Here is a 134,706-nt window from a genome sequence, read left to right on the forward strand (position 1 = left end):
TTTCCAATGGATCTAAAACCTCCGTGGAAAAAAATTCATCAAGTCTGAGAGCTGAGAGGCTGCTTTATCTGATGTGTCTGCTGCTGAAAAAGAGCCGTGTGTGTACGTGTGTGTGAGAGTGTGAGTGTGTGTGTGTGGCCTGAGTGTGTGTGTGAGTGTGTGCCTGAGTGTGTGTGTGTGAGTATCTGTGTGTGTCTGTGAGTGTGTGTCTGTGTGTGTGTGTGTGTGTCTGAGTGTGTGTGTCTGTGTGTGTGTCTGAGTGTGTGTGTCTGTGGTGTGTGTCTGTGAGTGTGTGTGTCTGTGTATGTGTGTGAGTGTGTGTCTGTGAGTGTGTGTGTGAGAGTGTGAGTGTGTGTGTGAGAGTGTGAGTGTGTGTGTGCTTGAGTGTGTGTGTGTGAGTGTGTGTCTGTGAGTGTGTGTGAGTGTGTGTGTGTGAGTATCTGTGTGTGTCTGTGAGTGTGTGTGTCTGTGTATGTGTGAGTGTGAGTGTGTGTCTGTGTGTGTGTGAGTGTGTGTGTGTGTCTGTGTGTGTGTGAGTATCTGTGTGTGTCTGTGTGTGTGTGTCTGTGTATGTGTGAGTGTGAGTGTGTGTCTGTGTGTGTGTGTCTGAGTGTGTGTGTGTGTGTGTGTGTGTGTGTGTGTGTGTGTGTGTGTCCTATCCCCTGGAGCTGACAACACAGACTGACCGCAGCCGCTCCCCAGAGCTGCTTTTCCAGACCTGAGAAGGGAGTGACGGCGGCCACTCAGATCAGAAGCTCATACGTTAGAAGGAAAAGGGCCAGGATGGCCCAGGGGACTCTGGATCCCACAACTACCATCCTCATTCACATCTGGAAAGTGGGTTAATTTCCAGTCCTTGTGGTTTTCCCCTGGGAAGACGTCCCCCTGCCCGGACAGGAGGGGCTCCCGGGCTCCCCAGCTCAAGGCAGGATGGACTGGCCAAACTTCACTTGGAGAGGCCTCTGGCATGAGTCAGCTTCAATGGGGAGGCGCGGGTCCCTTCCCCACAGGGGATTACACTGATGGGATGAGCCGTGTCTAACCCCCCTCTCTAACCAGAGGGCTTGCCAGCTTACAGAAGCAATCCACAATAGTCACAGAGAGAGCGTTCTTCCTAACCTGCGTCAGTGGGGCCACAAGGCCGGAGCCCGAAGGCGGAGCCCAGGGCCTGGCTCGCCTACTAACTTGCTCTCTGAGTCACTCCCCCTTTCTGGGTCCTCCACTGAACCACAGCCTCATAGAAGGGACCGAAATCAGGAGAGCTGGGGTCCAGGGCCAAAGGGCCCTCAGTCAGGAAGAGAGCATCTTCTGGGCCCACCTGTCTCCTTGGAGCTGTGATCTCCTGCCCACCGGGTCCTCCCTCCAAAGAACCTCAGAATCTCAGAGCTGGCGGGACCCATCGCCTTCCCCTGGAGGGTCATGACATTTCAGTCAATAAATTGAAGTCTCGACTCCTTCTCCATTTGATTAACTGGATGCTCAAACTTCATTTCATGCCTGTGATTGATCAGTGTGTGGAAGGTGTTCTCACCTGAAAAAAGTGTCAGGGGTAGAACATTATTCTCTCTCTCTCTCTCTCTCTCTCTCTCTCTCTCTCTCTCTCTCTCTCTCTCTCTCTCTCTCTCTCTCTCTCTCTCTCTCTGTCTCTCTGTCTCTCTCTCTCTCTCTCTTTCTCTCTCTCTCCTCTCTCTCTCTCTCTCTCTCCTCTCTCTCTCTCTGTCTCTCTGTCTCTCACACACACAACACACACACACACACACACACACACACTCACACACACACACACACACACACATATTCACACTCACACACACTCACACCATACACATCAGGCTCACTTATTACTATTTGTTGTTATTCAGTCACTGAGACCATTCGGAGTTTTCCCGGCACAGATGCTGGAGGGATTTAGACCTTTTCCTTCTTCAGCTCATTTTACAGATGAGAAAATTGAGACAAACAGGGTGAAGTGACTTGTTGAGGGTCACATAGTTGGTCCCTGAGGCCACATTTGAACCCCAGTCCTCCTGACTCCAGCCCCCAGCACTCTTGCAGCATCAGGCTGCCCTTCCCTGTTATTATCGAGGAGTTGACCATGGGGGAGCCAGCCCTGCAAACCAGGATATTGAAGGAGCCTTGGACCATCCCAGAGGGAAGGTACTAGCAGTAAGAAGGATGGGAAAGGCTTCCCATGACATTGGGATTTTAGTGGGACTGGAAGGATGTCAAGAAGGACATGAGGAAGAAGAAGCAGGTCTGGGGAGAGCCACAGGAAATGCCGGGGTCACTAGATCAAGGAGCACGAGTTGGAGAGCAAGTATAAGAAGACCGGGAAGGGAGAGAGAGCCAGTTGTGGAAGGCTTTGAATGTCAACGACAGGGCTTTATATATGATTTAGGAGAAGAATGGAGACACTGGGGGGATTTAAGAGGGAGGGCTGGCATAGACCTGCATTTTAAGAACATCAGTTTGATAGCCCCGAGTAGAAAGAAGATGGGGCAGTGGACAGAGTACCTGCCCTGAAGTCAGGAGGACCTGTGTCCAGCCCAAGAGATCTGGGACAGTAGGCTGGTGGGAGTGGAAGGGCCGAACAAGCTCCTTCCCTTCTGGGTCAGTCAGCTGGTTTTCATGGAGAACGGGTTTGGAATCCTTGGGACATTGTGGCAATGTGACTGATGATGAAGATGATGATGATGATGAAAAAACAATTCCAGATTAAATGTAAGAAATGTGCTGGAGACCAGCCCAAATGGGTGGAGACGGGGCAGGGAGAAAGCCCCAGAGGAGGGAAGGACGGCTTTTTCCTGAAGGGAGGGAGGAATGGAGGAGGTAGCACTGAAAGTGAGCCTCTAGGTGAACAGATTATGTTGAGAGGAGCAAAGATCAGGAATAGAAGGCTTAGAGAGTGACGTAAACAAAGGTTCAGAGTCGAGAAAATCAGGACAAAGCGACAGAAAAAGACCAAGAATGAGAGGAGAGACAGCCAAAGAAAGAGAAACGGAGGGAGGAGGGAGGGAGAAAGAGAAGGAAAGAAGGAGAGGAAGGGAGAGAAGAACAGAGGGAGAGCAAAAATAAAGACAAAGGGGAGGAAGGAGAAAGAGAGGAGAGAAAGGGAGGGAGGTGAGAGAGAGAGAGAGAGAGAGAGAGAGAGAGAGAGAGAGAGAGAGAGAGAGAGAGAGAGAGAGAGAGAGAGAGAGAGAGAGAGAGAGAAACAGAAGGAAGGAGGGAAAAAGAGAAGAAAAGAGGGTGAGGAAGGGAGGGAAGGACAGAGGGAGAGACAAAAGGAAACAGAAACAGAAGGAAGGGGGAAAGGAGAGGGAGAGAGTGGGAGGAAGGGAGAGAGAAGGAGAGACAGAGAGACAGAGAGAGAAGAGAAGAGAGAAGAGAAGAGAAGAGAAAGAGAAGAGAAGAGAAGAGAAGAGAAGAGAAGAGAAGAGAAGAGAAGAGAAAAAAAGAGAAGAGAAGAGAAGAGAAAAAAAGAGAAGAGAAGAGAAAAAAAGAGAGAAGAGAAGAGAAAAAGAGAAGAAGAGAAGAGAAGAGAAGAGAAGAAGAAGAGAAGAGAAGAGAAGAGAAGAGAAGAGAAGAAAGAAACAGAGAAATGGAGCAGGAGAGGGAAGGAGGGGAAAGACAGAAAAATAGAGGGAGGGAGAAAGAAAGAGGGGGCAAAGGGAGAAGTGGAGAGGCATGGAGAAAGAAGACAGAGAAAAAGAGACAGAGAAACAAGGTGAGAGAGAAAGAGGAGGGAGAAAGGAGAGAGAGGAAAAGGGAGTAACAGAGAGATGAGACAAAGAGAAACTGAAATGGAGAAACAGGGAGGGAGAAAAAGGAGGGAGGAGAGAGAAGAAGAAAGGAGGGAGGGAGGAAGAGAGGGATAGATACAGAAATGGAGGGAGAGAAGGAGAAAGAGTAAACAAGCAAGACAAGGAGAGAGAGGAAGAGAAGGAGGGAAATAGAAACAGGAAGACTGACAGAAACTAAGAGACAAAGGGAAGTGGAGAGAGAGGGAAGGAGGGAGAAAAAGAAGGAGAGGAAGAAGGGAGGGAAGGAGAGAAAAACAGGAAGACAGATACTAAGAGAGAAGAGACAGAGAAATGGGGGAGGGAAGGAAAGAGAGAGTGGGGAGGGGAGAAAGAGGAAGGAGAGAGGGACACAGAGCAGAGAGGGAAATCCAGAGAGGGAGGAATGAAGGGGAAATGGAGGGAAGGAGAGAAGGAGGGGAGGGAGGGAGAGAAAAACAGGGAGACATACTAAGAGAGACAGACAGAAACAGGAGGGGGAGAGGGAAGGAAAAAGAGGAAAGGAGGAAAAAAGAGGACGAAGGAGAGAATGGAAGGGGAGGGAGGGAAGAAGAAAGGGAGAGGGGCAAAAAGACAGACGCAAAGAAACATGGAGAGGAAGGGAAGGAGGCAGAAGAGGGAGAAGGGAGAGGAGGGGGAGGCAGGAAAAGAGGGAGTGACAGACAGAGAGGGAGGAAAGAGGAGGTGGAGGAAGGAGGGAGAAAAAGGAGGAGGGAAGGAGACAGAGGCAACTTGAGCCCTGCAAAAAACCAAGTTGAGTGGGGGGGAGATGTGGGGGGCACTGGGGGGCACAGCTGCCCCGCAGGCTGAGGGGCTGCTCTGGGGTCAGTCTGGGGCACTGGCCTGGGATCGGAGGCAGCAGCTGCTGCCCTGGCCGAGCGGGGGCCTCCTTAAGGACCCTCAGGCTCGCCCTGGGCTCCAGGCCCCTTGGGGGACAGCGCTTTCCAGCAGGGAGCGCCTGGGGCCCAGCCTATGGGGCCCGTCAGATCCCCGCTCTCGTCTCCAAGCTCGGCTCTAACTTTCAAGGAGCAGCCAGCAGTCCCGCCCGAGCCTGAGTGCCCGGGTGCCGGAGCCGGGACACCCCGCGGGCGCTGGCAAGAGCTGAAGGCTCCCACATGGGCTGGGGAGGACACGACACTCAAAGCAGCAGCGCGGGTGGGGATCCCGCAGCACCCTTCCCAGAACCACGGGGGCACCTGGGGCCGGGCCCTGAAGGAGTCCTGTCACTGAGCCCAGCGAGCCGCCAGTTCTGAGGGGGACACCGGCAGGAGCAGGGAGGGTGGGAGACGCCAGGCAGGGGACTGAGGGGGTGGGAGCCGGTCTGTCTGGCTCCCACATGGGGAGAAGGCTCTGGCCCGCCTGGGTATGAGGCCTGAAACCACGTCCCCGGCTGGCAGCTTCCCCCCTGCCCCGTGCACTGTCTAAAATAGGGTGAAAGGGAGCTGTGGCCCAGGGGCCCTCATCGGGCTGTGCCCTGAGGGGAGCGATCCAGGCCTGGGGAGCCTCCAACCCCACGGGAGCCTCAATGGGAGGGAAGCGAGGCGCCCTGAAGCTGCTCTCACAATGCCTGGATTATGGCTGAATAGGCCCCAAATCCATCGTAAATGAGAGAAAATCGCATTTCCCTGAGCCCGGAGCCTTAATTGGATGTGAGAAATGCCACTCCGGGGCTGGGTGCCCAGGCCAGGGAGAACACCGAAAAGCCTCGGCTCCAGAGGCCCGTCAGTGCATCCACGAAGCACCTACTACGTGCCAAACGCCGTTTGGAGGCTCGAGGAAAAGCAGAAGCGCCGCCCCTGAGCGCCAGGATCTCAGTGTAATAGGCGGGACAGCGGGTCACAAACCAGGGAATCCCAGAGAGGCGGGATGGAGCGCTGCTGAGAGGGGAGGCTCGAACAGCCTCCGGAGGAAGGTCGGGGCTGCTCCCCAGCCCCAAGCTCTGACTTTAGAGGTCTCCACTCCAACAAGAACCAAACTCTCATTCATCATTTGGGTGATGAGCATTTATTAGACACCGACTGCGTGCCAGGCCCTGGAGAAGCAAAGAACAGTGGGATTCAGCAGATACACCCACAGTCATGTGCATCCAGCATTCACACCTGAGTGAGCCGGGGCGGAGTCACTTCTCACCTCAGTTTCCTCTTCTGCATCACGGGAGGGGGGTGGGACCCCCACAGCTCCATCTCTAGGGTTCTGAGTTCTAGAGGTTGGCCAAACTGTCAGCCATGTTTGAAGAGGAGTCTCTAATTCAGCCCTCCCTCTCTGTTCCACAAATCTCCATGAACCAGCTGCTCCACAATAAAAATTCCCATTGCTCACAGGCTTTCAAATGCACTGAATCATGGCTCGAGAAGGATCTTAGGGACCACCAAGCTCATCCTTTTCATTTACAGAAGACAAAACTGAAGGTCAAAGTGGTTCTGTAGCCAATCAAGTGTCCTCATCCAGGAAGTCACCAGGTGGTCCCTGAAGGAGGGGGACAGCCTTCCCCGACTGCCCACTTCGCCCAGGGGTCAAGGGATCTGGACCAAAGAGTTGCGAAGCTAGAAAACATTGGGGGCCATCAGCCTCCAGGATCCCCCAAACGGTCTCTCCAATTTTAATATGACTCCCTAGGTCCCCCGTGCACACGATCCATTACTGGCTCAGACACAAGCAGCTGGTCTTGGTCACACTCACTGCCAGCCTGAGAGCATCCTGATGGGATCCTCACACAGGCTCCAAGCTCCGGAGCCCACCAATCACCAGTCAGTGAGCCCTGATTAAAGTGCTCCGTGTGTGGGAGAGAGACAAGCCATGTGGGTGTGAGGCTGGCCTGCACCTCAAGGGTGAAGAAGAAAAGGGAGCCACAAACATGGCAGAGGATGGAGATGGAGATGAATGCTGGGTGTGAGCCACAGCAAGAAAGCAGTGCCCAGAAAGGCAGGTTGGAGCCGGGTCAAACAGAAATGTTTACCGTTGGTCCTGGGGGATCAGGGAGCCAGAGCAGTTTAGTGAGCAGGGAATGAGGACCCAGAAAAGAACTTGAAAGGCTAATTTAAAACTGCCTCAGAACAATTATGATGATAGAGAAGACTGGACACTCTGGATGATGTTATGGATCCACCCTCCCATCCCCTGCAGATTCTGATTGGATATTTGGAAAGCAGATGCCCCAAGCCCTAAAATAAGGAAGAAGGGAAGCTCCTTCAGCAAATCCCTAAACAGTGACATGGAGGGTGATTGTCAGGTCTGAAACCCTTTGGGTTCTTCCCGCGTCTAACACAAACTATGAACTCCCTGGTCAGAAATTCAAGGATGCTTTGCCCAACTTTATGCCAATAAATTTGATAATTCAAAAATATAGGCTTCCTAGATTAACAGAGGAGGAGGTAAACTGCTTAAATCATCCCATTTCAGAAAAAGAAATAGAAAAAGCTATTAATCAACTCCCCAGGAAAAAATCCCCAGGACCAGATGGGTTTACATGTGAATTCTATCAAACATTTAAAGAACAATTAGCCCCAATGTTATATAAACTATTTGAAAAAAAATAGGGGATGAAGGAGTCCTACCAAACTCCTTTTATGACACAGACATGGTACTAATACCTAAACCAGGTCGATCAAAAACTGAGAAAGAAAACTATAGACCAATTTCCTTAATGAATATTGATGCTAAAATCTTAAATAAGATATTAGCAAAAAGACTTCAGAAAATCATCCCCAGGATAATACACTATGATCAAGTAGGAGTCATACCAGGAATGCAGGGCTGGTTTAATGTTAGGAAAACTATTAGTATAATTGACCATATCAATAATCAAATTAATAAAAACCATATGATCATCTCAATAGATGGAGAAAAAAGCATTTGATAAAATCCAACATCCATTCCTACTAAAAACGCTTGAGAGTATAGGAATAAATGGACTATTCCTTAAAATAGTCAGGAGCATATATTTAAGACCGTCAGTAAGCATAATATGTAATGGAGATAAACTGGAATCTTTCCCAGTAAGATCAGGAGTGAAACAAGGTTGTCCACTATCACCATTACTATTCAATATAGTACTAGAAACACTAGCTTCAGCAATAAGAGTTGAGAAAGAGATTAAAGGAATAAGAGTAGATAATGAGGAAATCAAACTGTCACTCTTTGCAGATGATATGATGGTATACTTAGAGAACCCCAGAGATTCTAAAAAAAAAGTTATTAGAAGTAATTCACAACTTTAGCAAAGTTGCTGAATACAAAATAAATCCACATAAACCCTCAGCATTTTTATACATCACCAACAAAATGCAACAGCAAGACATACAAAGAGAAATTCCATTCCAAACAAATGTTGAGAGTATAAAGTATTTGGGAATCCATCTACCAAAGAAAAGTCAGGAATTATATGAGCAAAATTACAAAACACTTGCCACAAAAATAAAGTCAGATTTAAATAATTGGAAAGACATTCAGTGCTCTTGGATAGGCCGAGCGAATATAATAAAGATGACAATACTCCCCAAACTAATCTATTTATTTAGTGCTATACCAATCAGACTCCCAAGAAACTCTTTTAATAACCTAGAAAAAATAACAACAAAATTCATGTGGAAGAATAAAAGGTCGAGAATTTCAAGGGAATTAATGAAAAAAAAAACTCAGAGGAAGGTGGTCTAAGTGTACCTGATCTAAAGCTATATTATATAGCAGCAGTCACCAAAACCATTTGGTATTGGCTAAGAAATAGACCAGTGGATCAGTGGAACAGATTAGGTACACAGGACAAAAAAGGGTACAACTATAGTAATCTAGTGTTTGGCAAACCCCAAAATACCAACATTTGGGATAAAAATTCATTATTTGAAAAAAACTGTTGGGAAAACTGGAAATTAGTAGGGCAGAAATTAGATATGGACCCACACTTAACACCATATACCAAGATAAGATCAAAATGGGTCCATGATTTGGGCATAAAGAGGGAGATCATAAATAGATTAGAGGAACAGAGGATAGTCTACCTCTCAGACCTGTGGAGGAGGAAGGAATTTATGACCAGAGGAGAACTAGAGATCATTATTGATCACAAAATAGAAGATTTCGATTACATCAAACTAAAAAGTTTCTGTACAAACAATACTAATGCAAACAAGATTAGAAGGGAAGTAACAAATTGGGAAAATATTTTTAAAGTTAAAGGTTCTGACAAAGGTCTCATTTCCAAAATCTATAGAGAACTGACCCTAATTTATAAGAAATCAAACCATTCTCCAATTGATAAATGGTCAAGGGATATGAACAGACAATTCTCAGATGATGAAATTGAAACTATTTCCACTCATATGAAAGCGTGTTCCAAATCACTACTGATCAGAGAAATGCAAATTAAGACAACTCTGAGATACCACTACACCCCTGTCAGATTGGCTAAGATGACAGGAACAAATAACGATGAATGTTGGAGGGGATGTGGGAAAACTGGGACACTGATGCATTGCTGGTGGAGTTGTGAAAGAATCCAGCCATTCTGGAGAGCAATCTGGAATTATGCCCAAAAAGTTATCAAACTGTGCATACCCTTTTTATCCAGCAGTACTGCTACTGGGCTTATATCCCAAAGAAATACTAAAGAAGGGAAAGGGACCTGTATGTGCCAAAATGTTTGTGGCAGCCCTTTTTGTAGTGGCTAGAAACTGGAAAATGAATGGATGTCCATCAGTTGGAGAATGGTTGGGTAAATTGTGGTATATGAAGGTTATGGAATATTATTGCTCTGTAAGAAATGACCAGCAGGAGGAATACAGAGAGGCCTGGAGAGACTTAAATCAACTGATGCTGAGTGAAATGAGCAGAACCAGAAGATCACTGTACACTTCAACAACAATGCTGTATGAGGATGTATTCTGATGGAAGTGGAAATCTTCAACATAAAGAAGAGCCAACTCACTTCCAGTTGATCAGTGATGGACAGAAACAACTACACCCAGAGAAGGAACACTGGGAAGTGAATGTAAATTGTTAGCAATACTGTCTATCTACTCAGGTTACTTATACCTTCGGAATCTAATACTTAACATGCAACAAGAAAATGGTATTTACACACATATATTGTATCTAGGTTATACTGTAACACATGTAAAATGTATGGGATTGCCTGTCATCGGGGGGAGGGAGTGGAGGGAGGGAGGGGAAAAATTGGAAAAAATGAATACAAGGGATAATGTTATTTTAAAAAATTACTCATGCATATATACTGTCAAAAAAATTATAATTATAAAATTAATAAAAAAAAAAAAAAAGAAAAAGACATTCAAGGATGTCCACATTCTAGCTCCAGCTTCCTTTGGAGGCAATGAGGGGCAAAACAGGAAAGGCCTGGGTGCAAACCCTGGCTCTGATGTGTTACCTACTGCACAGAGAGCTGTCCCAGAACCTTGCCTGAGGGCTGGGGGTAATGCAGGGGGGCTTCCTGGGCTGGGGGTAATGCAGGGGGGCTTCCTGGGCTGGGGGTAATGCAGGGGGGCTTCCTGGGCTGGGGGTAATGCAGGGGGGCTTCCTGGGCTGGGGGCAATGCAGGGGGGACTTCCTAGGTTGGGGATAATTCTGAGGGTTTGGGGTCAGCCAGTGGGGGATGGTATTCCACACTTATCACCATCTATCTCTAATAAACAGGCTCCTGGTCCCCCTTAGAGATCTGGAGGCTCAAGTGCGGGTGACCTCCGGGGCCAGAAGAAAGGGACGTGGTCCACGGGCAGCCTCCACCAAATAGCCCCAGTGTCTTCAAAGCAAATCTCTGGGCTGTCCTCCTCCCCCAGCCCTTGACCTTTGAATCTGTGGACACACTGGCCCATTTACCAAAGGGGAGCACTTACAACTGAGCTAAGTGGGGGGGCGAGGCTGAGGTCCAGGATTGGGCACCCAGGCCATGGCATAGGGTGGGGGGGCCTCAGGACCGACTCGAGGTCAGCTCAGTCAGATGTAATTTGTGGGACCTCCGGACACCCTGGAAGCCTCAGGAACGGCTCTGCTCTAAGGTCCTGGAAGGTCCTCACTCCAAGCCATCATCCTGTCGGGTGTTTGCTGCTGGACGTGGCGTATGCAAAGTTAATTAAAAGAAAATGCTCATTAATACCATGCAATTACCCCAGCCATATGACCCCAAAGATTGAGCTCTAATTCAAAATCAAATTAATTCTGCCTGAGCCTTGTCTCCTGTAATCTTCTGAAGGCTTCAAACAGCCCTGGCACGAGGCAGGGAGGGGCCTTGATGCCCTCACACTGGGGGGGGGGGGGACAAGGACAGGGGCTGGGGGGGGCGGGACTGACAGGGGACAGAGGAGGGGCTGAAGGTGCCGGGCTGGCCTTCCCGGAGAAATCAGGCCCTGTCTGGCTGGCGCTTAGTGCGGGGGCAGCCCCCGCTCAGACAGAGGACTAGTCTGGGCGTTCGGAGGTCCGTCTGGCCTCTGACACTCACTGGGAGACTCTGCGTGGCAGGTCAATTCACTTCCGTTTTCCTCAGTTTCCTCAACTGTAAATGGAGCTGACAGCCCCTGCTTTGAAGAGTCGTAAGGACGACCTGGGATTCTGGTTGCTGGAAGCCCCGAGCCGGGTGCCGGGCGGCGCGTGATTCTATTCCCGGCTCTAATCCTCCGGCTGGGAGCCGCGCCTCCTCCCAGCGTCGGGGCTCGGCTGCTGCGTGGGCCTCTGCTACCATCTGCTGGGCTCCGTGGCTGCCCTCTCCCCGTGGGAGCCCAGGCTGTGCCCCGGCTCCAGCAGGTCTTGTGCCTGCGAGGGGAGGGTCCGTTAGCGCCCCCCCCTCCTCTGGAAGCTTAAACATGGAGCGGAGACAAGGGCTGAGGGGGCTGGGTCCGGGCCACGCCAGAGCCCTGGGGCTTGGCCGAGCTCTCATTTCATTTGGATTTGTGGGTCCTGGGCCACCAGCCACAGGAGACCCCCTAACGCCTCCCCAGAGCGGCCCTGGTGTGGAAGGTTTCCCTGGGCAGGAACCCTGAACCCTCGGGGACGGCCCGGGGGCAGCAGCTGCTCCCTCCCTCCCCACCCCAGGGCCCACGGCTCCCGCCCCACTCCAAGGCCCTTGGCTCCTGCCCCACCCCAGGGCCCGGCTCCCGCCCCACCCCAGGGCCAGCGGCTCCTGCCCCACCCCAGGGCCCAGCGGCTCCCTCCCCACCCCAGGGCCCGGGGCTCCCGCCCCACTCCAGGCCCCTGCCCCACCCCAGGGCCCGCGGCTCCCGCCCCACCCCAGGGCCCGCGCTCCCTCCCAGGGGAGCCTGTGTTGGAGCCCAGGGCAAAGGAGGCGCCCTTCGCCTTGGACCCCCAGAGCTGCAGGAAATGTCTGTCTCACGGCATGCAGGGAAACCTCAGTCCCAGGCCTCGGCTAGGCTCCTCTGGGGAAAGAGGAGAAGGGCAGCTCGGAAGCCCGAGGCTCTGGGTTTGAATCCTGGCTTTCTGACTCGCTGCTTGCACTCTCTGAAGCCAGACTCTCCCTGTTTGGGGGGGCTTGGGCCAGGCCTCCCCCTTCCCCTTTCCCACCCTGGACCCTTGCCGCGGAGCCTCGGCCCTTTCCGGCTTCCACCTTCTCCCACCTCCCCACCTCTGCCCCCACAGCTCCTGCTCGGGACCTCCGGGTCCCTGGGTTCTGCTCCGCCCCGGCTCCAGGACCTGCTTCCTTCCCGGTGGGGGAGGGGGGCAGCCTTCTGGCTTTCCTTTCTCCTATGAGGGACTTGGCTCCATCCTGCCACGGGGGTCCTGGGGACTCTGAGGCTGGCCCAGGAAAGCGGCTCCCTCCCCGCCCTGCAAGATGAGAGGAGGACACAGCGGTAAAAGCTGTGGGCCTGGAGCCCCCCTTCCTCCCAGGCTCGAAGCCCAAGGAGTCCCGGGCCCTCCCCGGTGAGGACGGGCGCCCTGGGATTCTCTGCCACAAAGTGAGATGGGCGCGTTCTTAGTTCTTCTCCTGTCCCGCCTTGGGGTGACCCAGGGCCCCTCCGCTCCGCCCCGCGGCTTTTTCTTCCCCAATACAACATGCAGACGGCACCCGAGGGAATTCCCCCGTACAGGGAGGTGGGGGCAGAGCCCAGACCGCGGCCTCTCTGCTGTGACGGGATCGCAGGAGGGGTGAGCCGCAGCCCAGAGGGCAACAGAAGCCCCCCCCCCCCCCCCGCACCCCTCACCCTGGTGGGCTCCGCCTGTGTACTGCTAACAGGTTAGAACCTGTGCCGATGTCCAAAGCCCGTCTCATGTTAACCCTCCCGCTTTAGAATGGGGTTCCCCGAGGGCAGGTTTGCCGTTTTTGCATCCCAGAGCTCCCACAGTGCCTGGAACACAGCAGGTGCTTACTAAATGCTTGTTGACTGCCTGGCTGGTACAAGCCACTTCTGCCTCCTCCTCCCTCTCTTGGGTCCAGAGAATAAGCCAGAGGCCTCCCTCTGGACCTCGCCATGTTTCTTAGCCTCCGTGCCTCAGGACGGCCTTGCTTTCAAGACAGGAAGGCCCCTGCCTCCTCTCCCGGTCCTAGGCGGAGAGGGCCTTAGCCATCACCCTCACAGCTGGATCGGAGGCTGACAGGGGGAAAGGGACTCGCCGCACTGGGATTTCCAATCCAGAATTCTTTCCCTCTATGGGGCGGATGAGTAACCAAGAGACAGCGAAGGGGCCCGGCCTCCTGGCGCTCAAGGGGCCTGCAGCCTAAGTTGTCCTGAAATGGGGGCGGGGCTGGTGCTGGCCATCACGGGGATGGAGGGGTGGGAGGGACCTCCTGGTCTTCTTGGGACCACAGGGAGGGAAGGCTAGTGGGAGGCAAGTACAAAGTACAGCCAAGTACTCGGGACTGTTTCACGGCAGCTTTAATGCTGGAGCTCTGGCGTCCCCATCTGGGGGCGGGAGAGAGGAAGCGAGTGCCGCAGTCCTGGGGACCCCCGTCCCAGCCAGCCCCCCCCCCCCAGTCCTGAGGTCAGGGAGCCCAGATCCAGCAGCGTGCGCCGTCCATGGTCCTAGAGAAAGCCCTCAGTCCTGGCGACCCTGGCTCTAGGTTTGGGGGAGGATACCCCATCCCAGTTCTTCCCGGGGCTCTGCAGAGCTGTGGGGAGGCAGCCCGGGGACAGGAGGCCGTGGCAAGGCTGAGGCTGGCAGGAGGCCTTGGTGGGACCAGCTGCCCGGCGGCCCCCTGGACCCGGCCCTCCCCCCCCCCCAGCCCTGGGTGAAACCTGGAAACCCATGCTTGAAATGCCCCCCCACCATGTCTGTCCTCCCCAGGCAAATATGAATGGGACCGGGGGCCGCCCTTATTCAAATACACAGCACGGCCTCCCCCCACGGGGAATAGATGGAGAACATTCAGGTTTGAGTAAAAGTCAAGACAAAACACAAGCGGGCTCAGCCCGGCCTTCCCCCTCCCAGCCTCCTCTCTGCCCCGGCACCACCCCCCAGGCAAATTGGACCTCGTGGCTCCAGAGCTCCTGGGGGTTCCCGGCCCTTTGGGCTCCACCTCTCCCCCAGGACTTCCCCCAGCTCAGCTGCCCAAAGCACTCGCTCCTTCCTGCAGGACTCTGCTTCTTTCTGAGTCCGAGCCATCCCACCCCTGACTGACAGGCAGTGGCGTGGGACCCTGGCACCCCCCAGGTGCCCCCACAAGGGCTGCCATGGCCCTCAGTGAGGCTGAGGCTGGAGCCCGAGCTCTGGAGCTCAAAGGCCTTTCTAGAAAGGATCCGTGAAGAGGAAAAGGAGAGGCTCTTATCTCCTGGACCCTGGGCACAATGCTCCCTGCTGTTTGTCCAAGGGGAAGGCCTGGCCTTTCTGGGGTCACAAACGGCTCCGTTGCCTCTGTCTTTGGCGAATCTTCCTGTAGGGAGCTTACTCCTTCCAAGCCAAGGCCGGCACGAATGCCAGCAAGCCAGGCAGAGGTCCCACCTTGTCCAGGCCAGGAGTCGGGGCCCACGGGTGCTCTCGTTCCATGAGAGAAACTGCAGTCCCAGGATCCCCGGGATACCAGAGGTGGCCCGGGGACAGCTGCTCCATGCTGGCTTGGACACGGTCCTCCCCCCAGCCCACGGGGGCCTTCCCTCCTCCGCCTCCCCTCAGCACAGCCCGAAATCTCCCTGTCCCAGTTTCCTTCAGCTGTTAAGCCTTCTGTTCTAAATCGATGGTGACCAGAGGGAAAGGCAATCAGTGAATTAACCTGAGATTGTCAGTCTAATAGCGTGACTGGGGCCCATGCTGTTTCTTCTGTGAAAATTGTGTCTGACCGGAAAGCTAATGAGACAAAGGCTCCGGAGCCTCCACCGGCTGCCTCGCCCGGGCCCTGGGACGTGTCTGAGCTTCCCGTCCTGAGGAGCCGAGGAGGAGGCCCCTGCCCGAGATCTCTGCCCCCTCGCCTCGTCCTCTGGGGCTTCCCAGAACCTGCGCGCAGAAGAGAGCCCTGAGCTAAACTGATCCCACCAGGAGACCGTGGGGCTGGGGAGGAGGCTCTGGCCCTGCCACGGACGACAGGAGGGAGCTGCAAAGGAACAAAGGTGGGATGACCCCTGCTCCCCCAGCTCCGACACTCCTTAGTTTGGTCTAGGGCGCTCCCAGCACTCCACGCAGGCTCCCACCGCTTGTGTCTGGTCTGGTGAAGCCCGTGGGTGCTCACGAGGCACTTCAAAGTGGCTGAAGGAGATGCTGAGGCTTGGGGGGAGGTTCAAGAAAAGAAGGGGCAATTTTGCTCATTCACCTTCACAGATCCCAGCAATGTGTCTACACACCCAGGTGCAGAACCTCTATCTGGGATCCAGTCTCAGCCCCTCTGCTGGGAGCCTGCACAAGCTGCTCCAGCTGAACTGCCCGGGCTGGTAACGACTGTGGCTCTCTTTCTGTCTGTCTCTGTCTCTGTCTGTCTGTCTTTCTCCATCTCTTTGTCTGTCTGTCTCTGTCTGTCTGTCTGTCTTTCTCCATCTCTTTGTCTGTCTGTCTCTGTCTCTGTCTGTCTGTCTTTCTCCATCTCTTTGTCTGTCTGTCTCTCTTTCTCACACACACACTACAATCCAGACAGACTGGCCTTCTTAACTGTTCTCCTGTTAACCATTTCCCCTCCCATCTCTGTGCCTTCCCATTACACCTCATCTCATGAAATAAAACTCGACTCAGACAATCCCACAAACGCCTATCAAGCCCCCGTCCTGCACCATTTGTGCTATTTGTCATGAGTTGGACGACCAGCAAACTGGCAGAGGTAACAAAAGGCAGAGATGGTCAATGTTATAAGAGGTCAGGCACGCCGGTACATTGTTGGGAGAATTGCAAATTAATAAAAACCCTCCTGGAATTATGCGACTCAAGTATCCAGAACGTCCACACCCCTGCATCAGAGACAAAAGCAGTCCCCATAGACCCCAACACCTTTGTAATGAATAGAAGCCCTCCCTTGGGGGTCTGGCTGGACACAGTGCGGCCCAGGATAGTGTGCAGGTTTCCTGTAAGAGAGAATGACTGTGGTGGATGGGGAGGCAAAGTCAACTGCACAAAGCCCAGGAAGCGAGTCCCCACCGAGCAACCCCAAGTGGAGGCTGTGGGAAGATGGCGCCTCCCTGGCTCCTTTGCCTCAGGGGAAGCTGGGGTGGGGGGTGGTCACCAATCTGGAGCAGCATATAGCAAGCATGGCGCGCAACATCTGATTTGGGGGATGTGTCAATCAGTTCTGCTGGCTTTTTCTCCTCCTCTTTTTCTTTTTTAAAGTTCGCTATTTTAAGGGATGGCTTTTTGGGAGAAGACAGAAACAGGGGTACATGGGAAATCTAAGTGATGTAAAAATAAAATCTGGTTTTTAAAAAAGTCATTGGCAACAGTTCAGCCATTAGCAGCCAAGGATGTTGCTCATTCGGGTCAGGAGAGCAGAATTCCTCAGGGACAGCGGGCGATCTCCCGGCTCCTCGCTTTTCCGGGGAACGCCTTCCTCTGAACTACTTTCGCTCTGTCATCCCGAATGCAGAGTTCATTTTCCTTTGCAGAAAAATTTAAAAAGCAAACCAATACATCTCTGCCCGCTCTCTGCTGTCCATTGTCACCGCTCTACTCACCCCACCCAGGGCTGCTGCTTCTTCTCCTCCTCCTCCTCTTCCCCTCCTCCTTCTCTTCCTCCTCCTTCTCTTCCTCCTCCTTCTCTTCTTCCTCTTCTTTTCCTTTTCTTCCTCCTCCCCCTTCTCTTCCTGCTCCTTCTTTTCGTCCTCCTCCTCATCTTCCTCCTCTCCTCCTCCTTGTCTTCCTCCTCTTCCTCCTCCTCCTCCTCCTTTTCCTCCTTTTCCTATTGGGAAGCCCTAAGCTGGACTATAAAGAGGACTAAAAGCCCTCGAGGAGTCCTCATTCTGGCTCCATCCTGGTCTTGCCTGCTGCCTGTCTACACCTTCCTGAGATGCAGCCGAGCTGGGGAGTTCCCTGTGTATCCACACCCGTGCCCTCTCACAAAGCACATTCTCTTTCTTGATCTTCCACCTCTTAGTCTTGAGTGAGACCCCTTCCTTTCCCTTGGCAAGTCCGAGCCACAGGATCCCCTACCTTTCCCCTGAACCCTTTGAAATCCGTCCTCTCGATAGAAGCCCCGCTGGCCTTTGGGCTTGCCCCGGCCTTCGATTTCCAGTTTCCCTCCGGCTTTGTCTGGATTCCTGGCACTCTGGCAGAAGCCAAAGGTGCCAGCCAGCCACAGGGCGTCAGTCACAGAGACGGAGCCCGGGCTCTGGGCGGCTTCCTCTGGGCAGAGCTGGGATGGCAGCCCCGCCTTTTACAAGAACTGGAACTGCAAACTGCTCAGAATCTTAGCACGGTTTCCTTCAGCTCACCAGGGCCCTGGCCAGGCTCTCGCGGGTGAGGAGTGCACCGTGGGAGCAGGATTCATGAGAGAAAATTGGATCCCAAGTCCAAGACAAGGCAGGGAGCAGCACGGGGATTGGCAGAGGGGCTTCTGTGGGGCTGCCCAGCGCTCTGGGGGGAATGGAGAAGCTCAAAAACTCAGTGGAAAATGGATGAGCTTCCCGCTGCCCAAGTACCAGGAGGACCAAGAAGTCACTGGCGCCACTGGGGAGACTTTCGGGGGCTGAGACACGCAGGGAGGGGAAGGGGATCGTCTAATTATCCTCAGCAGCACGCAAATATGTCAGGAGGGGAAGCGGTGGCTACAGGAGCAAGAAGAGCGGGAGGGTGGGAGGAGGCAGCTGCTGGCAGGGGAGGGGTCTCTCAGGATCTGGATCTGGGACGATGAAGTCAGGGAGGGCCACGGACTTGGAGGCAAGAACCAGCCCGGGACAGCCATGGCTCCGGGGAACTTGACTGAAATCCCCGAAACTAACAGTGAAGTAGGAGACAGAGCCGAGCCGGGCATCCCAGCGGCCACGGACAGAGGGATGGCACGCATTCATTCATTCCAGCATGCATTCATTCATTCAGGCATTCATTCATTCATTCATTCATTCTTGCACACATTCATTCATCCCTGCATGCATTCATTCAGAACAGATAAAGCCCCCTGCTTGTACCCGGCCTGTTCTTGGCCCCAAGGGAATCCCCGAAATAAGGGATTGCAGGCCCTAAGGCCTGGAATATGTTGAGGGGTTTCAGGAACCCTAAAACAACATCCTGCTACCAAAGGGCTTCCATGTTACTGGGCTGACACAAGGGGGTGCCCTAATCAATGACAGATGTGAAATTCTGGGGAGAGGACCCCCGAGGGAGCCATCAGCACAGGGGCCTGAGGGCCAGGCTTGGAGGGCAGCTGGGGGTTAGGAGGTGGAGGCAAGGAGGGAGAGAGAGCAAATGCACGGCCGGCAGCAGGAACAAGTAGGCTAGTCAGTTGGCTGTAATGTGAAGAGAAGCGGTACCCCACAAATAAGGGGGAAAGGAGGCAGAAGAAAGGTCAGAAGGGCACCATGCTGCAGGTGAGCCCCAGGGGGGGACCTGGCTACTCTGCTTGTGTGCAGACCATCACCAAAGAACTGGCCCCTTCCTTCCAGCCCAGGTGAAACGCGGTCAGCTTCCGAGCTCCTGAAGCTTTTAAGGAAAAAAACTTGCTTCTGTCTGAGTCCACTGGATCATCAGAAGGGGGAGGGCTAACTCTTGCTCTCAAATACAATCCAGCTGCCCACCCCAGGGAGCATGAGGGGGGAGGCTAAGGGCAGAGAGAAGAGCTTTTCATTCCTATCTCAGGGTTCAGCCGAGAACAGCTTTGCATGGCCCCTGTCTGAGGAGTAATGAAGCTTGTAAAAGGACTGATGAATGGGGCTTGGGGGAAACGGGACTTTTCTAGGACGAGAGTGAAAAGTGATTAAGGAAGAGCCCTGGAACCAGCTGCTGCTCCAGCCTCTTCCCCAGAATGGCCCTGCTCCCCTCCAGCCGCGTCCTCCAAGCTCCCTCCTGGGTCACCCCCAGTCTCCCACCTCCCCAACACATACCGGCACTAAACAGGCCATTTCTGCCTTTACTGTGTTGCCAGCCTCCCAGCCCATCTAGGTCGTGCAATCCCAGCTATGACAACCTCTGAGGTCCCCCTGTGGTCCAGGGAATAAAATCCGTGTTCTTTAGCTTGGCATCCAAGGTCCTGTGTGATAACCCCAAACGTACCTTCACTAGGACCGGATCCCGCTGGTCCCCAGTGGCCAGACGGCTCATGTTGGCTGGTTTCCAAACCCCCACTCGGACTGTCCCTGAGGCCTGCAATGCCCTGCCTCCCATCTCCCGTGAGCCCCATCCAGCACCCAAGTGTCCCTGATCCAGGATCAGTAAAGCTCAAGGATCGTCCATCAGCTCTCCCTCACTCTGCCCAAGTGCCTGGACCATCCTTTCTGATCACGTGTTCATACAAAAACATCCTTTCTTTCATTCTCCTGAGTGACTCCTCCTTAACAATGTGTCATAGCCTGTTCACACCCACTATGTGCTTTTCCATTGTCCTTTGGAAGATTTTCAACTTGAACTCTTCAGAGATGATGTTCCACGATTCCCAGCCAACATGGCTCATAGGGCGTTAATGAAAAAATATTAGTGTTAGGGGGGAAAAGTGAGTCTTTGTTCCAAAGGGCCATTAAAAGAATTGCGTACTTTCCCAAGGGCAACTCATCCTCCTCTGCTCCTCTTTTTATATTCTCTTCCCAGTCTATTATCCATTCATGGTACCTGTCCAAATTATATGATACCAAGTATATCAACTGTATCCATCGAACTGCATATCTAAGTCCGAACCCTTCATCCACTTGTTTTTTCCTGTGTGGATGATCAGACCAACCTCTCTGTTGAATGGTTATAGTTCTCATACCAGAAGTTGTACCATGTTCCAGGGCTCACTATGCATGTCATTCACTAAGAGGAGCACCTGGATGACTTCCTTATCATAGAAGAGTCCCCATTTGGTCTCTACAGCGGTCTTTCTCTATGACAGCGGCAAACCCTTTTCAGCCATTGTATGCTAAATAAATGTTATGTTGTTCAATCACTTCAGCCACATCTGACTCTTCATGACCCCATTTGGGATATTCTTGGCAAAGATATTGGTGTGGTTTGCCATTTCCTTCTCCAGCTCATTTTACAGATGAGGAAACTAAGGAAAACAGGGTTAAGAGACTTCACAGGTCCACATGGCTAGTACATGAGGTCACATTTGAACTTAGGAAGATGAAAGGTTCAGCACTCTATCCACCATGTTATCTAGCTGCACTGTATATATTTTTGAATGATACTGCTTATCTCTTTTTATTTACAAGATGTGTGCATGGGTAATTTTACAACATTGACAATTGCAAAACCTTTTGTTCCAACTTTTCCCCTCCTTCCCCCCACCCCTTCCCCCAAGATGGCAGGTTGACCAATACATGTCAAATATGTTAAAGTATAAGTTAAATACAGCATATGTATACATGTCCAAATGGTTATTTTGCTGCACAAAAAGGATCAGACTTTGAAACAGTGTACAATTAGCCTGTGAAGGAAATCCAAAATGCAGGCGGACAAAAATAGACGGATTGGGAGTTCTATGTAGTGGTTCATAGTCCCCTCCCAGAGTTCTTTCCCTGGGTGTAGCTGTGCACTGTATATTTGAAGCTCAGCTAGAAATGGGAGGCTTGTTAAGCAATATCATCTTTTTCTATATCTTTTGAGGACTTTTGACATATGGATTGGAGACACCTTGTTGGAGGAGCGCTTATATAGTTGGCAAACAAGAAGTGCAGGGGGAGGGTTGGGTTTTTCATGACTAAAATGACCGATGTATTGCAGAATATCATTTGCAAAAAGCTGCCTCTGAGCACATCCAAGATTGAGGCCAGAGCCCATTGTGATAGATGTAGTGTTCTTGAGAGCAAAAAGATTTTGTGACAAAGCAGATCTTTCCTATTTTTTGCAGTTGTTTTTTGCCTTTCCAGTTTTATCCTTAAACATCTTCGAAACGGTGTTGCTGCTTTTGTCCCTTGTTCGGCTTGCTTTAAAATTCATTTTCTTTAGGAGGGGAACCTCAGAATCTCCCTGTGTGAAGAGATCTAAGAGATCACCTAGTCCAAGGTGTCTAGGAACCAGAATCCCTTTCTTGCTACTCAGAGTCCTCCTATCTTTACTTGACTCCAGTGAAGTCCTGAGTGCACCGCCCCCTGAGGCAGCCCATTGCGCTTTTAGAAAGCCCTTATTCTTGGAAGATTCTGGGACACTTTGCCACTCCCCCCCCCAGCTGCTGATTGTGCCTCTTGGGGCTACCTCCTCACATGGGATAATCAACATTTCATCAGCTTTGGAAGGCTCCGAGAGCCATGCATTTCACTAGCTACTGTGGGAAATAGTATCAGTGTGACTTCCTAGCGCTGGTGACAAACCAGGGGCTAACTCTGCTCCCAGGATTCCTCGCTTTTTTCTTTTCCTCCAGAAGTCCCACATCTGTTTCTAGCAAAGGCGGCACAATAATCTCACAGATGCCTGGGAGACAGGGGACAGACTAACTGGGGACGGCTGCGGACCCGTCAGAGATACCCGACAACTCTCAGGGATTGTTCCTTTCCTTCCTGGGTTCTAGAAGACTCAAATGAGAGGCTGCCTGAAAGTCACCCACGGGTCTGGGGGAGATTCCCAAGGGCGTCCTGGGGCTGGAGCGCTCCAGAGCGCCATGCAGGTGCAGGAGTGGATGCTGCGAGCAAATCTGGCACAGGGGCTTAGCGGCTTGGGGGATTGCAGGGGTGCCAGGCTAAAGCCAGAAGCGAATGTGATAAAAATAAGAGACCTCGGGAGAATGTCAGACAAATGACATTTCCCTTTCTCTCTCTCTCTCTCTCTCTCTTTTTTTTTTTTTTTTTTAGGCTGGGGCTAAGTGACTTGCCCAGGGTCACACAGCTGGGCAGTGATAAGTGTCTGAGACCAGATTTGAACTTGAGTCCTCCTGAATTCAGGGCTGGTGCTCTCTCCACTGCGCCACCTAGCTGCCCCCAGACATTTCCATTTCTACCAGGGTTCTAAGAGTGGCAGGGATCCACAAGGCAGGGGGAAGTTGGCGGAAATCTTCCAGGTTATAAGTCAAGAGGAAATTATCCCCCGGGGCCTCCATTGTCCATCTCTATGAAGGTAAAGTAACTTCCCCCTCCTCCCCCCCCCCCCCCCCGAGACTGGGGTTAAGTGACTTGCCCAGGGCCACACAGCTAGGAAGTATTAAGTGTCTGAGATCAGATTTGAACTCAGGTCCTCCTGAATTCAGGGCTGGTGCTCTATCCACTGCGCCCCCTAGCTGCTCCTATGAAGGTAAAGTAAAGGAATCGTCTGGTGATGGTCACAGCTCCTAGCCAGCTTCTCCTCCACAGGCTGACCCCTCACCTGGAAGGTGGCCATCTGCCCGAGAGCCAGCGGGGCTTCCCAGAGGGCTGAGGAAGCACAGAGAGGATGCTTGCTGCCCGCCCACTCCGACAGAAGTGCCGCAGAACATGGACACAGCTCGGTGTCCAACAAGGCCTACTTATGTCGGGGCAGAGAAAGTGAAGCTTTCCAGACCAAGGCAAATAGGGGAGGGAAAGGCCTGGAGCGCGTCCAATGTGTAACAAGAATCGTTTTTTAAATAATAACCGACATTTCCATAGCACACCAAGGTCTGCAAACAGCCTCCTTTAATCCTTACCTACTGCTGGTGAGGGAGGGGAGGTCCTACGGTCATCTCCATTTTACACTCGAGGAAACCGAGGCCGACAGTGGCTAAGTGACCCATTCAGGGTCACCCTGCGGGCGATTTTTAAAGGCTGGTCTCCAGTTGAGGCTCTCCCATCCCAGCCGAGGCGAGGAGGACAGCATCAAAGCCGGCGTGCCCGCGGCTCCGTTGCGGGGCCCCAAAGGGCCGGGGGCGGCACGGAGTCCATTGAAGGCAGCACAATGAGCCAGCGAGCCGGCTCTCCCCAGGCCCCACAGGTTTCCAAGCAACTTTCTCCGCCATTTACTTTTTATCTGCTTTCATTTTGCTTGATTGCTAATATTTTAATCCCATTTAAAATACAAAGCCTGCAGCCCGCGAGATGGTAAGAGTATTACTATTAATAAGGATTAAGGGAAGCCTTCCCTCCCGGGGGCTCCCGGTGATTTTCAGAGGCAATTTATCTACTGCGAAAGGTTAATGAACTCGAACACCGAAAAGTTGGACTTTCATTTTCAAGTCCAAATGTCAAAATCCGAGGTGGGCTTTAAATAGCTCGGCCGAGTGGGAGGGGAGGGGAGGGGGAGGGGGAGAGGGGAGGAGAGAATGGAGGGAGGGAGGGGAGAGGGGAGATATGGGGGAGAAGTGAGGAACCAGGGAGATGAGGGGAACAGGAGGGGAACGGGAAGGGAGGAGGGAAAGGAAGGAGGAGGACTGGCCTGAGTCTAGTCACTTTCACTTCAGTCCAAAAGCCTTTCTTGGGGAACAGTGGCACCCCCAACATTGACCCCCGCCCCCGCCCCGCTCCTCAGCAGAAAGGACTCAGGCTCCTCCCTCTCCCTGACCACCCAGCAGTTTTCTCCAGCAGTGACTCTCCCTGGATCTCTCCTCCCCAAATTCCGGGCATTTTCCCGGCCGCCTCCACCTTCCGGCTCCCCGGTTTCCCTGGACTTTCCCTGGCTTCTGAGTCCTGCTGGGACCCCTCTTGTGCAGGAAGCCTGAAAGCTGCTGCCCCCCCTCCCCACAGCCGAACCCCGTCTCCCCCAATAAACCAGGAGATCCGGGGGCAGGGATGGCTTTTGCTAAAATGGACATTATATTTATTATAGGGAGCCTGTACAGGATGAAGCCGGGTGGCACAGTGGGCAGAGCACAAGGCCTGCAGGCAGGAAGCCTCATCACCCTGAGGTCAGATCCAGCCTCAGACACTTCCCAGTGGGGTGATCCTCAGCAAGTCACTTCTCCCTGCCTCAGTTTACTCAACTGTAAAATGATCTGGAACAGGAAATAGCAAAGCCATCCAGTATCTCCATCAAGGAAACCCTAGTAGTGTCAGAAAAGGACAGACACACCTGGAAAATGACCGAACAAATGTCCATTTGTGTGGGGGGAGCCAAGAATGCTCCCCCCCCCCCATTCTCCTGTATTCTTTGCCCTACTCTGGCTCTCTGCTCCCAAGAGGCCGTCTGGTCCAAGAGCAGATGCTGTTATGTCCAGGAATGGAGACTTCAGCCAGACTTTCATAATTAGGGTGACTCCAAACACCCCGAGCTGAATATGGGGTAGCAAGACCCCAGAGAAATAAAGAAGACCCGTGACGGGGGGACAAGAAGAAGGGAGGGAGGGAAGAAGGACAGAGAGACAGGGAAAGAGAGACAGACAGAGACAGAGACAGAGATAGAGAAAGAGACAGAGAAAGAAAGAAACAGACAGAGACAGAGAAAAAAAGAGTGAGGGGAGGGACAGACAGAGAGAATTTATACTAGATTACTAAGGGCCACAAAGGAGGGCCCACAGATAATTAGTCCTTTTCCTAAGCACTTTCCATTCTAATGGGAAGCCTCAATGGCTAAAGCAAGGAAAGCTGCCCTCTTCCTTCCCCCTCCATAAAGCCTTCCATCTCTCCCACTGGTATTCCATTGCACTGCAAGAAATGTCCTTGTGCTCATCCAGGGGGTGCAGGAGTGGCCGGAGCTGGTCTGGGGGTGCAGGAGTGGCCGGAGCTGGAGAGGCTGGCCGGCAGGTGGTGGGGAGAGAGCTGAAGGGGAGATGCAGCCGAAGAAAAGCCGCCACTCCAACATCCTTGGTTCCAAGTGAGCTTTTCCACCTCGGGAGAAGTGGTCAGGCAGTTAGCTCTCCGCCGAGATGACCACCCCGCCCGGCCCCACAGGAATTTGGGGAATCAGAGCTGATCGTGGGCAGAGGAGGGGGCTGCTGTGGCTCAGGGGCTCATGCGCAGCGGGGGTCCAGCCGCCAAGTGGTGAGAGGGGGGCATTTCTGGGGCTTCCGTGCGGCACCATCCCCACGGCTCACTGAGCCCTTCCCTGAGCCAGACTCAGCTGCTAGGCCTTTTCTAAGGGGAAGTGGCTGGGTCTTCCAAAGTGGTCCTGATGCGCACTCCACCCACACTCATACACTCACAGTCTCACCTGGCCCTGAGGCTAATCCGCTGAGTGGAGGAGGAAGACCACCCTCACCCCAAGAGAGGAAGCCAGATCGGGGATAAGAACAGATGTTCTGGTTGTGAATGAGAAAACCAAACACCAAACTGCTGAGAGCTGTGGGACTTTGGTCAAGTGCCAGCAGGGCCAGTCCCGGACATTCCGTTCTTTTCACTAAGAACGCGTCCTCCCGAACAAAGACGAGGCGGGCTGGACTAGAATGACTCCAAGGTCTCTTTCAGGCCTGACATTCAATGGTTCTCCTAAATACTGATTATTCCATCCCATACATTTATTGAGCACCTGTTGTGTGCCAGACTCTGCACCTAGCACTAAAAATACAAGGAATAACAAAGCCATAGTAGTCTTAAAGAGCTTCCATGCCTCAGCCCAAGCTAACATTATAGCCTTCCTTTTTGTAAGCTATAATAATGCCAGTCAAAGCTACTGAGGTACACTAGAGTCAGTGGCTCTGAAGAAGCCAAATGTTAAATTTTCAGTGAATCTCCACCTCGGACATCAGAAAAATGTTACAAAGAGTTAAGAAAGTGATAGAGAAAATGCTGATGGTGTAGAATCAACAACAATGTGTCGGGAGAATTTTTTCCAGAGGGAATACTCTAGTTTAGATGTGTTTAAAAAGTAAGTAAATCAGAGGCAAAGACAAGATGGCCAAGTAAGGACAGGGACTCACTTGAACTCTCCCAAATTCTCCTCTAGGCAGCTTTAAATAATACCTCAAACAGAATTCTGAAGCAGCAAAACCAACAAAAAGTCAGAGCAAAACATTTCCCAGCCCAGGACGACTTAGGAGATTGGCAAGAAAGGTCTGTCTTAGGAGTCCGAGCCAGAAGCTCCAATGGCAGGCCGGAGGCAGTTCAGCAGCAGGAGCAGGAGCTTAGGAGTTCTCAGCCCACACCCGGTAAAGGCGGCAGACAACTAATCAGAAGGAGGCTGCAGGAGACCTTTTGCTGGCACGGGTTGTAGGACACTCTTGCACTGTCCATAAGCAGTTCTGGGTCACCGTCCCAGGGTGGGGAGGAACATTAGCACACTAGAGCACATGGCCATGGGGGGAGCAGAGACCCTGGACACAGTGCAAGAGTGGAGAACAATACTTGAGGCAACTTGCAGTGGAGCAGGGGTCCTGGTTTCACATCACTCCAGGAAGGAGTGAAAAGAGATCCAAGTCACATTTCTAGGGGGGAAAAGATATTAGTGGTCACTCAGACCAAGAGAGAAGTGACCACATTTCTTAAAGAACTAAGAACCTAAAACACATCCCCAGAGCTAGCTCTGAAAGCAGCAGTATGAAAAACCCCTCCATCCTGTGAACAGAGCACAATTTAAGATAAAGATAGAAGTCAAGCAAAGGGCTAGAAGAATGAATAAACAACAACAAAGAACCTGACCAAGAAGTTGTTACTGTGACAGGGAAGCTCAAGACACAAACTCAGAAGAAGAGCAAAAATCAAAATGCTATATGCAAAAGCCTCAAAGAAATAAACTGGCACAAGCCAAAAAAGAATTCCTAGAAGATCTCTAAAAGGATTTTTAAACTCAGATAAGAGAGGTAAAGGAAAAACTGGGGGAAAAAAAGGAAAGTCATGCAAGAAAATGATAAAAATAGTCAACAACTTGATAGAGAATGCACAAAAAATAATAAAGTAACACCTTAAAATAGAATTCACCAATTAGAAAAAGAAATATAAAAACTCACTGAAGAAAAGAATTCCTTAAAAATTAGAACTGGGCAAGGTTACATGTACCTTCCGAATCTAATGCTTATTGTGCAACAAGAAAATGGTATTTACACACATGTATTGTATCTAGGTTATACTGTAACACATGTAAAATGTATGGGATTGCCTGTCATCGGGGGGAGGGAGTAGAGGGAGGAGGGGGATAATTTGGAAAAATGAATACAAGGGATAATATTATAAAAAAATATATAATAAAAAATTATTTAAAAAAAATTAGAACTGGGCAATTGGAAGCCAATGATATTATGGAATATCAAGAAACTATAAAACAAAGTCAAAAGAATGAAAAATAGAAGAAATGTGAAATATCTCATTGGGAAAAAAACTGATCTCGAAAACAGGTTAAGCAGAGGTAATTTAAGAATCATTAGACCACCTAAAAGCTTTATGATAAAAAAGAACCTAGTTATCATAATTCAAGAAATTATCAAAGAAACCTATCTGATATCCTAAAACCAGAAAGTTACATAGATATAGAAAGAATTAACTAATCACTTCCTGAAAGAGAGCCAAAAATGAAAACTCCCAGGTATACTTTAGCCAAATTCCAGACTACCCAGGTCAAAGAGAAAATACTGCAGCTAATCAGAAATAAGCAATTAAAATATCATAGAATCATAGCATACCACAAGATTTAGTAACTTCCTAGTTAAATAATTGAAGGTCTTGGAATATAATATTCCAGAGAGCAAAGACGGTAGGATTATAGACAAAAATTATTTACCCAATGAAACTGAGCACAATCCTTGAGGAAGAAGATAGATGTTTAATGAAATAAAGGACTTTTCAAGCCTTTCTGATGAAAAGACTAGAACTGGGTAGAAAATTTGACTTGAAAAATACAAGACTGAAGAGAAGCATATAATGATAAACAGGAAAGATAATTCATAAAGGATTTAATAAGGCTAAACTATTTGCATTCCCATGCAAGAAGATGATTTTTTTATAATTCCTAAGAACTTTATTAGGGCAGTTAAAAGAATAAACATTGACAGAAGTCACAAGTGTGAATTGACTATGGTGGGATGATTACCAAAAAATAAAATTAAGGGGTGAGAAAGAGCCAGTGCTTGAACTTTAATATCATCAGAATTGGTTCAAAGAAAATCAAATTGGCTCTTTGGAACACAGCAATCTGTCCTACAAGGAAGTAGGTGAGAAAAGGTTCAAGAGAAGGGAAGTGCTCATAGAAGGGAGGCAGGATTGGGGTAGGCAATGGTCAGAAGCAAAACACTTTGAGGAGGGACATGGTAAAAGGAGAAAGTAAATTAATAAATGAGGGAAATGAGATGGCAGGAAACATAGTAATCATAGCTGTGAATGGGAATGGGATGAACAAACCTAAAAAATGGAAGTGTATGGAATAATGGATTAAAACCCAGAATCCTACAATATCCTGTTTACAAGAAACACACTTGAAGCACAGGTAAAGGAGCTGGAGCAGAATCTACAATGTTTCAACTAGAGAATAATAATCATGATCTCCAAGCAAAATAATAAGTGTATCTAAATAAAAGGGCTAAATAAGGAAACTATATTTTGTTCTAAGGCACCAGAGACAATAACAATATTAAACGTAAATGCACCAAATGTTACAGCACCCAAATGCTTAAAGGAAAAATTAAATGAGTTACAGCAGAATATATAGAGTAAAACTATACTAGTGGGGGGCCTCATCCCTCCCCTCTCAGAACTAGATAAACCTAACTAAAGATAAACTTGAATAAAGTTAAGGAGTCAAAAAGAATTTCAGAAAAGTTAGATATAGTAGACATTTGGGGGAAATTAAATGGGAATAAAAGGAAATATATCTTTTTTTCTTAGCAGTACATGACATCTGCCAAAAAATAACCATACATTAGGGCACAAAAATCTCCCAACTAAATGCAGAAAAGCAGAAATTCTAAATTAGTCCTTTTCAGATCACAAAGCAATAAAATTATTTTCATTAAAGGACTGTGTAAATATAGACTAAAATTAATTAAAATGAAATAATCTAACCCTAAAGAATAAGTGGATAAAAGAACCAATAATATTTTAAAAATTAATAATTTCATTAAAAAAGAATGACCACATACTAAAATTGCAGGTTGCAGACAAAACAATACCTAAGGGGGGAATTATTTATCTAAATGTTTACATTAATACAATAGGGAAGAAGAATATTGATGAAATTAGAAATGCAACTAAAAAACTGGGGAAAGAACAAATTAAAAATCCCCAATTAATTCTGGAAATTCTGAAACTCAAAGGAGAGAGGAATAAAAATTAAAGTAAGAAAACCACTGAACTAATAAATCTAGGAGATGGATTTATGGAATAATGAAATATATAAGCTATTTGTTAATTTGATTTAAAAAAAAAAAACAGAAAGAATAAAACTAAAGTACCAGTATCAAAAATGAAAAAGGTGAATTCACCACAAATGAACAGAAAATTAAAACAATAGGTGCTATTTCGCCCAAATATATGCAAATAAATCTAGCAATCTAAGTGAAATGGATGAATTTTTTAAATTATAAATTGTTCATTAACAGAAATAGAAATGAAAACAAAATATTTAAATAGTACTATTTTAGAAAACTAAGTTGAACAAGCTATCAATGGGCTCCCTAACCAAAAAAAAAAAAAAAAAATCACAGGGCCGGATGGATCAACAAGTAAATTCTACCAAACATTTAAAGAAAAATCCTCATACTACATAGGCTATCTGGAAAAGTAGGCAAAAAAGGCATCCTACCAAAATCATTTTATGACATAAATATATTGGTAACACAATATGTAAAGCAGAAAGAGCAAAAGTGGAGAAAGAAAACTATAGACCTATCTCCCTAAAGAATATTAATGCAAAAGATTTAAAACACTAGCTTGGGTAGTCACAAAGATCATACACTCTGACCAGGTAGGATTTATACAAGAATTCAGGGTTGGTTTAATATTAGCAAAACTATCAGCACAATATCCCAAATCATCAGCAAAACTAATAAAAATCATATGATTATCACAAGGATGTAGAAAAAGCTTTTGACAAAATACAATACTCATTCTTCTTAAAAACACTAGAGAGCAGAGGAATAAATGGAACTTTCCTTAAAATGAAAAGTAGTATCTATCTAAAACTATCAGCAAACACTATTTTTAATGGGAAAAATTAGGAAGCCTTCCTAATGAGAGGTGAAGTAAGGACACCCATTACCACCACTATTATTCAATATTGTACTAGAAATGTTAACTATAGCAATAAGAAGAGGAAATTAAAGAAATTAGAATAGGCAATGAAGGGTGGAAATTATCACTCTGTGTAGATAATATAATGATGTACTTTGAAGCCTCCTAGAGAATAAATTAAAAAGAGAGTTGAAATAATTAACAAGTTCAACAAAATTGCAGGACATAAAATAAATCCACATAAATCTTCAGTCTTTCTATATGTTATCATTAATCCTAGCAGGAAAAAAGTAGAAAAAAGAAATTCCATTTAAAATTACTGTAAACAATATAAAATACCTGAGAAACTATCTGTCAAGACAACCCAGGAACTATATGAACACAATTACAAGACACTTTTCACACAAATAAAATTACATCTAAAAAACTGAAAAAATTATCAATTGTTCATGGGTAGACCAAGCTAATATAATAAAACTGATCATTCTACTTGAATTAATTTACTTATTTAATGCCACATAAATCAAACTACCAAAAAACTGTTTTCTAGAGCTAGAGAAAATAATAACAAAATTTATCTGGAAAAACAAAAAGTCAAAAATATCAGGGCAATTAATGAAAAAAAAATTGAAGAAAGGTAGCCTAACTGTTGCATATCTCAAACTGCAGTATAAAGAAATAGTCATCCAAACTATCTCATACTAACTAAGAAATAGAGTAGTTAATCAGTGAGAAAGGCTAGATACAAAATACATGGTAGTAAATGACCACAGTAATCTGGTATATGATAAATCCAAAAATCTAAGCTGTTGGGACAAGATATCACTAGTTGACAAGAATTGCTGGGAAAACTGTAAAGAGTTTTGACAGAAATGAGATTTAGAGCAACATTTTACATTGTATGCCATAATAAGGTCAAAATGGGCAAACAGATTAGACATAAAGGGTGATGCCATAAGCAAATTAGGAGAGTATGGAATCATTCACCTGTTAGATCTATGGATAAGAGAAGCGTTTATGTCCAAACAAGAGATAGACTATTCTGAAATGTAAAAATGGACTATTTTATTTACATTAAGCTAAAAACATTTCACATAATTATGCTGCTATCAAAATGTGCATACCCTTTGATCTAGAGTGTCTCTATTGGGCCTGTATCTCAAAGAGATCTTAAAAAAGGAAAAATGACCCACATGTGCAAGAATGTTTGTGGCAACCCTTTTTGTAGTGGCAAGAAACTGGAAACTGAGTGGATGCCCATCAATTGTAGAATGGCTAAATAAGTTATGGTATATGAATGTTATGGAACAATTTTGTTCTATAAGAAACGATCAGCAGGATGATTGCAGAGAGGCCTGGAGAGACTGACATGAACTGATGCTGAGTGAAGAAGGGAGCAGAACCAGGAGGTCATTGTACATGGCAACAAGATTATACAATGATCAATTCTGATGGACATGGCTCTTTTCAACAGTGAGGTGATTCAGATCAGCTCCAGTTTCAATGGTCTGGTCATTAAGAGAATCATTTGCACTAAGAGAGAGTTCTCTAGGGACTGAGTATGGATCACAAAATATTTTTACTTTTTCATTGTCATTTGCTTACAATTTGTTTTCTTTTTTCATTTTTTTTCCTTTTTGATCTGATTTTTCTTGTGCAGCATCATTATTGTGGATATATGCATAGGAGAATTGCACATGTTTAGCATATATTGGATTATTTGCCATCCAGGGGAGGGATGGGGAGAAAGGAAGAAAAAAACAATTTGGACCACAAGGTTTTGGAAGAGTGAATGTTGAAAATTGTCTAAGCATATGTTTTGAAAATAAAAAGCTTTACATTTGACAAAATCCAACATGCATTCCTATTAAAAACACTAGAGAGTATTGGAATAGATGGATTTTTTCCTTAAAATTATCAGTAGCACCTATTTAAAACTATCAGCAAGCATCATATATAATGGGGATAAATTAGAACCATTCCCAATAAGATCAAGGGTGAAACAAGGTTGCCCACTATCACTATTTATTCAATATTGTATTAGAAATATTAGCTTTGACAATAAGAGAAGAAAAAGAGATTAAAGGAATTAGAGTAGGTCATGAGGAAACCAAATTATCACTCTTTGCAGATGATATGATGGTGTTCTTAGAGAACCCCAGAGAATCAACTAAAAAACTACTAGAAACGATTCACAACATTAACAAAGTTTCTGGATACAAAATAAATCCACATAAATCATCAGCATTTTTATATATTATCAACAAAGTCCAACAACAAGAGATAAAATTACTATAGATAACATAAAATATTTAGGAGTCCAAGGCAAAGTCAGAAACTATGTGAACACAATTACAAAACACTTTTCACATAAATAAAGTGAGATCTAATCAATTGGAAAAATATCAAGTGCTCATGGGCAGGTTGAGCTAATAAAAATAATAAATATTAATTTACTTATTCAGTGTGACAGTGAGAGGGGCTTGGAGCCTCTCTGACGTGCTCTAGCACACTAGTCCTGATGATGCTTAAGCTTGCTCTCCTTCCCCGGCTTGTGAGCAGAATGACAGAGCTTAGGGAAGGGGATTACCCCCCAATCTGGGTCATTCCTGGGGACACCAATGAGATCTGTGAACTCAGGGAACAATATGATCACAAAGAAGTCAGAATCTTGGGGGAAAGGGGAAATGGTCATCACTGCTGCAAATGGCGCTGGGAAAAAAGACTTCAGGGGAGATGACTTCTGAAACTCAGATTGGGGTTTCTGGCCCACACTTGGGCCCGTGTGAACAATGGGCTTGTGGCGGTGGGGGGGGGGGGGAGGAGGGTGCGGAGGGAACACAAACACAGAGAATATTCGAGTTTGCATTTTGGAAATGCAAAGCCACCAGAGCTTTGGGCTTGGGAGTGTCCACCCAGATGGCAAGTGCAGTCAAATAAGCATTTATTGGAGCTTACAAGGTGCTAAAATCTGGGGAGACAAAGAGAGCCCACCATGCGCCGCCTTCGAGAAACTTAGGCTGGAGTAGGGATCCAAGTCACAGGGATGGAGACACACTGAACATAGAAAAGCAATCAAGGGAGAGCCCACAGGACTCCAGCTGAGCGCTGAAACATGCCCTGATTTCATTCAGAAGATCCTAGAAAATGTGTTCTTGGATCTCCCTTCTTCTTCACCCTTGCCATCTCCCGGCAGCATCCACTTCATGGCACATTTCTCTGAGTGCTCATGGGAGCGGGGGCAGCTGACCAAGAGTCCCCAGAAATGAGGCTTCCTTCGAGTTCACAGTCAAACCCGGTCCTCCTGTCTCTTGTTTTGTCTCTCAAGCCTCTTTCCACAGGGCTCGGGCTTCTGCTGTCACCTGATTTTTGTGTCCAAGCTGGAATGTTAGGATGAAAACAAGTCCCTTTCTCCAGCAGTCAGCAGAGAAGGGTCTCTGCTTGGGGGTATACATCCCCAGATTAATGCTTATGATGGGTACCATCACACACACACACATTCACACACACATTCACATATTCACACACAACCACACACACACGTACACTGTCACACATACACACTGTCACACATACACACACACACACACACACACACACACGTACACTGTCACACATACACACTGTCACACATACACACACACACACACACACACACACACACACACACACACACATACACACACTCCCCTTGTCCTGATGGGACACCTCAGACTCACAACAGTGAAAGCAGATGCTCTCATTTAGCCTCAGAAGCTAAGGAAGGAGCAGGGGCACCAAGAATACAGGACTCCATCCATCCGTCCATCTGGATGGTCATCACTGGATGACCATTCCTGGCCCCCAAGCTGTCTGTCTCCTTCAGGACTCACATTTACCTTAGACTAAGCCCATAGGCCCTTCCCTATTCTGGGCAACGACAAGACTTAGTCCCTCTGAAGGTACCAGTCAATCCTGCCTGCTGCTCTAGCAGAGTGTAGCCCTGGCAACAGGGCTGGCTGGGGTGCTTTTGGCACAGGTGTCAAGGGTTTTTACCTGGGTAAAAATGCAAGCTCCAGACTGAGCTAAGCAGGTTATTTATAGTGATGGAGGCTCCTCCCATGTGCTCAAGCTCTACCACATGTCATGTAGGAAATGGCTGGTATTGAACAAGTGGATCCCCAACGGGAGTGGGTTCTATCAGAGAAAAGCTGGGAGCCCCGGGGATGGCAGAACGAGCTGTCTCTGGGGGCTGCGGGGAACCGAGGATCTGGAAGTTCAGAAGATGCGTTCTCTCACTTACGTCTGCTCTGAACTAACTCAGTGGGTGAAAGAGGCGCTTTCTGGGAGCCAGTAAATCAGACCTTTGGGAATTCTTAGCATGGGCTGCTACATGGTGCCCATTGGACTAAATGACACTTTTGTTAGTCACTTACAGTGTGTCCAGCTTGGCCGGTCAGACCAGTGTGGGCTCAGAACGCTCTGCCACAAGCCAGGCGCAGAGAGATCCCATGAACATCCACGGAGATTCTCCAACTTTGCCCATCTGCCATTCTTCTGAGCCGGTTCAATCCTGCTTTGCTGATAGAGCACACAACCTTCTCAGAGGAGAGTGCCCACTCTGGGTGGTCCCCATCTCCCCTGTACCACAATCAACTCAGAAGTTCTTAGACCTCGAGAGTGTCCTTGTGTCGCTTTTCTGACCACCTTGTGAGCACTTGCCCTGTGAGGGTTCTCCATAAAATCGTTTTGGCAAGCGGACATTTGGCCACAGCCCCATGGAGCCGTGCTCCCTGCCATAGAGCTGGGATCCGGCAGTTTAGGATCTCCGGGTCCAGCCCCTTCTCCTGCAGGGCATCTTCAGAGTCTTCCTATGACAGTGGAAGTGATTCCGTTTCTGGCATGGTGCTGGTGGACCAGCCAGGCAGTACAACCATGAGGTTGGCACAAGGCCTCTGGGACCCTCTGGGCTCCCACACTTTCCTTCAGAAACACCAAGGGAGCTCTGGCAAGGTGGGGGTCGGCGTTGTTACCATCGTGGACATCCCAGGGCAGTGAACTTGTCCACAGCGCCCAGAACTTCTCCCTGGTTCCTTCTGATGGGTCCACGTAGGGATGGCACCAGGCTGGCTGACAGAGCCCCTGGGCTTTCCCATGTTAATTGTCAGCCCAAAATTAGCCCAGGCAGCAGAGAGCTGACCCACACTTTGCTCCAGCCCAGCCCCAGAGGCTGCTGCACCAAGGGCACAAACCCCTGCAGCCAGGAGGCCCCGGGCCCACACTCGCTCTCCCTGGGTCGGGCTTTTAGCCTTTTCAAGTCCAGTAATTCCCCACCTGGGTAGCCTGAGCACGCGGCCCATGTGACTCTGATGTCACACCCATCCTCGCTGAGGGTCCCTGGGAATGAGGCTGAAAACATGCTAAAAGTGGGGGCGAGCCCGGCCTTGTCTCCCTCCCCAGAAAGCTCGAGAGCATTGTTCAGAGCCCGGCGGCGTGAGGTCAGTGCGACACTGATAAATGTCCCTGGGCAGCCAGGGTCTGACAACTTCCCATGAGCCCTCGCAACTGATCATGCCAGAGGTGGACATACTGGGCAATTTCCTTCTTCTCTGTGCATGGCCTAAAGTTAGGAAGGGTGAAGGGCTGGGGATCGCTGCTTTGGACGATGAGGGTTTGGTGGGGAAGGGGAAGAGGAATTTTATCAGAGCTTGGGGAAAGGGAAGGGATTTACCTGAACCACACAGGGAATAAGCTGCCCCCAAGAACTGATGGGTGGCAAGTGTGTGTCTGGAAGGTGGCTCAGTTTCCTTTTGGGGCTGAGACTGTGAGGATGAGTTTAACCCACTCTGTCTTATACCCCTGCTTCCCATCCTAGGAAGGCAGCTTTCTCTCTTCTCTGTCTCTCTGTCTCTGTCACACACACACACACACACACACACACACACACACACACACACACACACACACCCCAACATCCCTCCTGCACTCCCCTGTCCATCCCATCTTGACCCTCCATCCAGCAGCATCCTCCCACCTGCCACAGCCTGCCCCCTTCTGCATCGCACCCCAAGCCCCGTCCGAAGCAAGGAGCTACCTGCAGGTGAAACGAGTCCGAGATCATCGAGACGTGACCACAATCATCATCCTGACTTCCCTACAAAACGGTGCGCTGTCTCCATCTGGCGGCCATGGCCTCTCCCTGTAGTTTCTAAAGGCCCTTGTGGGATGGAGGGGGAGAGGGAAGGAGGGAGAGACAGAGACCCAGAGAGACAGAGTTAGAGGAAGAGAGAGACACAGAGATAGGTGAGACAAAGGAGAGAGAGATTCTGACACAAATGGAGAAAGAAGAGACGGTGAGAAAAAGAGACAAAGACGGACAAAAAGAAACAGAGGGAGAGACAGAGAGGAGGAGGCACATGGAGTGACAGACAAACTGAGGGTATAAAAGGAAGGGGTGGAGAGAAAGGGAAGAAGGGTTGCTCAAGAGAGGGGGGAGGGAGGAGGGGGAAAGAAGTCTTCCCTCCCCTAAGACAGTGAAGTCAAACTCAAATAGAACGGAGGGGGACACTGACCCATATATAAGGATCCCTTCTGGCCACATGTCGACTCACTTTTAAAATCTGTTTTCCATGTTTTGTGGTTTTTATTTATTTTGTTGAGATTTTTCCCAATCACGGTTGGCTTGGGGTGCCCCCGGGAGTGCCGGCCCCCAGCCCCACCGCTGCCCTAAGTCAGCATCATTAGCTCAGAGGTTCCCTGTCTGGCCTGCGCTTGTCAGTGGAAAAAGGGGAGTGCTTGGCAACCACACACACACTCACACTCACACACATTCACACACACACACTCACTCACACACACACTCTTACTCACACTCACAATTACACACAAATTCACACACACACTCACACACTCACATTCACACACACAAACACACACATTCACACTCACACACACACACATACACAAACATATACAAAGTCACACACACATAAACATATACACAGTCACACACACACACATATACACAATCACACACACACACATTCACACACACAAACATACACATACTCACACACAAACACACACACACACACACACACACACACACACACACACACACACACACACCCCAAAGCCGTCCCTGCTCCACCAACCTGCTGGGAATCCCAAAGCTGAGGCTTTGAGCTCCAAATCCAGGGTCTTGCCAGAAGCCACACCTTCTCCTTTTCCCATAAACTCAACAGGAAGGGTAGGCTCACCTCTCCTGAAATGGCAAAGACGCTACAAGGAGGCCCCATGGATCAGGGGCCCTGATCCACGCTGGGGGGGCTTAGAGGCAGGTGGGCCTCTGTGGGCAGAGCCAGGACCAACCTAACCTGGGAATCCATTTGGATCAGCACTAACACGAAGCCATGGCTCTGCCCATGACCTCTGGCTCAGTGATACCGGCTCTGGCTCCGGATCCCCTTGTGCTTTTAAAACAAAAGGAAGAGGAAGGGGGTACCCCACCCACCCAATTCCAGCCGGCCGTTGAGTCCTGGAGGTCTATGACGGGGGACAAGGACATGGCCTGCTAACAGGGGCCACACTCACCCTCCGCCCATATGTGGTCAGCCCGGCAGTCAGTCACAAAGCAGGCTCTGAAGGCAAGGGGGCACAGGGAGAGACAGAACCCCTGGCCCTGCCCCCAAGGAGCTTAAGAGCCTAATGGAGAAAGAAATGGAAGGGACACAGAGGGGGAAGGAAGGTCCTGGCTGTGGAGGGAGACGCCTGCAAAAGGGGGGGTCTTAGAGGAGAAGAGGGAGCCTTGGAAGCACGGGGAGCAGTCAGGGAGAGAAGCGGGCATCTGAGGGCATCCAGTGGTGACAAGGGGGACAGCTCTGGGGAGGACGCCGCATTCGCTCACCACGGACCAGAAAGCGCTTCTGGGTGTCTCAGTAGCACAGCCAAGAACCAGGGGAGTGAGGCCAGGGGCCCCCACGTTAAATAAGGGCGAGGCTCTGAAGGTTTACCCACCAGGGTGACCCTGTGGGCAAAGTCTGCTTTGATGCCGCACATGGAAAACACTTAATAAATTATCGATTCCTACAACATCAGAGGGAGGAGTGTTAGTCACGAAGGGCGGGAAAGTCTTAAACATGATGCAGACTCCCAAGCTACTGTACAACAGCCATGTCTCTACACTACTTAAAACTCGAGCTTCGCCGCAGGCTCCTGAGCTGCTTTTGGGCATTTTTACTGCTTCTAGCCCAGACCCCGGACCCCCGCGCTGCTTCCCTCCCACGTCCCTTCTCCTCCTCCTGCCTTTCCCCACGTCCCTTCTCCTCCTGCTGCCTTTCCAAATACAACAGTGAACAGGTGATTGGGATAACTCTGCCATTCCGAGAAATGGGCCCACTGACCAACCATCCCATGAGCTCACTCAGCATCCCTGGGACCTCTCTGTCCAAACTCCTCCTCGGCCCCAGCTGCCCCACAAGATTTCTCCCCGTCTGTAGCATCCCCTGAGGTCACGACTCTTCTACTTGCCAGGCTTGTGTCTAGGCTGAGCACAGTCCTTACACTTGGGAAGCTGGGAAAAGGGCCTTCTTCTTCACTCCATTACTCACAGACACTTGCAGATCCTGCCCCTACACTGAAGAAACACAAGCCACTGGTTTTAAAATGCCTGAAGTCCTTATTGATGGGAGATGAGAGCAGGCTTCCTGGAGAAGGAGGATGTGAAGTGAGCTCTCCAAGATGGGGGGATTCCCTAAAGGCACCAGCAAGCAAGGCCCCGAGGAGCGGGGTTCCAAAAGTGCAAAATGCCTGGAGGAGAGAAATAGGAGACGACCTAGAATGCTGAGAAGAGGGTCTGAACTCCCTTGGGGACAAAAGGTAGAAAACGAAGTTCTTTGGCCAGAAAAATGAAATTACCACACACGATGCTAGAATGTGAAATAAACTCTCAAAGGGGGAAATAACTTCGGATTTTAGAAGGGGTCAGCAGGAAGGCATTTAAGGTGAAAGAAAGGTAACATGTTCCCAGAATTTTGGCTTTGAGGGAGCCTCTCTTGGGTACAGTCACAGCTAAAACCATGGTCCCTGTGTCTGGAAGCAGCATCTCAGATCTCTGTCTCTGGAGTCGGATAACAGCTCTAGGATCCAGTTCTCGGCACTGTGTACGATTCCAAGATACCCCATTAAGAGTCAGAGAGATAATCTCTGCTCCAGGAGTCCAGCTCTGAGATCCTCTCTTTTTGGAGGAGGGAAAGCATCATAGTCCCCATGGAGTCAGAGCAACATTTCTTGATCCCTGTTCTTCCTGGAGTTGAGTCTGAGATCCCACTTTCCCTGTTCCACTTGTGGGTCTAGTTCTTTATTCCCAGCCATACTTGTTCCATAGCTCCTGCCCCGGGCACTTTCCTGTGAGCCAAATCTGTGATCTCGTGCAGGAAAGATGAATCAACAATTACTCCTCAGATTCCCAATCACTGTTCCCTCTGGCCCTCATCTGAGATCTTTGTTCATAAGGTTCCTCAGGCAGCTTCCTTCTCTTCCGCCATTTTTACTGGTCTCAACTATTCCTCTTTTAATATAACCTAAGTCTCACTAGTTAGCTTTGCCACATCACTCTGCATATATAGCTTATTAGTCATTAAAACCCCCAAATGTTTTTCAGACAAACTATGCTTTCCCTGTTTTAGACATATGTTCATTTTTCATACTCAAAAACAAAGCTTTACTTTTATTTCCACTGAATTTCAGATGATTAGAATTATAATTTTCTGGCTCCTGGTTCTATCATCCTCCATCAGTTATCCCTCCTAGCCTTTGATCCACCAGTGTCACCACTGGTCCCGTAGCCCAAAGAGATCATAAAGAAGGAAAGGGACCCAGTATGGAAAAATGTTTGTAGCAGCTCTTTTTGTGGTGGCAAAGAATCAGATAATGAGCGGCCATCCATTAATTGAGGAATGACTGAATAAATAAGGGTCTGTGGATGTAATGGGGAAAAAATGTTGTTCTGTAAGAATTATCAGCAGGTGGATTTCAGAAAAGCCTGGAAAGACTTTAACTGATACTGAGTGAAGTGAGCAGAACCACAGGAACATTGTACACAGTAACAACAAGGTGATCAGCTATGGTTCTTCTCAGCAATGTGGTGATCCAAGAAAATTCCAATAGACCTGGGATGGAAAATGCCATCTGCATCCAGAGAAAGAACTGTGGAGTCTGAGTGTGGATCGAAGAAGACTATTTCTACTTTTTTGTTTGCTTGCTTTTTCTTTCTCATTGTTTTTCCCTTTTGTTCTGGTTTTTCTTTCACAAAATGATTAATATGGAAATGTTTAAAATGATTATACATGTATAACCTACATCATATTGCTTAAAGTCTTGAGGAGGGGGGAGATAAGAAAGAGGGAGAAAAAAAATTGGAATTCAAAATCTTAAAAAATAAATGTTGAAAACTACATGTAATTGGAAAAATAAAATATTGTTGAATTAAGAAGAATAAAAGGGCATTCAATGCCACAGGGCAAGAAAGTCTCTATCAGATATTTCCTCCCCTGAGGCAATGATCCATTAATGACCACCTAGAACCTACTTTTCAACTAGTATCAATTCCCCTTCACTGGACCTTCAGCTAATTATTTCTGTATCAATCTTGTTCACACACACAGCTTAAGAGGCTTTGTTAACTGATTTCCAAAAATTTCCATAGCATCTTCTGAGCCATGTGTCTTACAACCCTGTCAAAAGGAAATGAGGTTAATCCAACACAATCTGTTCTTTATTAAGCCATGTTCTTTGGGATCCCAGTTCCCTTATCTAGTTGTTCATTAATCATCCCTTTTAATGACATATTTTAGGATTTTACCAGAAGGCCAAATCAATTTCATGAACTAGAAATGGTAGGCTCTATTCTCTTTCCTTTTTTTGAATATTTTTGGCAGTGTAATTGGGATGGCACTGAATAATTAGATTACTTTGAATTATCATTTTATCATATTGACTTAGCCCACCAATGTACTAATAACATTTCTCCAAAAGTTTTTCTTTAATAATAATGTTCAGATGCATATCCTTTGATCCAGTTAAACCATTACTAGGTCTTTATCCCAAAGAGATTTTTTTTTGTTAAACAAAAAATACTATATGTATGAAAATATTTACAACAGCCCTATTTATAGTGACAAAGGACTGCAAAGTGAGAGTATGCCCATCAGTTGAGGAATTACTGGAAAAGTGGTGGTATATGATTGTAATGGAATATTATTGTGCTATTTAAAAATTACCAGATTGATTTAACAAACATCTGAAAAAAATTACTTGAATGGATGCAGTGAAGTAAACAAAAGCAGAACATTATATACAGTAAAAGCACTACTGTCCAATGAATAACTCTAAATAATTTAGCTATATCATCAATACAATGATCCAAAACAATAAGAAAGGGCTTATGCTTAAAAAAAAAATTGCTAGGGAAGGAGACTGAATGTTGATCAAAGCATGTTATTTTTCATTTTTTTGTTTCATGTTTTCTTTCGCAAAATGACTGACATGGAAGTATGGTTTACAAGATTGTACATGTATAACCTATATTAGATTGCTTATTATTGCAGAGAGGGTGAAAAAGAATTTGAAAAAAAAAATTCAAAAATTTCTACATATTGGGGGAAAATTAATTATCTTGAAAAAAATAAAAAGAAACCACCAAAATCAACCCATTTTCACATAGTTCCTGGGTTTGTTTTAGCAGGAATGTTCCCAGGTATTTTATACAGTCTGCAGTTATTTTAGATGGGGTATCTTTTATCCCTTTTCTAGGGTTTTGTTGGCAATATGTAGAAATGCTGATGATTTATGTAGGGTTTTTTTTTTCTATTATGCTACTTTGCTAAAATTATTTCAATTATTTTTCAGATGAATTACTAGGATTTTCCAAGTATAGCCTCATATCATCTACAAAATAAAATAGTTGCATTTAATTGCCAATTCTAATTCCTTCAATTTCTTTTTCTACTCATTGTTACTGAATAGTATAATATTTGATAACATTAGTGATAATGGGTAACCTTTCACTCGTGATTTCATTAGGAAGTCTTGTAGTTTATCAATTACAGATTATGCTTGCTAATTGTTTTAGATAAATGTTTCTTATAGTTTTAAGGAAAAATCCATTTATACCCATGCTTTTAACTCTTTCTTAATAGAAATTAGTTGATACGATTGATTGACATAAACAAACACATTAATAGTTTTTCTTATAATGAACCAGCCCTGCACTCCTGGCATAAATCCCACTTGGTCACAATGTGTAATCTTTGTAAAATACTGTTATCATCTCCCAGCTACTCAGAACACTGAATCCAAATGGCTCTGGAGCAGAAAGTGAGGTTAGGTGACCTTGAACAGCCCTCCCTCACTTAAATTCAATTCCCTTGCATAGCATGGCATTATTGGTCTATAATTTTCTATTTCTGCCTTTGTTCTTTCTGGCTTATGTATCAGCATCATATGTGTTTCATAAAAGGAGTTTAGGAGGACTTCTTTATCTATTGGTCTATAATTTTCTATTTCTGCCTTTGTTCTTTCTGGCTTATGTATCAGCATCATATGTGTTTCATAAAAGGAGTTTGGGAGGACTTCTTTATCTATTATTCCAAATCATTTGTTTAATATTGGAATTAATCTTTAAATATTTGGTAGCAGTCATTTGCAAATTCATCTGACCCTAATGCTTTTTTCTTAAGAAAGTCATTTGTGGAATGTTCGATTTGTTGTTTTTTTTTTTTTTTTAAGTAGGTTTATTTTTAAAAATAATTAAGTTCTTTTAAGAAGAAATTCTGTTTTTATTTTCTGTTGATCTGAACAATATATTTTTCTAAGTATTTTTTATTTCATTTAAATAGTCAAATTTGTTGACGTGAATTTAGACAAAATTACTCCTAATAATTACTTTAATTTCAACTTCATTAGTGTGTATTGACCTTTTTCATTTTTGATATGTGATTCAATTTTCTTTTATTTCTTTTAATCATGTTAGCCAATAGTTTGTCATTTTATTGGTGTTACCCCCCCAAAAAAAAACAGCTCTTCGGTTTATTTGTTCAATGTTTTTCTATTTTTATTAATCTTACCTTTAATTTTCAGGATGTGAAATTTTCTACTTAATTGGGGATTTGTTTGTGTGTTCTTTTTCTAGTTTAAATTGTAAAGCCAATTCACTTATCTCCTTTTTCTCTATTTTATTGATATAAACATTTAGAGATATAGATTTTCCTCTGATTACTGTTTTTGCTACATCCCTAATTTTAATGTTGTATCATCATTATCATTCTCTTTAATGAAAGTATTTATTATTTCTGATTTCTTATTTTACCCATTTATTTCTTAAGATTAGACTATATTTAGTTTCTAATTATTTTTAATATTGTTCCAGGTTTATTTATCAAATATTATTAATGTATTATGATCTGAAAAGAATTCATCTAATATTTCTGCATTTGGTTGTGAGGTTTTTATATGCTAACATGCAGTCAGTTTTTGACAAAATGCCATGTCCCTTTGAAAAAAAAGTTTTGTTCCTTTCTCTTCCCATTTAATTCTTTCCAAACATCTATCATATCTAATTTATCTAAGATTATACTTAGCTTCTTGACTTTTTATCATTGATTTTTGTTTAGATTTATCTATTTCTGAGAGGAGAAGTTTGAAGTCACACACACACACACACAATTACAATTTTGCCATCCATTTCCACCTATAATTAATTTACTTTTTCCCCAACAAATTTGGATGCTATAGTATTTGATATATCTTGTTTAAGGCTGATATTACTTCATAATCCATGGTACCTTTAACATAATGTAGTTTTCTTTCCTTCTTTCTTTTAATTAAATATGTTTTAGCTTTAACTTTATTTAAGATGATTATTGCCCCTGCTTTTTTTTACATCAATTGAAGCATAATAAATACTCCTCAAATCATTCCTCCATGTAGATCTCTCAATCATTAATGCATTTCTAGAAATAACGTTTTTTGAGTTCTGGTTTTTGATCCATTCTGCTATCCATTTCTGTTTTATGCGTGAGTTCTTATTCACATTCAGTTATAATTACTAGTTGAATATGTTCCACATCTTTTCCCCCAGTGTATGTCTGTCTTTATCTCTCCCTCTCTCTCCTTCCCTCCTTTTCACCCTGCTCAGAAATCTAATTTATTTCTGACCAATGCTTCCCTACCCAAACACCCTTTTGAGTCTCTCTCTTATCATATCCCCACAGCCTTCTATTTATTGTTACAAGTTTTATACCAAATTATATATATATATATGTTATTTCCTCTTTAACCTAATTCTGATGATAAGGTTTCCCATAGCCCACCCACCAACCCATCCTTCTCTCTAATGTAAAAGTTCTTACTTTCATGCATCATTTGAAATAATTGTTCCATCTTGCCCTCTAATTTAATTTTTTTAGACAACCCATCATACTCCACTCAATCCCAAATCTTCTGTCTATATATACCACCCTGCTAATGAGAACTTTCATAAGTTTTCCCATATCAATCAAAAAACTGGTTTAATTTAATTAAATCCCTTATGATTATTCTTTCATGTTTACCTTGTAGTCCTTTCCTGATTCTTGTAGTTGAAAGTCAAATTTTCTGTTCAGTTCTGTTGTTTTCTTCAAGAATGTCTGAAAGTTCTTTAATTCATTAAATATCCATTTTACGCTCAGATTTGTTGGGTAGATTATTCTTGGTTGCAAAGCCACTCTTTTCCTTTTTAGGATATGGTATTCCATCCATTTGATTTTTTAATGTGGAAGTTGCTAAATCTTGGGTTTAGAAGAATTGCACATATTTAAGCTATACTGGATTGTTTGCTATCTTGGGGAGGGGAAAGGGGGTAAGGAAGGGAAAGGTTTTGCAAAAGTGAGTGTTGAAAACTTTGTGTATATTTGGAAAAATAAATACTATTAATTTTTGGGGGGGTTATCCTAATTCTAGCTCCACAATATTTGAATTCTTTCTAGTTGCTTGTAACATTTTCTCCTTAACCAGAGAGGTTTGAAACTTAGCTATGATATTCCTGTTAGTTTTCATTTTGGCATTTCTTTCAGGTAGTGGTAAGTGGATTTAAAATATATATATTTTATCCTCTGGCTCTAAAACTCCATCACAATTTTTCTTAATAATTACTTGAAGTATGACATCTGGACTCTTTCCTTAATCATGACTTTCAAATAGTCAGTTAAGTCTCATCTCTCCTCAATGTGTTTTACTCATCAGTTGTTTTGTAAATGAGATATTTTATGTTCTCTTCTGTATTTTTTCCCATTCTTTTGATTTTTTAATTATATTTTGATGTCCTATAGAATCATTAGCTTTATCAAACTGTGCATGCCCTTTGATCCAGCAGTGGGCTTGTATCGAAAAGAGATCTTAAAGGAGGGAAAGGGACTCACATGTGCAAAAATATTTCTGGCAGCCCTTTTTGTAGTGGCAAGAAAATGGAAACGGAGTAGATGCCCATCAGCTGCAGAATGAATAAGTTATGGTATCTGAATGTTATAGAATATTATTTTCTGTAAGAAACAATCAGCAGGATGATTTTAGAGAGGTCTGGAGAGACCTATATGAACTGATGCTAAGTGGAATGAGCAGAACCAGGAAATCATTATATATGGCAACAGCAAGATTATACGATGATCAGTTCTGATTGATGTGGTTCTCGTCAATAATGCCAGACTCTGCTTGCTAAATGACTGGTTATAGAGAACTCACATAAGGCAAGTGCTCACAAGGTGCTCAGAAGTGAATCAAGGTCACCTTAGAGAGACTCTCCAGGTAAAGCAAAATTGCAATCGCTCAAAAGAAGCATGAGATGCACCACCCCTCACTCCAATGTTCCCAAGGATTGTTTGTGCCTGACATGTGGTGGAGCCTTCTAAACTCGTACTGCTCTAATCAGCCACAGTAAGACAGCACACCTTAACTCCAAAAAGGGATGCTACTTGCATTAATGTATTTGTGCCATACCAAATACTACCAAAGAACTAACCTGCAAAGCTTGAAAAATAAGAACAAAATTTACTGAGAAAATAAAATGTCAAGAATAGCAAGAGAATAAATGAAAAAAGCAAGCGAAGGCGGCCTAATAGTACCCATAATATCAGATACCAAACTATACAAAGGGGTAATCATCCCAACAAAATGGAAAAATGGATCTGTGGAATAGGCATATAACCTACAGATCTGGTACCCAAGTAATCCAAAGACAAAGGCGCAAGAATTCACTGTTCAACAAAAACAATCTTGCAGATATTATTAAGTTTAGAATACTATCTCATACAATTTAAGATAAGCTCCAAAAAGATATGATACGTAAGTTAGATATAAAAGGTCACAGCACAAATTAGAGAAGCAAGTAAAAAAAATACTTATCAAATCTATGATGAGGTTTCATGAGCAACAAGGGACAGACAGAGTCACATTTTTTTATATACACAAAACCACTGAAGATTAGAAGGGAAGCAGTTAACTTGGGGGAAAAGTCTTTGCAGCAAATTGCTCTGATAAAAGCCAAAATATATAAGGAATTGATTCAAATTTTAAGGACAAAAGCCATTCCCAATTTATATGATCAAAGGATACGTAGAGGTAGTTCCTAAGAGAAGAAATCCAAGCTATCAATAGTCATATGGAAAAAAATGCTCCAAATCACTAATAACTAGTGAAATGACAATTAAAAGCAACTATGAGGCTCCAGCTCACAACCACCAGATTGACAATTATCCCAAAAAATGAAAATAAAAAAATAGTAAAGGGTCTTGAACACAAGTACAGCTATACAGTAGTGATGGAATTATGAATTAGCTTAGTCATTCTGACAATTTGAAACTGAAGTTGTGGTCTATAAACGTCATGGAATACTGTTATTTGCTAAGAAAAGACAAAAGGGAAGAGAAACAAAAGAGAAATCTCTGTTTCAGCTGACCTCATGTAGAATGGAAAAGAACCAGAGCCATTTATATTAAAACAACAGTATTGTTAAAAATAAAGACAGCTGTTGAAGGCTTAAAAAGTCATACTAAAGCAATGACCCAACACAATTCCAAAACAATGACGCCATAGAATCCTATTCATCCATGACAAAGAGAAGAAATGGACTCAAGAAGTAGAGACACACATTTTACACATGGCCAAGGTAGAGTTTATTTTCCCTTTTTATCCTCAGTGAAGTAAAGGGAAGTGGGGAAAAATAAATATTAAATAAGTGAAAAGATTTAAACAAAACATTGATTATTAATGCTTTACATACATTATATCACTTAGGAAATTTTTTTTCTTTCTCAAATGGGGGGTGATAGGAGGAAAGAAAAATGCTTAATTGTGAAAATAATTATAAAACAGAAAACCAATAATTAATAAACCTTTATTAAGCCCCTACTATGTGCCAAAAACTGTCAAGCAGCAGGGATACAGAGACAAAAATGAAACTGCCATCTGCTCTCAAGAATCTTATGTTTTATTGGAGACAAGAACAACAAATATAAGTAGTTGATCCTTAACATTTGTGGATTCTTATTACACATTTGTCTACTCACTAACAAATATCTACAACCCCAAAATCAATAATCATGGCTCTTTCATGGTCATTCATGAACATGGCCAGAGCAGTAAAAACTTTCAGGTGCCCTCGTACACATTCCCAGCCACAGCTGAACAAAGCGAGAGCTCTGCTTTCTTGGTTCAGCTTTCACACCGCAATCCAGTATCCTTTTGCAATCAATTTAGGGCCGTGTTTTCCTATTTTTCTGCTCCTTATTAATTACTTAGCTGTTTAAAATGGGCCCTGAGCACAGCGTGTTAATGTTGAGTAATGTGACTAAGCCTAAGAAGGTGATGATGTGGCTTCTGGAGAAAATGCACACGCCAGGTGAACTGCCTTCAGGTGTGCTGTCGGTAATTCTACATTATATACTACATAGAACTATTAATGAAGCCACAGTATGGAACATTCACCACCGTGTGTGAGGCCATTTCAGAAAGTGATGAATAAATGTTGTGAGAGAACGCTCAAGGGAACAACTTGTATTTCCTGTAAGAGCTATGGTATTTGCTAATTCAGTGTTCATGTTGATTTCATAGAACATAATTACCACAAATTATGAGAACCAACTGTATATTCAAACTGTGGGGTGTTTTTTTTTAAGTCTAAGGTAACAGGATGGGAGGAACTAAACACTTGACAGAACTGAGAAGGGTCATGTGTGTGTGTGAGCTTTGTACAAAGCTAGGGATTCTAAAGCAGAGAAGTGTCTTTCAGAGAAAGGGGACGGATTAAGGGACAGGTACAGACACAGGAGGTGAAAGACATCATTTGTCCTCTCCAGGCCAGGGATACCAGTCCCATTCTCTATTTTTTTTTCAAAAATACAGTCTGTATCCCAAAGAGATCATAAAGGAGGGGAAAGTACCAAATGTCTGTGGCAGCCCTTTTTGTAATGGCAAGAAACTGGAAACTGAGTGGATGCTCATCAGCTGGATAAATTGTAGTATATGAATGTCATGGAATATTATTGCTCTATAAGAAACGATCAGCAGGATGATTTCAGAGAGGCCTGGAGAGATTTACAGGAACTGATGCCGAGGGAAGTGAGCAGAAGCAGGAGATCATCGTACACAAGATTATATGATGATAGGCTGTGATGGACTTGGCTCTTTTCAGAAAGATAACTCAAGACCATTCCAACAGATTTGGGACGGAAAACGCCATCCACATGAGAGAGAAAACTATGGAGACTGAATGTGGATCAGAGCATAGTATTTTCACCTTTTGTTTGTTTGCTTTTTCTTTCTCATGTTTTTTTTCCCTTTTAGACAGATTTTTCTTGCACAACATGATAAATATGGAAATATGTTTAAAAGGATTGCCATACTTTTATCATATTGCTTGCTGTCTTGGAGAAGAGGGAGATAAGAGGGAGAAAAACATGGACTACAAAGTCTTACAAAAATGAATATTGAAAACTATCTTCACATGCATTTGGAAAAATAGAATACAAATGAGAAAAATACAGTGATTCACAAATCATACCCGTTAGTTTTTTTCAGGAAGTTGAAAGTTTCATTCAGTGCCATGACGGGCTCCCTCTACCTCAAAGCTTCACAGCTAAGCGCTTTCCTCCTACCTCACCTTGCTTTGGATGTTAGTTTTCCATTAATCTTGCCAAATGTAAGTAGGTCATTAGGAATAGGTCTAGGTTCTGGGGGATCAGCTCTCGAAAGCCCATAGAGGATTTGGCTTTTAGGGTAGAGAAAAATTTGATTGGAAAAGAGGGAGGTGGGAGGAGCACAGCACAGCAACGAGTCTGAGCAAGGCAGTTAATCAATAAACACTGATTAATATCCTACTGCATATAAGGCATTGTGCTAAGTCCTAACACCATGCCTTTAAGGAGCTTACAATATATTATAGAAGACAACATGCAAATCAATATATGCAAAGTGAGATATATACTGTAAATAGAAAATAATAGAGGGGAGACACTAGAATTAAAAGGGCTGAGAAAGGCTTCCGATAGAACATGGGATTGAGCTTGGGACCCAAAAAAAGCCAGGGAGGTCACTGGTCAGAGAACAGTGTTCCAGGTATAGGGGTGTGGCATTTAATTAATAATAACTGAGTAAACACAATCTGAACCGTATGATTTATTAGCAAAATAGGCATAATAAATAGTCGATGGACTCCAATCAATCCTAAGACTGAATCCAGAGAACGATTTTTATGTATTAAAAACAATTAACAGGATACAAGCCAGGACACAAAATTAGGTAATCTGGTTTCTAATTGGAGGAAAGATTAGGGGCTTTCCACATTGAGTGTGGGGGTTGAGGAAGGGAAGATGGCGTGATCAGAACTGCACTTTAGGAAGGTCACTTTAGTGGCTGAATCGAGTATGGATCTGAGGCAGATTGACCAGCAGCTACTGCGATATCCAGGTAGGGCATGCTAAACCCCTGCACCTGTGTCAGAGGAGAGGAAAAGGTGTATTTGAGTAATGTGACAAAGGAAGACTCGACAAGCCTCGCCAGCAGCTTGGAGATGGGGGTAAGAAATGGTAAGGAGTCGGGGCAGCTAGGTGGCGCAGTGGACAGAGCACCAGCCTTAAATTCAGGAGGACCCAAGTTCAAATCTGGTCTCAAGACACTTAACATTTCCTAGCTGTGTGACCCTGGGCCAGTCACTTAACCCCAGCCTCAGAAGAAAAAAAATTGGTAAGGAGTCCAGGATCACCAGTTGGGAGCCTGAGGCTGTAATAGGAAGGGGGGAGGAGTGGAGGGGTAAGGAGGAAAGAATGAGCTGTTCTGGACATGGAGAATTGAAGATGTCTACAGGATATCTACCTGAGGTCCTGGAGGGCAGTGGGAGATGGCAGATGAAGGGATGAGAAAAAGGGAAGAGGGGAAGGGGGAGGGGAGAAAGAGGAAGGGGGAAGGGAGAAGGAGGAAGGAGGAAGGGGGAAGGGGAATCATCATCATCATCAAGATAGTCACTGAAACCATGGAGCTGATGAGATCCTCACAAGAAGTGGGATAGAGGGAGAAGTCAGAGAGCCCAGGACAGAATCCTAAAGGACCCCTGTAGCTGGAGAGCAGGATCTGGAGGAGCCAACAGAGGAGACAAGCAGAATGAGACAGAAGCCTTTATAACATGGACTTGCCACAGATTGGTATTATTTATAAATCTAATATAAGGCTAAGTAAGGTTTGTTGGGTTTTTTTAAAGGATAGTTACAAAATATATTTTTAAAAGATAGAAGTGGGGGTCACTTAACCCCGGCCTCAGGAAAAAAAAAAAGATAGAAGTGAACGAAATATAGAATATATAGAAAGATAACTATAAACATGGCAGTACTTTAGCACAAGCCTCTGTGCCACTAGGGGTCAGCAAACATCACAGAAACTCTCAATGTATCTTAAAGGTGGTCATGATCCTATCTATTCTGGGCCTTGTAGTTTTCACAGATACAGGAAGATGTGTCCAGTGATCCACACAGCAGGGTGTGACCGCCCCCCACAGGGCTCACTTAGGTAGGACCAGGCAGAACTTGGGGCACAGCTGGCCCAGCCTTTGGGAACCTTCTGCTGAAGGGCAACGCCAGCTCAACGGAGCCACTCAAAAACAGCTTACTTCAATGGCTTGGCTCTTCCCAGCACTCCTAAGCACTCGGGTGAGGAGTCACTATTTTACAAAGACCCTCCCCGACATGGCACAGGTGCGTAGCAAGATAAATCTTCAGTACAATTCAACAGATTTCATTGTAAAGAAAGAAGCTAAAAAAAAGTCAGACTCAAGCTGGATGCAATTGAAATGCTTTAATACAGATGCCTTTTATGCTACATTAAGAAACCCAAAAGTTACAATGATTTTTTTCAGTGAATTTACCATTTTTCACCAAAGAATTTCAGCGTCACTGAAGTTGTTAAACAAAAACACATGATATGCATTACCATACTGAACAATACTGAGCCTCCAAAACTAAGTGCCAATAATTCTGGCGATGTTGCAAATGGAACTTCACATTTTCAAACCACTCACAAATAAACTTGGAAATGATCGAGTTCTTCGACTGCTGAATCTACCTCAAAAATGGGGAGAAAACCCTGAAGCAAGAGAAACGAAGATCCAGGACTGACAAATCTCTGGGCCAAACACTGCTTTTCTCTTGCTGTTTAAATTGCAAAACAGTATCTTTAAATCAGTCTGTGTCCAATGAACAAAATGAATGTTTGCCAAGCTCTCTATTAACTTACCAAATTTGTACTGATGGTTTTAGGGAGACAAAATTCTGGCTTGCTTTCTGCAGCTAACTTTTATACATCATGCAATTTACATGAAACCTGATTACAGAAAAAAAAATACCTTGAAAATGTATTAGACATTTCCAAAGAGAGCAAAACTGGTCACATAACTTACAAAATGAAAAGACTATTTATATTTTTTAAACTTCACTACATACCAAAATATCTGAACACGTTAAGGCAAATTCAAACTAGGAAATAATCTGTGGCAAGGAGGAGGAGAACCCAGATCTAGAACAGTGGAAAAATTAGGCTGGATTTAGCTGACAGTTGGTGCAGTTGCTGTTCAAAAGCATGGGGTGGGTGAGATCAGCTCCACGTAAAACATACACTGGAGAGATTTTTTTATTTGTAAATATTTTACACAAAACCACTACGCTGCCATTCTCAGGGGGCTTCCTGCTAGCAGACTAAGGGAAAATCGGAAGGGGCTCCCCTAAGACGTCAGAGCCAAGTCCCAATTTTTTGCTGTAACTACATCACTAGAGGTTTGCTTGTTGGCAAAGATACTGAAGTGCTTAGTCATTTCCTTCACTGGTTCATTTTACAGGTGAGGGACTGAGGCAGAATAAAGTGACTTGCCAGGGTCGCATAGCTAGTAAGTGTCTAAGGCTAGAAGTTAGGTAGTCTCCTGACTCAAAGCCAGCTACTCTATCCACTATGTCACCCAGATGCCCTAAAGTCCCAATACCAAAAAAAAAGTATTTTTTAAAAGTCAAATGACTTAAGAATACTCTTTGGGGATTTTTTTTCCTTGACGTATCAGAACCACGCAAAGCAGCCACAATCTGTTAAAATAAATAATTATCCAATTTTACAAAGGCAAATCCAATGAAAAAAGCGAAGCAAGCCTCATGGCTGTCATGTGCTTTCTGCTTCTTTGAAGCTGCTCTCCTTGCACCCCACTTAAATCTGAACCTATAACTGTATTCCGGCAATTGTGAACTTCAACAAAACTTGCTAGATTTAAAGCTGACGTGGACTTACAGAAGAAAAATTTTATTTTCAATCTATCATTAGGCTTACAGAAGCCTCAAACTACTTTAAATTTTTGTCTAAAACGAGAAAAAAATCAATTCTCTAATACTAATGTAAAGCAACTTAGCAATATAGATACCCTTTACAAATTGTGTCTATTTTCTCCCACTGGCAGATATCATAAATTAGCTCCCGTGAAAGATGCAAGACAAATTAAAAGGGCTACAGAAACTGGGACTGTGATCAAGCTTAGGTTAAAAAAAAAAGCCAAGGATGTGAATACTTCATGAAAATAGTAATCTTTTCATTTCAACGTTAATTTAAGAGTTTAACCAAAATAATTTAAGTCACATTTTGTAGTAAACACAAAACACACGCACACATACACACACAAACACACACACACGCACAAGCACCTCCCAGATGCATGGGAAAACAAAACATCCTCATGAAATGAGGTTCCTCTTCGGCTGTATATCCCCTAACTGAAGAAAATCGTTGGAATCTTCAACAGCTAAGGAAAGAAACCACAGGATTATTGGATATTTTAATAAAAGTTAACAAGTGCTATGTTCTAACTGCAAGGTTGAGAGAGAGGAACAATCCCATCAGAGCCATATGAACTTTTAAGGGACAGTCTTCAATATTCATCATTTCTGGATGTTATTTTCCCACTTATTAAAACGTGAGGAAACATCCCCTCAAACAGAGCATATCGAGGGACACTGAACCTAGCTCTTGCCACAGGAGGCTCTCCTCAGAAAGCTTTTCCTAGCTAAGAAAGAAGGTAGTGGCTACATGAATTTTCTGCCTGGTTCAGACACCCAACTGTAGCCTTTTTATATATCTACTGCATTTTCCTCCTTTCCCTTTCTCTCCATCTTAAAACACCTTTCCCTCATCAGGAACTTCTTCACCTTTCCCCCAATTTCCCCAGAGTCTTCCACCTCCACCTACCTTCAAACTGCTGAGCCCTTCAGCATCCTTAAAAACCCTCCCTGTCCCTCCCATCTCTCCAGCTTGTGACTCATGGAGCAGTTGGTCTTTCCCCCCTTTTCTATAGCATCTGAACATCCTTCTCTCCACCATCTTTGTCAATGAGGAGGATTGGTGGTGCCTTTGACAGAATCTTGGGGACCACCCATGGTAGAGCACTCGACTGAGATCAAGCCAGACGGAGAAAACAAGGAGACGATGGAGTCGTGACATCCCATGTGGGGGAGAAAGGGAAGAACATTCAGGAGAAAATGTCTGCTGAGCTCCAAGCCCTCACTGGACATTCATCCTGAATGTCCCCAGACACTGCAAACTCAACACCATCTTCTTTTGTGAAGAGAAGCAGCTAAGAACAAAGCTCTGGCCACAGAGTCAGTGTGTAACATAAATGGCGCGGAGCTGGTCTTCAGAGGGATTCAAACCCCTCCCTTAATCCCTATAGGATCACAGTCACTCCCCCCACCCCCGTGCCCTAGTTTTCCCCTCCCTAAAATGGAAGGACTCAATCGGAAGGGCTCTAACATATCTCAGCTCAAACTGTGACATTGTGAAAAGCAGAACAAGCTTAAGTGGGAAATATCAACTGCATGAAAAGTAGTGAGATGTTCTGGATGATGACGACCTTTCCTAGGGAATCTTGCCCCCAAGCAGCTCTGACGAGTCCCCGGAGCTGTCCTATCCCCAGTCTCTATTCTGTTTCCAGCTGCCTTTCTTCACTACCCCCCAGTCATTACGCAAGTCAGTCTTTTGGGTCATAGAGAAGACTGACAGATCATATGAGCTCAGACCCTCCTCTCTTTTCCCTCCTCCTCCTCCTCAAAATCCTCCTCCTTCTCTCTGGTCTCAAAAACAAAAACAGCCAGTTCTTCTCAATGCGTCATTGACTCTCCCTAAAAATGACTGTGCTGTTCTCTATGTCATGTTGCTACCATCCCATGTCTCTCCTAGTACACACGGGCAAATGTCAGCCAAGCTGTCGATAAGCATTATTTAGCCCTTATGTGCCGAGCACTACAGTAAGCATCGAGATAAAAAGGAAAAGCTAAAAAGGACTGGCAATTTATATTCTACAGGGGAAGACAAGAGTGAACATGCAAATACAGCAAGAAGAGGTATAAGATGGCAATGAAAAGAATAGTTTGGGGAAGAGTAACTAGTAGCTAGGAGAGGATATGGAAAATTCTATGTAGAAGGTGATGCTTGGAAATGCTCCAAATCACTATTGATCAGAGAAATGCAAATTAAGACAGCTTGAGATACCACTACACACCTGTCAGATTGGCTAAGATGACAGGAACAAATAATGACAAATGTGGGAAAACTGGGACACTGATGCATTGTTGGTGGAGTTGTGAACGAAACCAGCCACTCTGGAGAGCAATCTGGAATTATGCCCAAAAAGTTATCAAACTGTGCATACCCTTTGATCCAGCAGTGCTACTACTACTGGGCTTATATGTTAAAGGAGGGAAAGGGACCCACATGTGCAAAAATGTTTGTGGCAGCCCTAATTTTTAGTGGGAAAGAACTAAAAACCAAGTGGATTTCAGAGAGGCCTGGAGAGACCGACAGGAACCAATGCTGAGGGAAGGGAGCAGAACCAGGAGATCATGGTACCCGGCAACAAGATTATGTGATGATCAATTCTGATGTATGTGGCTCTTTTCAACAATGAGATGATTCCGACTAGTTCCAATGATCTTGTGATGAAGAGAGCCATCTGCACCCAGAGAGAGAACTGCAGGGACCAAATATGGATCATACTCTTTTGTTGTTGTTTGCTTGCTTTTTTCTCTTGTTGTTGTCCCTTCTTAATCTGATTTTTCTTGTGCAGCATGATAAATGTGGAAATATATATAGAAGAATGGCATATGTTTAACACATAAAGAATTACTTGTTATCTAAGGGAGGGGGGTGAAGGGAAGAGAGGAAAAAAATTTGGAAAACAAGGGTTTTCAAGGTGAATGTTGAAAACTATCTTGCACTGTATTTTGAAAATAAAAGGCTATTATTAAAAAAAGAAATTTTTTAAAAAAGAAAAAGTAAAGAGAAGTCATATTCCAAAAAAAAAATTAAAGAAAGAGCATAAAAAAGGTCATCAGATCTTTTCATTCAAAGACGCTTGGTGAGTGGAGAGAGCCAGCTGCATAATGATGCTGGTACCTAAAAAACAAAAGTTAGAGGGGAGGCCTTTCTAAGGAGGCTGGTTGAGGAAGAGAGGAGAGATGAAGGACAGACTCATGGACCATGAGGGATTACAGAAGGTTTTAAAGGACAGGAACCCTCGGGTGTGCTTATAGACAGCATGGAAAGATAAAAAAAAGGAGAGAGAAACTGAAGGTTGGAAAAGGTACACTGACTCCCAGGTCAAAATGAAGATGACAGGAGAGTGTCGAGGCACTCATGGAGGTGGGGGGAGGCTGGTCTTCTAATCCAAGAGGGCTTAATGAAGGCAGACACAAGGGGTGTGAAGAGATTCCCAAGAGCAGAGAAAGGGAGAAAGCAGAGCACTGGGTGAAGGAGCTCTGTCTGCTCGGTAACAGAGTTGAAGTTGAAGGTCCAGCGACAGGATGAAAAGGAAGATAGGGCGCCTAGCCCTGATCTCCTGGAAAGAGGCCATTCGGACACCAGGATGCGGGCCAGGTGATGAATCTCACTATTCTGGATACGACCAGACAAAGCAACAGGAGCAACGAGCATTTTCCATTCCTCTTCCAGGCTCGTGTGCGGGTGAGATCCAAAAGAGAGCTTGGAGGAGAAGGGACAACTAGACAGCTAGGGACACAAGTGGGTGAAATCCAGGTTCTCTGAGTGCCAGGAAGTTCACTGTGGAATAGGAATCCCAGAAGGCACAATAAGAGGGGAGGGGCAGAGTTGGGGTGGTACAGGAAGGACACGGCTGAGGAATCTGGGTCTGAAGGAAAGTAAGGAGATCTATCAGCAATGAAGAACAAGAGAACAAGAGAAAGGAGTCAGCCAAGGAAATGAGTGAGAAACAAGTCCAGAGAAACCCGTCTCCAAGATGCGATGACCAGATTCAGGCTCTCGTTTCCCATCTTTATCCAGCGGACCTCTAGGCAGATTCAGTCCAAGGGGCCAGTCGGTCCTCCTGCCAGCCTCTCCCGCGGGGCATGAAGGACCATATCTCTCCTGGCTCGCCTCCCTCCTCTTGCCCCATGCTGGTGCTTCATTATTGTTACCATGATGGTCACAACCTGCCCAGACCGAGAGCTCGGCAATCCTCATTCCTCCACAAATGCACATGTGGCTCCAGCCCTTGTCTCTCTGCAGCTGGTCCTGAGCACCGGACTGGCATCCAGCCCAGAGTTCATCCACACCGAAGAGCGGGCCGGCCCGGCCCAAACCAAACCTCCACATTTCAGGTGAGCACCTGGCACCCCTTCCCTTCTCCGTTCTGATGCACACATGGCAACCCCCCTTCTGCAGACAGAGGGCCTTTCCCACAGGCCCTCTCTGGCACAGTTCCTCCTTTACTTGCAGCCAAACTGGTTTCTTAAGCATGAAGCTGGTCCCCTCCCTCCCCTGCCTGGAAAGCCTTCCCCTCCCTACCTGCTGCTTAGGAAGACTCAGGGCTAGAATCTGGGCCTCCACCTTCAGGGCCCAAACCACTGATCCTCACGCTTTCTCCCACAATCCCCTTCCTCTGCACAGGTCCAGAAGAGGCAAAGCTCCTTGAGAAGAGGGAGTCCATCGTGTCCCATAGCTCAACACCCCTCATCCTCATGGGCAAAGCTCCATTTGACCCTGCTCCCTGAGCCTGAACTGCCTTCCTCTCCTCAGGCTACAGAACCCGCATCCTCCTGTGACTAACTCAATACACCCTAAACACTTGAGAGCCTCCCGCGTCTCTCTCTGTCCCTGTCCTGCCTCCATTTCCCCCACTCCAGATCAAAGGCCTCCTCAGAGCCACTTCGTCTTACTTCTCTCGTGCAACTTTGCGGTTCTTTTTATCAAGCTCAAACACACGTGGGTCCCTTCCTGTTTCCAGAGCACGAGGAGCAATGGCTTAGCCCAAATCAGATTATCTGCCCTCAACTGAACATGAGTCTCTGCTCATCATCAGACTTGGGAAATAGTTACCGGACTGGATTTCCTGAGCCTAATTTCTAAGTGAAATCACCCACTTCTGAAGTGAGGGGAGAACGGGAAACTGGGAAACCCAACATCGATCCCACCCCTTCAGATACTTACCATCATATTCCTCAGGACTCCCAGGACTAGCTTCCTTTTGAACAGTAGCTGGCAAACTGATCCCAGAATTGGGTTCCTTGTGAACAGCAGCTGGCAAACTGATGCATAAATGATCTGAGTTCTTACCTCCCTCCTCTGAAAAACAAGAACAGAACAGCTCTGGGCTTGCTAAGGTTAATGGCCCTTGGCCTAACTGGGTTAAAAACACCCCACATCCCTTTTATGAAACTTGTTTGAACCAAACATTCTTCAGTCAAGGGGTGCTTCTTATTCAAACCCTAACGTGGCAGCATGGGGAAAAAGAGCCATGGATTACCAATGTTATTGCCACTTACTAAAATAAAAGTTCAACTGTTTTTCATGTGGTTTCACAAAAGAATGAATTAATTCTTTAAAACTTTATATACTTATTATATATTTAGAAATTATATTATATTACTTATTATACTTAGAAACACATGTTTTTAAAAAAAATACATTAACCCTTTCTTTAAAACAGAGAAATCAAAGTAAAATCACTCGTAAATATACAGCAGTATTTACATAAACAACTCAATCTATTTTCATTTCAAAGCTGGTTAAGTTCAAATGAAATTTTGAAAAATTGTGGCTAGAATTGTTGCTCAGATGGCTCTTAAATCAATCTACACGGCTGAGATCTCACTACCATCTCTAAGAGACTACTGGACGTTTTCTTTTGAGACATGCCCACGATAACAAATAAAGACACTCCTACAATTCTTTGCCCTTTAGAGATTTTCCTCATGAAAATCACAAAGATGAGCAGTGTGATGTTAACTAAAAGCTAGGGCCAGTGACAGCCCCAGAGCTCAACCACATGCTACTGGGTCTCCCTTCTCTTCTCTCCCATGTCTCCTCTGGGCTCTGACAGAGCTATCAGCTATGTTTGCTGGAACTCACTAAACGTCTTTATTCTTGATCTTTACCGTCCCCTCCAAAGCCAGGTCACGAGTGCGAGAGAGCACGAGTTCCACCACCCAAGTTTCTCCTACTCCTCCCACACAAGTCACTTCCCCCTCTTTGTCCCACCAATCAAGTCAGCACAGAACAGCTGGGGAGGGTCAACCTTCACACAAGTTAATAGGGAACCGTCCAATTGGCAATTAGTCTCACGTGCTTCATTATCCAAGTGCATTGCTCAGTTCTAGCCCTTTACATATATTCAGGTCCTGTTCAACTCTCCCTGCTCCACTACGTCTCCCCTCCCCACCATTGCATCCTGAAGCCCAGGTTCCCCCATCCAAGCTCCAATGGTTCCTTGGTGTCTCTTGGATGAACATGGAAATTTGGTGGGCTAACTCTTAAAGTCCAGCCCCCCCTACCCTGGCCCACCTTTTCTGACTGACCTGGCTTTGGTACCCCCAGCTCCAGCTGGCTGCCAGCCCTGTGCTGCTCACAACATCCCATCTCTTACCTCCCGACACCGCACAAGCTGCTCCATACGCCTGGAACAACCTCCCTCCTCATCTCGGCTCCCAACACCCCTATCTCAAGGTTCCATTTGGGCCCACCTTCCAGAAGGGATTTCCCTGCTCTCCCCAGTTGTTAGTGCCCTCCCAGCCCCAGATCACAGCTTTGCTTGCTACGTGAACAAGGCTCTTGGCTTTAATTGCTGAGAGATGCCTCACCCAAACCCTTCCTCAGCCAGACAAATGCTAGCTCCGAACCCCAGCCCAGACTCCTCTCCTTGCCCCTGGAGGGCTCCTCTGGACAGCTCCTCTGTCTTTATATGCACTTCATCTCTTTAGAGGGTCTATTTTCTCTTCATTTCATTTCTCTTCCACTATAGACATTACTGACATCCTAAGAGCTGGGAATATTCCTCCAAATGATTCCGTATTTTATGTGCTGCTAATTCAAACGAGCGCTTTCCAAATTTCTCTTCCCAAGGGGACCCACAAATTTGCCTTTCATTTTTTTTTAACATTTTTAGATTGAAAATGTGGTTTGGTGTGTGTGTGTGTGTGTGTGTGTGTGTGTGTGTGTGTGTGTGTGTGTATGTGTGTGTGTGTTTAGTGTAGGGAGCATTTCATCTCCCAATGAAGTCATCTTCTCTGCAATATGTAATCTTTTGGGAAAAAAAACTTTTTTTTAATGGCATGTTATTTTTCCAATTCCAGATAAATATGGTTTTTAACCTTCATTTTTAAGATTTTGTGTTTCAAATTTTTTCTCTGTCCCTTCCACTCCCCGCCTCAAGACAGCAAACATAAATTTTACATGTACAATTTTTAACATATTTCCATGAGTCATGTTTTGCCTTTCGTTTCTACACAGGGAATTCTCTGTCCTGACTAGCGTTCCTAGGCCTGGTTCTGCTCACTTCACCCTGCATCAGTGAGGGACATCTCCTCAGATTTCAATTCTTTGCTATCTAAAAAAATTTAAAATATTTCTGGTATATCCTTAGCACTTGTTTTGCATAGGACTGATCCCTCCCTTAATCTAGCTTCTCTTTAATTTGCCACCTTCTCCCCCCCACCCTGCTTTATTTCCCATTTCCCCGTTATGTGAAATGTTCTTCTGAACCCAAATCACACACAGCCTTCTTTCCTCCTCTGCCCAGTTCAGATGAGAGGAACGTCAGTCACTCATTGGTCCTACTCCTTCCTCCTGGTTTGTCTAGCTGACTAACTAGTACACAGACAGACTGATGGTATTTTTATTTTAAAGCCCACTGTGGAATATGGACTGTAGCAGAGACTGGAGGCAAAGAAACTGGAAAGAAGGGTAAAATGCAATAAAAGGGAGATGTGGGGTTGGATCAAGGCTGTGCCTTTGTGAGGAATAAAAAAGAGGAGTATCTAGGAGAGGGTGACAAAGAAGAAAAAGTAAGACTGATTAGAGAGAACAGACACGAGGCTGTTAAGGGAAATCAAGAGGGGAAGATAATCACATAATCATAATCAAGATCATGAACGGGTGGTACTGGAAGAAAGCAGGCGCCCTGACAGTTTGAAAAAAGGGCGTCTGGAGGCAAAGATGACGGTCTGTTTTGGTCAGGCGGCACTTGGGAGAGCTTGGGCTCATTCAAACCAGGCAAAAAGCAATTTCTTTCCAAAGGAGCTACAAACTCCTAACGACCATACCAGGGAATAGCCCCCCAACTCTGCTCTGGATTTCCCCAAGGGTCTCGCAAATCAACACAGGTGGCAAAGGATGGAGAGAGGCCTTTGTGGAGGGGCTGTGGCCAGGCCGCACACTCCCAGCTGCACCCACTCGTTCTGGAAAGCACTTTGGAATCGAGCAGAGAAAAGCAACTAAATCGACCCTCCCTTTGGAGCCGGAGATCCAAGTGTTGTCATAGCTACGGGGAGGTCTGCCTCCCGTCAGCAGGTGCTTAGTGAGATGCTACGGAAGTGAGATGCTAGAAACACATAAGTGCTGGGGCAGGGAGTGACAAACAGACCGTGGGAGGTGATTCTGATGTGCTATTATGGAACCACAAGAGATGATGAATGTGGAGAAAGCCCCAAAGCAACAAGATGCTAGGTTCTGAGTGATTACCATTCAGTCCTTCATTTTATGCATAGAAAAGAAGGAACTAAGAAGACATTAAGCCCCAGGACACTTTTGAGGAGATCCTGTGAAGTGCAAGAATGAAGAAAGGGCACAAAGCACAGTCTATCATGGGCTGAGAATGAAGACATGTTCAATGAGGTGAGCACAGAGCAACGAACACTCACTTTTCACATCCAAGAGGGGAGAGAAGGCAGAAGTCTTAAAGCACCATCACATGGTATTGACAGGGTGTTGGGTTAACCAATGAGAGGAGAGGCAAGTGAAGAGAGAGGGTTTCAGATCTTCCCATTTGGGGACTTCTGAATGGGGGAGCTCCCACAGAAGCAGGAGACGCACAGGTGAGTCAGATTGAACCAAACGTATAGAGAGCAGCTCTAGGAAGAGCTGCAGGGCAAAAGCAGGCGTCCCTGGCAAACTCCATGAGTAAAGGCCTCAGACCCCCACAAGGGCAGCCTCATAAGCCTCCTCATCAGTGTACTCCAATGTGGGCCTGACCCCCTAGGTCACTGTCGGCACCGTACAATGCAGTCTCTATGAACTGGGAAGTTCAAGTTCACTCCTTGGTAGTCTACTAATGGTGAATGCTGGGGGGCTTCAGGAGGGCAGAACCACCGGGTTACTCCAAGAACCCGAGCTTCCTATTGGATGTTTGATACTGCTACATCCTCATCAGTTTCACATTTAGTGTGTGATCTCTGTCATAATTACTAAGCTTTTCAAATAGGTTTTTGGTTTTTACTTTTACGAAGTAACATGATCTGAGGAATATCATTTAGGTTACTTTAAAAATTCTCTAACTTGGGGCAGCTAAGTGGTGCAGTGGATAGAGCACCATCATACAGAAGACAGACAAAAGAGTAAGTATCAATTCTATCGGCTCCCTGTACATAAGCAGTCTAGAATCCACTTCCTTTTGAAATGAAAATATTAAATATAGATACGACATGTTTATGACTCCTTTGATATTTTGTATGAAAATGTAAAATCTCAATTATTTTATTTAATTTAATTAAAAGAGCTTTATAGCAAATTTCTGTGGAAAGGTGAAGACTCATTTTATAATACAAATTGAACATTCCACAATGTGTTCATTTTGTAAATTCAGATTTTTTTCATATGTTGAGTTTGTTATACAAGCCAGGCCTGTCTATGATCATACTGTGTATATGAGAACTTTTTTTTATTTTATTTTAAATTTCAACCATGATGCATTAAATGGTAGTTAAATAAAAATAATATGTTACTTACGGTTTGACTTTTTTTCTAATACCATTTCTTCATTGATGTTCAACGTTTTTATTCTGGTACAAAGGTTATATGTTTTCCACGCTCCTTCTGGTGGTGGGTTTTCAGGACTATTTTCAATGCAATGAGATTCGTTCCTCCAGTGATTATGTCCTTCCCAAAATGTGTTTCTTTCACATGTCTCGAACTTTATAGTACTTTTAGATTTGTGTTTTCCATTACCAATTTTCTTCCTCAGGGTCAAATTTCTAGAATGAAAACAAGTACTAGGAGTGGCCTTCCCAAAAATGTTTTTGTAGACATCTTTCCAAGGAACAAATTTCCACTGTTGTGGTCCCTCTTTCCCTGTGCATGTCAAAAGTACGTTTTCATTTGGAAAAACTTTCTTATCTAATAATGGATAAAAGTGCCTTCCTTGCAATTTATATTCAATTTTCGTAGACTGGATGCTATTCACTGCCACCAAATGAGCCACCTCTTTAGAGAAGACGGCATGTCCGGCTACCACTAGTAGGTCTGCTAGGCTATTTTTCCCATGTGTGACCTCAACTTCTAGTTTCATCCCGGGGCTATACTTCTGAGGCTGAAAGAACAAGCCCGGCTTGGACAGCAAGTCTTTAAAAAAAGCTTTTGCAGCCTCCTCCCAGTGGTCCCCATTAGAAGGGAGGATACCATGTAAGGCACAGTGGTAAGTCAACCGGGGCAAACCCAAAAGCTCCTCGGGAAGGATTCGGAGGTTAGCACACTCTGAACGGGGAATGCTTACGGAAAAGCCATAGTCCACCAACAGAAGCTGCACTGACTGAGTGGAGGCTTCAGAAATTTCGGCCCTCTTCCACTGGTCGTCCCACCCACATCTGAATAAACAGCTGGACCCTGCAATGACCAGCTGTGGAGGCAGAGTAGGTAGGTGATCAGGCAGAGCCCAAAGCAGTCTACACAGCGAAGTCATGGTATCAAAGAAGTCCTCCAGCTGCATACAGAAGTCCGAGGGGTCAGAAATGGCTGTGGCAAAGCCTCTGTACTGTCGGTCAGTCTGGAGAAGAGCCCACTTAACAGAGTTCATTCTGAAGGACAGCACGGGGCTCTTCGACTCCACGCTGAGAACGATTTCTGAACGATTCTGCTTTCTTTCCTCATTCTGACTAACTCTAAAGTTAAGATATTCCAACAGCAACAGGCCGTCCACCAAGATCTCGACTTCCCAGGCAGAATCCAGATAGCGGAGGAAGAGGATTTTGGTTTCCAGGTGGGAGAATAAGTGCGCCGTGGACTCAAGTGACATCTTTCTGGCATTTTCAATCCAAATCCACTTGCAAGGCACTGCTTGTTGGGGGATGCTTCGAATCTCGTGGCTGAGCTCCTTCGTCCCCAACAAGGGCACCACTTCGTAGCGGCCACAGTCCAGCAAATAAACGAGCATCTTCTCTTCCCCCAAACACTTCTCCACCTTGGCACGGCACCACGTGGCTGTGAATCTAGATTTTGTCAGGCACTCTAAGCCTTCTTCTATATTTTCTACAGGCAAGAAAGGGTTTTCCTTGGCTTCTTTAAGTATCAAAGAAAGCAAGCTGGAGGATACCTGTGCATTTTTACTTAGTTTCACTGAGAAGTTTCCACATTTTGAAATATGAAGTATCTCAGCCTTTTCAAGCTGTCCAGGCTTCAACTCAGACTTGGGGATTTTAGCTGGTTGGTGGCAGGATGCTCTAGGTCGTTTATTTTCATTTGACCCTTTCTTTTCTTTATTATCAATACCAAGAGTCACTTTTTTAGAGACAGTTTCAGGTACTTTTGATACTTTTTCTCGCTTCTTTGAACACGCTATCCACTTCATCATTTCATTAACAACACACTTTTCATCACAGATAATATTTACTTCCCATTTTTGCTCATGCTTCTTCAGAAATTCACAAGAAATTAATTTGTTATTGACTTTTTCAGCAAAGTAACCTACTGTTTTGCTGTCCCATAATTCATCGGGCTCATTATATCTTACTCCACTAAGAAAAGCATGAAGGCCAAGCTGAGGAACAGTCAAAAATTTCCTATCAAGCTCATGGATTTGGGACAAAGTGACAATTTCTGTGTTACCGTAGTCAATAAATTCCACTTCAAAAGAATTCCTTGATACAATGTTCTTAATTACTGCTCGATATAAGGCATTATCGACAGCATACTTTGCAACCACGAGATCCCCCACTGAAAGTGCAGTCAATTCACTCTCTCTGTCTAGATCTGCCATCCCTTCATTTAGTTCTTTTGCAAGTGTAAAGATTAACTTTTCACTCTCGGCTAGCTGAATGTGGAAACTTGCTGGACTCCATATATTTGATATGTAGGCATTAACTCTGGCATTTAGATGGACGGGAGGAGGAGGAAGGTCAGAGATCTGTGGTCTAGTCACACTCTCTGCTTTTGATATAGCTATACACGGTCTAGCTATACAAGTTTCTGATGCAGCACATACTGGTTTTCCTTCATTAATTAAGTCAAACTGGGAAGCAGATTCAGGGATAGTTTTTTCATTGGTATTTTTTAGTCTCACCTTTAAAGGCTGGTTCACCTTGTTTTTTAAAACAGGCTCAATCGGAGAAGAGTCTGCCAATCTTAAAAGTTTAACGTGTACATCTTTAGAATTCACAATGTGATCCACTTTGTTTTCCAGAAACTTGGGATGATTAGTTTTCGTTATAGTAGAATGACAGTGATATACTTTGTCTTTTGATGATGCCTTACTCAACATTTTATTTTCATATTTCTTATGAAACTTTTCTATATATCTTCCTTGGTCACATTTTTTCCCAGACACTTGAAGCAAGGTTTTAATTTTCTGATTTATCTGCTGATTTCCATCATATAGTTCTAAGCCAAGCTGGGCATCTGAATCCCTAGACACTACCACTGCTTTCAGGGATTTTCCTAAAAAGTTTTCTTCAAACCAGATATTGGTTTCTGTTGGAATATCTGCTTCTCGAAGATCTGAGAGATAGCACTTTATTGCCTGCATAGGTGTAAAAAGCAACTCTGAAGAATGGTCTAAAATAGGCATCAATTTATTTCCTTCTACTATTTGTTTATTTCCAAAGTCCACAAAATATACCAATAAATACGATGATAAGTCCACAGGAGATGCTATTGCTCTGTAAAAGAGACCATCTTCAAAATATCTAGACAAACACAATCTTGTTTTGCCTTCAAATTTTGGATAATTTGAGAAGTTACTGATCTCTTCGATCTTTGCCGCTATAACCTCCAGGCTTCGATTATTTCTCCTCAGTTGACAATAAAATTTTTTTGGACTTCGGATGTGAGATATATAAACTTCTTCTTCACTTCCGATTTTTAAGTTAAAAGAAGAATAGCAGAAACTGTAAAGGCTCACTGATGCTGGCAAAGACTTTAAAAATGCACTATGCTGTGCACAACCACAATTGACCAGAAATTCCCGGGCACTGATGAAAGGTGTCCTCAGGTCAACTATGTTGCACAGGCAATTTGGCTGTATTAAAACTAAAGCATAGATGATACAAGTCAATAGGCCATCGTATGAAGAAATGAAGTTTCCAAAGTCTATGCAAGACTTGGTTGTCCAACTGAATGATTCAGAATTAACGGGTTCGATTAAGTTGTTAAGACTACATCTAAATGCCTGACCCTCTAAAATAAGGAAGTCTGGGTTAATAGCACAAAGATCTTTAAATAAAATTCTTTCCTGGTTACCATAGTCAACAAATATGACATCCACTTCCCTGGGGGACACTTGAGTCAGAACAGCTGCTCGGTACCACTTTCCATCTTTCGCATACCTGGCAACACAAGCGACCTGCCCTGCCTGATAAGGGTCATTATGGGTCCCATAATATTTCTGCATCTGCTCCATGAGCAGCATAAGCTCTGGTAACTTACTCTGCAGCTGGCAAGAAAAGTCTCCAGGGCAAGAGAAATATGAACACTTAACATCGATAACAGTTCCAGGCTTGAACACGTATTCTTTGTATGGATGGAGAGGCTCACTTGTCCCAGACACGTGCCCTAGATTTCTGGGAAAAGGACTCTCTGATCCTGCAAAAGCAGCAACTGAGAATTCTGATTTGCTCACAAAACTGTGGCCAGCCATAGTTAAAAGAGGCTGCTTGGCTTGTACAACTGCAATGTTGTGCTCAGGTTTTAAATTTGGTCCTAAAAAGTCTGCTCCAAGTTTTGGAAAACATTCTGGCTTTACTTCCCAATATTCTGCATAACCAGCTTGCACCATAAGACTAACAACATTAACTTTCCCAGAGGCTTCAACACACTGTACATTAACAATATATTTGTCATTTTTCTTGGCTACAACTTTAAGTAGGAGTGCTTTGTCAAATACTGTCTTTTTAAAAAAATCAGTTGCTTTCTTCACCCATATATCTTCTGTAGGACATGCATGAGCCAGGGAACAGCACATTGCTAGTGCTGGTAATTCACAAAATTCTTGCAGCAAAATTTTTACATCATAAAATGGTACAGATTCAGTATTTCCAAAATCCAAAAAATAAACATTAATTTTATAACCATTGACTTCAGTGATGACAGCTCTATAAAAATGCATGTCCTTGTTATACCGAGCACAACAAAATAATCCAGGCTCTGGTTTTCTAAGAATCATTTCTTCCTTCTCACAAGAATCATACAATTCTCCTATCTTCTTCATTAAGTCTTGGAATCTGTTTTGATGATCATTAGTGCGTACCCAGAAATTTGACGGGTTCAGAACATACTCCACAAAAGCCACATAGGCAAAGTTTACTTTCATTTCTACTGTCTTCCAGCATATGGCCACCTTTGATAAAGGGTCTTTTTCTGGTGTAGAGCTTAATGGGGTCAACTCACCCGTAAAGCTTTCCACTTGAGGACTGTTTCCGAGAGAGGCCTTTTTGTCTCCCGAAGGCTGAGGTGTTTCTCCCTCCATCAGCAGGCTGTGTGCCAGAGGGCGTCTGGCTACCTGCAGCAGATTCTTGGGGCTGATCACAGATTCTTGACTGTGGAAGGTCACGTAATACAAGCGCTCCTCAGGATCAAACTGATCGATATGTGCAAACACCATCTGTCCTAATAAAGCCTGTTTAAACAACTTAAGCTGAGAATTCCTTATGTCTTTATTTGGATTACTGAAATGTGACAGAGAACATGGAAAAGAAAATAATGGCACTAAACTGAACTCTTGCTTAAGTTTTTTCACATAGCTGGAGGGCACAGCTTCACTGTTGCCAAAGTCCATGAACCAAATTTTCACATGGTCATGGGGCAGGAGCTGCTGGAGAATCCCTCGATACCACTGTCTATTTCTCCTCTTGGCAACACAAAGCAGTCCAAAATTATCACTTGAAGGATTTCTCTCTCTGCTGATTGCTTCATAGTGCAAAGACATGGCTGTGGTTAAGTTTTCCAGCTCCAGCAACCGTTTTGTTAAGTGACAATAAAACCTACTGGCACTGACGGCAGAAGCGATTTTCACACTCTCCATACAGTTAATTGACAGGGATGGCTGCAAGTTATCTAGGACATGTTGATAACTGGGTGAAATATCGTTGTTGCTGAAAGAACTGAGTCTTTTATATTGTTGCTGCAGTACATCTGGCATTTGGGAACAAGAGGGATTCGGGGGAAATTCTTTTAACATTTCTACAATAAGACGAAAGGAATCTCCATCCACAAGCCTTCCCAACTGCAGCTCAAGAAGCTCAGAGATGATTCTTGGCACTTCCAGAAGAACCATTTGATGAGGCATAATGGCCTGCACGTGTCCCTTCACTTGGAGTCCTACTAATGACATGAAGTAATTTAAAGCCTTGGAAGACCACTTCTCCCCAAGAGGTAGTATGTTGGCAAAAACCCCAACTGCTATCCTTGGAGGGAGTTCAAATAAGTTGTCACAGGCAGAAGCCACATGGGTAGCACTGACTCTCAATTCTTTCCCACAATCTATGAGAAATACTTTATAGAACTGATTTTTAGTTTCCAAGACTTGTCCTCTATGCCATTCTCCGGATTCTTTTTCTTCCACCAAACAAAATTCACCAACGCCAACATTATTGCAGGTTTTGGGGATGTGCTGTATTTCACTCTGCAATATGTGATAGTCAAATTCACATTCAATATCATATTTGCCCTGAAACTTCACCAAAATTTCCTTGGCAAGGCATTCTATGTGAGAAATCTTCAAATCCATGTCTAAGGATGGTGGGAATGCAGGCTTAGAATTCATTGTCTGAAAAACAAGAATTAAAGAAGGAATTAGTTTGTGAAGAAATCAACTTAATGAGGATTCTGAGAAGATAGCAAAAAAAGGCAAGAAGTTATCTGGCTCTTCTAAATTCTCCCACAAATATATAATAATGCTTCAAAGTGAACTTGGAACTGCAAAAATAATTAAAACCACTTGGGAGGACTTTATGAAAAGCCCTATCTTATCAAAGTGTTGTTTTGACTGGCTTGAAGTACAGATACTGCTGAATCAACAAACAATAAGCCCTCGGGGCAGCTGTGTGGCAAAGCAGCCTATGAAGGGGGATAAAACAGCAGGTCAGGGGAAGACTACAAAGCCTTTCACTGGCTCTGGACACTGGGCCCAGGTAGGATGACCCGACACCGTCCTAGGCTGTGGCTGTTGGCAAAGAAGAAAAAGCAAGCACTCGTGGGTGAATGTGGTCACAAAGAGTGAGAACCTTGCTGGCTGTGAGCACTCTCAAGAGAGTGAAGTCCCAGGTTTGGATTCCAGGGCAGAGTAAGCTGAAGACCAGCAGAGGTAGGAACACAAAAGAGTATCTAAAATCAGACCTCTGGGTTGAGCTCAGAAAACACCACCACAAAGAAAGCTGAGATATTATTCCCCACACCCTGGGACTGGAGCCTAAATTAACAGATTAGAAATAAGCCACTTAAAAAAATAATAAACTAGGCAATAGAGAAATAACCCTACTATAGATAGCCTCTATATTGATTTTAAAAAAAATCTGAGTCCAATTCAGAAGAAGATATTAAAGTTAAAACAGCTACTTCAATCCCAAAGAAAAAAACAAAATGATCACAAATCCAGAAAGAATTTTGGAAGAGCTTAAAAATCAAAGAAAAGCATAGGAATAAATGGAGTTTTCCTTAAAATATTAAGTACCATATATCTAAAACCATCAGCAAGCATTATACATTAATGGGAATAAGCTAAAAAAAAGCCTTTTAGTAAGATTAGGGGCCAAATATGAACGCCCATCATTCCTACCATTGTCCAACATTTTACTAGACATGTTAGCTTTAGCAATAAGAGAAGAAAAAGAAATTGAAGGAATTAGACTATATAATGAGGAAACAAAACTATCACTCTTTCTACATAAAAAAATCCTAGAGAACCAATTTAAAATTACTTGAAACAATTAATGTTAGCAAAGTAACAGAATATAAAATAAACCCACACAAATCATCAGCATTTCTATTTATTACCAACAAAGCCCTGAAGCAAGAGATAGAAAGAGAAATTTCACTTAAATAGTAGTAGACAATGCAAAGTATTTGAGAGTCTACCAGCCAAGACAAAGCCAGGAACTATATAAACACAAATACAAAACACTTCCCACAAAATAAAGTTAGATCTAAACAATTGGAAAATTATCAATTGCCCATAAGTAGGCCAAGTGATTATAAAAATTGACAATTTTAAATTAATTGATCTATCTTTTCAATGACATACCAATGAAACTGCCAAAAAAAATTATTTTATAGAACATAAGGTCAAGATGATCAAAGAAATAAATTTTTTAAATGCAAAGTAAGGTGACCTAGTCATACCAGATCTAAAATTATTTTATAAAGCAATGGTCATCAAAACCATTTGGTACTAGCTAAGAGAGAGTAGTGGATCAGTGGGAAAGATTAGGTACACAAGACATAATTGCTATAGCTATCTAGTGCTTGATAAACCCAAAGACTCCAAATTCTGGGATAAGAATTCACTATCTTCAAAAGTTGCTGGGGAAAATTGGAAAATAATGGCAGAAAGTAGGCTTTGACCTACACCTAGCACCCTATTATCAAGATAAAGTTGAAATGGACTTATAATTGAGACATAAAAGACAATACCATAAGCTAATTAAAAGAACAAGTGACAGTTTATCTGTCAAGATATTTAAGAGAATTTATGACCAAACAAGAAACAAAGAACATTATGAAATGCAAAATGGATAATTTTTATTACATTAAATTTAAAAAGGTTTTGTATAAACAAAACCAGTGCAACCAAGATTAGAGGGGAATCACAAAGCTGGGAAATAATTTTTACAGCCAGTGTTTCTGATAAAGGCCTCATTTCTAAAATATATAGAAAAGTAAGTCAAATTTATAATACAAGTCATCCCCCAATTGATAAATGGTCAAATGATATGAACATTTCAGATGAAGAAATTACAGCCATATATATTCATATTAAAAAATGCTCTAAATCACTATTGATTAGAGAAATGCAAATTAAAACAACTCTTAGGTGCCACCTTTATCCCTATCAGACTAAAGTGACATGAAAAGAAAATAATAAATGTTAGAGGGCATATAGGAAAATTGGGGCCTTAATGCACTGTTATTGGTGGAATTACGTCCAAAAGGCTATCAACTGTGAAAACCTTTTGATATGAGTTTAAGGGATGAAGCCAAGATGGCAAAGTGAAGCAAGGAAGCTGCTCTAGCTCTCCCAGTTTCCCTCAAAAACTACACGACACCAAGCCTCTGAACAGTCTGACAGAATGAAACCACTCTCCAGTTCAAGACAGATTGGCAGGACTTCTAGAAAGATTAGTCTCACTGGGGTAAAAGTGGTTTTTCAGCTCAGCTTGTGTCTGGGGAAGCCAACAAGAGGCTTAATATCATAGCAGATCAGCAACTGAGACCCTTGGTTCTGGCTCAGTACCAGAGGAGACCAGTGGCCAGTACCAACTTAGAAGGCAAATTCTGAGAAATCAGACTATTGCCTGGAAAGAACAAGTATGGTTACCCCATGCTGTAAGCAAGACACCAAACACAAGAGCCCCTGTGCTCAACACAAAAGAAGCTTAGAATAGCAAGCATCTCTTTAACCCCAGGAGCAAAGCTTGACAATAAAAGTCACAATAAAGGAAATACAAAAAAAGAAGAAAAGAAAATGAGCAAGAAACAAAAGAACCTTAACCATAAAAAACTACTATGGTGACAGAGAAGACTAAAGCATCAACTCAAATGAGAATAAACTGCCCACATTAGAAATCTTAAAGAATTATAAAAATTAGTCTCAAGCCCAAAGATGTTTCTTGGAAGTGCTCATAAAATTCCAAAAGGCAAATAAGAGGGGTAGAAGAAAAAATTGAGAAAAGAAATGTTAAGTATGCAAGAGAATCAACAGCTTAGAAAAGGAAAGAAAAAAAAACTGAATGAAAACAATTTCTTAAAAAATACAATAGGTCAAATGCAAAAAAAAAAAAAAATCCACTGGGAAAAAACAACACTTTGAAAAGTAGAATTAATTATATGGAAAAAGGGATGCAAAAGCTAACTGAAGAAAATCATACATTAAAAACTAGAATGGGGTAAATGAAAGCTAATGACTATGAGACATCAAGAATCAGTCAAACAAACTAAGAATGAAAAAATGGAAGAAAACATGAAGTACCTCATTGGAAAAATCAGCCAATTTGGAAAGTAGATCCAACAGAGACAATTTAAAACTTACTAATCTACCTGAAGACCAGGACAAAAAAAAAAGCCTTGATAGTATTCTTCAAGACATCAAAGAAAACTGCCCTGATATACTAGAACCAGATAAGGAACCAGTCACTGAAAGGATCCATCAATCACCTCCAGAAAGAAATCCCACAAGGAAACCCCTGGAAATACTGTTGCAAAACTCCAGAACTATTATCTCAAGGGAAAAGTACGGCAAGCAGCCAGACAAAAACAAATCAAATATTAAGGAGCAACAGTCAAGAATACCCAGGATCTTGTAGTGTTTACAATAAAGGATCAGAAAGCCTAGAAAACCATATTCCAGAAGGCAAAGAACTGTGGTTACAACCAAGAATTAACTACTCAGCAAGATTGAGCATCTTTCAGGGGAGAAGATGGATCTTCAATGAATTAAGACATTTTCAATCAATTCTGTTGAAATTAACCAAAACTAAACAGAAAATCTGATCTTCAAAGACAGGACTCATGAGAAACATAGAAAGGTAAACAGGAGAAAATATATACATATTAAAGGTTAAACTGTTTATATCCTGATGTGAGAAAATGGCATCTGCAACTCTTGAGAATTCTATTTGTTACTGGGGCAGTTAGACATGAATAAAAAATATGGTTGTGTGTTAGGATTACTAAGTGAGAACAGCTTACAAAAGAAGCACAAAAGGCTTTGAGAGAAGTTGAACTGGCTTTATCCAATGTGGTTGAAAGAGTCACTCAAAAATCCTTGGAAATATCAGTTTTTGCTACAAAAGAGGCACCCACAGCAGTCCTTCATCAAGGAGACAGAGTGATTGAGTGGGTGAACCTCCCAGCACAACCAGAACAAAGCCTTACACCTTACCCAGTGCTTGTGGCTAGGATTTTATTAAAGGCTATTAAGAGAGTAACACAATTATCTGGAATAAGTCCTGAAAAAATATACACATTCTATACTAACGCACAAATTAATGTATGCTGTGAGACCATCCCAGAATGGCAAATTTTATTAGCCACCGCTCCAAATTTTGCACATGGATCTCCATTAAAGATTACCCGGCTACTACATAATTGGCGATGGATTTTTGAAGAAAAGGTTTCTAAGGTTCCTCTTAAAGGACCAACAATCTTTACAGATGCCTCCAAAGAAAATATTTGTGCCATATACTCTCATGATTTAACCATAAAGAGAGTAATCAGGACTCCTTTTCAATCCACTCAACAGAATGAATTATTTGCTATCATGCTAGCTCTCACTTATTACCCAGGAGACGTAAATATAATTACTGATTCAGCCTATTCAGTAGGTGTAGTACAAAGAATTGCCACAGCCCAAATAAAATTTGCAGCCTCCAATATTTATCAGCTCTTTAAGGAACTTCAAGAGCAAGTGAGAAAACATCCAGGCAAGATTTATATCTTGCATGTCCACTCACATAGTGGACTTCCAGGTCCCATTTTTGATGGAAATTCAAAGGCAGATAGCCTTCTAACCATGTTAGCCAGTAGTCCTTTATTTCAGGAAGCACAAGAATCTCATTCTAAATATCATCAGGCTGCTCGAGCTTTACGTTTACAATTTGGAATCACAAGAGAGGAAGCTAGGAGCATAGTAAAAAGCTGTACAGCTTGTCTTCCTTTCCATGCTCCTACACTCCCTCCAGGGAAGAATCCTCGTGGTTTGAGACCCAATGAAATCTGGCAAATGGATGTGACCCATTATAAATCTTTTGGTCGTCTATCTTTTATTCATGTCGTGGTAGACACCTTTTCAGGATTCACATTTGCAATGCCAGCAGCAAAAGAGACAGCCCGAGTGGTCACTGAATTCCTTATACAAGCTTTTGCAATTATGGGTGTGCCACAAGCAATAAAAACAGACAATGGACCTGCATATACGTCCAAACATTTTACACACTTTTGTGCACAGTATAAGATTTTACATACCACGGGCATACCCTTTAATCCTCAAGGGCAGGCAATAGTAGAGAGAAGAAACAGAGATATTAAGACACTCCTCCAAAAACAAAAGAAAGGGGGAGCCACAGGTAGCCCTAGGGAACTTCTAAATTTAGTTCTCTATACCATTAATTTTCTAATTTTTGACAAAGATGCACTGGCTCCAGCAGACAGGTTTTATAACCCACCAGAAGGGCAGTGTCCAGTGAGAGCATCTCCACTGTCCTTAGATAATCGCCAGGTGATGTGGAGAGATCCAGAAAGTGGTGAATGGAAGGGACCAGATAGGTTAACTGCCTGGGGGAGAGGGTTTGCTTGTATTTCTTCAGCAGGAGAAGGAATCAGATGGGTGCCAACGAGTCATATTCGCCTTGTCCATCAGAGAGAGACAGAAAAAGAGAAAGACCTCAAAATAAAGGAGAAGATCTAAGAAACATCTGACACTGAAAGAGCATGGATAATAAGAAGACTGTTAAAGAACTTTAAAACCAGCAGGAATCATTGGACTTCCTCACACAAGATGAGACTAATGGACAATGGACTTATGGACATTTATAAATTTTCAATTTATGATTATGTTATATACTTCTAGCATGTGTTATGTTACTATGTTACTATATGCTTATGTAATTTATGTAATTATCTGTAATACTTCCCATATTGATGGATTTATGTTTCAAGGTCATGACTGTCCTATGTTCTAAATCAAAAGAAAGGGGGAGATGTTAGGATTACTAAGTGAGATCTGAGGTTGTCTGGACAGTGACAAGGTGAGAATTCAGGTTTTCTGGACAATTACAAGGTGAAAACTCAGGTTGACTTGATAGAGGGGGCAAGCTCATTGGCTGGGGTGGTTCTTCCCAGAAGCCCTTGCATTATCCCACGCCCATTCTCTGGGAGAATAAAAGAGAGGACTCTCAGAGAAAGAAGAAGACTCTCTGTATTACATCAGGCCTGACGGGGCTCTCTGCAGGAAGGGAAGTCACTTCTAAGGACAAGAGTTAACAGCAACTGCCTGGAGACAACGGTTCACTACAGGAAGAAGAATCTGTCTGAAAGATTTGAGTAGAAACAGCAGATCTCTTCCCAGACAGCGATCCCGCAGCTTCTGGAGACGACAGCGCATTACAGTTGTGAATAGACTCTGTTGTGATGATATCAAAGAAAAAGACATATAAGGAATGGAAAAAGAATTGTATTGGAAGAAGAGAAAAGGGGAGATATAGTGGGAAAAATTATATCAGATGACAAAGTACAAAAGACCTAGTATAACTAAGGGGGAAAAGGGAGAGGAATGAGCACTGTCTAGAACTTAATCTCATCAGTTTTGGCTCAAAGAGGAAATGACAATCACTCAGTTGGGTATGGAAATTTATATTATTCTATTAAAAATAGGAAAAAGAGGAAAGAAAAGAGACTGGCTGGATAGAAGGAAGGGCAGGGGTAGCAATTCTAATGTCAGATAAATGAAAAGTAAAAAGAGATAATTAAAAGAGATAAGGAAGGAAACTATATCTTGTTAAAGGATACCATAAACAATGAAGTAGTAACAATACTGAATGTATATCCACTAAGTAGTAAAGCATCCAAACTCTTAGAGAAAAAATTAAGTCAGTTACAGAAAGAGACCCCAAAATTATACTAGTTGGAGACCTTGACCTTCACCTCTTAGAATTAGACAAATCTAAACACAAAATAAACAAGAAAGAAACTTGGGAGATTAATAGAATCCTATAAACCTAGATATGATCTTTGAAGAAAACTGAATAGGGACAGAAAGGAACATAATCTTTTTCTCAGCAGCACATGATACCTACATAAAAAAATGACCACGTATTTTAAGGCATAAAAACTTCACAATCAAATGAAGAAAGACAAAAATAAATGTTTCCTTTTCAAACCATGACTCAAGAAAAATTATATTCAATAAAAGATCAGGGAAACATAGACTAAAAATCAATAGGAAATTAAATAATTCTAAAGAATGTGTGAGTCAAACAACAAATCACAGAAATAATAATTTCATCCAAGAGAATGACAATAATAAAACAACATCTCAAAATTTATGGGATATAGCTAAAGCAGTTGTTAGGAGAAATTTTACATCTCTAGATATTCACTTGAATAAAATAGTGAAAGAAGGGATCAATGAAATGGGCATGCAATTTAAAAATTCTGAAACGCAAAGGATAGATTAATAAAATTTAAAATAAGAAAACTTGAACCAAGTAATAAAATTAAGAATTGGTTTTATGAAAAAACCAACAAAATGGGTAAATTTTTGGCTAATTTAATTAGAAAAAATTAAGGGGGTGGGAGAACAAATTTCCAGCATCAAAAATGAAAAGGGTGAAATTACCACCAATGAAAAAGAAATGAAAGCAATAATTACAAGCTATTTTGCCCAGAGATTCCAGCAAGTGTGACAATATAGACAAAAAGAATTAATATTTACAAAAATATAAATTACAGAGATTAACAGAAAAGAAGGTAAATTACTTAAATAATCCCATTGTAGAAAAAGAAAGTGAACAAGCCGTCAATGATCTAAGAAAAAATCTCCAGGGCCAGATGGATTTATAAATGAATTCTACCAAACATTTAAAGAACAATTAATTCCAAGACCATGTAAACTATTCGGAAAAACAGGTAAAGAGGGATCCTAACAAATTCCTCCTATGACACAAATATGATACTGATACTTAAACCAGGCAGAGACAAAACAGAGAAAGATCAATTTCCTTAATGACTATCGATAAAAAAATTTTAAATAAAATATTAGCAAAGAGATTACAACAATTTATTAGCAGGATAATACAGTATAACCAAGTGGGATTTATACCAGGAATACAGGGCTGGTTCAATATCAGGAAAACTCTTGCCATAATCGACCATAACAATAGCAAAAGCAATAGAAATCATATCATAACCAACAGATGAAGAAAAAGCTTTTGACAAAATGCAACACCCCTTCCTATTAAAAACACTAGAAAACATAGGGATAAAGTGAGTTTTCCTCAAAATAATAAGCAGCATCTACCTAAAACCATCAGCAATCATGATTAGTAATGGAGAGAAGCTCGATGCATTCCCAGTGAGATCAGGAGTGAAACAAGATGCCAATTATCACTATCATTATTTAGTTTTGTACTAGAAATGTTGGCTTTAACAATAAGAAAAGAAGAAGGAATTAAAATAGACAATGAGAAGATAAAACTAACTCTCTGCAGATGATCTGATGCTATACTTAGAAAATCCTGGAAATAAGTAACCACTTTGGTAAAGTTGCAGGTTATAAAAAACTCACACAAATCATCAGATTTCTATTATGTTACAAAGCCCAGCCACAAGATATAGAAAGAGAAATTCCATTTAAAATAATGTAGACAAAATTTGGACAATTTGGTTGTCCTGCCAAGAACTATATGGACACAATTACAAAACACTTCACACAAATAAAGTCAGATCTAAACAACTGAAAAAAATATCAATTGCTCATGAAATTTATTAGGCCAAACTAATAAAAATGACAATTCTACCTAAAATTTGTCTGTTTGTTCACAGTCATGCCAGCCAAACTGCCAAAAAAAATTTTATAAAGCTAGAAAAAAAATAACAAAATTCATCTGGAAGAACAAAGGGCAAGAATATCAAGGAAACTAATTTTAAAAATACAGTACCAAACCTAAGACTATATTATAAAGCAGCAAACTGGTTAAGAAACCGGCTAAGAAACAAAGTGGTGGATCAGTGGAATAGGTAAGATACACATGACAAAATAATCAAGGAATAGAGTAATTATTTTTATATTATTTTTTGATAAACTCCCAAAATCCAGTTTCTAGGATAAGAAATCACTATTTCACAAAAATTGCTGAGAAAACTGTAAAATATGTCAAACTTGATACAGGTCTACATTTCACACCCTATACCAAAATAAGATCAAAATGGATGCATGATTTGGACATAAGGGGGGAATACCATAAGCAAATTAAGAGAGCAAAAGATAGTTTATCAAATCTTTGGAGAAGGGAGGAATTTATGACGAATAAAGAATTAGAGAACATTATGAAATGCAAAATGGACAACTTTGATCACATTAAAGTTTATGCACAAGCAAAATCAACACAAACAAGACTAAAAGGAAAGTACAAAGCTGGGAATTTTTTTTTATACCCAGTGTTTTTGATATAGGCCTCATTTCTAAAATATATAAAGAATTGTGTCAAATTTATCAGGATACAAGTCATTCCCCAACTGATAAATGGTGAAAAGATAGGAATAGGCGATTTTCAGACAATGAAATTAGAGCCACTAATAGTCATATGAAAAAATGCTGCAAACCAGTATAAATTAAAACAACTCTGAGATACCACCTCATACCTCTCAGACTGGCTAAGATGATAGGAAAAGATAAGTGTTGGAGGGGATGTGAGAATACTGGGACACTAATGCACTATTGGTGGAGTTGTGAAATGATCTAACCATTCTGGAGAGCAATCTGAAACTATGCCCAAAGGGCTATAAAACCATACATACCCTTTGACCCAGCAATGCCATTACTAGGTCGATATCACAAAAACATCATAAAGGAGGGAAAACGTGTGAAAAATGTTTGTAGCAGCTCTTTTTGTGGTGGCAAAGAATTGGAAAATGAGTAGATGCCCATCAACTGGGGAATGACTGAATAAGTTATGGTATATGAAGTTAATATAATATTATTGTTCCATTAAAAAAATGAACAAACTGATTTTAGAAAGGCCTGGAAAGATTCCATGAACTGATGACGAGCAAAACAAGCAGAACCAGGAATACACTGTACAGAGTAACAGCAAGATTGTGCAATGATCAACTATGAAAAGCTTGGTTCTTCTCAGTGATTCAGTGATCCAAAACAATCCCAATAGACTTTGCATAAAAAATGCCATCTGCATCCAGAAAGAGAATTGTTGAAATTGAATGTAAATCAATACATGCTATGTTCACTTTTTTTTTTCCTCTTGTGGTTTTTCCCTTTTGTTCTGATTTTTCTCTACTAACATGAATCAAAGAAATGTGTATCTTAAAAATTAATGATTAATAATAAGAATCGATAATAAGAAAAAATAAAAAATAATTTTTAAAAATAAAAGAAAAAAGAAAATCTTTTGATCCAGCAGTGTCCCTCCTAGATCTGTATCCCAAAAAGATCATAAAAAAGATAAAAGGACCTAGATGGGCAAAAATGTTTGTAGTGGCAAGGAACTGGAAATTGAGTGAATGCCCATCAACTGAGGAATGACTGTGTATGAAATAAAATAATATTATTTAGTAAGAAATAACGATCAGGGAGATTTCAAAAAAAAAAAAAAAAAAGAAAGAAACCTGGAAAGACTTACATGAACTGATGCTGAGTGAAGTGGGGAGAATATCGTGCATAGTAACAGGAAAGTTTTGTGATATAATAGAGAGATCTTCTCAGCAATGTGGTGATCACATTGGATTCAGCATACCCTTTTCACTTTTTTCCCCTCTCATGGTTTTTGTTTTGTTCTGATTTTTTTTCTCAATATGATAAATATAGAAATAATGTTTAAATGAGTCTACACGTATAATATATATAAGATTGCATGCTGTCTTGAGAAAGGGAAAAAGAAAGACAGGAGGGAGGAAAAAAAATTGAATTCAAAATTTAAAAAAAACTAATGTTCAAAACTATCTTCACATGTAATTGGAAAAAATAAAATACTGTTAAGTGAAAAACATCAAAGGAGAGGTTGAGGTTGAGAAAAATTAGAGAAAAAAGAGTAATGCAAGAAAATTATGAAAAGAAAGTTAACATTAAAGAATTGAATAAGATAAAAATGTTTACTTCTAACAAGGGAAAATGTTATCAGTAACTCTTAAGAGTGCTATTATTATTTTGGTGCTTTGCAAGCCTATACATGGGTAGAAATAGGAAGATAAGGGGAGAGGATAAAGGGGTGACTCTTAGAAGTATGGGTACATTAAAGAATGGGAGGGTAAGAGGAGAGGATAAAGGAGGGATTCTTAAAAGGGATACAGAATTAGGGAGGCAGTAGTTAAAAACCACTTAAACATTTGAGGACAGTTAAAGTAGAGAAGAGAAGGATAAATAATGACAAAAATAGGATAGAAGGAAATGTTCAACTAGTAATTATATGGGATGAATTTGCCCATAAAATATACAAAGAACAGAATGAATTAAAAACCAGAATCCTCCCACAATAAGTAATTACAAGAAACACATTTTAAACTGAAGTCACATAGAATAAAAATAAAGGGAAAGAATAGAATTTAGTATGCTTCAGCTAAAAAGGATAGCAATCATGATCTTGACAAAGTTAAAGCTAAAACAGATTTCAAGATAAACAGGAAAACTATTATGATAAAATTATGGTAAAAGATAGCATAGACAATTAAATATTCTGAATACCAAGCCTATATGCCCCAAATGCTATAGCACCCAAATTTTTAATTGAAAAGTTAAATTAATTACTGGTGAGAAAAGACAGCAACATTGTTATAATGAGGAAAACTTTAATCTTCTCTTCTTCAAAATTGATAAGTCTAATAAAAATAAAATAAAATAAAATAAAATAAAAAGCCAACAAGATGAACAGAATCTTAACTACACTAGATACAATAAATATCTGGAGAGAATTGAATCAAAATAGAAAATAATATGCGTTTTTCTCAGCAGTGCATGAGGCCTTTGCAAAAACTGACAACATATTAGGCACAAAAACTATATAAAGGCAAAAAAAAAAGCAGAAATATTAAATACATCCTTTTCATATCACAATGTAATAACAATATTTAATAAGGAACCATGGTAACATAAATTAAAAATTAATTAGGAACTTAAAAACCTAATCTTAAGTAAGTCATAGTAATTACTAAAAAAATGGAAAATAATGAAACAACATACAAAAACTTATGGGATATAGCAAAAGCAGTAATCAGATTACTATCTCTAAATTTCTGCATCAGTAAAATAGAGAAAGAATAGACTAATAATTTGGGTATGAAATTTTTTTAAATACAAAACAAATTTAAAATACCCAATGAAACAACAAATTAGAATTTTTAAAAATTAAATGTGAGATTAATAAAATTTAATGTAAGAAAACCATTGAATTAATAAATAAAATTAGAAGTTGATTTTATGAAAAAAAATAGAAAACCATTGGTTGATAAGATCAAAAAAGAAGAAAATGACTATCAAAATGAAAAGAGTAAATTTCACTGATGATAAACAATTATTAGGACTTATTTTACCCAATTACATGCCAATAATTTTAGCAATTTAAGTGAAATAGAAGAATATTTCCAAAAATATAAACTGCTCAGATTAAAAGAAGAAATAGAATACTCAAATAAGCTTATTTTAGAAAAAGAAATTGAACAGGTCATAAATGAGTTCCCTAAGAAAAGTACAAGGAATACTTGGATTTACAAGTGAATTCTACTAAGTATATTGAAAGATCAACTAATTTCAATATTAAATAATTCTGAAGAGTCAAAGGAATCCTTCTAACTCATTTTATAAAACAAATCTGGTGTTGATAAACCAGGATGACTAATTGCATTAATGAATATGGATGCAAATTGTAAATAAATACTAGCCAGGAGACCACAATCATATATTACAAAGATTATACATGGTGACCAAGTAGAATTTATACCAGCAATGTAGAATGGTTTACCATAAGGAAAAATAACTGATTATATCAATAACAAAAGAAAAATATATCATTATATTGATATAGAAAAAAAAAGTTTTGATAAAATACCACATTCATTCCAATTAAAAAATACTTGAATGCATAGGTATAAATTATTTTTTTCTTAAAATAAGAAGCATGTACCTAAAACCATCAGCAAGCATTATTTGTAGTGGGAATAAGGTCAGGGGTGAAATAAGGATGTCCATTGTCAATATCATGCAATATTACATTAGAAATGCTAGCAATGGTGATAAAAGAAAAAAGAAATTAAAGGAATCAGAATGGGCAATGAGATAATCCAACATTCTCTTTTGTGAATGGTATTATGATATACTTGAAAAATCCTAAATTTAACTAAAAGGCTAGTTGAAACTTTCAATAATTTTAGTAAAGTAGCAGGATATAAAATAAATCCATATAAGTTATCAGCATTTCTACATATAACCAAAGAAAACCCTACAAAAAGAGATGAATACCCCACTTAAAATAACTGGAGACTGTATAAAATATCTAGCAGTATAAACTCCAAGACAAAGTCAATAACTATATGAACATGTTTATAATACTTTTATACAAATAAAATCAGATTTAAATAATTGGAGAAATATTAATTGTTCATGGGAGAGTAGAGCCAATATATTAAAAAATGACAATTCTGTATCAGCTAATCTAATGTAATGAATACCCATCCAAATTAAATTACCAAAAAATTATTTGACTGAAATAATTTCACTGAAAGAAAAAATAATAATAAAATTCACTGGAAGAACAAAAAGTAAAAAAAAAAAAAAAAAAAAAAAAAGAGGTTTAGCAGAACTAGATTTTAAACTATATTCTGAGGCAGTGATTTCCCAAACTTTCTGGTACTAGCTAAAAAAATAGAAAGGTAGATCAGTAGAACAAAGTGGACATACAATATACAGTAATAAATAATTATAGGATGATTATAGCAATCTTGGGACACTGATACATTGTTGGTGGAGTTGTACACTGATCCAACCATTCTGGAGAGCAATTTGGAACTATGCTCAAAAAGTTGTGATATATGAATATTATGGAATATTATTGTTCTGTAAGAAATGACCAACAGGATGATTTCAGAGAGGCCTGGAGAGACTGACATGAACTGAGCAGGACCGGGAGATCCCCTAACAATATTATATGATGAGCAATTCTGATGGACGTGGCCATCTTCAACAATGAGATGAATCAAATCAGTTCCAATAGAACAGTAGTGAACTGAACCAGCTACACCCAGCGAAAGAACTCTGGGAGATGAGTATGAACTACTACATAGAATTCCCTATCCCTCTGTTTTTGTCCACTTGTATTTTTGATTTCCTTCTCAGGTTAATTTTACATTATTTCAAAGTCCAATTTTTCTTATACAGCAAAATAACTGTATGGATATGTATAATATATTGTATTTAATATATACTTCAACATATTTAACATGTATTGGTCTACCTACCATCTGGGGGAAGAGGTGGGGAGGAGGGGAAAAGTTGAAACAGAAGATTTTGCAATTGTCAATGCTGAAAAATTACCCATGCATATATCTTGTAAATACAAAGTTATAATTAAAAAAAAAAAGTGGGGACATTCACACATTGTCGTTGAAACTGAACTGATCCAACAATTTTGGGGAGCAATCTGGAATTATGTCCAGAGAGTTATAAAACTGTATATAGCATGATACATACTAAATAATAATCAATAGGAGATGATTAGTCTAAACAGAGCAATCTCCAAATAAACCCTGGAAAAGTGGCTTCTTTTTCCTCCTCAAAGATTTAAAGATAAATCTACCTCCCTCCAAAAAAAAGCATCACAAAAATGGCTTTAAAAATTGAGTTTTCAAACCCAAACTTAATAGAAAATTTAAAATATAAGAGCCAGTATCAAAGTTCCATTTCATGGAACTTAACTGGGCAAATTGTTTATGATTTTTATATGGGAAATGTATACTATATATTTAATACTGACATCAGCAATAAGATAGTTCAAAAGAAACATTGGGGCAGAGTTGAGATAAAAAATAGTAATTGTGTTATACAAATGAGGTGCAGAGGATATTAGAATAGACACAGAGGCTTGAGAGAGAGGAGGAGGGCTCATAGTTCTGAAAACCTTCTCACATAGTAATAGGTTAAATAGACAACACTACATGAAGGGTATATCATCCTCCAAAATCTACAAAGAAATAAGGAAGAAAGGATCAGCAATGGGTGAAACAAAGGATAAGGGAAGAAAACAAGGTAGGGATCTCTCTTTCCCCTCCTCCTCACCCCCTCCCCTAGATGGCAGATAGACCAATACATGTTAAATATGTTACGGTATATGTTAAATACAATATATGTATACATATTTCACATATACCTTTCCAATGCAGACATTTCCAGTGTCTGGGACTGAATGAGGGCTGCTGATACCACTTGTGATTCTGAACCTCCCAAATCAATCCTCTTTCTTCCCTTTTCCTTTAGTTGTACACCCGCTGGGCCTGGAGGAGGCCCTACGCACTGGAACCCATGAAGTAGGGTTGACTCTAGTGGCTATGGAGTCCAATGGAGGAAGAAATATTGAGACTTTCCTGAGCCCTCCAAATCCCTTTCTAAATAACCTGAAAATGAGTCAGAACAAATTCTGGAGCTGCAGAACCAATAGGCCAGGGACAGACAGGACAGATAAACCCACAGCCAGGAAGAAAGAGGAACTGGAGGATTGTCTTCAAAAAATGCAAAGCTCTTTTAATGATCCCCAGGTTCCTGTGAAAAACTTAGTACTCACATTCTAACTGCTATGTACAAAAAAAAAAAAAAAAAAGCAACATGAGAGTCTTTAATTTTTTTTAAGTGTCACAGTGAAATAGTACAGTGTGTATAGCTAACAAAGAACATCCAGGAACAGGAGGACTAAATATTGTCACGATACCAGAATGTGAAGGGAAAAAAATGAAGGAGAAACAATATAGCTCCAATATGTGATAGTGTAACATCCAAAACCCACTGGAAGGGGCATAAAATGTAGGCGTGAGAGCCACTGTACAGTAAACAAGAAGTTAGTAAATCAATGAGTCTAATCATGCTCCTTAAGGGACAGAAAAAATCCTTTACAAAATATATTTACAAGTAAATTCTACCAAACAATGAAAAAGAAATAATCCCAATGTTATATAAAATAATTGGGAAAATAAGTAAAGAAAGCCTACCAAATTCTTCCTTTGATAGAAGTATGATTTTGATACTTAATGACCCCTTAAAAATTGGAATTGGTCAATTACAAGCTAATGACCTCATGAGACATTATGAAACAATAAAACAAGGTCCAAAGACTAGAAAAATAGAAGAAAATGTAAAATATCTCATTGGAAAACAAATGGCATAAGAACTAATCAAGGAAAAATAAATTAAGAAATACTGGCCTATTTAAAATCCATGATGAACTATGCATACCCTTTGACCCAGCAGTGTCTCTACTGGGGCTATATCCCAAAGAGGTCATAAAAAAGGGAAAGGGACATGCGTGTGCAAAAAATGTTTGTGGCAGCCCTTTTTGTAGTGGCAAGAAACTGGAAAGAGTGGATGCCCGTCAGTTGGGGATTGGCTGAATGAGTTATGGCCTATAAATGTGATGGAATATCATTGTTTTGTAAGAAATGATCAGCAGGATGGTTTTAGAGAGGCCTCGAGAGACTTACAGGACCTGATGCTGAGGGAAGTGAGCAGAACCAGATCATTGTAAACAGGGACAAGATTATGTGATGATCAATTCTGATGGGAGTGCCTTTTTCAACAATGAACATCCAATAGACATGTGATGGAGAGAGCCATCTGCATCCAGAAAGAGTACTATGGGAACTGAATGTGGATCACAACATTCTTTTTCCACTCTTTTTTTTTTCTCCTTTTTGATATGATTTTTCTTGTGAAGCATAATAAATGTGGAGATATATATAAATATGTACATGTTTAACCTGTATGGGGGGGAAAGGGAGGGAAGAAAATTTGAAACACACTTTGCAAGACTGAATGCTAAAAACCATCTTCACATGTATTTTGAAAATAAAGTTATGATTCAATTTTTAAAAAAAATAAAATAAAATAAAATCTATGATCAAAGAAAGAGCCTAGACATATTTTAACAAATTATAAAGGAAAACTGCCCAAATATCCTCAAATCAAGGGCAAAGTCGAAATTCAAAGAACTGACTGATTACCTCCTGAAAGATATCCCAAAAGGCAAGTTTAAAGGTATATTATAGTGAAATTCCAGAGATTTCTGGAAAGGAAAACATAGCAAAAGTAACAAGAAAAAAAAAATTGTGCAAATAATTTGGAACCACAGTCAGAATCACATAAGATTTAACAGTAACTTTAATAAAAGAATACAGGTTAGAATATCTAGAAGATTAAAAATCAAGAATAATTAAAACTAAATTTAATCTTGATATTTAAATAAAGAACTTGCAAACATTCCTGATGAAAAGACCACGGCTGAATAGAAATTTTGACATTCAAACACAAGGCTCAAGAGAAGTATAAAAAAAATGAAAGAGAAATCATGAGGCATTTAATAAGTTTAAATTGTTTATATCCCTATTTATATAAATAATACATGTAACTCCTAAGAATTTTATCATTATTAAGTCAAACAAAAATAGTGTGTATACACACACACACACATATACACATGGACTAAGGGCACAGGTCTAAGTCATGGTAGGATAATCTCATAAAAAGAATGGAAGGGATGAGAAAGAGATAAAAACAATTGCAAAGGGGAAAGGAGAAGAATGGGAGGGGAAGGGAAAGCCACAAAGAGTTTTCATAAGAAAGAAGAAAAAGATAAAAGGCAACATTTGAATCTCCTCATCTAAATTTGTAAATACACACACATACATTCATTTTACCCAAAAGGGAACTAAAAGAAAGGGTATTAAAAGACATATTCAAGGAAACTCACTTTGCTAAATGGTGCCATAGACAAGAAATAGCATCCGTATTGAACATACATGCATCAAATGGCGCAGCATCCAAACTCTTGAAAAATAAAAACTGTATTAGTGACGGACCTCAATTTATACTTTTCAGATCTAGATGAGTCTAACCGTGAAATAAGTAAGAAATTAAATAGGCTGGATCTCTGGGGAATACATAATGGGAACAGAAATTAGTATACTTTTTTCTCAGTTGTATATGGCACCCTCACAAAAACTGATCAAAATTAGATGTTCCCTTTAAAGAATAAAATGCAATAAAATTTACATTTGATGTGAGCATGGATTAAAAATTAATTGAAAACTAAACAATCTAATTCCAAAGAATAAGTAGATCAAAGAAACAATCAATAATGTAATTAAGGAGAATTACAACAACAAATGGCACTCCGGTTGGTGGGATGCAGCAAAAATTATTACTTAGGGGAAATGCTTATCCCTAAATGCTTATGTCGGTAAAACAAGAGCAAAAGGGGCATGCAAACTTAAAGGAAAAAAAAGGAAGAAAAAAATGTGGATTCCCAGTTACCAAGTTGGAAATTCCAAGGAGACAATAATCAAATTGAAAGTTAAAATAGTTTGAAATCATAAGACTAGGAGCTAGTTGATCCGGGTGTAGCCCCCTTTAAGATTCCTCGTCTGATCTCCAACTTCCTTTGGGACTGACCTTTGATTTACAAGGTCACAACCCCCAGGGGAGAGAGCAGTATCTGAGCCAGTGTGGGCTGTGCCCCGCCCCCGCCCTGACGATCATAACCCAACCCCCACCTGGGGGGTTCTGGCTCCGGAGGAATCAACCTGGGCTCACCATAGGCCCCTTCAAGCAGATGAAAAAGCCAAGCCGGAATCACCCCTTGGCGGGCAGTTAAAAGATGCCAGCAGTACTCCCAGACCCTCCGCCCGCCGCTTCCTCGGCCCATTTCTTCCTCTATCTAACCCAGACTGAACCTTGCTTCCAAACCCGGCAATAACCCTCTTTTATCAATCTAGGTTTTCGGGCCTGTAATTCCTTTCCAGGGACTCTGGCCGCGCCAGACCGAATCCTAAGGGGCTGCAGGGGAGCTCCGTGACTCCCTGGACCCGCCACTAGACCTCAGTTAAGCCTAATTTCAATGAGGCATTTGCCTCATCACTAGTTTTGTTGGGGATGGACGAGTAAAGCCAAAGAAAAGAATCCCCTGCCTCAGAAACGGAAAGGGCAAGTGCACAACCAAGTGAAGATGAAGTTAAAGCAATGAGGCGGAGCTCTTTTGCCCAAATATATTTCAACAAAACCAATATAACGAAATGAGAGAAATGAATCGTTATAAAAACATAAATTACCCGGATTAACAAAAGAGGCCGAAACCTTAGAAAACATAAACGAGGAACTACTTTCCATGACACAAACAGGTCCCTAAACCAAAGGGAGTGAAACCAGGGAAAGAAAGCCATAGCCCAATTTCGCTCATAAATAAATAAATAACTGAAGCACCAGGAGGAGATGCGGCGGCGCCCCCCAAAGACGGAGCCGCGGCCGGGTTTGTGTCGGGAGCGCAGGCGGCTTCCCGGGAGGAGAACATCCGCGTTCATGCGCCGGAAACAAGAACCGCGATTATTACCGGAGCAGAGACCCCGAGAGAGCGAAGGAGGCCGGGGGGCTTTCCTTAAAACTGGTGTTTATTTCGGACGCCGCGTCATCGAGGATGGAAACAGACTAGAAGCCTCCCGAGGAGGCGCGGCCGGGAGCGCCCCCCGTAGCCCGCGTGCTTTGGCCGTGTTTGCTATGGGGGGAGGGGGAAGAATCAGAATAAGCGAGAAAAACTAACCTCTCCTGTAAGTGACGCGGAGAGTACTCGGGGGATCAACTGAAAAAACCGCTAGAAACAATTCACGATAAACCCGCAGCACTTCTGCCCATTATCCAAAACCCGGACGGACGGACTGTATTTAATCTATCCTCTATCATACGGAACATGTATTGATCCACCTGCCATCTGGGGCTGGGGGGAGGGAGGGGGACATTGGAACAAAAGGCCTCACAAGTGTCCACGCTGTAAAACTACCCATGCAAATATCTGGTAAATAAAAACTATTTTAAAAAACCCGACGGGAAGAAACAAACGCTCCTTTTAACTTCCTCCAGCGCGGATGAAGCCCTGGCTCCGCTGCCACCCGACGGACCCGGCGCGCTCACAGAACACGCCGTAAACAATGTCCGCCTGGAGAAGCACCCGCTCCTCGGGCCGGGCGGCGCGGGAGGCCGAGCTCCCCACACGAACTCTGTTAGGGGCTCCTGGGGCCAAGGAACCCACCCCACGAGAGCCGGACCGGATGGGACCGGAACGGACCAGATTAAAAGGGGGAGACGAATCCTAGAGTCCGGCGGGGGAGCGAACGGGGCGCTGCCACTACCGGGGGAGCCCCCCAGCGCCCACAACCAAGGGCAGCCCAGCCCCCCCCAGTTTCCCACCAGAGGCACGGGGACGTCCCCCCTCCCAATTAAGACTCGCATTCAGGGGAGGCGGAAACCCCCAGGGCCCTCCCCTATCTTCAGTCATCAGAAACTGGGGTACCAGGGTAGGAAGAGTCGGGGTCACGCCCCCATCTTGGAATCATTCAGGAAAACAGGGTTCTCTGCCCCCTGAAGTTTCTACAGCCCCTCCCCCTCTGGGCTCCCCAAGGGAAGAGGGACCCCGTTTCCTTTGCTCCCTCCCCCCAAATCTGAGAGAAACAGAAGGTGCACAATGATTGCTCTGAGGAAGGAACAGCAAAGGTAAAAGGTCAAGTGTCAGGGGATGAGGGGACGCAGCATTAGCGCCTGGAAGGTTCTGAGGGGCCGCAGCATTAGCGCCCGGAAGGTTCTGAGGGGCCGCGTCCCAACTTTAACAACAAGGCCGAGCGAGGTGCACGAAGGGGACGCCCCGTGACGGACCCCAAAGGGAAGGTCCCAACCCGGCTGGAGAACCTGAGGGCTCCGCCGGCCCCTCACCTCCATCAGGTCCGTGACCCTCAGACCCCGCCTTTGTCCCTTTGTCGTCGGAGCCCAAGATGGCGGCCGGCGGCGGCGTCCGGGGCCCCAGGATAGAGCGCATGCGCAAAGGGGGAGGCCATGGAGCTCCAGCAGGCAAGGATGGTGGGGGCGGGGCCTGGGCTGAGGGGGGGAAGAGAGGGGGAGGGATGGGGAGAGGGGAGCTCCCCAAAGTTCGGGCTGGAAGCGGGGCCCAGGCTCACCCGGGTGTCCATAACGTGAGCCCGCCGCGGCCTCTCCAGCTTCCAGAGCCCTGACCAGCCGCGCCCTCCTCCTTTGCTTGTGTCCGGCTTTAAGCGGGAGCGTGCTCCCTCTTGTGGGGAAGCGCTGCATCCGAGAGCGCGGGCTGTCAATCAGAAATCCGTCACCCCGTTCCCCCGCCCCACCCCAGCTACCCCCAGGGGGAGGGGAAGATCGCTAGCGGACTTGGGGGCCACTGGGCCCGCTGCCTCTTTCTCGGAGGAAGAACTGATGGGCTCCCACAACAGTCCCCTCCTCTGGCTCCTGGGCCCTTTCTTGTGAAACCCCTCCCTGATTGTAGGGGGGGGGGGCGAGGGGGGGCCTCTGCCTAGCTCAAGACTAATCTGCTCCGGAACTCTCCCCTTCCCCTTATAACCCCTTAGAGGCAGACTTCCCCAGGGCCTTTAAGGGAAAGGAGGGAATAAGCATTCATTAAGCACCTACTGTGATCAGGACAAGCATTCATTAAGCACCTACTGTGATCAGGACAAGCATTCATTAAGCACCTACTGTGTTCAGACACTGTGCAAAGCACTTAACAGTCCCTCCGGGCCTGGGAGGCAGGTGACAGCATCCCCCCCACTTTACAGGGGAGGAAACAGGCCCCCGAGGCAGGCGGAAATCCTTCCCGACTCCAGGCCCTTTCTCTGTGCCCTGTGGCACCACCATTCACAGGCACTTATTAGACGCCTGTTGGATACTAGCCCTGAAGGCCCGAGGACAGGCTAGAGCGTCCGTCTCTCTCTGCTCTCCTGAGCTTCCTTCTGTTGGGCCCCGGAAGGCGGCTCGGGAGCCAAGGGAAGGGCTCGAGGAGGCCGGAAAGTCAGGAATGGGAGCCGGGCCGGGCCTCAGTGTTCCTGCGGTCCGAGCCTGCCGGGGCTTCCTCACGGCCGGGCTCCCTTCCCACTGCAGGACATCCCCTGCCGCGGGGGACCCCTTTGGAAGCCGGAGGCTGGAGAAGCCCCCGGGCCTGGAAGCCTCTGCCTCCCAGCAGCCCCCCAAACCCACGTGAGAAGTAGGCCCAGAAGCCCCTGGGAAAGGGATGTTGGAGGGAAGAGTGGGGCGCTGGCGAGTGCTGGCGGAGTCGCGAACACGTCCAGCCGCTGTGGAGAAGTTGCCAGAGTGCGCGTCTGCAGCCAGCGCGAGCCGGTGGGACCCCGCGTGGGCCGCTGAGCCTCCTCCTCGCGGCGCGTTTGCCTTTTCCTTCTTCCCGCTCTTTCTTGTGCAGCGCATTTGTGGGACAGAGGAAGGGCGCATGCTTAACCTGAACCGGATCACTTACAGACTGGGGGGGGGGGGGATTAGGGCGCAGGATTTTGCAGGAGTCACTGTGGGAAATGACCCACGTATGTTCTTTGAAAATAAAAAACTATAATTTAAGAAAAGAATTAGCACCACAAAGCTCCCTTAGCGCCCGTCCCGCTGCCCGCGCTCTGCCCGCGGAGTTGGTGTTCTCCCGGCCACTCGCCAGTCTCGGCCAACTAGCTGCCCCCTCAGCCCTCCTCCCACCGCCCGGAGGCAGCACCCGCTCGCTCATGAGCCGCTTCTAAATTGAGGCGCCCTCTTTCCCTTCCGGTTGTTGAAATTCAGTGTGGAGACAAAAGTCAGACTGACCGTGGGTGGCTGGGATTGACCCTGGCGGCTCAGGGCTCAGAGCAGCTCTCGCCAGGGAGCCTGCTTCCCTTGTCTCGGGCCAGCCTTTCTCCCTCAGGTTGACACCCCCCAACCTCACCCACGGTTCCAGAACTGTACTTGGCACGGAGGTATATAGTAGGTGCATAATGTATGCTTATCAAGTTGATCTGACAAATACAGCAACCAAGGAATCACCGATAAGAAAATAAATTATGCCTGGGAAAAAAGGAAAAGGACAAATGTCTAGGGGGTTAAAAACAATGGTCTACAAGCGCTCCCAGCTGTGTGACCCTGAGCAAGTCCCCGCAGCTGGGCCTGCCTCGGTTTCCCCAAGTGTTAAATGGAGACCACCACAGCCCCTACCTCCTGGGCGGTTGTGGGGATTAGAGGGGCTGCCGTCTCTAAGTTGCTTAACAAACAGGCATCTTTTGGAAGAGACTCCGGAGGCAGCTCAAAAGCTGCGATTCCCGCAGAACGCGAGCGCAGAGACCAGCCGTGTCAGGGCCGGACGCGCAGAATAAAGTCCGGAAAGGGAGCCCGCGAGGAGAGGGCAAAACTGGGGGTGAGCCGAACGGGTGGGAGGGGAGAGAGAATAAGGAGCTACAGAAGCAAGAACGGGGAGTTGAGAAATTAAGCAGAATCCCCAACCGGAGAGGGTGATTAAAGGGAGAGCCGGGGAAGGGGCGAGCTCTGGGGGCTCCCGCCGTACAAGGGAGTCGCTAAGCCAGAATCCCCGGGGACCAGAGCCTCAGGGGGGCTCCAGCCCGCCCAAACCTGACCGGACTCACCGCGACTGGGGCCGGGGTGGCTCGGGCTTGGGGAGCCCCTTCCTCTCTCCAGGCTCCGGAAGGGAGAGCTGGAGCAGCGGCCCAGAGCCCCCTCGGGCAGCTCAGGCTTTGGAAGCGGGTGGGGCGGGGGAGTCTTAGTCCGAGCCTCTGCCCAGCCCACGGAGGGGCCATTAGGCCAGAAGAGAGGCACCTGCTCCGGCTCTGCCCAGCCTTCCCAGGCTCCCGTGGGGCGGGTCGGAGGAGGGGGCCATTGTCCTGAGGATGCTCAGGTGCGCCCCCTCCCCTGCAGGAGCCTTTCAAATGCCCTTCTAATTCAAGGCCATAAAAGCTGGCTAAGAGTCTGGGGGGGGGGGGAGAGGAAGGGGAGAGGAGGAGAAGGAGAGGAGGGGGAAGGGGGAAAGAGGGAAGAGGAGAGGAGAGGAGAGGGAAAGAGAGGGGAGGGGAGGGGAGGGGAGGAGAGAGGGAAAGGAGAGGGAGGGGAGAGAAGGAGAGGGGGAGGGGAGGAGAAAGGGAAAGGGAGAGGAGGGGAGAAAAGGGGAGGGGAGGGGAGAGGAGGAGAAGGGAGGAAAAAGGGAAGAGGAGGGGAAGAGGAGGGGGAGGGGAGGGGGAGACTCTCTCCCAGGGCTCAAGGTTTTACCAAGACAGGGAGGGCTGAACACAATCACATGCTGGGCACTGGGGGAACCACGGAGGGGGAAAGAAAGGGTCTGGGATAGAGGGGCTGGGAGGGAAGACATGGCTTGGGGATGGAGGAGAGTGAGGATCCTGGAAGCACAGGAAGGAACCCAGGCAAGTCACATGTGCCCAAAATCACAGAAAAAGGCAAAATGCAGGTTTGGGCCGGCTCCGGGCCAGGCCGGGCCGTCGGTGTGTACTGATGGCGGGCAAGCAGGGGCCCTGACGGCTCCTCCCAAAGCAGGCTCAGATGGGGGGAGGGGGCGCCCTGGCGCTGGCACCCTCTGCTCCCGGGCACGTGGGCACGCAGCCCTCCCTCCTGCCCCTGCTCAGTTCAGCTGACCCCAGACCCACCAGTCCGGAGTCCTTGGGGGCAGAATGGGGAAGGGCGAGGATGCTGGCAGAGGCAGCAGCCCCAGTGAGCACAGGGAAGGCTCTCCCTCCTCCCTCTCTGCCCCCTTCCTGGCTCCTGTCTTTGCTAGGGTCCAGCTCCCAGGAAGCCTGACTGGGCCCCGCCCCGGTCCCGGGGCCTTCCCTCTGCCCCTGGTGTGTCCCGACGGTGTCCCCAGTGGTTTGTTCCCTTCCCCAAGGACTGGGAGCTTGCCCCAGCAGCTGGAGTTTGTCACAGGGCAGACGGGGGAGCAGAGGGCCGTATGGCCTGACCCTGTAGGGAGCGAGTTCAAATCCTGCCTCAGATACCCACAGGCCTTTATCCTCAGCCGGGATAACAGCACCAGCTATGGGGCAGGTGTGAGGATCCCATGATGCAATCTGGGTTTGCCCATCACTTTGTAAGCCTCCACAGGGCTCTTCCTGTGAGATCACCCCCTCCCTGCGCCCTTCTCAGGCCAAAGCCCATTCAAATCCCCGCTTTCTGGGCTGGGCCCGCTGCTGAGGTCAGGGAATGTGACCGGCTTTTGTTAAAGGGAGTTGGGCCTGGGGGCACTGGCCAAGCTCTGGGCAGCAATCCCCTCAGAGAGACCCAGAGGCGGCAGTGCTGGTGAAGGTGGGCGGGACCCTCGGAGGAACTCAACAACAGGATGGTGATAATGGGACAGCAGAAAAGGGCAGGGGGTGCAGCTGCAAGGAAAGTTGTAGAAAGGTTTCCTCAATACAATAAGAATATACATTTACATCAACCTGCCTCTCACCACAACCCTGTCATTAGTAATAGTAAGTGCTATTATCCCCATTTCACAGATGGGGAAACCAAGGCAGGTCATCCTGATCCAGGCCCTCCTCTCCCCCCACTTCTCCTTTGCTACCCTGGCTTCCTCCAAGACCCAGCAGCTTGGGGGTGGGGTGGATATAGGATGCAGCAGGTCCTCCAGGGTTGTGAGGATTAAATAATATCATGTTAGCCCTGTGCCTGGCGCACAGTAGGAGCTGCCAAAACGTTTCTTGTCTCCCTTAACTTAGATAAGTGGATATTATAATAATCATTGTTTTTACAATAATGCTCATTGACTGAGTCTGCAATTCGGTAATTCTGGAATGGACTGAAGGGAGCGCCTAGAGTGAGGAAGGGGCTTTAAGGAGGGGGAGGCGAGCACGGCTGTACTTGAAGTTCTGAATCCCCCTCTCAGCTTCACATTTAGGAAAATGCAGGAAACAACAGCTACAATACCTGCTTCACAGGGTTCTGTGAGGCTCAAATGAGATACCGGTAAAAAGCACTGTTAATGTCACCTAGTATCATTATTATTAATTATTACGGCATTGTCCAGGTGAGAGGTGAGGGAGCTGGGAGCACGATGGCACCGGCTGAGAGAACAGGGGCCACGAGCCGCAGCTGCTGTGAGCGAACAGGACCCGGCCCCAGAGTGGCTCAGGGTGAGGGGTCCTAGAGGGGAGAAGAAAAGGGAAGATGCAAAGGTGAGGCGAAGATGTGAAGCCTGAGAGATGGGAGAAAGGACAAGTCAGAGCCAGCAGATGGCAGTGACAGCCAAGGAATATGCCGAGCTTCAGCAGTGTCTAAAGGGCATTTAGTAGAATCATTTAGTGTGTAGGAAAACAGAGTGACTTGCCCCTGCTGAAACAAGTAAATGTCTGAGGCAGGATTTGAATTCAGCTCTTCCTCTGACTTTAGGCCAAAAACTCTATTGTGGATTTCACCCCATGCACCATCTCTTGTGGATTTCATCTCTACCACTTCTTGTGGATTTCACCTCTCCAGCATCTCTCGTGGATTTCACCTCTCTAGCATCTCTTTTGGATTTCAGCCCTGCACCATCTCCTGTGGATTTCACCTCTCCAGCATCTCTTGTGGATTTCAGCCCTGCACCATCTCTCGTGGATTTCACCTCTCTAGCATCTCTTGTGGATTTCAGCCCTGCACCATCTCCTGTGGATTTCACCTCTCCAGCATCTCTTGTAGATTTCACCTCTCCAGCATTTCTTCTGGGATGAGGATAGCCCCCCTTCTTCCTCTGACTTTGCCCCCACCCCAATGCTATCCCAATAGTAGTTGCAAGAACTTCCTACTTCAAGTTTCTTACCACTGAGTTCTTTTCTCTGTTCAGCCACTAAAGCGATTTTCCCAGAGGGCGGGGAAGAAGAGAAGAAGAATCTGTTATCTTCCTAATCAATAAACTCCTGGGCTCCCCGGGGCCTCCAGTATCAAAGAGAATCCCGTCCTTTAAGCTTCCATACGGGCAGCTCAGTGCCTTTCTACCCTCTTCCGCCCGTCCCCTGCCGCACTCCCTGAGGTCCGGCCAGCCCGGTGCTTCTGTTCCTCTAACACAAGGCTCCACTCCTGATTCTGTTTGCACAGCTGTCCTCCACACCCAGCTTTCTCTCCTTATCTCGGCCTCTGGCGGCCCCATCTCCTACAGAAGGTGCCTCCTTGGACTGGGGCCTTCTCTCTAATCCTCGCTGGAACCTTCCGTTTGCGTGTTGCCTCCCCAGCTGGACCATGAGGTCCCTGAAACCGGGCCTGCTTTGCCTTTCTGCAGCTCTCAGAGCTTAGCGCGGGCCCGGCATGTAATAGGAACTTAACGAATGCCTGTTGACCGGACACTGTCCCATGGAGTCCCCAGATCTCTACTTAGGCCGACCTGGTTAAATACTTTTATCAAGGACAGTGATAAAGGCGGAGAAGGCTCCTTAGACACGCGGGTGACCTCATTCTGGGCAGCGTTACTAAGCCAAGGATGACCGTCAGGGCTGAGGATCCAAAAGGCTCAAGCAGTAGGTGACCCTACGAGCCGAGATCCGGGAGAGATCGATGCAAGGCCCGGTCCTTGGGCACAAACAGCTGCACGTGGCTGCACAACACGGCTCTGAAAAAGAGCTGGGGGTTTTAGTGGACCCCACACTCCCCAGGAAGGGTCACACCTCAGAGCTAACAGGATCCTGGGTCGGGGAGGGAGAGCCAAGCTTCCAGAACCAGGAAGGTGACGGCCATGCTGTCCTCAGACCCACCAGGAGCATGGGACGTAGTTTGGGATGTCACAGGAAAGGGACAATGACAAGCCGGGGGAGAGCATGCAGAGGAGGGACGGCTGTGGGGATTTTAGTCCAGGATGAGACGCAGGAGAGCACAGTGAGGGTTTGGGGCCTCCTGGGAAGGAGGATCACAGTTTTTCTCCTCAGCCCTTTAGGCCGGAGCCGGAGCAGTGAGTTGTAGATGCTGCGAAGGGCGCACTGAGGCCCTGGCGACTGGAGCAGCCTCAGGGAGGCAGGAGCAGGCTGGGGTCAGGCTGACAGCTCGCAGGGCGCCCGGGTGGAATTCCTTTAGATAAAGCCCGTGGGGGGGGGGGGGAGCTGCTGAGGCTCCTTCCAGTTCTCTGAGATTCAGCCTCCATTCCCCTTAAGGGAGCTGGGAAACACCATCACTCCAACTGTTCAAGGTGCGCAAGGATCCCGAGTGCTCGGGATGGACTTTGGCTCCGCAATCTCGGCAGTCCAGAAGCTGCTGTGACTTCCTGGTCTCGGCCGCGCTCCCCAGGGCGGGGCCCTGTCACCCACAGGGCCTCCTCAGCCGTCCCAGAGCCAGATCCTAGCCAATACCGTGAGATTTTCCCCTTTGGTTTCTGTTTCCCAGCCACTTGTGCCTTGATAAGGAGCCATAAATCATGAGCCATGAGCTCGAGAGAAGGTTCGTTGATAATGAGGGCTGCTGGGACGTCAGACTTCTGAGAGTTCTAGGCCGTTCCCATAATTCCAGGGGGGAGACAGGCTGTGTGAGCCCCTGAGAGCTCCGGGCCGGGACCGGTTCAGTGTCACCGGGAACGAGGCTCTTCACTCCCCTGGGCTCGGTTTCCTGCTCTGTGATTGAGGCTGGACCAGTGACTTCCCGGCCCTTCCCCCTCTGGGGCTCAGAGCTGAGGCTGTGGCCCTTCGAGCATCCTCAGGAGCTCCAGGAGTGGGTCCTCAGGAAGCCTCTGTCCGCCCCAGAGAGGGCAGCCGGGGAAAGGGAAGCCGGAGGACCCCAGACCCACTGGGTTCCCAGAGAGGAGGGGAGGAATTAGGTCCTGGGCCCTGTTGAGCAGAGGGTGTGACCCATGGCGGGAGATGTGACCCGGGCCCGAGCTAGGGGGCAGAGGACTTTCCTTTCCTGGCATCTAGCCCAGGATCGTGCCCAGGAGGGCGGGAGCCTGGAGCCGCGGGGAAGAGTCTCACCTCTGACATCAACTGACTTGAGCTGGGACTAAAAGAGGCTGACGTGGGGGGTGGAGGCTGGACCAGGGCAGTGGAGACCTGGCTTCCCAATCCACCTCAGACGGGGCTGCTTCTTTATTTCCTTTCTTGGAGCCTCAGTTTCCTCATCTATAAAATGGGGCTTGGGCAAGCAAACAGCTGCAAGTGCCTCCTCTTTGCCCCTAGGTGCTAACAGAGGCAGCGGCTACTAGTGAGACAGGAGAGCCCGGCTGCTCTCTCTCCCTGCCTCAACCTGACCCAAGTGCAAAGTTGCTTGGTGCCCCCCCAGCCCCTGTGAAGCCCCCTAGCTGCACGCTGTGACCGGCGCTCCCAGCACGGCCCTGCTGAGAAAGGCCGGGAGTCGGGCCCTGAGCCAAGCTCAGTACCAGGGTCAGTGCCAGCTGGGGAAGTCCCGGCAGGGAGGCTTAGGTGCCTAATGACCCACTCATTAGAGCTGGGGGCGGGTAGGGCTTGGCTGGCCCAGACGGGGTGGGTCACGCCTGGCCGGGCAGGGCTCGCCCTCCCCGGGCCACTCTGTGGGGGGTGGGGGAGCAGCCAGAGGCCTCAGGCCCAGAACTGGGGGGGGGCAAAAGGAAGCCCCCCTTCTTCTCAGGGATCAGGAGGTGGAGCTACCTGAACATTTTCTTTTCTTCTTTCACTTGGCTGGTGACAATCTCCCCGAAGTGCCTGAGGCTGCTTCCCTGCCTCCGAAAGCAGAGTGGAAGGACCTGGATTCAAATCTGCCCCTTTCTAGCCGCGAGACAGCGGGCCAGTGCTAGACCTCCCAGGGCCTCAGTTTCCCATCTCTCCTGGAGGGGCCTGAACAAGAGCCCAGCGATCGCTGCCATCTCCCGCTCCATAGAAGCTCCCAGCCCGCCTCTCCCCTCCCAAAGACTCTTCCCAGGCTCTTCTTCTCTGCCCCTGCCCCGCCCCCTGATGTGTCCCCCAGAGCTCCCCTTAATTAATGTTGTCTGCCCGCGCCCAGCAGGGGCCCCCGCCCTCAGCTCCTTCATACTGGCACCTGCCCTCACTCCCCAAGGTCCCAGATCGGAGCTCATCCCAAGGCTGCAGAAAGCTCTTCCAACTCTTCTTCTCGATTCCTTCCTCCTCCTCTTCTTCCTCCTCCCCCCCTTATTCCCTCTCCCTCCACCTCCCTCTTTCCCTTCTTCCTCTCCCCTTATTCCCTCCCTCCTGCTCCTCCTGCCCCCTTGATCTCTCTCCTGACCTCTCCACCGCTGCTCTTTCTAGTTCCCTCCCTCCTCTCCTTGGCAGGACAGGGCTGTCTCCCAGCCCCTCAGCCGGCTGGGGCGTCTCCCCTCCCTGTCTACACCAGGTTCAGTATCATCGCTAAACCAATGACTCCCGTTTGTAAATCGGGTCCAAATCTCTGTGAGCTCAGTCCCACAGCAAGCGTGGCTCTGGGGAGCCCTTGGGGAGCGCACGGCCCAGCGGGGAGATGGTGCTGTGAGGTTTATGTGAAAACAGATCGGAGATAACCGTGTGGGGCAGGGAAGGGGCAGGGGGGCTTCTCCCCTGGTGCAAAGGGCAGAGATTCAAGGAAGCAGAGACTTCTGGGGTGGAGGTGAAGGAAGCGCCCCAAGCTGAGATCCAGGCCGGGGCTGCACAGTGGAGTGCATGAGTGTGTGAGTGTGTGTGTGTGTGTATGTGTGTGAGTGTGTGTGTGTGTGTGTATGTGTGTGAGTGTGTGTGAGTGTGAATGTGTGTGTGTGGGTGTGTGAGTGTGAGAGTGTGGGGGGAGTGGGGGGGTGAGGGTGTGTGTGTGTGTGAGGGTGTGTGTGTGTGAGTGTGTGGGTGTGAATGTGTGTGTGAGTATGTGTGAGTGTGAGGGTGTGGGTGTGGGTGTGGGGGTGTGTATGTGTGTGTGCTGGGTGCAATTATTAGGAAAGGGGACACAGAAGATCAATTCCACCACTGATTAGAAAAGCCTTAGGAGAGCCTGCAGCCCAGGAGACCAGCCAATAGGCTCTTTCTTGCTAGAGTGGGGAGGGTCTACAGCAGCACTGGAATTAGGATTGGATCGGTATTAGTGCAGCACCAAGTATTCTTATTAAGTGTTCATTGACTAACCCAGTTGACAAGCTTTACTCAATGTCATTGAACATAAACTGGATGAAGATCCAGGACATAAAACTGAGGAATGTCCAGAAAAGGGTGATTGACAAGTCAAAATCTGCAGGGAGGTCGAGGAGGATGAGGATGAAGAAAAGGCCCCCGGATTTGGCGGCTAACAGGTCACCAACAACTCTGAAGGGAGCCGCTTCAGTGCCCAGAGTTATGAAACCGCCCTTTGACCCAGCAATGCCCCTACTTGGTACATTGCCAACAATGATTAGGAAAAAGTGAGAATCAATGTGTTCTAGAATGTTTATAGCTGCTCTCTTTGTGGAAGAAAAGAACTGGAAAGTGTGGGGTGTCCATCAATGGCTGAACAAGTTGTGGAATATGATGGTGGTGAAATCACACCATCCTGTGAGAAATGATGAGCTTGGAGATTCTTAAAAGTATGAGTGACTTGCATGAAATAATGAAGATCTAAATCAGCAGGACCAAAAGAACATTGTAGACAATCACGACAATGTGACTTTGACTATTATGAATGCCCAAATTCACTACAAAGTCCCTCTGAAGAAAGAGCTGAGAAGCAGAAGTAGGTATAGAGTGGTTTTACTTTGTGCCTAATGGTCCCTGGGCAGTGGGTAAGGGGTGGAATTGGGGATGGCAGGGGGGAAAGGAAGGAAAAAGCAGAGGGGAAGAAATTTATATAGCTTCATTATATATTTTAAAGGAAAAACAAGTGCAGAAAGCAAAATGGGCAGTTTCAAGTACAATCCTCTTTTTGTTATTCTTCTATGTGATGGAAAGTCTTGTTTTATTCATAAATGGAAAAGAAAAGAAAAGAAAGCGACAAAGAAAAAGGTCAGAAGCCAGAGTAGAGAGTCAGAAACAAAGAGAGATTTTTCTGTTCTCTAAGTCTGTGAATGTGGGGACTCCAGGCCTCCCAATAAACACCAGACACATACACACACAGACACAAACACTGGATAGGCGCCCAGGAGTAAGCTGTTGTTTAAGCACATGGATGATTTTAGAACTGCTAGATAAGGGCTCTGGCCTTTCTGCCCCGTTTGTGGTTTTCATGAATTCCCTCGAGGAGTATGGACTAAAAGCCCATTCTGCTCCCAGTTCTTGGGTGAGGGTCTGGGAGAAGTACCTGCCTTCATGGAGCTCGCAGCCCCCCCCCCCTCCACAAAAAGGGATGCTTTGTTTTTCATTCATTCCTTCATTCCACAAACACTCTTGAAGCCCCTTGCTCTGCAGGTGGTCAGTTAGTTATCAATGAACAAACATTTCTTAACAGCCGGCCTTGGGCAAACCTGCCCAGAATTGGAGGAGGCCGGAATTGGAAATTGTTCAGTGCCTTCACCTACGCAAAAGACAATGAGCTTGCACAACCCAGCCCCCCCCTTGCAGCCATGGTCCGGGGTGGCCCGGGGTCTCAGCAGGGCGGATGTGATCAGTGCAGCCCCCTCCCCCAATCCCACACCCTGTGGCTGGTCCTTCACACTGGATGGGGAAGCCAAGGCAGTGCTCCCCAAGAAGCAGCCTGTGAGTGTGCGTGGGCTGCCATGGGCTCCCCTGGACCAGGCGGTGAGCGTGCTTATTGACCCACAGGGTCTGTGGAAGGGACCTTGGAACAACATCGAGCACTTCCACGGCTCCCAGAACCGGAGGCCGGGGTCCAATCCCAAATCCAAGCCTCTTTTCCCTAAGAAAAGTCTTTTTTTGGAGTGAAATTTGCCCCTGTGGCCGCCTTTGCTTCCAGTTGCTTTAGCTAAGAGCTGCCATGAGTGACAGTGATCAACAGAAAACAGACTGTCCCCACACAGGGGACAAAGGTCAGGAGCGGCTCTGTGGGGATCTGAGGAGGAGGTCAGAGGTGCAGGTGTCCTCAGGCTCCTGTCCTTGGTCAGCAGGGCCTCCCCCCAGTAGGGGAAAGGTCAGAGAAGCAGCTCTTCCCCTCCCTCCTCCCCCCTGAGGTGCAGCAGCTCCCCTTTCCCTCCCTGGGGTGCAGCAGCTCTCCCTCCTCCCCCCTGGGGTGCAGCAGCTCTCCCTCCTCCCCCCTGGGGTGCAGCAGCTCTCCCTCCTCCCCCCTGGGGTGCAGCAGCTCTCCCTCCTCCCCCCCCGGGGTGCAGCAGCGGGCAGAGCCACCGTGGCGCAGTTGTGCTTGGGTGGTGTTCTCTGTTACTGGGGGGACGGTGCTAGGGGCAGGGGATACATTGGGACATTAAATGAAGAGCTTTGGACCAAAGGCCGAGAGCCCCAGTTCTGAGCCCCAGTGGGTGACTTTGTGAAGCTCCCTCCCCAGGTGGAATCTCAGCCTCCTCATCTGTACAATGAGCCACACTGCTCGCTCGGGGGCGGCTGCCAGGAAAGCAATTTCTTGAGCTTCTCGTCCTACAAATGTGAGAATTCTTCTTTGCTTGGGATTCGGTACCGAGGGTGGTCGGCATGAAAGCGCAGCTGGGATCTCCCGGATTCACCAAGAGGGCGAGGGGGAACCAGAGGGAGGGAATCCGGCCCAGGCTGCTCATGGCACAGAGAATGCACCTAAGACACGCGGGGATCTGCTCAGTCACGGAGATCTGCCCAGTGCTTGGGGAGGAGAAACAGGAGCTGAGCTTGGAGGAACACTGAATTCTGCAGATTCCTCCTGTGGCCACCAGCATAGTCACTGGATCCCCAAAGGCCCTGAGACCTGCCTGGCTTGTGGGTCCCACAATGAGGATCAAGGGAGGACTCCCAGCCCTCTGCTGTCCACCTCCCCACAGGGTCTCTCTCTCAACCATTTGGCTGGAACCCAAGGGTCCCACAATCTGTATTGTGGTCTCTCGGGATCTCCAGGCAACGGAGGGCTGAACTTCCTCTGCTGTTCTGTGCTCCCCACATCACTTTTCTTCCACTTAAAAAAGCTTTGAGATGTTCAGTTATTCTCTCAGAGAGGAGGAGGAAGAGGAACAAGAAGAAAAAGAAGGAAGAAGAAGGAGAAGGAGAAGGAAGAGGAGGATGAGAAGAAGAAGGAGGAGGAGAGGAAGAAGAAAAAGAAGGAAGAAGGAGAAGAAGGAGGAGAAGGAGAAGGAAGAGGAGGATGAAGAGGAGGAGGAGGAGAAGGAGGAGGAGAAGAGGAAGAAGAAAAAGAAGGAAGAAGGAGAAGAAGGAGGAAGAGGAGAAAGAGAAGGAGAAAAGGAAGAAGAAAAAGAAGGAAGAAAGGGGAGAAGAAGAAGGAAGAGAAAGAAGAAAAAGCAGGAAGAAGAAGGAGGAGAAGGAGAAGGAAGAAGAGGATGAGAAGGAGGAGGAGAAGAGGAAGAAGAAAAAGAAAGAAGAAGAAGGAGAAGAAGGAGGAGAAGGAGAAAGAAGAGGAAGAAGAAGAAAAAGAAGGAAGAAGGGGGAGAAGAAGAAGGAAGAGAAAGAAGAAAAAGCAGGAAGAAGAAGAAGAAGGAGGAGAAGGAAAGAGGAGGAGGAGGAGGAGGAGAATCTCCATTTCTCCAGCACTTTGAGCTTCCTGTGACAAATCTCGGAAGGTTCAGGGCCAGGACTGTTCCTCCTGGTGGCCAGAGGGAGACTGAGGCTGGCAGGAGGCAGGGGGACTCGCTGGCCATCGTCGGGCAGCTGGAGTTTGACCCTGGGCGTCCCTCATGTGACGTCCGGCCTCCGCTTTGTGCACACAAGCCAGAGTCCAGATGGCGAGGGCCGGAGGCCTGAGCGGAGCCCGGGCCGGAGGGCAGCCCCGGCTATTTGTTTTCCTCCGCTCTCAGCAAACTTCCCGAGGGGGGTCTGTGCCAAGGCTGGCGGGTCTGTCAGGGATGGGGCCGATCACGGCAGCACCTGGAGTCCCGGGGCCCGGCCCCGTCATCACCGCCAAAGTCCAAACTCTCCCCCTTCCCCCGAGCCCCGAGTCCCCGGCAGGTTCGGGGGTCCCAGGGGCGAGAGAGAAGCAGCCGTCGCCGCACGGTGACTCTAGGCTGAGGAAACTCCCGGCCGCGGCAACCTTTGCCCGGCACTATCAGGCCCCGGGCCGCGTGGCAGTGTTTGTGAATCAGGACCGGGAACAAAGAGCGATAGTCAGAGATAGAGAGCGCGCCTGTGATGTCACGGGCACAAGGAACGCCCGGGCAAGGAAACTCCCTTTCCCAGTGCAGGGTAGCATCCTCTGGGACCTCAGTCTCAGTTTCCAGAATCTCCTCGGGTACTAGGGGATTGGTCACCCTCAGGAAGGGCCGCAGGGAGCCCGGCTCTGGGGCTCTGCCGAGCCCTCCCTGATCCACAAAGCCCGGCTCCGTCCTCAGAGTGCCTGGAGGTGCCCGGAGCCCGGAGGGCTCTGTAACTGTCACTGCCTCACCCGCCCTCATGGAACAGACCCAGAGTTGGGCCCAGGAGCCGGGCCAGGGCTGGGGCTGCCGGGATCCATCCCCTCCATCCTCAGTCTAGGGCACCCAGTGGCCAGAGCCTGGGGCCTTCCCTGATTGGTTGTTGCTGCTCTGTGTCCTTAAAGAGAGCAAGAGATCAGGGAATTCTGGAGCTGGAGAACTGGGGACATATGGTCCATCTGTGGGCACGTCACTCGACTCCCCTGTGCCTCAGTTTCCTCATCTGTAAAATGGAAGGACACACACACACACACACACACACACACACGAGAAAGGGCTGCCTGAGGCAGTGACCCCCATTCAGGTTAGGGCGCACACTGGTCTCACAGGCGGTGAGAAGTGAATGAGAAAATGCCCGAGTGTCTCCGTCTCACCCCCAAGCCCGCAGGAATTGTTTGCCTGATAGACCCCCCTCACACCTCTCCGAGAGACGTTAAGTGCTCCCCAGCACCCGCTGCACCCCTGCTCTGCAGGAGTCTGCTCTGGGGGGCCTGGGCATTTCTCCAAACCCCGGCGGCAGGATTTCTCTCCCCGGAAGCCCCCAGCGGCGGGATTTCTCTCCCCGGAAGCCCCCGGCGGCGGGATTTCTCTCCCCGGAAGCCCCCTTTGGGAAGAGAGGCGCAGAGAGAAGCGAGCTGCGTCCTGTGTTCTCCCACTGCCGAGAGGTCAGAGGTTGGCACAGGCCTCACTTAGGGATGAGGAAACGCCGCAGAGAGAGTCCGTGTTCAGAGGGTCTCGCAGGTGGCAAGGGCGGGCTCAGACCACCGGGCCACCGGGCAGTGCCCCTGGCAAGGGAGCTGGAACCGTCTCTGGCTCCTGCTCATCTGCACAAGTCAGAAGTTAGACCATCACATCCAAGCTCCTCGTTTAGAGTTGGGGAAACTGAGGCAGAGACATCCGGTCTCCTAGGCAGGGTCAGGGGCGGAGTCAGGACTGGATCCAGATCCTGGGATCTTGTGGCGCTTTGGGCCCGGCCAGGGCGTGTCCTCTGCCAAGTGGGTGCGCTCACCCTGCCCGCTCAGCAAGCAGGCACACGCTGGGATCTGTCGGGGACTCTTCCCCTCACTTATCTTTTTACCATTTGTCTTATGGCCCTTACGCCCTGGGAGCTTTTACGCTCCTTTATAGCAGGGACCGTGGAGGTTTTTTCACTTTCAGGACAGCTGGGGGGGCGGGGATCAAGTGCTGGGTCTGAAGTCGGGCAGATCTGAGTTCGAATTCAGACACTTACTGTGTGACTCTGGGCAAGTCACTTCCCGGCTGCCTGACTCGATTTGCACATTTTCCTGCCCCCCCAGAGCCGTCACTCATAACGGAGATGGTTTCAGACAAAGGGGAGAAGGCCGAGGCGACGAAATGAGTCAGGCTTGGCCGTGAGCTGCCATGAGCGCCCCCAGGCAGCATCAGCCGGGGCTTCCCGGCTTTTCCTCAGTCGTTTTGTCTCGTCCAGCTTTCCGTCCTCCATGACCCCCACGCACCCACACCACCCGCTGGGCTTTCCTGGCAAAGATCGGGCCGCGTCGGCCGTTTCCTCTTCCAGTGGATTAAGGCAAACACAGGTTGCGTGACTTGCCCCGCTGCTCGGTGTTCCAGGTTGGATTCGAACTCAGCTTGTCTCGATTTCAGACCTGGCACGACCCACCGAGCCACCCAGCTGCCATCTTCCTTATTCATAACTTCCTAACGCTTGCTTTGGGCCATTTTCCCTCCTCGCTGTCCTGCCGTACGTCTGGACGGCTTCGCTTTGCCTTGTGGCGCTGGCGAGGGCCACCCGGGGCCAGAGCCGGAGCGGGAGGGGGCACAGCCGGAGCGGGGAGGGGGCAGAGCCGGAGCGGGGAGGGGGCACAGCCGGAGCGGGAGGGGGCAGAGCCGGAGCGGGGAGGGGGCACAGCCGGAGCGGGGAGGGGGCAGAGCCGGAGCGGGAGGGGGCAGAGCCGGAGCGGGAGGGGGCAGAGCCGGAGCGGGGAGGGGGCACAGCCGGAGCGGGGAGGGGGCAGAGCCGGAGCGGGAGGGGGCACAGCCGGAGCGGGGAGGGGGCAGAGCCGGAGCCGGGAGGGGGCACAGCCGGAGCGGGAGGGGGCAGAGCCGGAGCCGGGAGGGGCCAGAGCCGGAGCGGGAGGGGGCAGAGCCGGAGCGGGGAGGGGGCAGAGCCGGAGCGGGGAGGGGGCAGAGCCGGAGCGGGGAGGGGGCAGAGCCGGAGCGGGGAGGGGGCAGAGCCGGAGCCGGGAGGGGGCAGAGCCGGAGCGGGGAGGGGGCAGAGCCGGAGCGGGGAGGGGGCAGAGCCGGAGCGGGAGGGGGCAGAGCCGGAGCGGGGAGGGGGCAGAGCCGGAGCGGGGAGGGGGCAGAGCCGGAGCGGGAGGGGGCAGAGCCGGAGCGGGAGGGGGCAGAGCCGGCGGGGAGGGGGCAGAGGCTTCCGGCCTGTTTCCGCTCCCTGCCGCTTTCTTCCCCCATGGTGCTTTATTCCCCCAAATACAGGCAAAGCTAGTTCTCACCATTGGGAACCTCTTTAGGAGTCTCTGAGTGGCCGAGGCCCTTCGGACTTCTGCTCCCCAGAACAGGGCCACAAGCCACCACTGATGCCCCTGAGAGGAGGGTTCTGGGAGCCGGCCGCCTTTATTATTCCCCAGCTTATTGCACGGGAGCCCGCCAGCAGCTTCCCCTGGGAGGGGACCCGGGACTCTCTGCAGAACCAAGCGCTCAGCCTCTGACGAGAGCCTTGTCCCTCCTGGCTGCCCTGCAGGCATTGAGGAGAGCAGAAAATGTCAGTCTTTCCTGATAGCCTCTCTCTAAGGGCAGCAGCCGGGCAGCCTCGGGCCCACCTCGGGCCCACCTTTCTGCCCCCCCTCCTGGCAGGAATTAAAGTTTCCCTTAGAGAGACACAGGGGAAAGAGGCTGGAGATGTCTCTGTGAGTCTCGGGACCTCTCCATGTTACCTGTGGGGGACAGCCACCATTACAAGTAAAACACCCCTTCTTCCTAACTGTAATCCCACCCCTTTTCTCCCCTACTTTTCCTCCCTTTTCTTTATTTATGATGCTCCAAAAAAGAATAAAAGCGCCCCGTGTCTCTCGAATGTCCTCTCTGCTCCCTGAAACACTGGAGTTCTGAGCAGACGCTTGTTTCTTCGCCCCATTGGAATATAAACAGTTTCTGGTCTTTGGTGCTGTGGAGGCGTGTCTGAGTCCCCGTGACTCAGGGCTCTGTCGCTGGTGACCATCTCTGTACAGTGTGTTCCTGGTTCTGCTGGTCTCACTCAGCATCCGTCCATGTAAAGCTTTCCAAGCCTTTCTAAAATCGGTTTCCTAGGACAATGATATTCCCTTAGGTGCGTGTGCTGTAACTTATTCAGCCATTCCTCAAGTGAAGGGCATCCGTGAGATAATAGTCATAAAGCATCTCGAGCCACAACCCACCTGGAAATGTGAGCAATTATCGTTAGGTATAAGTAACCAAGAAAAAAATATATAAATTCTATATGGAAATGTCCTTCTGGACAGTGTTTGTGCCTCCTCCTGTGGCCCGAGTTTATGGGCAGTGCGCTTCATCATCTGCCCTTTGGAATTGTTGTTGCTCCCAAGACTCCCAGGATCGTTGTGCAAATCGTTCTGCCTCCCTCTGCATCATCCCTTTTCCCGGGTCCTTCTGAAGCTGTTCCCTTCATCGTTTCTTGAGGTGGAAGGGAAAGGAATATAGCACCTACTGTGTGCCAAAGTGTTGGCCCCAGCCAGGAAGCATCCAGGAAGCCAGAGGGCCCAGAGTCAAGAAGCAAGTTCAGAATTGGCTTTGGATCCTTCTGGCCAAGGTACTTTATCATCTGCCTCAGTTTCCTCACCTCTCAAATGGAGCTCATACTATAGGACCCAACTCCCAGAGATGTTGTGAACATCAAAGGAGACAGTGGACTAACTTGCAAGCCTTCACGTGCCCCAGAAATGCAGCAATGGTTGTTATTATTCTTTCCCTTCTCAAAAGCTTCAGGGGCTCTCTCTTCTCTCCGGAAGGAGATGTAGATTCTACGTCCTGGCCAGGAAATCCATTCTTAATCGGACCCACTCTGCTTCTCCATGCTCAGATGATGCTGCTGGTTCTCCTCTCTCGGTCATTTCCTGTATGCAGCTGGCTTTGGATAGATCTGTGGATCACTGAGGGCTCAGAATCATTGAATGGTGGGACAAGGAAACTTGGGAAAAGGGAGAAGAGTCCAAGAAGAGCTGGGGAATATGGGAGACGGAAAGTGGGGAAGACTCTTGGTTTCTCTACCATGAGGAAGGATCTCTGAACTGGAGACAATGGACCCTAGATCCCCAGAGGAACTGGCATGGAAGTTAAGTTAAGGACAGAAAGGCCCTGGCTACTGAGCTTAGAAACTGACCCCGCTGAATACATGGGCCGCCACAATTGTTTGGCCGTCATCAGGAGTGTCTGAAAGGCTGAGACCGACAGAGGAGAGACCACCGGTGTGGAGAACTGAGGTTCCACTTTGCAAAAGAAAAGGAACGGGATCTCAGGCCAGTGGCTTTGACTTTCATTCCTGGTGAAATTTCAACATGGACTGAAAGCACCATTAGAGAATTACTAGAAAGAGACGTTCTGAGCTATTTTACACTTTCTTTTTCTTTTATTCGTCTTCTAGTACAAGATGATCAGTACGGAAATGGTTTACATGATTGCACATATTGGATTGCTTACCACCTTGGGAAGGGGGGTAAGGAGGAAGGGATAGAATTTGTAGCTCAAAACTTTTAAAAAGAGGCAGAGCCAAGATGGCAGAATCAAGGCAGGGACTCACCCAAACTCTCCTTCACCCCTCCACATACCTTTAAATATGACTCTAAACTTCTAGAACAATAGAAGCCACAAAAAGATGCAGTGAAACAAGTTTCCAGCCTAAACCAAGTTTAAAAGTCAGCAAGAAAGGTCTGCTGCACCTGGGTGAGAACAGAGCCCGGTCCAGCTCAGGCCTGGCCCAAGAAAACAAATGACTTGTAGCATTTTCCAAGAGGTTTAAATCCTCACCCTAAGCACTTAAAAGTGGCTCTTGAGACCATTTCCTTGGAGGTGGGAGACTACAGGGTTATAATATTTACACATTGTCACATGTGGCCATTATATTGATTTTTCTTTCTTAATTTTGTTGCTTTAGGAAAGAAGACCTTGGGAAGCATGGAATCATCAACAGTGGCCACTTCCAGAGCTCTCAGCCACAGACAGTAAAGGGGTCGAACGACTGATCAGAAGGAGATCACAGGGGTCCCTTTGCCAGCACTGAGGCAGGACACGGATGCTTTCCCCATACTCGGATCTTGTTCTGCCCTGGGTGGCGATCCCAAGGTGAGGAGGAGCACTAGCACACCACAGTTTGAGGCCACGGTGAAGCAGGGGACCGTCCTCATAGTTCCAGGGCAGAAAAAGAGTGCTTGTGGTCACTCAGACCCAAGAAGTAGTAAATGCTTAGATCATATTATCTTGGAAGAACTGAAAATGTAGAGATACCTGGAAGTAGCTCTAAATCGGCTGCACAAAACCCCTGAAGCTTGGTATAGGGCTCCCTCCACCCTGGAAGCAGAGCCCTATTTTAACAAAGACTTAAAGGCAAGTAAGAGGCGACGAAAACAAGCAAACACAGGAAAAGATTCTGACCAGAGACAGTTACTATGGTGATGATGAGCAAAACATCACTCAAAAAATAACAACCAAATTACAACAATAACACAACAAATCTTGCTCCCTCTGAGTCTAGAGGTAGACAGTGCTGTGCTGTTAGATATTTAACAATTGACTCTGAAAAACATGACACATTAAAGAATTTTATCCCTCTCCCAGTATATGTAAAAACATTTTTTAACAGAAAAAAATTTTGAGTTCCAAATTCTATCCTTTCCCCTATCCCCCTCATATGGTAAGTAATTTTATATAGGTTATACATGTGTAATCATGTAATATATTTCCATATTAATCATTTTGTGGAATAAGGAAAGAAAGAAAGGAGAAAGGAAAGGAGAAAGGAAAGGAGAAAGGAAAGGAAAGGAGAAAGGAAGGGAAGGGAAGGGAAGGAAAGGAAAGGAGAAGGGAAGGGAAGGGAAGGGAAGGAAAGGAAAGGAGAAGGGAAGGGAAGGGAAGGGAAGGGAAGGGAAGGGGAAGGGAAGGGGAAGGGGAAGGGAAGGGGAAGGGGAAGGGAAGGGGAAGGGAAGGGGAAGGGAAGGGGAAGGGGAAGGGAAGGGGAAGGGAAGGGGAAGGGAAGGGGAAGGGAAGAAAAGAAGAGAGAAAGAAAGAGGAAGGAAGAAAGAGAATAAGAGAGAAAGAGGAAGGAAGAAAGAGAATAAGAGAGAAAGAGAAAGAAATAGAGAAAGAAAGAGAGAGAGAAAAAGAAAGAAAGAAAGAGAGAGAGAAAAAAAAGAAAAGAAGAGGGAGAGAAAGAAAGAGAAGGAGAGAGAGAAAAAGAAAGAAAGAAAGAAAGAAAGAAAGAAAGAAAGAAAGAAAGAAAGAAAGAAAGAAAGAAAGAAAGAAAGAAAGAAAGAAAGAAAGAAAGAAAGAAAGAAAGAAAGAAAGAAAGAAAGGAAGGAAGGAAGGAAGGAAGGAAGAAAAGAAAAGAAGAGAGAGAGAAAGAGAAGGAGAGAGAGAAAGAGAAAGGAAGAAAGAAGAAGAGAAAAAGAGAAAGAAAGAGAGAAAGAAAGAAAGAAGAAGAGAAAAAGAGAAAGAAAGAGAGAAAGAGAGAAAGAGAGAAGGAAAGAGAGAAGGAAAGAGAGAAGGAAAGAGAGAAGGAAAGAGAGAAGGAAAGAGAGAAAGAAAGAGAGAAAGAAAGAGAGAAAGAAAGAAAGAAAGAAAGAAAGAAAGAAAGAAAGAAAGAAAAGAAAGAAAGAAAGAAAAGAAAGAAAGAAAGAGAAAGAAAGAAAGAGAGAGAGAAAGAGAGAGAGAGAGAAAGAAAGAAAGAAAGAAAGAAAGAAAGAAAGAAAGAAAGAAAGAAAGAAAGAAAGAAAGAAAGAAAGAAAGAAAGAAAGAAAGAAAGAAAGAAAGAAAGAAAGAAAGAAAGAAAGAAAGAAAGAAAGAAAGAAAGAAAGAAAGAAAGAAAGAAAGAAAGAAAGAAAGAAACAAGGGAGGAGGGAGGGAAGGAAAGAAGGAGCTTCAATCTATATTCAGACAATTTCTGTTCTCTTTCTGGAGGCAAATAGCATTTTTCATGATGAGTCCTTTGAGAGTGAGCTAGAATAGCTAAGTCTTTCACATTTCTGAATCAAACCCTCCCTGTTACTGTGTACAATGTTTATTTTGTGGTGTATCAGTTCACGTGTTTCCAAAATAACATGACCCATTTTAAGTCTGACATCACTCATATTTTCTCCGTGCTTTCTTAACTTTAGACAAATCAATTCTGATTTGTAGCATTTTCCAAGAGCTCTAAATCCTCACCCTAAACACTTACAAGTGGCTCTTGAGACCACTTCCTTGGAGGTGGGAGACTACAGGGTTATAATATTTACACATTGTCACATGTGGCCATTATATTGATTTTTCTTTCTTAATTTTGTTGCTTTAGGAAAGAACAAAAAAAATTTAAATACTGAATTAAGAACAAAATAAGGAAAATGGAGGGAGGGGGTAATGAGATCAGTTCAAGCTTAAAATGTCGACGGGACATTCAGCCTGTGATGTCCAAGAGCTAAGAGAGAGGTCAGGGCTGTAGAATCAACCAGAGCACTGACTCCTGGGAGCTCTCAAGGAGATGACCAAGTGGAAGCATTTATTCCTCCCCGGAAGAGAAGGCCGGGGCAGAGCCTGGGGGACACCTGGGCAAGCAGGGGAGAGATTCCTCCCATTGAGCCTTCTGAGATCCCTCCAGCTTCAGAGGCTCCAGCCATAATCACCAGCAAACGTTATCCTCTAGTACTCTTGCAGGGAGGGGCGGTTGGAATCCCATTTTAGAGATGAGGAGCCTGAGGTAGATTGAGGGAAGTGACTTGCCTAAGAGTCAAGCAAGGTTCTGAATTCAGGTTTTCCCAGTTCTAGGCCCAGGCTCTGTCCACTGCCTGGGGGCCGCCTCTAGATAAAGGGTCAGAGAGGGGGCTCAGACTTGTTCTTGGTCCTAGATCTTGATGCTGGAGGGATCTGGCCAGTAGATAAGGCCCTCAGTCAACTGTGTCTGCACCTGTGCTCAACAATGGGTGTAAAGACAAATTAGGTGGGACACAGCCTCCCTGACCTTTTCTCCACCGAACAATTGCATTGACCATCTCTTATCTGGAGCCCATTAAACATTAACCATTTTCCCTGGGATGGTCACAAAGCAGCTTGGGAAAGCCTGAGATCACTAGCTCTGCCTCCCAAGGGAAGGGGCGCGGGACCCCCCCACAGACCCTGTGGCCGGCTCCCGGGAGGCCCTCGGACCTCGGGGTGTGCTGTGTTCCATCGGGGGGTCGGTGGCAGGAGTAGGAGCTGCCCAGACCGGAGAAGGACATTTATCCTTCTGCATAATTGCGCCACGTGCGTCATGTGACAGATTGGACTTGTCGGTGTGACCCCAGGGCAGAGTGGGGAGCAATGGGTCCCAGTGGCCGTGAGGCCTGGGTGCAGATGACCTCCCAGGGAGTGAGAGAGGGGCTCGGCAGCAGGGCAGGGCTGAGGGTCCCTCGCCGGAAGGCTTGAGGCCATCCCAGAGAGCCCTCGGTGGGGGCCGGGTCACCTGGCCTTGGACATTTGGTCCATCCTCGAATGCTGAGACTCCTTGCATGGCAACTGGAGGCTTTGTCTGTGGGAACCAAAAAGTCGGGGGGCTATTTCTACTTTTCTTGGCCAGACATGACCACATTTCTCCCCACAGCGGGGGCTCCTTAAGACCCAGGAAAGGAAGCTTTTTCCTACCAACAATGGCGCTAGGCTCAGAAGCTGATGGGTTTTACCAAGGGAAGTGGATCAGCACCTGCTTTTCTGCTGGGCCCAGGGACGCCGGGCCGCTCACCGGAGCTGGCCTGGACCTCGGACGTGGGGGCTCAGGCTGGGATCTGCTGGAGAACAGAGAGCCCCGGCTTCCTCCTCCCGCCCCCAGCACTTCAGCAGCCCGGGCCTGTGGTAACCCAGAACTCCTTCCGGCGGCCCAGGAGGACCTCAGATTTCTGGGGTTTGTGGACGCACTTTTACCCCAGCAGCCCTGGGAGGCAGGTTTCATTGAACAGTCGTTTCTGGGGGTTTTCTCGGCAGAGACACTAGAATGATTTGCCCTTTCCAGCTCACTTTACAGATGAGGGAATGGAGGCAAACAGGAGTGACTCGCCCAGGGTCGCCCCGCTACTCAGTGTCTAAAGTCGTATTTGAAGCCCGTCCCTCCTGAATCCAGGCCCAGGTCTACCCACTGTGCCTCCTGTCTGCCCTTGAGCGGGAACTATACATGTTAATACCATTTTAGAGGAAAACCTGGGGCTCAGGGAATTGCCAGAATCCCACAACTAGGAAGTACTGGACAGACTGTGGGTCTCTGTCTCTTGCCTCCCCTGAAGCTCCCTTAGCAGACTATCAGGATCTTGGAAAGCCATTGTCAGGGGTGGAGCCCCAGCTTGCCTGCCCGTGAGCAGGGCCCAGAGAGGCGCCGGCTGGGACTCCCTCTCCTCACTGGGGCTGCGTTTGGCTTTGACTTCCTGGCTTAGTCCCATCCCCCCCAAGGGCCCAGGGGGAGAGCCTCGAGCTCCAGGGAGGACACTGACCGGCCGCCAGGCCTGGGAGAGATGGGAAACCAGGGGCGAGTCTGTCCTTGATGAGGAGGCAGTGGCGAAGGGGGCTGTGCTTGAGTCAGCAGATTGGGATTCGGACTCTGGCCCCTTTGTGATTTGGGGATGGCAGGGACCCCCTTGGGCTGGATTCTCCTGAAAAATAGTCTCAGGGGCAGCTAGGGGGCGCAGTGGATCGAGCACCAGCCCTGAAGTCAGGAGGACCCGAGTTCAAATCTGGTCTCAGACACTTACCACTTCCTAGCTGTGTGACCCTGGGCAAGTCATTAACCCCAGCCTCAGAAAAAAAGAAAAAAGAAAAATGGGTTCAGTCCACCGCCCCTGAGCCCCTTCCAGCTCCAGCCTAGTCTGAGAAGCTGCCAGCACTGGAAGGGCCGTCGGGCGGAGGTTAGATTTGTGGGTTTGCCCCAGAGGGTGGAGATGGACAAAGTGAAGGGAGAGCTTCGCACCCCAGCGATCCCTGGTGGCCCAGGCAGTCCCGGGAAGCAGCGCTCGCCTCTCCTGGGGGCGGTCTGCAGCAGCGATCCCATCCCTCATGCTCTTGGCCGCGGTGGTGCAGTGCCACGGAGGGGGGCGCAATGCCACAGGGAGAGCGCGGTGCCACGGAGGGGGGCGCAGTGCCACAGGGAGAGCGCGGTGCCACGGAGGGGGGCGCAGTGCCACAGGGAGAGCGCGGTGCCACGGAGGGGGGCGCAGTGCCACAGGGAGAGCGCGGTGCCACGGAAGGGGGCGCAGTGCCACAGGGAGAGCGCGGTGCCACGGAGGAGGGCGCAGTGCCACAGGGAGAGCGCGGTGCCACGGAGGGGGGCGCGGTGCCACAGGGAGAGCGCGGTGCCACGGAGGGGGGGCACAGTGCCACAGGGAGAGCGTGGTGCCACGGAGGGGGGCGCAGCTCACAGCTTCAGCCAGGGAACCTCTGCCCATCCTTTCCTTTCCTTTGCTCTGGATTCTCACAAAATCAGCAGATGAATGCAGGTTTATGAAGCGCGTTCGCCAGGCCGGGAGCTGTGGGCGCCGGGCTCCCAAAGACCACGGAGGACCCTCTCCGCTTTTGACCTGTCTCTGTCAAGCTGGCCCAAGTAAACACATAAGGGATTGGGTGTGGAGGGGGCCCCAAGTCCAGGCTGGGTTTTCTAAGGAGCAACAAGTCAGGGAGTGCCCTGGAGGCAGCGAGAGACTCCTTCTTTATCCCCTAAACCTTGAGGCCTTGGAGCTAGCGAGCGGAGCTGGAGGGCAGGCGGTCAGGATGATGCGCGGCTGGAAGCGTGGCCCTGGAACCTGCTCCTGCAGGTCAGAAAATCATTATCAGGCCCTCCCTCAATCAGCGCACTCAGCCGGGTCAGCAGCAGACACGGGATCCCCGCTCCCGGAACCAGGAGCCCCGGACAGCTCCCCGGAAAAGGGACCGAAGCCGTGCAGAAGTGGCAGGTCAGGAAGGGGCATCAGCCTCGGAACCGCCGCCTCGGCCCCTTTGCCCCTTACAAGCCAAACCTGGAGAGACTGTGGCAGCCGGGGAGGGCCAGCTGTGGGAGGCCCAGAGCGGGACCCCGATGGCAAGGCCTATGGCACCGAAGCCCTGAATTCTCACCTGTGCCCAGTCATCAGAAATGGGAGGGAGGGAGGTGACCTGACACTCCCTTGTCATCCCCCCCCCCCAAGGTGGTGAGCTCAGGCGTGCAAGACCTGGGAGGACCAGGCAAAGGTGTGGTCCGGGGGAGTCCTATCAGGGGGAGCCGGGTATTCTGGGGGGTCCGGAACAACCTCCCCAGGGCAGAGAGAGAGAACTTTGGGGTGACTGGAGCCCATTCAGGAGCGAGGAGCCCCAGCTCCGGTCAGATGTGCCTTCACTGCCCCTCTGCACAGCCCGTGCCCACTCTTAATCATCGTGCGCTGCCTCTTGGACTTCCGGCCCTCACCTTTCTCATCCTTGACCAAAACTGGTTCAAGCCTCGTGGCCAGATCTGCCACCCCCAGCTTCTAGGCCCCCCTCGTTCCCAGCCCCTCAGCCCCCTAGGTTCTAGGCCCCCCTCGTTCCCAGCCCCCCAGTTTCTAGGCCCCCCTCGTTCCCAGCCTCCTCAGCACCTTTCCCATGTGGTCTCCCCCACTTGATCTCAAACTCCTTGACAACAGGGGTTCTCCAGCACATAGCACGGTGCCTGGCACACAGTAGGTGCTTAATCACTCTTGACTTGATGGAAAAAGGAAACCTGGGGGATGAATGGGTTCGGCAAGCAAGAAAATGAGCTTCCATGTTGGAAATGCCGGTTTCCCAAATGCTCTTCTCCTTCTTCCCCCTTCTGCCTCCTGGCCTTCCACTTATGATCCCGCCCTCTCACGTGAACTGGTAGCTACCCCTGCTTCTCCCTGACCTGCTCCCTTTGAGCGGAGTTTATCCTTCTGGAGCCATGTTCTAGTCCTGCTCCCGCCCAGGCTTAGGGAGCGAGTGACAAGTGGCAGACTGGGGTATTCAGTGAGGGCGGGTCCCAGGGGGAACAAATCCCCGAGCACCAAGAGGGCAAAGGTTCCTCCTGGCGAGGGGGTCAGCGGGGAGTCCAGCTACTCCTTGGGCGAGCGGGGGCTGGGAGCTGGGACTCCGGACTCCAGGAGCACTTCACACACACCACCCCCCCCCCGCCACAGCCTCCGTCTGAGCAGCTCTTGGGGCGTCCACACGTGTCTCCCCCAACTCCCGGAACCGAAGGCACACAGGGCTCGTTGAGCCCCGTCGGCACCTCGTCGGAGCCGCTGGTTCTCTTATCTCGGCGTCAGAGTACGATCCTCTCACCATTGTCTTCGGCGACTGTTTGCTCTCCCGGCCCCTGATGGGCAGCGCCGAGGGCCGGAGTCCCGGCCTCGCATCCAGGGTCACCGGCCTCCCCCGCCTCCCTCCGAGACGCCCTTGGACGGACCTGGAGCAGGCCGGGACCTAGAACAGGCCTCTGCACGCGTGCACTGGCAGCCTTTAAAAATCACACAAGCACGTGACAGCTAAATACGTGCACGCGTGTGCGGGGGAGGAGGAGGAGGGGGCTCGTGCTCTTTGCTCTAAGACTCCATGGAAGCCCCCGCACAGGGAAGAAGGGCCCTGATGATCTCATCTCCATCCTCCCAACGGTGCTGGGAGCACCACCAGCCCTCCCCCCCTTTCCTCACCCTCCATCCCTCATCTTCTTCCCTCTTCCTCCATTCCCCATCCCTCATCCCCCACCCTCCCACTGGCCCTCCTCCACAAGGATTCCCCTCAGAGCCCTCCCGATCACTCCTCCACACGGACCAGGCTGCCGAGAAGGGCCTGACTCGGCCGGAGCCCCCTCAGGAAGCCCTCAGCGCTGGGCCTTGGCCTGGGATCCCCGCTGCTCCTGAGCGCGCTCCCAAAGAGTGGGGAGGGGAGGACCGGGGAGGACGGGGGGGGGGGGGCAGCTTTTGGGTGCAGGCCCCGCCACCCTCCATTGTGTGACGTCGGACGGGCCGAGGCTCCCTCCCAGCCTCTGTTTCCCGAGCCCTATAACGGTGGAGTTGGGCGCTCCAGGTCCCTCCAATTCCCGAACGCTGCCAGGCTTGTTCCAGAGGGGGCTAGAACTGTGGAAGGCCCGGGCTCTGCTCGCTGTAGGGGGGCAAGGCAGCAAGTTCTGCCCTCACTGCTCTGGCACTGGGGCCAGAGCTATTTGAGCTGCATGAATGACCTTGCCCTGCCCCGCGGGCAGTGACTCAGCTGTTGGCACTGGCTTTTAGCAGCCGCCTGGCAGCAGGGCTTGGAGGACCCGGGCTGACTCCAGACCATCCTCCTCCAGGCCGAACCGCGGCCTCCCTTTTCAGAATTGGAGGTTCTGCAGCTACTGGGGAGGGATTGGGGGGGACAATTTGGGGGTAGACAGTTTGAGCCTAAAGGGCTCTGAAAATAGTTGCATTGAAATGACCAAAAGAATGGCCCAGCCATGGGGGGGGGGGGGCGGTTGGAGCTCTGAGCAAGGGGCGTTCAAGCTGTGCCCACCCCTCGTCACCACTGGGTCTGTCCCAAGGAAATCGGAAAGGGGAGGAAGGGCCCAGTGTGCGAGGAATTAGAAACCGAGGGGATGCCATCGCCTGGGATGGCTGATCAGGCAGTGATGTGCGGGGGGAACGGAATAGGAAATGACAAGCAGAGCGATCGCAGAAAAGCAAAAAGCCCCCCGCGAGCCGATGCTGAGGGAAGCGAGCAGAGCCAGGAGGACCCCGCACAGGGGAACAGCAAGGCCCCTGGCTGAAGATCTGCGGATGACTGAGCAATGCAATGATCCAGAGATCAGTAAAATCCGCCGTCAGCCTCCAGAAGAAGAATTGTGGTTTTAATACGGACTGAAGTGTGATTTTCCGCCTTTCTTTCTTCTTCTTCTTTTTTTTTTTTATTTTTTTATACAAAATGACTAGTGGAAATGTTTATGTAATTGCACACTTTTAACCTGTATCTGTTTACTATCTCAGGGAGGGAGGAAAGAAGGGGGGGAGGGAGAAATAGAATTTGGAACTAAACTTTAAATAAAGATGTCTTAAAAATGAAAAAAAAAAAAAATCAATTGAATGGGGGAAAAAAGAAATGATCCGTACGTGGATCCAAAAACAAATATTTGGGTGCTCTACCTTGTATTAACCCTGTTTTCCTGGAACCTGAAAATTTTCCATTGAAGGGATTGTTTTCTCCTGTTACTTAATAACATCTGCCCAGCAAGCTGTTCCCTTTACTAATAGGCTGATAGCAGGGACTCTTATCAGCAGATAAACTCAGCCTGATCCTGCAGTTTGGACCTTCCTTGGATGGAAAAAAAAAAAAAAAAAAAAAAAAAAAGCTAATTCAGCTGGAGAAGGCAAGGTTTGGGGAGGTTTTCTGTCTCTTCTATAACAGGGTCTTATTTCAAAGTGGGCTTTAAGGAGCTCTCGGTTCCCAGGGAGGGAGGCGAGCATCTTACCGAGAAGCCAGCACAGGTGGGACATTCCCAGGCTGACAATCAGCAAGTCCCCATCGTCTCCAAAGGCAGTTTTGGCCCAAGCTGGGAAAGCCGGGGGATGGGGGAAGCAGCTTGCCCTAGAATCGGGGGCTCTGGAAGGGCTCAGAAGCCTCTAGTCGACACCCCCCCCCCGAGCCAGAGAGAAGTCCCTTGTACGTGGCCATATCATTGGTAATTGGGGCAGCCAGGATCTGAATAAAGTCTCCAGGACCAGCCGTGGTCTTCCAAATGTTTCCCACCAATGGTCAAATGGACTGGGTCCTTCCCGAGGGGCCTGGGAGATTTGGGTGATGAGAACCTGGGAGCTCGAGGCACCTGTGTTTGCATAAACATTCAGAGAGGAAGGGGTTTTCCGGCACCCCCCACCACAGGAGCCAGAGCTGCAGAGAGCCCTGCTTGGGGCTCTCAATTCTTTCCTTGCTCCTTGTTCTCCCTGGTACCCGTGGGAGGGCCAAGTACCCCCTCCCCCCACTGGACAAGGCTTTGTGCTCTTCCTGTGTCTGCAAAGATGCCCAGAGGCGGGGAGTGGGCAGGAACATCTCCAGTGCCCACAGGAAGGGCTGAAAAATGGGTCATTAAGAGATGGGCAAGCGGCGGGGGGGGGGGGGGGGGGGGGGGGGGGGGGGGGTGTTGGAGGAAGGGCCCAGCTCATCCTGCAGCTGAGCAGAGGCCAGTGTCTGCCCTGCCGGCCTGGGAGGATGCAGGGGAATGTAAAGTCCAGCTCCTGGAGCCCCTCGGCGGGGCTGGAGGAGCCAAGCTCTGCTTCCCGGGCCCTTGCTCTGACCTTGCCATCCCGCTCAGCTTTGCTCAGCAGGTAGACCAGATGGGAAGGGTCAGCGGGCTCAGCGATAACAGCTCACGTGGCTGCTGGGATTCACGGGCTTCCAGAGGCCTCCCCAGCCCTGAAGGTATCTTTGGTGGGAGAGAGAAGAACTGCCTTCTAGTTTCCTCTGGTCCCTGAGCTCTCCTGGTCCAGCACAAAGCTCTCGCTGCCTCCCAAGGCACACGGCTCTTGGGGGGCTCCCAGAACACCTGGGCCCTCCCTCCTCACATGGGCCGAGGCTGCCCAGAGGCCTTGTTGTTTTCACATTGGCTTTTTGGGGTGGTTTCTGAGAAACACCGTCAGCCTCAGGCCAGAAATGAGGAGCGGGGCCGAGACAAGCTTCTTACATCCGGGCTTCGGCCCTGTCCTCCAGAGGAGGGTCTGAATGTTAACTCTGGACCCTTTAAGTCTCTCCCTCTCTGAGCCTCAGCTTCCACATCTCTATAATGGGGATAGTTGTCCTTGGTCTCACTCATGGCCTATATTTCTGATGCCAGAAATCCGGCTTCCCTCAGCCTGAAACTCCAGCCATCAGAGGCTCCTCTTGTGTCCTGTTTCTCCAGCCGTGCATCCCCTCTGGGAAGGCAGATTTTCCTTGTGTTAACCATAATCTGTCTCTACAGGTTTGTCCTGGTTCTCCTTCTGGTTTGGGGCAAACAGAAAGCACAAACCCACATCCTGTAGAGCTTTTCAGCCACAGAAAGTGTCAGGACCTCCTATAAGGTGCCCAGGCAGCTCCTACCAGGGACAGGCCCGTCCAGGGAGCACAGGTGCCGCACGGAGCCATCCCAGAGCCATCCAGGAGCCATCCCGGAGCCATCCAGGAGCTGCCCGGAGCCGCACGGAGCCATCCCGGAGCCATCCCGGAGCCACCCGGAGCCACCCCGGAGCCACCCGGAGCCACCCCGGAGCCACCCCAGAGCCGCCCGGAGCCACCCCGGAGCCATCCCGGAGCCATCCCAGAGCCATCCCGGAGCCATCCCAGAGCCACCAGGAGCCACCCGGAGCCGCCCGGAGCCGCCCGGAGCCGCCCGGAGCCGCCCGGAGCCATCTCAGAGCCATCTCAGAGCCATCTCAGAGCCACCAGAGCTATCCCAGAGCCACCAGGAGCCATCCCGGAGCCACCAGGAGCCATCCCAGAGCCACCAGAGCCATCCCGGAGCCGCCCGGAGCCGCCCGTCCCTGCCCACTTGTCCGGAAGCCATTGAACTCTCTCTTTTGCAGACCCTGGCACGCCCCCCTCTTATCTCTTGGACTTGTCAATTTAAACTTTTAATCCAGACTTTACATAGATCCCCACGGATCTTCTCTCGGACCGAGATCTCGGCCAGTCTCTCGTTGGTGGGCGCCCCGCTCGCCCGACCTTGCGCGGTTTCCGTTACGTGCGCGTGCTCCACGCGCTTTCACCAAGACGCTCGCCAAAACCAGGTCGCCCACAAGGTGAAGGCGAAGTCTGGAACTGAGCTTATCGAGCTTCAGACGTTCTTAAACTGCGATGTCGATGGCTCAGATTCAACATGCCCGCAGTGGGGCTCGTGGTCTTTCCTCCTAAACCTCCTCCTCCTGCCTCCCTTTTCCTGTCACGGGCAACACGTCCTTCCACACTCTCAGGATCCCTCCGAGGTCATCCTGGATTCCCCTCCCCCACCCAACATGGTGACCAGGCTCGTTGATTTCACCTCTGACATCACTGGTTGGTTTCATGTCGATTTCACCTCTGACATCACTGGGCTGTTCCACAAACAAGACTCTCTATCTCTCTGTCCCTGGCGTTTTATCTGCCCTCCCCCTCCCGCCCCACCCATGCCTAGAGTGCTCCTCCTCCTCCCTTATACCAACCACTGACCTCTCCGGCTTCTTTATTAAGAATTATTTATTATTAATATTGATGATAGATTATTAAGTCCCAGATAAAATCCCCCTTCTACAGGAAGCCCACCCCCTCTCCCTTCCAGTGCCTTCTTTCTGTTATGGATGTTCTCCTCCTCCCGGACTCATCTCGCTTTGTATAAACTTCCCCTTCGAATGGGCGCTCCTCAAGGGCAGGAACTCTTACCTTTCTTTGTATCCCCAGCACTTACCGCGGTGCCTGACGCACAGGAGGCGCTGAATAAATATTTATTGACCGCTGCAGGTGCACACACACGTGTGTAGGACGTGTACATACATATGTAGACACCGCCAGCCGTTCCCCACAGAGAAGGGACCAAAGCCGTCCCCCAAAGAACTCTGAATTACTAACAAGCGCACCAAAGGAGCCTCTGAATCTTCGTCATCATCATTGTCATATGAGAAAAACAGTTCTAAAGTTTCATCTGCCCCTCTGCACGTCAGCAAGGCGATAGCAACGGTCATCGAGGGGCAGGAGGGGCGCGCACATACATTGTTGGTGGCGCTTTGAAGAGGGGCACCCATTTTGAAAAGTTGGAATTATGCAAATAAAGTCACTACAAAGTCTGTTCCTTTGAGCTCCAGGTGTCCTTACTTGGCTTATGCCCAAGGAATAAGGAGCAATTCCAAAGGACGACCCGAAGGCCTCAGATTACATGGAACTAGAAGCTTGTCCTGAGTGAAGATAACGACCGAGAGGGAGAAGGCTGCGGGCAACTGAGCAAATGTTTAAGTCAGATACTCTGCCAAGAGTCAGCTCTCCCTCGCCAATGGAGGCAGAGATGAGAAGCCATGTCCCGGCAGAGACGGGATCCAAGACCACAGGATTCTCAAGAGAAGAATCGCAAACTATCAACAACCATGTGCAGGAATCTTCCAGCCTCGTCTTTCCTCCTGTCGCTCTCTCTCCATCTCTATTTGTCTCTGTCCTCATCCCTCATCCCTCTCTCTGTGTCCCTGACCCTCCGTCTCTCCGCCTATCCTTCCCTTTCCCTCTCTTCCTATTTCTTTCTTCCTTCATCCTTTTCTCTCTCCCTCTTTCCTCCTCTTTTTTCTTGTCTCTCTCACTCACCCTCCTTTCTTTTCTCTCTCTCATGCTTTCTCTTTCAGTCTCTGCCTCTCCAAATGTAGCAGCCATGCACAAGCTCAGCCTACTCCCCAGTCAGTCCAACATCCTCAGATCACCAGCAGCCCCCCATTCTTGGGGGTCACTGATGTCAACCACCGGCCTGTTTCAGCCTCACTCTAGTCCAGATGCCCAGCAGTCCAGGCCTCCCCAGGGCCAGGGATCCCTGGCCCCCATTACCACTGCCCCAGCTCATGGATCTTCTCTGGACGCTCCAAGGCTTGACGTTCCCTTCCTCCCCTCCAACTGCTGTTCCCTTCAAGCTTCTGCCAAATATCACCTTGTGGCACCACATTAGAATGGAAATCAGAAGATCTGAGTTCAAGTCCAGGCTCAGACTCTTACCACTGTATGATCCTGGCAAGTCATTTAAGCTCTATTTGCCTCAGTTTCCTCATCTGTAAAATGGGACTCACAATAACACCGCCCTCCCAGAGTTGAGGATCAAATAAGACAGTTATCCTGAAGTGCTTAGCACAGTGCCTGGCACACAGTAGGTCTAAGTGTTTGCTCCTTTATTATCTTTATCATTAGGATTCAGAAGGAAGCCTAGACAAGCAGGCCAGTCCTACATGGTACTCGCCCCTCCCCTCCCCAGCCCCTCTCAGAGATTGCTGGCCAGCAGGACAAGGTGGACAATGACAACACAGTAGAAGGGAGGTGGGTGTCTGTTAGTCCCTGCTTTGTGCCAAGCCCTGGGCCGGGGACCAGCAGAACATCCTACCTGTCCTGCCTGCAAGGCAGGGGAAACAAGGAAGGCTTCGGAGCAGGCGAAAGGGTGCAGGATCTGGCTCTTTTCTCAGTCACTGGGAAAAATTCATTTCCAACATTGAGCCCTTGGACAGGGCTGCAGGAGCAGTCACAGCCCAGACTGTGTCTCCCCAGCGTGTGGGCTGTGGGCACCGGGCTGGAAGCCTGGCCACTCTCAAAGCCCTTGGTTCAGGAGCCTGGGCCGTCTCCATGGGTGTTTGAGGTGGGGAGGGCGATTTGACTCGCCTGGCACAGGCTGCCTCTGCCCTTCTCAGGGTGCCCTGCTGCTGCCCTACGTAAGCTAACCCTCTGTCCCAAGTGTGGTGGTTGAAGTCCCTTCTCTGCCGGGATTACTTCCTTGCAAGATGGCTACAAGGGCCGATCTGGAGATGTGGATGGGCAGGCTGGGAGGTATTGTCCCTTCAGGGCCTCAGGTGCCTAATATCAAGACTGAAGGAGGCGTAATTATAGCATCCAAGGGAGAACTACGAGAAGAAGCCTTCCCCAACTTTTTCTGGAACACTGCCTAAGTATTTGACCTTCTTGATAGAGTGGTTAGTTTGGCCCAATTTATTTTCTTTCTTCCATTTTTTTAAGTTCTACATTATAAGGATTAGCTCTCCAGAACTGGGCATGAGGAAGTATACAGTAGAAAATGTAAGTGACATAAAAAATAAAAGCCATCAACAAAATTATATCCAAAGACAGCACAATCTAGGATTTTGTCAGATTCTACCTTACTCTTCCTTATCTGAAATTCTGATAAGCTTTTACCTTCTTTCCCTCCCTCCTGTGGTTCCACCCTGTTCCTCACTGTCTTTCTGAGATCTTTGACCAGGGCTCAATAGTCATAACACCAGGTCTTGAGGGATTCTGGAATGGAGTCTCCAGATGAGCCTTCCTTGGAAGCCTGAACACAGAAAGACAGAGAGTGCTTTTTTTTTTTTTTTTTTTTTTTTTTTAATCTTTTTACTTATCTTGGGTTTCAAGTCTCTCTTTATCATTTTTATTCTGTCTTCTCAAGACCAAAGGTCCTTTTCTTTGGCAGAGAAAACACAAACAAACAAAAATGAGTCATTTTGTTTTCTTTTCATCCTCATCATTCCATCCCCTTTGGTGACAGTTGCTCTTCTTTTCCTCAACACAACTTTTCTTAGAGTTCTTTTTTTGTGACAGTCTCAACTTGGTCTGAGCTTTAGCCCTCCAGATAGTATTCTTAACAAAGTGGGGGGCCTTTCAAATTCAACCCCCATTACATGCTCGGTTCCCTTTTCTATTTGTCTTAAAAGAATCCTGGTAGATGAATACTTACATAGTCCCATCTGTCTCTTTAAACAACTTCCCACTTTTGTATTCATTGATATTATTTCTGTAAGGGGGGATCCTCAGTATGATTCAGCAGAAGCCTTAGCTGGGCAGGAGCTCAAAGTTTGTTCAGTTGGTTTCAGTTATGTCCAACTCTTCCTGATCCCGTTTGGAGTTTTCTTGGCAAAGATACTGGCATGGTTTTCCATTTTCTTCTCCAGCTCATTTACAGATGAGGAAACTGAGACAAATGGGGTTAAATGACTTGCCCAGGATCACATGGGCATTAGGTGTTGGACTCCAGATTTGAGCTCAGGAAGAGGAGCTAAAAGTTAAAGACATTGAAGTGGAAAGGAAAAATCCTTCAGATATAAAATAACCAACTTTCTGGCCATGAGGGTGGGGCAGATAGCCATTGTTCTAGTTATAATTTCTGAGAGGCTGAACTGAAGCAGACCCAGCTGAGGCTGGGGCTCTGACTTCTCTCTGTGCTCATGCTCCCTTAATCAGTCTGGTGAAGATAATGGACCCTTTCTCAGAATCATATTTCTCAGTTCAATTCAATGCAACAAACATTTATTAAGCACCTACTATATACTAGGCACTATGCTGAACTCTAAAGAAAAAAATTTTAAAAGGAGTTTATAATCTAATGGGGGAAGAAATTTTGAAATGTATAATTTTAAAATCCAGTTATCAAAACATATTAAAAAATAAGATCATAGAAGCCAAGTTAACCTAAGGCAAGATGGAGTGACTGACTAAAGGAAGGGCCTTTGGGATCAAGAAGGGATTATCATACAGGGGAGCAAGGCAACTCCCATCACCCCTGGAGGAGACTTCTGAAGGAATTAAAGGGACTGGGCTTCAGACAATCAATGAATCATTAAACATTTAAGCTTTTGTGCTAACTAATGGAAATACAAAAAGGCAAAAGGAGCTTACAGACTAACGGGGGGAGGAGGGAGGGGGGAAGTAGAAACCAGTATACACAAAATCAGTATAAGCCACAAAGCCCTAAATAGAAGATGGGTGGGGGTGGGAAGCGGGTAAGATTGGCAGAAGACCTTCACTTGAGGAAAATCCCTTTGGAGGCTGCATGGAAGAAGTACTGAAGTAGGCAGGCGGACAGGGGTCCAGGTATGCTGTCGCAGGTATGTCTGAACCAGAGTGGGTCCTGTGTCAGAAGAGAGAAGGGCACAAACAGAGATGGGGCAAAGGGAAAAGTGGCACCATATTGGATATAGTGGGTGAGAGATGGTGAGTTCAGGATGACTCCTAGATTAGGAGGCTGAAGGACTAGGAGGAAGGTGTTGCTCTAGACAGTCCTAGGGAAGGCTTTAAGGAGGAAAAGGAGGCTACAAAGGTAAATTTAGAACCAGTGACCCATCAAGGGTCCATTGTCAGGATTCTTCATGGGGGAGGGAATATCTTGTCCTCTTTGGCCCTGTGATGGGAGGACTGATTCATGAACCAACTCACTGATGAAGCATTCACTGGGTGTGGTAAAAGATCTCAAGGCTGGGTCAATCTTAACTGGAGATTATGCTTGGCTCTGTATACCCAAGCCACCCATGAAATCAGACATTTAGCCCAATTTGATAATCAGCTTGTCAACTGAGGCTGGAAATATAGAAATGTTTATAAAACATTTTTAATAAAACAGCAACACTAAGATAAATGATTATTTCCCTCTTAGGTTGATAACCAATGATTAAATTAGGATTTAAGCTTTCCCTCCTATTTCCTCATTCAGAACCAGCCCCCATAGGTTATTCAGCTAGTCTCTGAAGGGCATTGATGGTACAAGAGATTGCCCAAATCTGGGTCCAGGTTTCTCTGTCTTGGATGGGACTCCACCCATTAGGACACCTTACAAACAGAATCCAGACTCAGTTAAGTTCTTACCCTTAGGACACAAGCTCTTCTTCTTGGGACCTTCCATTAAAATTTAGGGTGACCCAGTTAACGAAAGGGGAAAACCAACCAGTGAGGTATGACGGGAGATGGATTCTTTTGCTCAGATTGCTGGAGGCAGCTGAGCCTCATGATTAGGTCAAGTTCTGAGAGGGAGGAGCCACCTCCTCCTTAATATATCTACCCCCTGATTGATAACTAATCACAGCTGATTTCAGGGGCATTCCCTTTCCCAAAGGCTTTTAAGCATCTAGTGTTCTCTCCAGGGGGCATCTTTGGTTGCTGAGAAAAACTAATGGCTTTAACTTATTGATTATTTGCTAGCCTAAATTAATAAATTACCCAGAAACTCTCTTTCTCAAACTTTGCTTCTGTAACAAACTCAGAAACAGTCTTGGGAAGATTAAAAAACCTGTAGCCATATTGAGGAAGGAAACTTCTCTTAAACGCAATGCCTCCTTGGAACATAAGCTTGGGAACTGTCCCTGTCCCTTCCCCATCCACAGACCCGTAGAACATCAGATCTATAAAGGATCACTTTACAGAGAGAGAGAAGGCCCGCAGCTAGCCAAGAATAAGCTGGGATGAGGACCTGGTTCTTTCTGATTTTTGATTTACATTTGTTCCACTTGCCTGCCTTGAAGAAAAAGAACCAGAATTTCCCCTGGGGAGCCACAGAAGGTTCCATTTTTCTTTCAGCAAGTGTCCAGAGGCATGTGGCTGCTGGCCAGGACTGGTGCCTTTTAGCTCTGGGGCCTCTTATCAATTTGCAAAGCACTTACAGGCAGTGACCCCAAGCATTGAGCAATGGGACTGTTGTCATCTTCAGAGGTAACAGGTCACAGGCCCTTGGAGAGAAGGGGCTGATGAGAGACAAGTGAACAAAGAATCTAGAGCAAATCCACTCCTGTTTGCATTGGGCTTAGCATAGTGGGACCCAACTTCTTCTGAATGGAGCTTAATAAATTCTCGGCAGTGTATAAGGTCCTGTTCTGGGTCCTGAGGGGTTGCCCATGTCCTGTCCCAGTCCTGGGACATCACAGAGTCCCATGAAGCCTTTGGAATAATGAGGGTCAACTGCCAGGTTTGGGGAGAAGGAGCCAGACCAAGAGGTGGGAATATCACACACTCTTCCAATCTCAAACTCTGGGATTAATCCACCATTGCCCATGGGGGAATGGAAATGATAAGATATGGGAACAAAATGGGCTGGTACCTGGGAGGTCCACAGTGGGTGTAGGAGGACTCAGTGGAGGGTGGATATTTCCTGCTCAGACCACTACAGAGGGGGCCTGGGACGTGGCTGGCAAAGTCTCCCTGTCTTCTTGACCCCCTTTCTGTGGTTTCCATTCACTGGACTCCAAGACTGACTGGATGAGACTGCAAGGTGGCTCTAAGATGCAAAAATGCTTTCTTTGGAGAAGCTGCTAATGCTGGTGGGGCTGTCTCTTGTTTGTGAATCTCCCTTGGCTGTTGAGGGGAGGGACTGGGATGTTCTGGTGCCGGCAGCTCCTGTCTATGGCCTGCGGGCTGGGAAGGTACCTAAGGAAGCTCCCTCAGTCCCCCAGAGGCAGGCTTTGAACCCTGAGTCTCCCCTGCTCTCTCTCCTAGCTGCCCTGCTGATACTGATCGCTCACAGGAAAAGACTCAAAGGCCAGAGGAATGCCTGGGAGATTGTGGCTCCCTGCAGGGAAGGGCTGTAGCCAAGGCCGGGCTTCCTGCTGGCCCAGCCCCACAGGGAAGATAGAAACTGCATTCAAGAGGAAACTGAGGCAGGCTGGAGAAAGGACGGGGCTTCAGCCCATAAATACTTACTAAGCACCTGCTGTGCACAGATGAAAAGCCTCTGTCCAGGAGCTCTCAGTCTAATGGGAGAGACAATGGGCACACAGCCATGGACAGATACAGACAAATGGGAATACTACAGGGAGGCACCAGCAGCATTAAGGGAGACTGGGGAAGGCTTTAGACAAGGGCTTTGTCAGATGGGACTTGAAAGAAGCCAGAGAAGCTGGGAAGCAGAGATAAGACAAGGGGGCCGGCCACAGGGGATGCACAGGGTGAGCAGGTGGAGGGTCTTCTTCGAGGAACAACCAAGATGCCAAGGACACCAGACTGCATGTTGGGAGTATAATGGGGGAGAAGGTGCAGGAGGGCAGGTTAGGAAGACCTTCAAATACCAAACTGGGGGGAGTATATTTGATCCTGGAGGTGATAGGGAGCCACTGGAGTTTATTGAGTAGGGGGTGACATGATTGGAAAATCACTTTGGTATCTGAATGGAGGAGTGGGGAGAGACCTGATGCAAATAGAGACTCTGATATGCAGCTACTGCAATGGTGCAGGTATGAGGTAATGAGGGTCTGCACTAGAGTGGGTCAGAGGAGAGAAGGGGGTGTAAGTAACCACAAGATGGGAAATTGACCAGAGATGCTGCAGAGGGGAAATGGACTAGAGATGCTGCAGAGGGGAAATGGGCCAGAGATGTTACAGAGGTGAAATAGATCAGAGATGCTGCAGAAGGGAAATCGACCAGAATTGGTAGAGGTGAAATCAACCAGAGATGCTATAGAGGTAAAACTGATCAGAGATGCTGCAGGGGGGAAATGGACCAGAGATGCTTGTGGGGAAATGGACCAGATATGCTGCAAAGGTGAAGTGGAGCAGAGATGCTTCAGAAGTGAAATGGACCAGAGATGAAGAGGTGAAATAGATCAGAGATGCTGCAGGGGTGAAATTGACTAACAATATGGCACCATATTGGATGTGGGGGTAGGGAGTGAAAAATAAAGGATGATTCAGGTTTTGAGCCTGGGGCACTGGGGAATGGGATGGTGGTGGTTCCCCAAGTCATAAGAAAGGTAGGAAATGAAAAGGGCAGAGGGGAAAGATCAGGAGTTTTGTTTTGTACATGTTGAGTTTCAGATGTGTATCTAACATATACTTTGAGATGTCTGAAAGGCAGGTGGAGATGAGAGATTGGAAGTTAGCAGAGCCTGTAGAAGGAACGGGATATTTAAAAATAGCACAGAGAGTCATTACATGAATGGCTGCTGATGAGATCACCCAGTGAAGTGGCCCAGAGGGAGAAGAAAGAAGAGGACCTAGGACAGAGCCCTGGGGTATACCCGAGGTTAAAGGGCATGGTCCAGAGGCTGACCCAGCAAAGGAATCAAAGAAGGGATGGGCAGAGAGGGGGGAGAAGGGTTGGGGAAGGTAGAGGGTGGCAAAGGCCCAGAGAAAAGAGTGTAGGGGAAGAAAGCGAGATCGCCAGTGTTGGAGGCAGCAGGGAGGCCAGCAACCATGGGCATAGAGGAAGCATCGGATGGGCCGTTGAGGGTTCTCAGGGGTGATAAATGAGTCAGGACTCAAGCTCTGGTCTGACTCCAAATGAAGCACCCTTTCTGGACAAGTAGAAGCGATAAGAACCTGCAAATACTCACATTCTACATGAAAAAGGAGCACGCCAGGAGAAGTCAGACAAGAAGGGGCATCGATTGGGACTTGGAAGGGACCTTAGACCCTCCATTCTGCAGTCAAGAAGAGAAGCCCAAAGTAGGGCCTCACAAGGTCATGCAGACTGGGAGCCTCGGAGCCAGGGTCCGAGCTGCATGTCCAGATCAGGAACTGTCGCTTCCATGGAGCAGCTGGCCTCTGCAGGGATGTCAGGGAGCTCAGAATGTCAGGGAGAGGCAGCTGCTAACCTTGGGGACCAGTGAGCCATTTCCAGAGAACACTGGGGTCACCCAGAATGGCCCCCCAGTGATTAGAGATTGTGGGGGATTCTCAGGGAGACTGGGGGGTCTGTGCTTAGGTGCAGGTGGGGCAGGAGAGACATTAATGGGAAAGCACTTGGGCTTTAAGGCTTGGTGTAATAAAGCCTTTCTTGCATGGTGGATCAATTATTTTCAATGGAACAGATTTCTATTTTTGTCCTGCTGATCTTGGCAGAGGCACCATGCATTTCCCTGAAGAATAGCATCCCGGTAAAATTGTATAGACCTTGGTTTTAGTTTTCCACCAAAATCCTACCTGGTTGTCTCATCATCAATTAAGTCACTTATTGAACACCTACTGTGCGCCAGGTACTATGCTAAACAGTAAAGATAAACCCCCAAAGTGTACGTGTGTGTGAATGCATGTGTGATTGTAGGTGTGTATCATGCTGGTGTGTGTGTGCGTGCACTACATGTGTGTTTGTGTGTCTGTGGGGCATATGTGTTGTGTGTGTTGAGAATGTGACTGCATGTGTGTGTGTGAGACGAGTCCCTGCTCAGACAGGGACTCTCCTGCCTCCCTGTGGGTCCCCAGAGCCGGCCATGGGTCAGCATCTTGGCCAGGGGGCACACCGCTGGGAAGCGGTTCACAATTGCTCGGCAAAGAGTTGAGTGAGAACGGTTCAGATCAATGGTTGCTGGCTCTTGGTCCTCCTTTATTTTTGAAGAGAACCAATGACATCGGGAAACAGGCATGGCGTCAAGCACTTCCCAAATATCTCTGATTCTCCTAACCCTGGGAGGGAGGTGCAGGCAGGCAGAGGGCAGGCACCAGGCTGCTATGTATCTCAGGTCAGATTGGAACTCGGACTTCCTGCCTGCAGACCCTGCTCTCTGCCAGCCCCAGGGCTGCCCCCCGGGGTCACATGGCCTATGTGCTCTGGGCCAAACCCTCCACAGCCTGTGATGCTTTACAGGATCAGGTGTGACATTTTTGGGTTCCTGACAACCTGGGAGGCAGCAGTTCCCAGAGGGAGAGGGACTTTTCCAAGGTGAGCCCCCCCAGGAGCAGGCTGGAAGCCCCCCCAGGGCCCGAGGTGGGGCAGGCAGAGCAGCCAGCCCCGAAGGCAGTGGTTTCCCCCCAGGGGCGGAGGGGGGAGCAAGGGTAAAGTGGGGGGGACACCAAAGGGCTGTTCTTACTGCAGACGGTAATTGCCCACAGGATTATGGGGCTTTGGCCAAAGATCTGGGCCAGGGCTCTGTTACCAAGTAGCTGTCAATCTGCTCCCCAGCTGGTGAACGTGCAGCTGCCTCGGGCTGTCTGGGTGCTCAAAGGGGGCCCTGTGGAGCAGGCTCCGGAGGAGATCCTCATCCACCGGCTGTGCCCCAGTTTCTCTGTCCCGGCCCCTCATGCCAGGCTGTGACTTGGCCCCAGCATCCCTGGCCACCGTGCCCTGGCCTCGGCCCCTCCAGCCCCACTGAAGCCCTGCTCAGCTGGCTGGCACTGCCCCCATCTTCCTGCTCTCCTCTCCCAGCTTGCCAGCCCTGCTCTTGGAGGGGGGCTCCTCAAAGAGAGCTCCTCCCTCAAAGCCCCTCTGTTGGCCTTTCCCACCCTTCTCAGCCTTTTCCCAAATTGATGCCTTCCCTTGGCATCTTGGGTACTCAGGCCTATTTGAGGTTCCCCTTGTGGGCTGTGGCCCTGTCAGCTCTGGGAGCTCACTCACACCCTTAACCCGGGTGCCCTCCCCCCCTTCCTGAGTCCTCCTAGAATGGCTCGGGCCAAGCATCGCCTCCTAAAAGAGGCTCTTCCTCACCCCTCAGCCTGGGCTGAAGTACTCTCTATTTATTGCTCCCGGATCTATGGGACCGCTTGCCTTCCCTTCCCCCCTCTCTTCTCCTCTAAGCTCCCCCGCTGTGGGAGGCCAATCTTGGTGATTGAACCTTGGTGATTTGAACTGGTCTCTGCATCTCTGTCCTGAGTCTCCACTGGGCTTCCCGCTGTTCTCAAAGCCGGGCTGTGGCAAGGACCCGTTGGCCAGGCACCCATGGGAGCTCGGGCCCTCGGTGGGAGGCAGTTTCCCGAGCGGGGGCCACTTGGCCGCTAAAGCGGGTGTGTCACAGGGTCCCTTTAGTTTCCTTCTTCACCAAGTGGGAGCCAGCCCCTGCCTTGGGGTCAGTCTGAGAAGGGGGGCGAGGCACAAACAGCCCTGTCTGGGAAAGGGGAACGATCCTTGTTGGGAGCACCAGGAAGGGCAGAGTTACCTCCTGAGCGGGTGCTCCATCCCAAGGGAGGTTATGCACCTGGCCCCCAAAGGAGAAGAGCTTCAGCTTCTGTGGGGAAGTGGATGGAGTGATGGCGACTAGGACCATGGACAGCACAGAGTCTGCCCCCCCCCCCCATACACACACACACACACACTCACACACACACCTACACACACACACTCACACACTCTAACACACACACACACACACACACACTCACACACTCTAACACACACACCCACACACACCTACACACACACACTCACACACTCTAACACACACACACACACTCACACTCACACACACCTACACACACACACTCACACACTCTAACACACACACACACTCACACACTCTAACACACACACACACACACACACACACAGACACTCACACTCACACACACACTCACATACTCACGTCCCTGTAGAGAGGCAGTGAGATCATGAGGGAGGGATGGAAGCCCGGCCTGGTCCTCTCACCGGGCAGTGACTAAGTCCAGAGCGTGTTGTGGAGCTGTGATCCCAGGAGCTCCAGTCCCCCACCCTCGCTGCCGCTTGGGAGCCTGGGTGACTTCTGATGCACCCCAAGCCCCTGGGGCCATGGACACCCCCCACACCCCCGAGGCTCCCCGTGCCAGGGCCCATGGGAGTCAGTGCGCGTACAACAGCTCAATAAGCTGCAGTGAGCAGATATCTGTCCCCAGGGCCCCCTCCTCCCGGGTACCCACCCTGACCTTCCACCCAGTCTATAGCGCTATAGACTTCAGGCCCAGCGGTGCGCTCCTTAAGGTCCAGGCTGTGCCTCAGGGGCCTGTTCCTGCTGTGGCTGAGCTGGCTCACCACAAGTGGTCAAGGAGGGACCCATACAATCAGTGACTGAAGCTACTGAACCACAGGGCTCCTGGAGGGGAGCTGTTCAGAGATGCATCATCTGTAAAATGGGTTCTATGTGAGGTATTGGAAGGGTCTGAACCCAAAGCTTTGGCTTCAGATGCCAGCTGTGATACCTCCTCCCTGTGATTTCTCCGTCACTGAGCCTTTTGTGTTCATTCCTAAGCTTTTGGGGACGTGCTGGGGGAAGGGGAGCAGGCCCATGAAAGAAAGAGAAAGGAAGGAAGGAAGGAAGGAAGGAAGGAAGGAAGGAAGGAAGGAAGGAAGGAAGGAAGGAAGGAAGGAAGGAAAGGAAGGAAGGAAGGAAGGAAGGAAGGAAGGAAGGAAGGAAGGAAGGAAGGAAGGAAGGAAGGAAGAAAGAAAGATGGAAGGAGGGAGGAAGGGAGGAAGGAAGGGAGGAGGGAGGGAGGGAGAGA

General features: G+C 46.9%; 1 protein-coding gene and 1 long non-coding RNA gene across 2 annotated transcripts; one reads left to right on the top strand and one right to left on the bottom strand.

The window, feature by feature from the left end:
* Positions 1 to 51,598: 51,598 nt before the first annotated feature.
* Positions 51,599 to 93,374, bottom strand: TDRD15 (tudor domain containing 15). Its single transcript, XM_074285359.1, has 4 exons — positions 93,146 to 93,374; positions 63,077 to 69,320; positions 58,286 to 58,420; positions 51,599 to 53,591 (listed from the first exon to the last, which is right to left on the bottom strand). The coding sequence occupies exons 1-4, from the start codon at positions 93,314 to 93,316 to the stop codon at positions 53,524 to 53,526; spliced, it is 6,618 nt and encodes a 2,205-aa protein (XP_074141460.1). The 5' UTR covers positions 93,317 to 93,374; the 3' UTR covers positions 51,599 to 53,523.
* LOC141553904 (uncharacterized) lies at positions 89,788 to 96,444 on the top strand. Its single transcript, XR_012485713.1, has 2 exons — positions 89,788 to 90,227; positions 95,910 to 96,444. It is a non-coding gene; the product is annotated as an uncharacterized LOC141553904 (long non-coding RNA).
* The last annotated feature ends 38,262 nt before the right edge of the window (positions 96,445 to 134,706 follow it).

This window comes from Sminthopsis crassicaudata, chromosome 2 (genome assembly GCF_048593235.1).
Source record: "Sminthopsis crassicaudata isolate SCR6 chromosome 2, ASM4859323v1, whole genome shotgun sequence".
In the NCBI taxonomy this organism is placed as follows: domain Eukaryota; kingdom Metazoa; phylum Chordata; class Mammalia; order Dasyuromorphia; family Dasyuridae; genus Sminthopsis; species Sminthopsis crassicaudata.

Coding starts and splice junctions, on each gene's coding strand:
- TDRD15 (XM_074285359.1), bottom strand. CDS start 93,316: ATGGCCCCTCCGTGGGCTGGGCAGAGGCTCGGACTAAGACTCCCCCGC. Junction 69,321..93,145: donor CCACCCCGGCCCCAGTCGCG/GTGAGTCCGGTC, acceptor CTTGTTTTTCAG/ACAATGAATTCTAAGCCTGC. Junction 58,421..63,076: donor ATTAGAAAAAAAGTCAAACC/GTAAGTAACATA, acceptor CTTGTTTTTCAG/AGGAGGGAGGTAAGAACTCA.